Source organism: Pelobates fuscus, chromosome 1, assembly GCF_036172605.1.
Source record: "Pelobates fuscus isolate aPelFus1 chromosome 1, aPelFus1.pri, whole genome shotgun sequence".
In the NCBI taxonomy this organism is placed as follows: domain Eukaryota; kingdom Metazoa; phylum Chordata; class Amphibia; order Anura; family Pelobatidae; genus Pelobates; species Pelobates fuscus.
In genome coordinates, this window is record NC_086317.1 from 389,278,534 (window position 1) to 389,422,712 (window position 144,179).

A 144,179-nucleotide genomic window follows, 5' to 3' on the forward strand; every position below is an offset into this window, starting at 1 on the left:
GGCAGTGTTTCCTACTCTCCCAAAGTCCCCTAGTCTCCCAGTGTCTAAGTGTCCCAATGTCTCCCAGTGTCCCCTAGTATAAAATAAAAATTCCCAGGCACTCACTGTGATAGATAGATAGATAGATAACTGCAATGTTTCAACCTGTAACGAGGTCTTTATCAAGTCTCGAGTGTCCCCTATGTATCAGTGTCTCAGTGCCCCATGTATCTCAGTGTTCCCTAGTCTCCCAGATTCCCCTAGTCTCCCAGTGTCCCCATGTCTCCCAGTGTCCTCAAGTGTCTCAGTGTCCCCGGGTCTCCAAGTGTTCTCTAGTATTTCAGTGTCCCAATGTCCCAATGTCTCTCAATGTCCCCTATTGTCCTAGTGACATGGGGACATAGACACTAAGGGACTGGGAGACTGGGAGGCATGCCCCCTTTTTGGTTATGTTCGCCCCTTTCGGCAGTTCTGTTTATGTTATTTGCGAAAGTGGCCCACCCTTTTACCCCATCCATAGACTTCTTGCTTTACTGGACACTGCTGTTAGGGGGTATGAATTTACTTGAAAGATGAAAGCGTGAGATTAGCATAGGGTATGTGTTTTCTCATAGCTGCATCCTATTAGTATCCCTAGAGCACCATCTCCATCAGATACATGATGCTTGGGAGGTAGGACTGTTTTAGTGTTTTTGGTCGATAAGATTTTGTAATTAGGCCCATCATAATTGTCAGTACCAGGCCCACTGGGCTCCTAATCTGGCCCTGGTTACAACTACATGTCTGTTCGTCCACCCATTGTAAAGCGCTGCAGAATTTGATGGCACTATATAAATAACATAATAATAATAATAATAATAATAAAACCTCAAAGCCCCTTAGGGTGAGAGCCTATCCCTGTTTGGGATACCTCTGCTGATGTATGCCCCCGGCTCCCTGTTACCACAGAGGGGGCCCAGCACACAGCTTCTCGTCTTCTCTTCTAATAACTCTCGCGAGACCTGGTTGCCAAGGCAACACTCCGCGGGTCTCGCGAGAATTATTGGAGGCAATGAGCTGAATGTGAAGAAGCTGTGTGCTGGGCCCCTGTGGCAAACCTAGCCACTTCTGGACTATAATGTATGGAAGATGGTCTATAGGCTGTATGGTATGCTATGTATATTTGTGCTGTGTATTACGCTAAGGTAGTTCGCATGCTGGCAGCCCTAAGCTACCAGCCTGCAGGTACTTCGTTTGACAAACAGCGACTATCCGGGCTGTTCGTCAAACGAATAAGGGCCCCCCTGGTCGACCACACACTCAGAGTCGTGTGGCGCTTGTTAACTGATTGCAACATTGTTGCAATCGGTAATTAGAGGCTCTCCTAGGTGGCCGTCGTTCGACTACCGACCATGCGGCGGTCGGCCATCTTGGATCCTCTATTCTTCAGCGGTGTTTTGTCGGCGAGCGCCTGGAACCGAAATCGGCTCGAAATCGACACGAACACCGCTGGACTTCCAGACCGTTCGGGAGCCCGGTGTTCGGTAAGATCGTTCACCTAAGTACGATCGACAGATTGAGAAGAACTTTAATGTCATACCTTATTTGTTGCGGCGTTCGGTCAGTTCAGCTGGGAGCTGAGCGGTATTCTCACAAAAGATGCACTCAGACCCCAGCTATCTACCGAACATTCGGTCACGTTAATCTACCGAATAAAACTCAGAAACTGTATTTTAATGTAAATTGTCAGTTCTGCTGCACGAGGGGATAATCCACTTAATCGTCCATTTTAGTGGGAGTATCCTTCTCGTGCAGCAAAGCCTGTTGGGAGAATTACACTGCATGATGGGAGAAATCCCCTGAAACATCTGTACGGAAACCCCTTGCATGGGGAACTGTATAAATATGCAAGCTTGTGAATAAAGCCAGTTAGTTGACTCCCAAACTGTGTTTCGTCCGGTTATTGGGAGGATTGGGATATTGCCTTACTTTTCAGCGCTGACTGTGGATTTACCTGTTATACCAGCGGAGATCGTGGATTCTAATATTGCACTCCGCTACAGCCCCCCTCTGCGGTAACAGGAAGCCGGGGCCCCTTTATGCCACCGAACCACCAGGGATGGAATCTCCCCCTTCCCTGGACACAGGTAAGAAGCAGGGAGGGGGGGAGAAACATTTAATTAATTTAATACACAATTGTAAAATTAATTTGAAAATGCCCCTTTCCCCACCCCTCTCCCTCCGCAGATTGCACATTTACACACACACACACACACACACACACACACACACTGCATCCACTACACTGACACACACTCTGCATTCACTACACTGACACACACTCTGCATCCACTACACTGACACACACTCTGCATCCACTACACTGACACACACTCTGCATCCACTACACTGACACACTCTGCATTCACTACACTGACACACACTTTGCATCCACTACACTGACACACACTCTGCATACACTAGTACAACACATACACCAGGGGCGTTTTAGCCGCAAGGCAAACAAGGCATTTGCCTTGGGCGTCATTTTCCAGGGGGCGGCAAAAAACGCCGCCCCCAAATGCCCCGGGCAAATGCCTTGTTAGACTTGCGGCTAACTGGGCTGCCGGTCGGGCTGATGGACTGAGCGTGCGGCTGGCGAGGGAGCACTTCCTCTGAGCGCTCTGCTCAGCTCCCTCGCGTGCCGCAGTGTGAGGCTGGGAGCCGGAATATGACGTCATATTCCGGCTCCCAGCCTCACACCGCGGCGCGCGAGGGAGCTGAGCAGAGAGCTCAGAGGAAGAGCTCCCTCGCCAGCCGCCCGCCCAGCAACCAGCCCAGCAGCCCGACCGCCAGCCCCACTAGACCCCAGGGAGATGGAGATGGAGCCGCAATCCCAAAGGTAAGGTTAAGTTAATTATATATTATTATATATTATTATATTATATATATTATTATATTATTATATTATATATATTATTATATTATTATATTATATAAAGTATTATATTATATATATATTATATTATATTATATATATTATATATATTATATATATTATATTATATATTATTATATTATATATATTATATATTATATTATATATTATTATATAATATATATTATATATTATTATATATATTATATATTATTATATTATATATATATATTATTATATATTATTATATATTATTATATTATATATATTATATATATATATTATATTATTATATTATTATATTATATATATTATATTATATATTATATTATATATCAGAGAGTGTGTGTGTCTGACAGAGAGTGTGTGTGTCTGACTGTGTGTGTGTGTGTGTCTGACTGTGTGTGTGTGTGTGTGTCTGACTGTGTGTGTGTGTCTGTTAGCTAGTGTATGCGTATCTGTCAGTGAATTTGTGTGTGTGTGTGTATTTAGAAGGCGGGACGGGGGGGAAGGGTTGGGTGGGGGTGTCGCGGGGGGGAGAGGGGCGCCTGAGTTTTGTCCTGCCTGGGGCAGCACAAAACCAGGACACACCACTGACATACACACTGCATACACTACACTGACACACACACTGCATACACTACACTGACACACACACTGCATACACTAGTACAACACACACTGCATACACTACACTGACACACATTCTGCATACACTAGTACAACACACTGCATACACTACACTGACACACACACACTGCATACACTAGTACAGGGGTAGGCAACCTACGGCACTAGTGCCATGCACGGCACTCGAGGTGTCTTTGCACGGCACTCAAGGCTGCTACAGCCAAACATGCTCTGGCCTATCAGGAGTCCCAGTAAAACTTCAGATATCTGCTAATCCGAAAAGATGGTGAAGGACAATCCTCAATCTATGTATTGCAGCACATAGAGTAAGTGATCTCAGATCACTTCCTCCCTGCACTTGTGAATAGGAATCCACACTGTAGTAGAGCAGCTCGCAGTTGCTGTTGCACCTTGACATGTACCTGGCCAGTCTGGTCCCCACTGGAAGCCACCCACACTGCTAGATATACAAATAAATGCAGAATAACCCTCCCCTGATAGAAATAATACAGACAGCCCACAAGCAAACATACACAATCCACACAAATGAACCACTAACAATCCACATACATGCACACAACCCCCAAACAGCTCCACACACGACCAAACACACAATGTGACATATCCATCCACACACACAATTCCACAAGCAGCCCCCATACACAGCCCACATTCATATGTATCATACACAATACCATAAACTACTCATGAACATATACAATATAATAGCTCATATACGCAGGGCCGTCTTTAACGCGGGGCAAACTGGCCAGCTGCACCGTGAGCCCAACTGGCCTCAACTATTTCTAACCCTCTGGCCGGTAATCCGGACACTAAGGAGGCCCACCGGGTGGCCCATGCACAAAGGACCACCCTGTGGGCTTCTGTCAGCAGGGTCACGGTCGCACGCTGAGGCGCTTTAACAGCGCGAGCGGGCCCCTTGCTTTTCGGCAGCAGTCTGGGAGGAAGTGACAGCCGCGCATCATTTCGTTCCACAAGAGGAGCACGCGGGAAAGAGGAGTAGGCAGATTGGAGGGGGGGCTGGCCGAGAGCGCTAGACCCCAACTCCCAACACCTTTCAGCCACCAACTGGAGGGTGGGTTTTAAAGTGTATGTCTGTGTCAGAATGTCTGTCAGTGTGTGTGTGTGTGTCATCTGTGTGTGTCAGTATGTTTGTGTGTCAGTATGTCTTTGTGTGTCAGTATATCTGTGTGTGTGTGTGTGTCAGTATATCTGTGTCAGTATATTTGTATGTCAGCATATCTGTGTGTGTGTGTGTGTGTGTGTCAGTATGTCTGTGTGTGTGCGCGCATTTCGTTGTGTGTGTGTATATGTGCATACATCTCAGCATTCACACTCTAACACTACACACAAATACACCCCTGCATTCAAATTTCAACACTACGTACAAACACATATCTGTGTTACACACCAAAATTATATGTAAATACACCCCTGCATTCAAAAAACAACACTACACAAGCACATGCTTGCAATCACACCAACACCACATACAAACATATTCCATACAAAAACCTGTTTACATTCAAACACACAAAAACTGCTTAGTGCTAAATACAGACCTGCAAACATGGGTAAATGGTAGAGCCCCAACTGTCAATGCATTCTGGAGTTGCACGACAGATGGGGATCTACCTTTTAATCACCCGTGCAACAGGGAGACCCCCAAAAATTCTTGCACCTTTCTACTTTAGGTCCGCCACTGCGTTGAGGTGGAGGACGTGATTGCATGCCTGGGGAGGGGGGATGGGGTCCAGGGGCCCCCAGGAAAATGCTTTGCCCAGGGTCCAGTCACTATTAAAGACGGCCCTGCATATACGCATAAATACCACGATACAAAGCAATTACAGTAAAAATAACAAGCAGAATACGGCAGCATACACACCTCAATTTAAAAAAATAGGACTGGCACGCTACGGGACATCACAATCCTATATCGGCACAGTGCTGCTAAAAGGTTGCCTACCCCTGCACTAGTACAACACACACACTGCATACACTAGTACAACACACACTGCATACACTACACTGACACACACACACTGCATACACTAGTACAACACACACACTGCATACACTTGTACAACACACACACTGCATACACTACACTGACACACACACTGCATACACTAGTACAACACACACTGCATACACTACACTGACACACACACACTGCATACACTAGTACAACACACACTGCATACACTACACTGACACACACACACTGCATACACTACACTGACACACACACACACTGCATACACTACACTGACGTGTATGGATCAGTCTGTGTGTGTATGGATCAGTCTGTGTGTGTATGGATCAGTCTGTGTGTGTATGGATCAGTCTGTGTGTGTATGGATCAGTCTGTGTGTGTATGGATCAGTCTGTGTGTGTATGGATCAGTCTGTGTGTGTATGGATCAGTCTGTGTGTGTATAGATCAGTCTGTGTGTGTATAGATCAGTCTGTGTGTGTATAGATCAGTCTGTGTGTGTATAGATCAGTCTGTGTGCATGGATGATCAGTCTGTGTGCATGGATGATCAGTCTGTGTGCATGGATGATCAGTCTGTGTGCATGGATGGTCAGTCTGTGTGCATGGATGGTCAGTCTGTGTGCATGGATGGTCAGTCTGTGTGTATGGATGGTCAGTCTGTGTGTATGGATGGTCAGTCTGTGTGTATGGATGGTCAGTCTGTGTGTATGGATGGTCAGTCTGTGTGTGTGTATGGATGGTCAGTCTGTGTGTGTGTATGGATGGTCAGTCTGTGTGTGTGTATGGATGGTCAGTCTGTGTGTGTGTATGGATGATCAGTCTGTGTGTGTATGGATGATCAGTCTGTGTGTGTATGGATGATCAGTCTGTGTGTGTATGGATGATCAATCTGTGTGTGTATGGATGATCAATCTGTGTGTGTGTATGGATGATCAGTCTGTGTGTGTGTATGGATGATCAGTCTGTGTGTGTGTATGGATGATCAGTCTGTGTGTGTATGGATGGATCAGTCTGTGTGTGTATGGATGATCAGTCTGTGTGTGTATGGATGATCAGTCTGTGTGTGTATGGATGATCAGTCTGTGTGTGTATGGATGATCAGTCTGTGTGTGTATGGATGGATCAGTCTGTGTGTGTATGGATGGATCAGTCTGTGTGTGTATGGATGATCAATCTGTGTGTGTATGGATGATCAATCTGTGTGTGTGTATGGATGATCAGTCTGTGTGTGTGTATGGATGATCAGTCTGTGTGTGTGTATGGATGATCAGTCTGTGTGTGTATGGATGGATCAGTCTGTGTGTGTATGGATGATCAGTCTGTGTGTGTATGGATGATCAGTCTGTGTGTTTATGGATGATCAGTCTGTGTGTGTATGGATGATCAGTCTGTGTGTGTATGGATGGATCAGTCTGTGTGTGTATGGATGAATCAGTCTGTGTGTGTATGGATGAATCAGTCTGTGTGTGTATGGATGATCAGTCTGTGTGTGTATGGATGATCAGTCTGTGTGTGTATGGGTCAGTTTGTGTGTGTATGGATCAGTCTGTGTGTAGGGGGGGTCAGTCTGTGTGTAGGGGGGGTCAGTCTGTGTGTAGGGGGGTCAGTCTGTGTGTAGGGGGATCAGTCAGTGTGTATGGATCAGTCAGTGTGTATGGATCAGTCTGTGAGTAGGGGGGGGTCAGTCTGTGTGTGTATGGATCAGTCTGTGTGTGTATGGATCAGTCTGTGTATGTATGGATCAGTCTGTGTATGTATGGATCAGTCTGTGTATGTATGGGTCAGTCTGTGTGTAGGGGGGTCAGTCTGTGTGTAGGTGGGTCATCCTGTGAGTGTATGGGTCAGTCAGTTAGTGTATGTGTGGGGGGGTAAGTCTGTGTATGTATGGGTCAGTCTGTGTGTAGGGGGGGTCAGTCTATGTGTGGGGGTGCCAGTCTGTGAGTGTATGGGTCAGCCAATGAGTGTATGGGTGTGGGTGTGGGGTCAGTCTGGGTATGTATGGGTCAGTCTGTGAGTGTATGGGTCCGTCTGTGTATGAGTGTGGGGCATCAGTCTGTATATGTATGGCTTTGTCTGTGTAAGGGAACAGTCTGTGTGTGGGGGGCAGAGTGTGTGTGTGTATGGGTCTGTCTGTGTATGGGTCTGTCTGTGTATGGGTCTGTCTGTGCATGGGTCTGTCTGTGTATGTGTATGGGTCAGTTTCTGTAAGTGCTTGAGCTCCAAGAGACAGAACTCTCATCTCGTGACCCCCCCTGTACCAGTCTGTGTGTGTATGGATCAGTCTGTGTGTGTATGGATCAGTCTGTGTGTGTATGGATCAGTCTGTGTGTGTATGGATCAGTCTGTGTGTGTATGGATCAGTCTGTGTGTGTGTATGGATCAGTCTGTGTGTGTGTATGGATCAGTCTGTGTGTGTATGGATCAGTCTGTGTGTGTATGGATCAGTCTGTGTGTGTATGGATCAGTCTGTGTGTGTATGGATCAGTCTGTGTGTGTATGGATCAGTCTGTGTGTGTGTAGATCAGTCTGTGTATGGATGGATCAGTCTGTGTATGGATGGATCAGTCTGTGTATGGATGGATCAGTCTGTGTGTGTATGGATCAGTCTGTGTGTGTATGGATCAGTCTGTGTGTGTATGGATCAGTCTGTGTGTGTGTATGGATCAGTCTGTGTGTGTATGGATCAGTCTGTGTGTGTATGGATCAGTCTGTGTGTGTATGGATCAGTCTGTGTGTGTATGGATCAGTCTGTGTGTGTATGGATCAGTCTCTGTGTGTATGGATCAGTCTGTGTGTGTATGGATCAGTCTGTGTGTGTATGGATCAGTCTGTGTGTGTATGGATCAGTCTGTGTGTGTATGGATCAGTCTGTGTGTGTGTAGATCAGTCTGTGTATGGATGGATCAGTCTGTGTATGGATGGATCAGTCTGTGTATGGATGGATCAGTATGTGTGTGTATGGATCAGTCTGTGTGTGTATGGATCAGTCTGTGTGTGTATGGATCAGTCTGTGTGTGTATGGATCAGTCTGTGTGTGTATGGATCAGTCTGTGTGTGTATGGATCAGTCTGTGTGTGTATAGATCAGTCTGTGTGTATGGATCAGTCTGTGTGTATGGATGATCAGTCTGTGTGTATGGATGATCAGTCTGTGTGTATGGATGATCAGTCTGTGTGTATGGATGATCAGTCTGTGTGTATGGATGATCAGTCTGTGTGTGTATGGATGATCAGTCTGTGTGTGTATGGATGATCAGTCTGTGTGTGTATGGATGATCAGTCTGTGTGTGTGTATGGATGATCAGTCTGTGTGTGTGTATGGATGATCAGTCTGTGTGTGTGTATGGATGATCAGTCTGTGTGTGTGTATGGATGATCAGTCTGTGTGTGTGTGTGTATGGATGATCAGTCTGTGTGTGTGTGTGTATGGATGATCAGTGTGTGTGTGTGTGTGTATGGATGATCAGTGTGTGTGTGTGTATGGATGATCAGTCTGTGTGTGTGTATGGATGATCAGTCTGTGTGTGTGTATGGATGATCAGTCTGTGTGTGTATGGATGATCAGTCTGTGTGTGTATGGATGATCAGTCTGTGTGTATGGATCAGTGGAGCATTCTAGCAGAGGCTATCTCAGTGTCCTTTAGAGAGTGTGTTAGAAATAATTTCCTCCAGGTCCAATTAGAGACTACAATGGAGTCTAATGGGGCCTGGAGGGGGTCTCTCCAACACTCTGGTTCCTATTCACAATATAGCAACACAACATAGCTCGCTGATACCTAGGCTCCTCTTACCTTAATTACTGTTGCTGGCTGGCAGTCTGTGGGCTTGCTGGAAGGCTGTGGGCTTACTGGCTGCGGCTGGCAGGCTGTGGGCTTGCTGGCAGGCTGTGGGCTTGCTGGCTACTGCCGGCAGGCTGTGGGCTTGCTGGCTGCGGCTGGCAGGCTGTTGGCTGGCAGGCTGTGGCTTGCTGGCAGGCTGTGGCTTGCTGGCCTCGGTTGGCTGTGGGCTTGCTGTCTGTAAGCCTAACTGGTGGCCTGTGGGCTGGCTGGCTGGCTACTGGCCAGCCTGTGGGCTGGCTGGCCGGTCTGTGGGCTGGCTGGCTGGCCGGCCTGTGGGCTGGCTAGCTTGCTGGCTACTGGGGCACTTGTAGATTATTTAAAGAAATAATCCATGCACAATAACCACTACTGCTCTGTGTAGTCGTTATGTTGCCAGGAGGGCCGGGCCCCCCTTTCAGAGTAAGTAGTCAAACCGTTTAAGAACAGTTTGACAACTTACCTGGGGTCTGCTGGGATATGAGGCTGTAGTAGGGTATAGGAGCAGTGGTGCAATGTGTAAGGGGTGCAGTGTGTGTGAAAGGTTCAGTGTGTGTGAGGGTGTGTAGGGTGTGTGGGGCAATGTGTGTATGGGGGGCTGTGTGTGTATGGGTGGGCAGTGTATGTGTGTATGTGTGTGTGTGTGTGTGTGAGGCAATGTGTGTAAATGTGTGTGTGGGTGTATGGGGGGCAGTGTGTGAATGTGTATGGTGTGTGGGGGCAGTGTGTTTATGGGGCTAGAGTTCACTCTCACCACTGCGACCACCAGGAATCCCTGGTGGTCACAGTGTTGAGAGTGAACTCTAGCCCGTAGCTCCAGGGCTAGAGTTTACTCTCGCAGGAGCCGTAACGTTGCCGTGGTAACCGCGGCAACGATCTGTGCTCGCGCAAGAAGGACCCAGAGGAGCTGAAGGCTGAGCTCTCGGGTCCTCTCTTCCTCCCTCCCCTGCCGGCTGCCTGCACGGTGCCTGCGGACAGGGGAGGGGGCAATTGCCCTCCTCTTACTCCCCCCTCCCCACCCCCTTCTTACTACCCCCCTCTTCTTACTCCCCCCTCACTCTCTTCTTACCCCCTTCTTACTCTCCCCCTCTTCTTACTCCCCACTCCCCCTCTTCTTACTCCCCCTTCTTACTCTCCCCCTCTTCTTACTCCCCCTTCCCCTCTTCTTACTCCACCTTCTTACTCTCCCCCTCTTCTTACTCCCCCCTCCCCCTCTTCTTACTCCTACCTCTTCTTACTCCCCACTCTTCGTACTCCCCTCCCCCCTCTTCTTACTCCCCTCCCCCCTCTTCTTACTCCCCCTTCCTCTTCTTACTCTCTTCTTACCCCCTTCTTACTCCCCCCTCCCCCTTTTCTTACTCTCCCCTCCCCTCTTCTTACCCCCCTCCCCCCTCTTCTTACACCCCCTTCCTCTTTTTACTCCCCCTCCCCCTCTTCTTACTCCCCTCCCCCTCTTCTTACCCCCCTCCCCCTCTTCTTACTCCCCCTCCCCCTCTTCTTACTCCCCTCCCCCTCTTCTTACCCCCCTCCCCCTCTTCTTACTCCCCCCTCCCCCTCTTCTTACTCCTACCTCTTCTTACTCCCCACTCTTCGTACTCCCCTCCCCCCTCTTCTTACTCCCCTCCCCCCTCTTCTTACTCCCCCTTCCTCTTCTTACTCTCTTCTTACCCCCTTCTTACTCCCCCCTCCCCCTTTTCTTACTCTCCCCTCCCCTCTTCTTACCCCCCTCCCCCCTCTTCTTACACCCCCTTCCTCTTTTTACTCCCCCTCCCCCTCTTCTTACTCCCCCCTCTCCCTCTTCTTACTCCCCCCTCCCCCTCTTCTTACCCCTTCTTACTCCCCCTCTCTTCTTACTCCTTCTCCCCCTCTTCTTACCACCTTCTTACTCCCCCCTCTTCTTACTCCCCCCTCCTCTCTCTTCTTACTCCCCCCTCCTCTCTCTTCTTACTCCCCTCCCCCTCTTCTTACCCCCTCCCTCTTCTTACACCCTCCTTCCTTTTTTTACTCCCCCCTCCCCCTCTTCTTCCTCCCCTCCCCCTCTTCTTACCCCCCTCTTCTTACTCCCCCTTCCTCTTTTTACTCCCCCCTCCCCCTCTTCATACTCCCTCTTCTTACTCCCTCCCCCTCTTCTTACTCTTCCCTCCTCTCTCTTCTTACTCCCCTCCCCCTATTCTTACACCCCCTTCCTTTTTTTACTCCCCCTCCCCCTCTTCTTACTCCCCTCCCCCTCTTCTTACTCCCCCTTCCTCTTTTTACTCCCCCCTCCCCCTCTTCATACTCCCCCTTCTTACCCCCTCCCCCTCTTCTTACTCCCTCCCCCTCTTCTTACTCTTCCCTCCTCTCTCTTCTTACTCCCCTCCTCTCTCTTCTTACTCCCCTCCCCCTATTCTTACACCCCCCTTCCTTTTTTTACTCCCCCTCCCCCTCTTCTTACTCCCCTCCCCATCTTCTTACTCCCCCTTCCTCTTTTTACTCCCCCTCCCCCTCTTCTTACTCCCCCTCCCCCTCCCCCTCTTCTTACCCCCTTCTTACCCCCCTCCCCCCTCTTCTTACTCCCCCCTCCTCTCTCTTCTTACTCCCCTCCCCCCTCTTCTTACACCCCCTTCCTTTTTTTACTCCCCCCTCCCCCTCTTCTTACTCCCCTTCCCCTCTTCTTACCCCTCCCCCCTCTTCTTAATCCCCCTTCCTCTTTTTACTCCCTCTCCCCCTCTTCTTACTCCCCCCTCCCCCTCTTCTTACCCCCTTCTTACCCTCCTCCCCCCTCTTCTTACCCTCCTCCCCCCTCTTCTTACCCTCCTCCCCCCTCTTCTTACCCCCCTCCCCCTCTTCTTACTCTTCCCTTCCCCCTCTTCTTACCCCCCTCCCCCTCTTCTTACTCTTCCCTCCCCCCTCTTCTTACTCCCCCTCCCCCCTCTTCTTACTCCCCCCTTCCCCTCTTCTTACTCCCCCTTCCCCTCTTCTTACCCCCTCCCCCCTCTTCTTAATCCCCTTCCTCTTTTTACTCCCTCTCCCCCTCTTCTTACTCCCCCCTCCCCCTCTTCTTACCCCCTTCTTACCCTCCTCCCCCTCTTCTTACCCTCCTCCCCTTCTCTTCTTACCCCCTCCCCCCTCTTCTTACCCCCCTCCCCCTCTTCTTACTCTTCCCTCCCCCCTCTTCTTACCCCCCTCCCCCTCTTCTTACTCTTCCCTCCCCCTCTTCTTACTCCCCCTCCCCCTCTTCTTACTCCCCCCTCCCCCTCTTCTTACACCCCCTTCCTTTTTTTACTCCCCCTTCCTCTTCTTACTCCCCCCTCCCCATCTTCTTACCCCCTTCTTACCCCCCTCTTCTTACTCCCCCCTCCCCCTCTTCTTACCCCCCTCCCCCTCTTCTTACACCCCCTTCCTTTTTTTACTCCCCCCTCCCCCTCTTCTTACTCCCCTTCCCCTCTTCTTACCCCCTCCCCCCTCTTCTTACTCCCCCTTCCTCTTTTTACTCCCTCTCCCCCTCTTCTTACCCCCTTCTTACCCCCCTCTTCTTACTATTCCCTCCCCCTCTTCTTACTATTCCCTCCCCCTCTTCTTACTCCCACCTCCCCCTCTTCTTATTCCCACCTCCCCCTCTTCTTACTCCCCCCTCCCCCTCTTCTTACCCCCTTCTTACTCCCCCCTCCCCTCTTCTTACTCCCCCTCCCCCTCTTCTTACTCCCCCCTCCCCCTCTTCTTACCCCCTCCCCCCTCTTCTTACCCCCTCCCCCCTCTTCTTACTCCCACCTTCCTCTTCTTACCCCCTCCCCCTTCCTCTTTTTACTCCCCCCTCCCCCTCTTCTTACTCCCCCTCCCCCTCTTCTTACCCCCATACTCCCCCTCTCTTCTTACTCCCCCTCCTCTCTTCTTACTCCCCCTCCTCTCTTCTTACTCCCCCTCCTCTCTTCTTACCCCCTCTCTCTTTTCTTACTCCCCCTCCCTCTCTTCTTACTCCCCCTCCCTCTCTTCTTACCCCCTCCCTCTCTTCTTACCCCCCCTTCCTCTCTTCTTCTTACCCCCCTCCCTCTCTCTTCTTACCCCCCCTCCCTCTCTCTTCTTACCCCCCTCCCTTTCTCTTCTTACCCCCCCTCCCTTTCTTTTCTTACCCCCCTCCCTTTCTCTTCTTACCGCCTTCCCTCCTCCCCCTCCCTTTCTCTTCTTACCCCCCTCCCTCCTCCCCCTCCCTCTTTCTTCTTACCCCCCTCTTTCTTCTTACCCCCCTCTTTCTTCTTACCCCCCTCTTTCTTCTTACCCCCTCTTTCTTCTTACCCCCTCTTTCTTCTTACCCCCCTCCCTCTTTCTTCTTACCCCCTTCCCTCTTTCTTCTTACCCCCTTCCCTCTTTCTTCTTACCCCCCCCTTCCTCTCTCTTCTTCTTACCCCCCTCCCTCTCTTCTTACCCCCTCCCTCTCTTCTTACCCCCCTCTCTTCTTACCACCCCTCCCTCTCTCTTCTTACCACCCCTCCCTCTCTCTTCTTACCACCCCTCCCTCTTTCTTCTTACCCCCCTCCCTCTCTCTTCTTACCCCCTCCCTCTCTCTTCTTACCCCCTCCCTCTCTCTTCTTACCCCCCTTTCTCTTCTTACCCCCCTCCCTCTCTCTTTTTACCCCCTCCCTCTCTCTTTTTACCCCCTCCCTCTCTCTTCTTACCCCCTCCCTCTCTCTTCTTACCCCCCTCCCTTTCTCTTCTTACCCCCTTCTTCTTACCCCCCCTCTTTCTTCTTACCCCCTCTTTCTTCTTACCCCCTCCCTCTCTCTTCTTACCCCCTCCCTCTCTCTTCTTACCCCCCTTTCTCTTCTTACCCCCCTCCCTCTCTCTTTTTACCCCCTCCCTCTCTCTTCTTACCCCCTCCCTCTCTCTTCTTACCCCCTCCCTTTCTCTTCTTACCCCCTTCTTCTTACCCCCCCTCTTTCTTCTTACCCCCTCTTTCTTCTTACCCCCCTCCCTTTCTCTTCTTACCCCCCATCCCTTTCTCTTCTTACCCCCCTCCCTTTCTCTTCTTACCCCCCTCCCTCCTCCCCCTCCCTCTTTCTTCTTACCCCCCCTCTTTCTTCTTACCCCCCCTCTTTCTTCTTACCCCCCTCCCTCTTTCTTCTTACCCCCTCCCTCTTTCTTCTTACCCCCCTCCCTCTTTCTTCTTACCCCCCTCCCTCTTTCTTCTTACCCCCCTCCCTCTTTCTTCTTACCCCTTCCCTCTTTCTTCTTACCCCCCTCCCTCTTTCTTCTTACCCCCTGCCTCTTTCTTCTTACCCCCTGCCTCTTTCTTCTTACCCCCTGCCTCTTTCTTCTTACCCCCTCCCTCTTTTTTCTTACCCCCCTCCCTCTCTGTTCTTACCCTCCCTCCCTCTCTGTTCTTACCCCCCTCCCTCTCTGTTCTTACCCCCTCCCCTGTAGCGTGGCCGAGCTGCTCTCCAGTCCGCGGTGCCCGGCCGGAGTGATAGGAAGAACGCGTGGAACAGGAGTTTCTGTTTCCTGTACCCGGCCGGACTGACAGGAAGGTCCACACCTTCCTATCACTCCAGCCGGGCACCGCGGACCGGAGAGCAGCTCGGCCACGCTACAGGGAGGTGAGAAGCTGCAGCCGCCTGAGGCTCTTAAGAGAGCGCTCAGGCGGCTGCAGCATTTAAAGGGGCGGCCGGCTCCCTCAAAGTGTGCCGCCGGGCCCCCCTCCCGGCCGGGCCCTCGGACCATGTCCGAAGTGCCCGACCGGTCAGTCCGCCCCTGGTCATGGCGACCTGGCGCCTGGAATTTGACGAGCCCTCTGTGTGTGTATGTATGTGCCCCCCTTATTTTGTCTCTGGCCCCTTATGTGCCCCCCCTAAGTATGAATCCTGGAGACGCAACTGCACATTAAGCCTACCTGTCACTGGAGGCTGTTGCTGGGGGTCAGGCAGCCATCTTCCATGCTTTCCAGCAGCATGGGCTGCTGCTTAACGGCGGGGGCGGGGCTTATTTTCGGGAGGCGGGGCTTCATTTGGGGGCGGGGCCTGTGCCAGGGAGCCTGTCAGTGCTCTCTCCGGCCACAGACAGCCCCCAGCACCGCTCCAGCTCCTCTCTCCTGCATTCCCTCGGGCTGTCACACACTGTTACAGCCCGAGGGAATAGAATTTAAACAGATGGGCAGCAGGTTGCTGGCATTTGGGGGGGCACAAGGGGGGGCACAGCATGATGTAGGGGGGGCCATGGCCCCCTCTGGCCCCCCCTAGCGACGCCACTGCCTACTCCACGCTTTCTGAAGGACTGTCTCCTAGCACTCACATGTCCACTTGTCTCCTAACCTTCTTACTAGCAGGCAGAAGCTACTGGTATATTGTCTGGGACAGAGAAAAGGAATGATGCTTTCCTATGGGAAAATCCTAATGCGAGCGCAGGGGAGGAGCGTAAGCGGAGCTGAGTCAGCGCCGAGGGACATCGGTGCTAGACTCAGGTAAGTACCAGAAGGGGTTATTAACCCCTTTTGCACCACGGGGGTGGACCTTTACAATGGGGGAATATATAGTGCCAGGAAAACAAGTTTGTTTTCCTGGCACTATAGTTTCCCTTTAAGCAAGAATATGTGAAGAATAGTTAGAGTTGCCACCTTTCTTGGAAAAAATACTGCGTATTTGCATAATTAATTATGTATGCGTGACATCACATGATGCAAATCACAAGGAGTGACGTAAGAGAAGATTCTGTAAAATTACCAAAAAGCTACTTACAGTTTGATTCTGCTGTATAGATGGATTGCTCCCAGTGTCTCCCTGTTTCCCAGTCTCTCAGTCTCTCAAGTCACCCAGTGTCTCGGTGTCCCTATGTATCACAGTGTCCCCTATTTTCCCAGTGTCCTCATTTCTCCTGTTGTCCCCTAGTGTCTGTGTCCCCAGGTCTCCCAGTGTCCCCTATTTATCCCAGAATCTTACTTCCCCATGTCTCCCAGTGTCCCCTTGTGTCTCCATGTCGCCCAGTGTCCTCATGTCTCTCAGTTTCCCCAAGTGTCTCCATGTCTCCCAGTGTCCCCAGTGTCCCCTATTTATCCCAGAATCTTACTGCCCCATGTCTCCCAGTGTCCCCTTGTTTCTCCATGTCGCCCAGTGTCCCCATGTCTCTCAGTGTCCCCAAGTTTCTCAGTGTTCCTATGTCTCCCAGTGTCCCCAAGTTTCTCAGTGTCCCATGTCTCCCAGTGTCCTAATGTTACTAGGATACTAGGGGACACTGAGAGACATGGGGATACAGGGGATGCTGGGAGAAATGGGGGCACTTGTGGACATGGGGACACAGACATGGGGACACTGGGAGACTTGGAGACACTGAAACATTTGGGGACACTGGGAGAGAGGGAACAGTGGGACACATGGGGACACAGAGAGACATGGGGACACAGAAACACTTGGGGACACTGTGAGACCTGGGGACACTGAGACACTGAGACACTAGGGGACACTGGGAAACATGGGGACTCCAGTGTCCCCAGGTCTCTCAGTGTCCCTAGTGTCTCAGTATCTCCCTGCAGCTTTTCCCCCTATCACTCACTTACCTGAACTGTGGGCTGTCTCTGTAGGCTGGGAGCTGCTGTCTGGACTATCTGTGCTGTGTAGCTGCTCCCCTGCAGATCAGTGAGTAGAGAGAGACAGGGATATGCTATAACTTCCTATCCCTGTCTCTCTCCACACACAGCGATCCTTACTGGCCGGCGCTAGTATTGCAGAGTAATCTTTGTTTATACTGAGAGAAATACCAGCATTTGTATTGCCGGTATTACTGCAATATCGGCATGGCCAGGCAGCCTCAAATACTGGCTTTGCCAGTGAAATACCGGCCAGGCTACAACCCTAGGCCCTAGTGTGTAAAATATTTTTAATATAATCTTAATTAAATAAATTAAAATAAATAAATAAAAATCTTAATAAAATCAGCTCCATCTGGCATTATGCATGTGGTTGTAGACTGCTTTTGGTATTTGTCTTTCTATATACAGGCTGCCAGATGTGTGAAGTGTGTGTGTGGTCTGTTTGTGGTATGTATGTGTATGGGCTCTCTGTGGTTTTGTGTGTTTGAATGTGTTTCTATGATAAGTGTGTGTATGTGTGTAAGTAACTTGTTGTATTTGTGTGTAGTGGGGACTGTCTGTAGCATTGCGTGCGTATGTGGGCTGTTTGTGGTAATGAGTCTGTATGTTGAGCTGCCTGTTCTGTTATGAATTTGTGTGTGCTGTTGGTGATGTTGTGTGTATGTTGTGTGTATGTGGGTTGCTTGTAATATTTTTGCGTGTGGTGCAAGTGGTCTGTGAAATTCTGTGTATAGATAAGGCCTGCCTGTTGTTTTATGTATGTATGTAGGTAGTGTGTGTATGTGGATTGCTTATAATATTTGTATGTTGGGGGCTATCTGTGGTGTTATGTTTGCTGGCTTTTTGTGGTATTATGTGTGTATGTAGGTGTAGCGGAGCTGCAATATTAAAATCCACGATCTCCGCTGGTACAGTAGGTAATCCACAGTCAAGCGCTGAAAAGTAAGGCAATATCCCAAATCCCCCAGTAACCGGACGAAACACAGTTCTGGGAGTCAACTCAGGTCTTTATTCACAGCTTCCAGTATTTATGCAAGTCCCCATTCAAGGGGTTTCCATACTGACATAACAGGGGTAATACAGTAGTGGACTACATGGGGGACTTAACATTCTGGGCATTTCTCCCATCAGGCACTGCTGCACGAGAGGGATACTCCCACTGGGATACACCGTTAAGTGGATTATCCCTCCGTGCAGCAGAACCGGCATTTTACTTTTAAATACATAACGTTCTCATAATTCACCTTATTTGCACGAATGGATGTTCGGTAGATAGCTGGGGTATGGGGGTACCTTTTGTAAGAATACCGCTCAGATCCCAGCTAAAACAACCGAACGCCGCCCGAAATAGACTTTGCCATCGAGTTCGTTTAAAACTACCGAACACCGATGGGGGACCTTAATAGGAAACGATTGGAACTCCCGAACGGCCTGGAAGTACAGCGGTGTTCATGCCGTTGAGTAGCCGTTTTCAGTTCCAGGCGCTCGACGACCAAACACCGCTGAGGAGACAAAGGATCCAAGATGGCCGACCGCTGCGTGGTCGGTAGTCGAACGACAGCCACCTAGGAGAGCCTTTAAGTACCGATTGCAACAATGTTGCAATCGGTTAACGAGCGCCACACGTCCCTCTATGGGTGGTCTATCAGGGGGGCCCGCATTCGTTTCCCGAACAGCCCGTACCGTCGCTGTTCATGAAACGAACTACATGAATGCTAGTGGCTTATGGCTGCTAGCAAACGAATTCTATGGGCAACACAATACACATTCAAGTTATACATACATCACAGCAATACATACAGACAACCTTTGGCTACATAAAGTCCAGTATCCTAGAAGTGGCTAGGTTTGCCACAGTAGGCTGTCTGTTATGTTAAGCTCGTGAATGTGGGTTGCATGTATTATTTGGGTGTGTTCTGGGGTCTGTGGTGTTTTATATGTATATGTGGGTTGTGGTATTCTGGAGGGCGTTTGTGCAGTTGTTTGTGTGCTGTCTGTATTGTTGTGTGTGTGTATACTGTGTGTATAGATGTTTTGCAGGGGTGCTTTGGGGGAGCCCTTTACTACAATAAAATTATAAATATTTGCCCCCCCCCCCTCCCTCTTGCCTACCTTTTGCCAGAGAGAGGGGCATAGATTATCATTAATCCCTAATGGGCCGGTGGTGAATTGTTTTAGCTGCACATTCCATGGTTTCAGACCCCTTATGCCTCTTACTTTGGTCTTACGCTTTAGCTATGGTAACCAGCAGCAATGCTCTGAATCAATGAAAATGATGTCTGAACCCTGGGTGCCAGAGTGATCCTCTGATCTTCCCATCTGGTCCATTTCAGCCTGGCAGCCTTGCGTGCAATGCAAAGGTTCTCTGCATGCCGTAAAAGGGATCCTATAATGCCAGGAAAACATTAGTCCTCTCAATAGGAAAACATTATTAACTGCAGTGAACTTGTGATGTCAGTAGCAAATTAAACTCACAAGTGTCCAGTGTGCAGGAAACTGGAATTTATTGTTTGAAATCTCAAATGAGATTTTGTGCCCTACATACAGATTAGTTTAATTTTTTTTCTTTTAATTATAACATCAAAAAGTATAAACAATTAAAATAATGTTAAAAGGGGAAAATAAGGGGGGGAAAGTGACAAGGAAAGGGAGGGGGAAATATATTGTGACCCTTTTAAAATTATTACAATTTATTAATAAATCTTATTATTGCCATCGCTTCTGATTACACACTTTTTAACATTGTTGCAGTTGAAGACTGACCTCTAGTGGTTGTATTCATTTATGTCCCCTGAAAATATATAATAATATAAGACTACTCTAATGTTTGCAAATATGGTAATAAACTAATTAAACTTAAGCCAAATTAGCCTTTACCTCATGAATGCAGCAATAAACTGTCTAAAAATCCATCAAAAAGTTTGTTGCTTTCCCTACACTAAGCATTTTGGGTTCTCAAAATAAAAATAATTAAAACATTAATTTGAATCAGGAGGTATAATCATATTAAACAAAGATAGAGCTCTTTAGATACTCAGTTGTTGGTCTGGTCTCTCAAGAAGAACACACACTTACAAAAGTTTTTAGAAAATGTGTTTGTTTTTATCACTTGTTTTATTTTATTTATTGTTCAAATATATACAACAAGAGATTGTACAAAGAGAAGTGGGTGGAACAATAGTTCTCATTATCCCTGGAAACTTTTTCCCCAAACCAGGCACTTTTAAAGGAAGAGTGATATTGTGGTAATCTTTGGATACAATAGACACACACTCCCTGACATAAATATATTTTTGGGGAATTTATTTGAGCAATTGGGAAGATGAAAAAGAGTGCTAGAATCCTCTGCATCTGCCAAAACCAACAATAGTCAATAAACATAAGAAAAGAATATAAATGGAAAAAAGATCAGGTGATAGATAAAATATTGCTAGTTAACCACTAGTAGAAAATGCATGCCTTGTCACTTTAAGGATTGCAAGTTTACCAACTGCAACTAGAAGAGGGGAAAAATAAAAATGTAAGTACTACCTACCCTAAGAAGAAATAGGAAGATACAGGAAAATGTTATCAATACTTTCCCTGCTTACCGTAATCTTCAATTCCTGGCTAAGTAACATGGCAGCATTACCTCTGGGTAAAGCTCCTCCCCAGCTGTCAGAATAGGAATTGTTTAATTAATTAACCTAGTCAATGAAAGCCCCCGTTTCCAGGTTATCCCCGTAACGACGCTTGCCGGAAAATTTCCGTAATTTACTAATGTTAACCCCAGATTGCGTCGATCGCGGGGTTAACGCTCCTCCGATCTGCCTCGGTATTAGAGGCAGACCGGGAGCACCCGATCGCGTTGTCCCTGCAGCTGTGATCGCTCTGACATCCTGAGCGAACACATGTGCTGCAGGGACTTCTGATCCGCCTCCCTGTGCTTCCGCGTTCAGTGTGAAGTGCAGGGAGACGGATCAGCAGTGATCTTCTCACTGTGTGAAAAAAATAAAGTTAGTTTAAAATCCCACCCCCTTTTACCCATTTTAAATAAAAACTAACCCCTCCCCTGCCAATTGATCACTAACTTCAGTGATCAATTGGCAGGGACTACATTTTACTGTGATCTGATTTATTTTTAGCCCCTGAGGGTTAACTTTTTTTTTATAACCCTCAGGGGTTAAATTTATTTTATTAATTAATTTAAATATTTTAAATATATATATTTAGCTAGCTGAGGTGGGTGGAAGTTAGTGGGGAATTTGGAAATTTGGTGTTAGGCTAGCTAAGTGTTACTGTTAAAAAAAAAGTTGCTTTAAAAAGTTTTTTTTTTTAAATGTTTTAATAACATTTTAAAAAAGGGGGCGGGCCTGACTATCATGGTGGAGAGATGCTTTTTGAATGAGCTCCTCAACTATCTCGTAATAATTGGCTCTCTGCAACTTAATCTGGCTCAGCTAGCACACACGGAGTTAAGGGTTTTGCTCACTAACCTAACCGACATATGGTGCAGCAGTCAGCGACTTCTCGGGCACTTACTCAACTCAGTGTGGCACATGCGGCCTAGCAAGCTTGGGACGGGAGAGGCGGCCGATCTCCCGATCCAGAAGCGCACCAAAGCATCTGTTCCCACGCAAGAGCCCCGTCACCCCCCACTTGGACCGGTGGGGGTTATCCCGGTCCAAGCCTCGGAGGCAACTGGGAGAGCACAAGCCACTAGAGCTACTAGAACCTCCTGTGACTCACCTGAAATGGCGGCAAACGCGTGGCCCCCGGAACAAGAGACACCCATCATGAGCTGGAGGACAAACTGGATGCAATCTTCTCGGCTTTCTGGAGACGGCTGGAGCGCAAGATTCGTAAGCGCCAGCAAGCTGATGCCCTTCAGGAGCCACAAACCCAACCACCGCATCCACACTCCTGGCGCAAACACGTGGTTCTCAAGGTTAAGTTAGCTCGACAAAGACGGCGGCGGAGACGACCGCACTTACCAGGTCGCAAAGCTACATGCCAGTACTCCGATGCAGTTGGGAATCACCACAGCCGAATAGCCACGACCTGCTCTGAAGCTTCAGCAGTGCCTGCATCCCAAACCACTGACGCCACCTGAGAGCACCATACAGACAATACTAAGCCTGCCATATGATTCTCCCAAGCCGGTATGCCTTCACTTACCTGAGACACCTGGCCCAATCTTGAGACACTTGTGGCTGGACACTGGGATACCACAGCGGGGCGTTGGCTGATCTTGGGACAGAACCTTGAACTTGCAGTCTCCTGCAGGGTGTCACAGTACTGCACCCATTGTTATTGTATGATGTGGGGAGCATACTTCTATATTCTAAATGGGGGTTTCACAGTCTGCCTATCACGGGGTCTCCTAGGGTTTCTATTCCCACTCTTCTATCACCCTACTGTTATAATCTTGAATTCTTTACTTACAAAACAAAAAATGTGTGCAGTTATGCTGGCTAGCAAGCACCATATTATTGTTCTCCTATAATGCTCTCCTGTAATGCCATGCCTGATGCTCTTTGTTTTAACAATGCACAACAAAAATAAAGAATTAAAAAAAAAGTTACAAAAAATCCCACCCCCCTTTAGCCAGTCCAAATAAAAATTAACCCCTTCCCTGCCAGTTGATCACTGCCTACAGTGATCAAAATACAGATCACAGTATTATATTGTAATCTGATTTTTTTAACCCCTGGTTGTAACTTTTATTTATTTTTTAACCCCTTAGGGTTTCAATTTATTTCATTGATTAATTTAAATATGTTTATATTATCCATTTTGCTAGCTGAGGTGGGTGGGGGTTATGGGAAATTGGGGAATTTACTGTAAGTGCTGCTTACTGCTATTTAAGGGTTAACGGTTAAAAAAAAAGTGTATACACATTTTAAAAGTGTCAAAGTTTTAAGAACGTTTAAAAAAAGTTTTAAAAAGTAAAAATAGTTTAAAAGAGTAAAAAAATACATTAAAAATACCTACACCTACAAATGCCTACCACTACACCTGGAACAAATTAGTGAAAAAATGATCCCACGCTAAGGTTCAAAATATGCCTTTTGAAATACCCCAGGGTGAATTCTTTAAAAAATGGTATGCGTTTGTGGGGAAGTTTGAATAACCAACCAGCTAAACTACTCCGAAATGGGACATGGACACAGCGTAAAACTTCAAAGTTAGAAAAAAAAATGAATGGCTGTGTCTCAAATGTGCCCCTTCAACATCCACATACACCTGGCAAAGGTACATATGGGGGCATTGCTGTACTCAGACGACATCGCTGAGAAACATACAACCGTAGCATACATAAAGTTTGCAAAATATACTGTGCAAACTCCCTTTGTCTGTCAAAAAGGCAGAAATATGCTTATAACCACTACAATTGGTACTAGCCAGCGGAAAAATGATCCCACGGTACGGTTCAAAATATGCCTTTTCAAATACCCTTGGAGGTCTTCTTTAGAAATGGTATGCCTTTAGGCTGCTCACTGTTTACTAGACATGCCCCTACTCGCGGTATAGCGAGTAGGGGCAGCATTTACTAATACTATGTAATCTTTACTTAGTATTAGTAAATGTGGCTGAAAGACCAATTCAGGTCTTTCAGCCTTTTAGTAGATAACTCCCTGATACCGTGGGAATTAGGGAGTTATCTACTTAGCGGCTGCAAGATGCAGCCGCGGCACAAATTGAATTTGAATGAAATTCCGACACGAACAAAGTGCCGAATTGCGTTCTAAAACAAACGAACATACTGTTCTCATTCAGTTAGAACGCAATTCAGCAGTTTCGTCTAAAATGACAGGAAGCATCGCGGGAACACTGAGGAAAGGTAAGAATTATGGGAAAATTGCTCTGACCAGCGGAAATGAAGCACACTTTGCTCCTCCGCTGGTCAAAGCTGGTCAAGCGGAGGAAACCTCCATAAGGCAAAGGGTCCCTACTTTGTCTTATGATTTTAAAAGAAAACTAAAGAAGACAGGAAGAAAAGAAGAACAGATCCTGAGAGTGATACCGGAGAAACTGACGGAAGCCAAGCACAGAGAGATGGACACAGGTTTCTTCAGGAAGGACGAGATTCTTTATTCGATTCACCGACCGGGACTCAGAGGGACTAATGTCACCAAAAAACAGCAAAGTCTGAGTCCTGATCATACAGTGTAGGTCCCTTATATAGGCATGTAGCTCCTCCCATAATCAGTTCAACCTACACATACTCTTATCTAATCAACCGAATAGAGAATAAAATCCTGTTTGACCACATGGCTTGCCCAGCACAAGGGAGGAGGGGAAATACTCGTATTCCTACTTCCTACTTATCCTGTATTCCTACTTATGCTCCTTACACTACTGATTGTATCTTAGCTACGTGTAACTGACTTAACTGGTACATCAACATATGCAAATGCACATACCATGTGGCAATCTTGTCCTAGTAAATTTATTTTTACTGAGATTCCACCACATTCCCCCCTTTGATGCTTCTGATATTTCACAATTCCAGATGCATCACTTAACCATAGTTTGCTTACACCTCAGGTTGCTATGAACCAGACCAGACTTTGCTACTAATGATGTGAATCCCTCAACATTCCTCTTCCAGCACTAGTTCTCCCTGATTTAGAGCCTCATATCTATATATGGCCATTATCTGTGCAGCAGCCTTTCACTCTGCTATATTTTCTATAATGCTCTGCACAGACCTAACTACCAAAGGAATCAGACATGGTAGGAGAAGGCACAGCATCAAAATTAGCATGACTCCACCTACCAATGCCTTAAGTCCTCCAAACTGCTCATACCAATTACCAAACCAACTACTTGGATTATACCCTTTCCATACCTGGGTAGGCACATGCGCTAGTTTAACCATATGGCTAGTAAGCTCAGCTATTGCTTGCCCTTCATCATCTATTTGAAGACAACAATTGCTTAGGTTAAACTTCCCACATACACCTCCCTCTACTGCCAATAGGTAATCCAAGGCTAATCTATTTTGGTAAACGGCTGTCCTCATCCTAGTATTATGTTTCGCTAGGAGATTGAGGGCTTGTAATGTCTCATTGGTAATTATCTCAACCACTGCCTGTAATCTTATAATGCGGTTGAGCATATATATTGGGGTTCTATATCCGAAAGTACCATCTTCTGCCCAAGTGGCTGGCCCATAATAATCTATGATACGCTGGGGAGGCCATTCATTATCTTCCTAGGTACCTATCTCTAGGGGTCCCCTTTTCTTCCTATGATTCACATCATATACTTTAACTCCCAAAGTCTCTCCTGTTTCAATAACAAGAAGAAGGATGGTTTGAGCATACCTAACACACATGCCCCTTCCCAGTCCTGTGGTAACTCCGAATAGGCCTTCTTACCACAGATCCAGTACAAATTTGCTGGGGCTTTCCAACTAGATGTGATAGATAGATCAAACTACACGTCCTTTAAATTGGCATAACTTGCAAACGGGTTAGGTGGCATAACTTGCAAACGGGTTAGGCATTTGAAGCCGACCACCAGGTTGTATTCTTTGTAGTATCATCATAAGCTTTTTGCCCTAGACAAGTTAGTTCTCCTACAGATGTGTTAAACATTATTCCTTTTCTTGCTATGCAAACATAACCTATGATGCAGGTCTTTAATCGCCACTCAGATTTACCTCTAACACTCATTTGATAATCGGCTTGAGAAGATGTTATCTGTTCAATTGTCTCAGAACCAGAATACATTATCTCCTTTGCTTCCCAGGGCCATTGGTCTCCCATATTAGTACCTCCACACACATAGCAGTTGGTCACATTAAGACTACCAGCAATACTCTCGGCTAGATCAATAAACAGGTTCTTAGCATTATGGGGAATCTTATTTTCTACACTCATCTCTTCATAAAAAGAATGGAAAACCTGATGAGTTTGGGATGCTACGGTATCGGTCTCTATCCCTATAAATAATATTGTCCCAGGATCCAAACCCGTCCCATATATCTGGAACCCAAATAAGTTACCAAACCTATCTAAAAATTGTTCAGGGTTATTTATAAGTATATGGACTGGGTTACATTCCATAGACTTACAATACGGTTTGGTAGGCAACTTAGTAACAATCATATCCTTATCTACTGTCTGTCCCCAAGTTGCCCACCCCACACAAGACCAATATGGGCAATAATTATAATCCCTATCTGGGCATTTTGGACTTACGTACTTATTTTTACTACTGGGACAAATATACTTATCGTTAGACCCATACGTTCTCTCCCACTTAAGATCCCTAGCAAGCTTGGGACGGGAGAGGCGGCCGATCTCCCGATCCAGAAGCGCACCAAAGCATCTGTTCCCACGCAAGAGCCCCGTCACCCCCCACTTGGACCGGTGGGGGTTATCCCGGTCCAAGCCTCGGAGGCAACTGGGAGAGCACAAGCCACTAGAGCTACTAGAACCTCCTGTGACTCACCTGAAATGGCGGCAAACGCGTGGCCCCCGGAACAAGAGACACCCATCATGAGCTGGAGGACAAACTGGATGCAATCTTCTCGGCTTTCTGGAGACGGCTGGAGCGCAAGATTCGTAAGCGCCAGCAAGCTGATGCCCTTCAGGAGCCACAAACCCAACCACCGCATCCACACTCCCGGCGCAAACACGTGGTTCTCAAGGTTAAGGGAGCTCGACAAAGACGGCGGCGGAGACGACCGCACTTACCAGGTCGCAAAGCTACATGCCAGTACTCCGATGCAGTTGGGAATCACCACAGCCGAATAGCCACGACCTGCTCTGAAGCTTCAGCAGTGCCTGCATCCCAAACCACTGACGCCACCTGAGAGCACCATACAGACAATACTAAGCCTGCCATATGATTCTCCCAAGCCGGTATGCCTTCACTTACCTGAGACACCTGGCCCAATCTTGAGACACTTGTGGCTGGACACTGGGATACCACAGCGGGGCGTTGGCTGATCTTGGGACAGAACCTTGAACTTGCAGTCTCCTGCAGGGTGTCACAGTACTGCACCCATTGTTATTGTATGATGTGGGGAGCATACTTCTATATTCTAAATGGGGGTTTCACAGTCTGCCTATCACGGGGTCTCCTAGGGTTTCTATTCCCACTCTTCTATCACCCTACTGTTATAATCTTGAATTCTTTACTTACAAAACAAAAAATGTGTGCAGTTATGCTGGCTAGCAAGCACCATATTATTGTTCTCCTATAATGCTCTCCTGTAATGCCATGCCTGATGCTCTTTGTTTTAACAATGCACAACAAAAATAAAGAATTAAAAAAAAAGTTACAAAAAATCCCACCCCCCTTTAGCCAGTCCAAATAAAAATTAACCCCTTCCCTGCCAGTTGATCACTGCCTACAGTGATCAAAATACAGATCACAGTATTATATTGTAATCTGATTTTTTTAACCCCTGGTTGTAACTTTTATTTATTTTTTAACCCCTTAGGGTTTCAATTTATTTCATTGATTAATTTAAATATGTTTATATTATCCATTTTGCTAGCTGAGGTGGGTGGGAGTTATGGGAAATTGGGGAATTTACTGTAAGTGCTGCTTACTGCTATTTAAGGGTTAACGGTTAAAAAAAAAGTGTATACACATTTTAAAAGTGTCAAAGTTTTAAGAACGTTTAAAAAAAGTTTTAAAAAGTAAAAATAGTTTAAAAGAGTAAAAAAATACATTAAAAATACCTACACCTACAAATGCCTACCACTACACCTGGAACAAATTAGTGAAAAAATGATCCCACGCTAAGGTTCAAAATATGCCTTTTGAAATACCCCAGGGTGAATTCTTTAAAAAATGGTATGCGTTTGTGGGGAAGTTTGAATAACCAACCAGCTAAACTACTCCGAAATGGGACATGGACACAGCGTAAAACTTCAAAGTTAGAAAAAAAAATGAATGGCTGTGTCTCAAATGTGCCCCTTCAACATCCACATACACCTGGCAAAGGTACATATGGGGGCATTGCTGTACTCAGACGACATCGCTGAGAAACATACAACCGTAGCATACATAAAGTTTGCAAAATATACTGTGCAAACTCCCTTTGTCTGTCAAAAAGGCAGAAATATGCTTATAACCACTACAATTGGTACTAGCCAGCGGAAAAATGATCCCACGGTACGGTTCAAAATATGCCTTTTCAAATACCCTTGGAGGTCTTCTTTAGAAATGGTATGCCTTTAGGCTGCTCACTGTTTACTAGACATGCCCCTACTCGCGGTATAGTGAGTAGGGGCAGCATTTACTAATACTATGTAATCTTTACTTAGTATTAGTAAATGTGGCTGAAAGACCAATTCAGGTCTTTCAGCCTTTTAGTAGATAACTCCCTGATACCGTGGGAATTAGGGAGTTATCTACTTAGCGGCTGCAAGATGCAGCCGCGGCACAAATTGAATTTGAATGAAATTCCGACACGAACAAAGTGCCGAATTGCGTTCTAAAACAAACGAACATACTGTTCTCATTCAGTTAGAACGCAATTCAGCAGTTTCGTCTAAAATGACAGGAAGCATCGCGGGAACACTGAGGAAAGGTAAGAATTATGGGAAAATTGCTCTGACCAGCGGAAATGAAGCACACTTTGCTCCTCCGCTGGTCAAAGCTGGTCAAGCGGAGGAAACCTCCATAAGGCAAAGGGTCCCTACTTTGTCTTATGATTTTAAAAGAAAACTAAAGAAGACAGGAAGAAAAGAAGAACAGATCCTGAGAGTGATACCGGAGAAACTGACGGAAGCCAAGCACAGAGAGATGGACACAGGTTTCTTCAGGAAGGACGAGATTCTTTATTCGATTCACCGACCGGGACTCAGAGGGACTAATGTCACCAAAAAACAGCAAAGTCTGAGTCCTGATCATACAGTGTAGGTCCCTTATATAGGCATGTAGCTCCTCCCATAATCAGTTCAACCTACACATACTCTTATCTAATCAACCGAATAGAGAATAAAATCCTGTTTGACCACATGGCTTGCCCAGCACAAGGGAGGAGGGGAAATACTTGTATTCCTACTTCCTACTTATCCTGTATTCCTACTTATGCTCCTTACACTACTGATTGTATCTTAGCTACGTGTAACTGACTTAACTGGTACATCAACATATGCAAATGCACATACCATGTGGCAATCTTGTCCTAGTAAATTTATTTTTACTGAGATTCCACCACATTCCCCCCTTTGATGCTTCTGATATTTCACAATTCCAGATGCATCACTTAACCATAGTTTGCTTACACCTCAGGTTGCTATGAACCAGACCAGACTTTGCTACTAATGATGTGAATCCCTCAACATTCCTCTTCCAGCACTAGTTCTCCCTGATTTAGAGCCTCATATCTATATATGGCCATTATCTGTGCAGCAGCCTTTCACTCTGCTATATTTTCTATAATGCTCTGCACAGACCTAACTACCAAAGGAATCAGACATGGTAGGAGAAGGCACAGCATCAAAATTAGCATGACTCCACCTACCAATGCCTTAAGTCCTCCAAACTGCTCATACCAATTACCAAACCAACTACTTGGATTATACCCTTTCCATACCTGGGTAGGCACATGCGCTAGTTTAACCATATGGCTAGTAAGCTCAGCTATTGCTTGCCCTTCATCATCTATTTGAAGACAACAATTGCTTAGGTTAAACTTCCCACATACACCTCCCTCTACTGCCAATAGGTAATCCAAGGCTAATCTATTTTGGTAAACGGCTGTCCTCATCCTAGTATTATGTTTCGCTAGGAGATTGAGCGCTTGTAATGTCTCATTGGTAATTATCTCAACCACTGCCTGTAATCTTATAATGCGGTTGAGCATATATATTGGGGTTCTATATCCGAAAGTACCATCTTCTGCCCAAGTGGCTGGCCCATAATAATCTATGATACGCTGGGGAGGCCATTCATTATCTTCCTAGGTACCTATCTCTAGGGGTCCCCTTTTCTTCCTATGATTCACATCATATACTTTAACTCCCAAAGTCTCTCCTGTTTCAATAACAAGAAGAAGGATGGTTTGAGCATACCTAACACACATGCCCCTTCCCAGTCCTGTGGTAACTCCGAATAGGCCTTCTTACCACAGATCCAGTACAAATTTGCTGGGGCTTTCCAACTAGATGTGATAGATAGATCAAACTACACGTCCTTTAAATTGGCATAACTTGCAAACGGGTTAGGTGGCATAACTTGCAAACGGGTTAGGCATTTGAAGCCGACCACCAGGTTGTATTCTTTGTAGTATCATCATAAGCTTTTTGCCCTAGACAAGTTAGTTCTCCTACAGATGTGTTAAACATTATTCCTTTTCTTGCTATGCAAACATAACCTATGATGCAGGTCTTTAATCGCCACTCAGATTTACCTCTAACACTCATTTGATAATCGGCTTGAGAAGATGTTATCTGTTCAATTGTCTCAGAACCAGAATACATTATCTCCTTTGCTTCCCAGGGCCATTGGTCTCCCATATTAGTACCTCCACACACATAGCAGTTGGTCACATTAAGACTACCAGCAATACTCTCGGCTAGATCAATAAACAGGTTCTTAGCATTATGGGGAATCTTATTTTCTACACTCATCTCTTCATAAAAAGAATGGAAAACCTGATGAGTTTGGGATGCTACGGTATCGGTCTCTATCCCTATAAATAATATTGTCCCAGGATCCAAACCCGTCCCATATATCTGGAACCCAAATAAGTTACCAAACCTATCTAAAAATTGTTCAGGGTTATTTATAAGTATATGGACTGGGTTACATTCCATAGACTTACAATACGGTTTGGTAGGCAACTTAGTAACAATCATATCCTTATCTACTGTCTGTCCCCAAGTTGCCCACCCCACACAAGACCAATATGGGCAATAATTATAATCCCTATCTGGGCATTTTGGACTTACGTACTTATTTTTACTACTGGGACAAATATACTTATCGTTAGACCCATACGTTCTCTCCCACTTAAGATCCCCGCATACATTCCACGGTTTTCTACCACTTGATATCGCCTTATATGCATCAAATAGCAGAACACCCGAAGAATGTACGGTTTCTAATACTGTTTTATTTATTAGGGTCCCCTGTGAGTCTCCATTCCGGAGGGTCAACCAAATTGTACGGGGTTGATACTCTGGATTGAAGCACTTAGGTTCGTCTACTCCTAAATGGCATACACTATACTCTATACCTAAGTATCTACACCTTGATACATATCCTTTACATTCATATTGTGAATGCCAAATTAGGGTCTGGGAAATATGATTACCTGTTATAGTAGTCTTAATGTAAACCTCACAGCTAGGTGTGTCGGTACCTCTACCTTCCTGAATAATAAAAAAACATAAAAATACACATTATCAAGAGCACTTCTTTCGACGTCTTCATCCTCAGTCTTCGTCCGTGCGATGGCACCTCAGCTTCCAGGATGTAAGGGCTGCAAGGAATGGAGTTCTGCAGGTCCTCTCTTCCCTTCACAGAGGTCCCTTCGAGACACCCTGGCTATGTCACGTGGGTGAGTGGTCTGGCTTTATTATGGCCGACAAAACACTCACTTACTGATCTTTTTAAACACACTTGTAATCCCAATATCTCCTCGTTACTCCGACTGAGTCATGCGCTTTAACCGGATCTTGCAGGGATTCTCTGGATCTGGTGTAGCTTGCCAAGAATCTACTGCTGCTGGTTTAACCCTGGAGTGATGAATCCACGGAGTCACTTCAGCCACCTTTATTGCTGTAGGGGTAGACAAAAGAACAACATAAGGACCCCTCCACTTATGCCCTAACGGTATACTGTTCCACTCTTTAATCCACACTTGATCTCCTGGATGATAGCTATGAACAGGGGGATAAATATTCACAGGTAATCTATCTTGTACCCATTTCTGTACCTCCTCCATAGTTTTACCCAACTCTACAACCTGCTGCCGGGTAATTCCTTCTCCCAACTGACTCAAATCCCCCCTTAAGTTACCAAGTACGGGAGGTGGACGCCCATACATGATTTCAAAAGGTGAGAGACCCATCCTTCTGGTAGGTGTACTACGAATACGTAACAGAGCTATAGGCAAAAGAACATTCCACTTAAGTTGAGTTTCTTGACACATCTTTGCCAATTGGTTCTTAATAGTTCTGTTCGTCCTTTCCACTTTCCCAGAACTCTGAGGTCTATATGCCATATGAAGCTTCCACTTAATACCAAGCATATGAGTCAGTTGTTGTAGGCACTGGTGAACAAAGGCTGGACCATTATCCGATCCTATAGAACATGGTAGTCCATATCGGGGTATTATTTCTCGCAACAGGAATCGCACAACTTCTCCTGCTTTCTCTGTACGAGTGGGACATGCTTCTACCCAACCTGAGTAGGTACACACAACTACTAGTAAGTAGCAATGTCCGCCGGATTTAGGCATTACCGTATAGTCTATTTGAAGATCAGACATAGGGAGTCCCCCCATATACTGGACTCCCGGTGGTTTCACTGGTCCTTGCTTTGCGTTATTCTTAGCACATATTACACGTCTTCGTACAATGGCTTGAGTCAAGTTGGACAATCTTGGTATGTAGAAAGTTTTTCTGAGAGATTCTTCCATACTATCTCTTCCAGAATGTGTCCCGTTGTGATAGTTCTGGACAATTTCTACAGCTAGTGATGCTGGAATGACTATTCTTCCATCTTCTAACTGATACCATTTGTTCTCCAGGTATTTCCCAGCTTCTGTCTTTAACCACTCTTCTTCTTGAGCTGTATAAACTGGAGTCCATTGAGACAGTGGAGTCGTTATAAGTGCAGCTATATGTTCCTCATATTCCTGTCTTCCTGATTCAGCGGCACGCTTAGCTGCATTATCTGCCATCCAATTTCCTTTGGTTACGTCACCATCTCCTTTCAGATGCGCCCGACAATGTATAATACCAACTTCTTTCGGTTCCCACACGGCTTCCAGTAGTTGCAATATTTCAGCTGCGTACTTAATTTCTTTACCCTCTGAATTCAATAGTCCTCTTTCTTTATACAAAGCTCCATGGGCATGAGTGGTTAAAAACGCATACTTGGAGTCCGTGTAGATGTTCACTCTTAAACCTTCTGCCAATTGTAACGCTCGTGTTAGTGCAATTAGTTCTGCCTTCTGTGCCGATGTTCCTTTTGACAATGGCCGAGCTTCTATCACCTTGTCTATGGTAGTCACTGCATATCCTGCATAGCGAATCCCTTCTTTCACATAACTACTGCCGTCCGTATAATACTGGACATCAGGGTTCTGGATAGGAAAATCACGAAGGTCCGGTCTACTTGAGAACACTTCATCCATCACCTCCAGGCAATCATGTTGACTCTCAGTAGGTTGTGGCAAAAGGGTAGCTGTATTCAAGGTATTAACAGTCTCTAAATGCACTCTTGGGTTTTCACACAACATAGCTTGATACTTAGTCATGCGGCTATTACTAAACCAATGATTGCCTTTATAGTCTAGCAACGTTTGTACTGCGTGCGGGACCCAGAGTGAGCTTATCAGCTTCGGCTACCAGCAGGGCGGCTGCAGCTACGGCTCTTAGACAAGGTGGAAGACCACTGGCCACTGCATCCAGTTGTTTGGACATATATGCAACAGGTCTTTGCCATGATCCCAAGTACTGTGTCAATACTCCCACAGCCATTCTTCTTTGCTCGTGTACATATAAGTAGAATGGACGTGTATGATCAGGTAGACCTAATGCTGGGGCACTCATCAAAGCCTTCTTCACATCTTCAAATGCCTTTTGCTGTTCAGGGGTCCACAGGAAGGGATCGTGTTCTGTACCTTTTATAGCTGCATAAAGAGGTTTCGCCAATATCGCATAACTGGGAATCCATATCCTACAGAAGCCTGCTGCCCCCAAGAATTCCCGCACTTGTCTTCTATTCTTGGGTATTGGTATTTGGCATACAGCTTCTTTTCTCTGTGGCCCCATTATCCTTTGACCTTCAGAGATATGGAATCCCAGATACTTGACAGTTGGCTGACACAACTGAGCTTTCTTCCTGGACACCTGCCTTCCAGAGAATGTGTAGTAGATCATGTGTTGCTTGCTGACATATTTCTCTTGTAACTGCCGCTATCAACAAATCATCTACATATTGCAATAGTACACACTCTCCTGGGATGGAATGCGAAGATACACTGGCTTTCCGCAGCAATTCGAAGGCAAAAGAAGGCATCTTTGAGATCTAAGACAGTGAAATAGGTAGCCCCGCCCGGAATTAAAGCAAGCAGGTTATATGGATTGGGCACAACTGGGTGTATACTTACGACCGCATCATTGACTGCTCTCAAGTCCTGCACAGGGCGATACTCATCTGTACCGGGCTTTTGAACAGGCAACAATGGGGTGTTCCAGGGGGAAGTACAGAATTTTAGGATACCATACTGTATGAACTTGTCCAAATACGATTGTATATTCTTCTTGGCCTTTTGTGGGATATGATATTGCCTTAAGCTCACTGGATAGACCCCAAGTTTCAGTTTGATTCGAATTGGTGGGATATTGCGAGCAAGTCCTGGTGGGTTGTTCTCTGCCCACACTCCTGGTATATTAAACAAGGATTCATCACTCTTAGGGTTTTGGCTAGTCAACGCTGTATAAAGTCGCCACTCTTCTTCCTTTGGTACAGATATTGTCATTATACCTGAAGGTCCATTGAACTTTAAAGAGGTTGTTCCATTTGGTAGAAACGTTATCTGCGCTTGTAGTTTTGACAACAAATCACGTCCTAACAGTTGGACTGGACATTCAGGCATATAAAGGAATTGATGTTTTACTATGTGGCCTCCCAATGTACAGAGTCGACTTTTAAGAACCAGTTTAGCAGCACTCCTTCCAGTTGCTCCTATTACGGTGATAGTTCTTCCGGATGGAGGAGCAACTAGGTCAGTCACCACCGAATGTTCAGCACCAGTATCGATCATGAACGCACTCCTTTTTCCCTCTATTGATACATCGACCATAGGCTCCGCTCGGCCAAGGGGGATGGAGCCCGGTCGGTATCAATAGTCCTCCATGACCGTGTCAGCCAATCCTACAAAGTCCCTATCTTCTCTATCGCGGGATCTCTGCGCTGCTGGATAATACCTGTCTTCTCTAACACTTCCTCTATTGCTACCATTATTCCCTCCAGGACCTCCTCTACCTCTCGCTCTGCCTCTATAATTACCATATCCTGCCCTAGGTCTGTCTCTCTCATACTGTTCCCTTTGTGGACACTCACTTCTCCAATGCCCTTCTTCCTTACAGTATGCGCACTGATTCCTACTCAGGGGTTCCCCATTCCACTTACTATCGCCTCTATCTGTTCCCCTATATACTTCCTTTTCCCTTCTATCTACGCCTGCGATCGCTACCGCTAGCATATCTGCCTTTTTACGCATCTTGCGCTCTTCCTCTTTCTTCGTCTCCGTTTCCCTGTTCATATACACTTTATTCGCTACCTCCATTAGTTGGGTTATGGACATCCCTACAAACCCTTCTAACTTTTGTAGCTTGCGCTTTATATCTCCGTAGGCTTGGCTGAGAAAGGCAGAGTTAACCATCCGGGAATTCTCAGGGGCCTCCGGATTAAAGGGGGTATACAAGCAGTATGCCTCCAATAATCGGTCATAAAAGACACTGGGCGATTCATCACATTTCTGCAATACCTCAGCCGTCTTAGACATGTTAATCGCCTTCTTTCCTCCAGCTTTCATGCCAGCAATAATAGCGTCCCTGTATGCTTTGAAATGGGCCATATCTGCGCCATTGATATTCCATTCCGGATCAGTGTTTGGATAATGTGCTGCGGCCCATGCTGCCGGATTGGCCTGATTTTGTGTACGGGCCACTTCTTCCAGCGCTTTAATTGCCGTTTGGTTTATCCTTGTCCTTTCCTCGTTATTAAACAATGTCATAAGCAGTTGCTGGCAATCAGCCCAAGTGGGATTATGTGTCTGGACTATGGGGTAAACAAATCCGTCATGGCTTGAGGCTTTTCGGTGTATGAGGAGTTATGGGTCTTCCAATTAAATAGATCAGTAGTTGTGAAGGGAACATAAACGAATACTGGATCAGCATATTGTATCTGGCCGTCACCGTTAATGTGTGTCGGGCCAGGTGTCAGTCGAAGTGGCATTTGATAATGTCGGGGTTGTAGGGTACCGGTCAATTGTCGGGTTAGTATGGGGCTTCGTTTAGGAACGTCAGTTAGGGGTTCCGGTCGAGAGGTAGTAAGACAAGGGGATGGGGACGCTTTACTGAGGGGGAGGTCGGTGAGTAAAATATTCCGGGCCGGGCTAGGAGGAGCCTGACCAGGAACTAGAAATGGCGCCAAATCTGGGTAGGTGCAGTTGACAGAGGTAGGTACTGAGAGGGGAGGGTTTAAAACAAGAGGGCTGGGCTCTGAGCTAGAGGAGGAAGTAGGAAAATGCCGGGCTCTGGGGGTTAAACTTACCTCTTTCTCCAGCGCCGGGTGGGGAGCTTTCCTCCTCCTAATCTCTTCTTCCTCGCGACATCATCGGCTGAATGCGCATGCGCGGCAGGAGCCGCGCTCGCATTCAGCCAGTCGCATAGGAAAGCATTCATAATGCTTTCCTATGGACGCTTGCGTGCTCTCACTGTGATTTTCACAGTGAGAAGCATGCAAGCGCCTCTAGCGGCTGTCAATGAGACAGCCACTAGAGGCTCTGGAGGCTGGCTTAACCCTCAGTATAAACATAGCAGTTTCTCTGAAACTGCTATGTTTATAAAAAAAAGGGTAAAAGCTAGCTGGACCTGGCACCCAGACCACTTCATTAAGCTGAAGTGGTCTGGGTGCCTAGAGTGGTCCTTTAACCCCTTAAGGACACATGACATGTGTGACATGTCATGATTCCCTTTTACTCCAGAAGTTTGGTCCTTAAGGGGTTAAAAAAAACTCCCAGAGATTTGCCTACCTCCAAACAGAACTTGTACAGCAATATATTTGGAGCTGAAACTTTTAATTGCATAGCTTTGGAACAGATAGTTTACTGTGACTCCTTTAAATTGATACATTTGACTCCAACAATATACTGTATATGACTACATGTCTAATTCCATGTGATCTTACAAGCAAAAGTGGTCTGCCTAGCAAAGATCAAAGAACATAAATACTGTGTGCATGCCTCCAAGCATTGCTTTGTAATACTTGCTCCATGGGGTAGCCTTCTTCAATAAAAGACGAGACCTCAAGAGCACAGTGAGCATCATGGGTTAATAGAAAGCTCCCTCTTCCTTATTTATAAAACTACTGTGTGGTACCTTACCAGCCAGACGGGTGCTCTACAGTACTCAAAGTAGATGTGAGAGCTGATCTGAGAAGCATTCTATTGGTAAGCACAGCAATTGGTCAAGGTATTTTTTTTTGTTTTTTTTAATGGCATTTTTTCACCTGGAATAATGCTGGTAAAGGAATTACTTTGCTGTTTTTTTTTTAAATCCTGAAAATATTAAAAAAGCATGTGGTGGTCAGTCGGGCAGCGGAGAGAGCACAGAGCGCACCCAGCATCCAGGTCACAATCTCCAAGTCTCCAGGGAAGCGCCTTCATCCAGACACAGCAACTTCATGCAGCCATGGCAGACACCTTCCTGGAGCACATGTGTCGTCTGGACATAGACTCAGAGCCTATTGTGGCACGCAACACTGACATCATTTGCACTATAGGTCCAGCATCTTGCCCTGTGGAAATACTAAAGGAGATGATAAAATCTGGAATGAACGTTGCCCGTCTCAACTTTTCACACGGAACACATGATACCACGCTGGCACCATCAAAAATGTGCGTGAAGCCACAGAGAGCTTTGCTTCCAACCCCATACTCTACAGGCCTGTTGCAGTTGCCCTTGACACCAAGGGACCAGAAATCCGAACCGGTCTTATTAAGGGTAGTGGCACAGCAGAGGTGGAGCTGAAGAAAGGGGGAACCCTCAAGGTTACACTGGATGATGCCTTCCAAGACAAATGCGATGATAATGTGCTGTGGGTGGACTACAAGAACCTCCCCAAGGTGGTGCAAGCTGGCAGCAAAATCTATATAGATGATGTACTCATTTCCCTGCTGGTTCCCTGCTGCCTCCTTGTCAGTCTCAGCCAATCCTGTGGGGAAGCACTGATTGGATCAGGCTACCACTTCTGATGATGTCAGGAGACTGATTGTTTTTCTGAGGCAGACAGTGGCAGAGCCAGCAGCTTCAGGCTTGAATAGAGTAATATTTTGCTATTTTTATGGAGGAATGAGGGGCCCAAAGAGGGCTTGATAGTTGTTTTAAAACTATAGGGTCAAGAATATAGGTTTGTGTTCCTGACCCATTGTGATCCTTTAACATGCAAGGAGCAAGCACCATTTAAATCAATGTGGCAACCAGAATTTTTGTTTAACCTGTTACATGGTCAGTGGTGGTGGGAGAGACACTAGTGTTCAGAATACAGCTTTGTCTTCCCAATACTATAATGTTCCTCTAAGAGCAAATTCGGGAGAGGGAGAATATATGATCCAAGTATATTATTTACACTGATTAACTTTTATTTTATATCCAGCCAGCAGGGGTACTACCTGTCATTACAGGCAGCCCCCCTCTGCTGGCAATGCCTCAGCCAGCTAACCCGACCATGTGATTGTGAGGTCCTCGCAAGGACCTCACTCTCACAGGGCTGGGAGGCTCCAGGAGGACGAATCTGCCGCGGGGGGCTCCCTGGGAGTCCCCCCAACCGCGATCGTCGACGTTGGATCGCTGGCGACAGAGTAAGTTATAAAATAAAAATTGGAGGGCTTACTATTATGCCCGGCGGCGTTTAGAGTCGCTTAAAATAGGGCGTAATAGTACGCCCTCCGGTCTTAAGGGGTTAAACATTGTGTCTCAGCATATCAAATTCATTTTAATCTACACCCAAACAAATCAATCTGTCCAGGACTTAACTGTGGAGCCTTATTCATTTAACAAGACTACCAACAAATCCTCGATGGATCGATTTGTTCTGAAGTTCATTCCTTTTCAAGAAACATTATGGATCTGCCCTCTATCCCATCACTCTGAGCCAGGGTGCAACCAAACCGGGACTCAGCACCAGATCCCAATAACAGTACAGTATGTAGAAAGTACAAAAATGTTTAGGAACTCCAAGGTTTAGAAATGGCAGTTTATTGAAGCCCAATGTCACAATGTTTCGACCTACACAGTCTCTCAAGCTTGATGAAGACCGTGTAAGGTTGAAACGTTTAACATTGGGCTTCAATAAATTGCAATTTCTGAACCTTGGAGTGCCTTAACATTCTTGTACTTTCTACTGGTGATCGCTAAATTTCTGCAGGCCAGTCTTCCTGTGATACTCCAAAACGTGCTTCACCTCTACAGCCATTGTTTAGCCATCAGCACATTACCAGAAACACTCTACAAACAATGTATTTCACAACATTTAGTAGCCAGAACAAAAGACGAAACCTGTATTGTTTTTAACAGTTTATTTGAGAAGATTCATGTTAGGCAGTCTTCTTACATTGGCTTTGGAGGAGCTCTTGGAGGGGCACCCTAAAGGAAAAAAAAAAAAAGTTAGATTTGTTCTAATATAAAGCATTTGTTATAGTTTCAAATGGTAACCACAGACTATTACCAAACAAAACAGAGCAACTAAACTTAAATAACCTATTATGACTTATTACTATGTGCGTATCTTAAAGGGACACTAGTCACCTGGACAACTTTAGCTTAATGAAGCAGTTTTGGTGTATAGAACATGCCCCTGAAGCCTCAATGCTCAACCCTCTGCCATTTAGGAGTTAAATCCATTTGTTTATGAACCCTAGTCACACCTCCCTGCATGTGACTTGCACAGCTTTCCATAAACACTAGCTGCACTTTCATTTTGTGCCTATCAGGACTAGTCAGCTACATTACAGCAGAATAATTCACCCTTAATCAGAGGAGACTGAAATCAGATTTGTTTTGTAAACCACAATAAAAGAAACACTAAGTACCAAAATCACTAAATCTTAATAAAAGTTGGTTTTGATGTAAAAAAAAAAAAAAAAAAAAAAAAAAAACCTGCCCTGCAGTCTGACAAAGACTGCGGTTTGTGTTTACATTCGTCAGTCAGAATACCCTAAGTAGCGGTAGACCGCTACAAGAGGCTCTTCCTTGGGAAGACTTAATGGACAGTCTTCAAGTCCAGGTACACAGAAAATTGAGGGGGGACCTTTCTTTAGTTGATGAAAAGGTTATTTTGGCATCTGTTAACAGATCTGCTCCAAGCACTGTATATAAATGCAATTTAGGCCGGATAAACAAGAAGTGAATTCACTCCTAAATGGCAGAGAATTGAGCAGTCTGAACATGTTTATCAGTAAAACGTTAAAAGGTCATGTCCACTGCACCCAGACTACTTCAATGAGATGAAATTGTCAAGGTGACAATAAAGTCCCTTTAGTATTCCTACCTGACAAATACATATTTGTTAGATACAGAGGACAAGTAAACATAACATCCTGGAAAGCAATTGCTCCCCTTTAAGAAAGCATGCAGATTAAAGGACATTCTTGTTTGAGAATTTATATGCAAATCTTTCATAAGGAAAAGTCCTAAAAAACAAAACAAACAAACAAAAAAACCCCACTTTATTCTTTGCTACAGTAAAGGTGTTAATATCAGAGACACCTTCAAATGCACACAAATATGAGAATCTGTAAGTTTGCACATCCAGCAAGTGTGACATGTGAGTCCCCAACTTACAACTGCATTAATGAAAATATTACTGCAATTATGTCTACAAAAGGGGTGGAGGATAACTAAACACCATCTTAACAATACACTATTCTACTCCCTCATGTCTCAAACTTGTTTAAAAAATAAATAGTGCAGCATCTCTTGACTATCCGTACTAACTGTTTATGCTGATCCCATGTGTTATATAAGTCAGTCTTTATGCCTGTAATTTGCTCTGCACTCAAAAATAAAGAATTAAAAAACAAAAAACAATACACTATTCTAAACTACCATTAGACAATATAGACAAACCCGGTTGGTATTAAAGGGAAACTCCAGTGCCAGGAAAACGATCAGTTTTCCTGGCACTGGAGGGTCCCTCTCCCTCCCACCCCCCAATCCCCAGTTGCTGAAGAGGTGAAAACCCCTTCAGTGACTTACCAGGGGAAGCGACAGGTCCCACGTCGCTGCTTCCTCCTCCCCCACCGCTCCTCCTTCTACTTACGTCAGCCGGTGGGCGAGACTGATCTCGCCCGCCGGCCGAGGAGACCTAATGCGCATGCGCGCAATGCCGCACATGCGCATTAGCGCACCCCATAGGAAAGCATTGAAAATGAATTTCAATGCTTCCCTATGGGGAATAGAGCGACGCTGGAGGTCCTCACACAGCGTGAGGACGTCCAGCGACGCTCTAGCACAGAAAACCTGTGCTATGAAGCAGGAAGTCCCTCTAGTGGCTGTCTAATAGACAGCCACTAGGGGAGGACTTAACCCTGCAAGGTAATTATTGCAGTTTAAAAAAACCTGCAATAATTACACTTGCAGGGTTAAGGGTAGTGGGAGTTGGCACCCAGACCACTCCAATGAGCCGAAGTGGTCTGGGTGCCTGGAGTGTCCCTTTAAGCTTAATTGTATCCTGGCTGTTTTCACACACAAAAAAAAAAAAATCTTTCTAAATCTGCCTACCCTATAAACATGCAGTATAAACAAAAAGGAAAAGCATACTTCACAAGTACAGCAGAAACTATTTAATATATATTCAGTTTTCTAGCAGGAGCTAACTAATGTTGCACGGTCATTGCATTTCACGAAGAAAGAATGTTTGTAGAAATGCTCCTAAATCCAAGTCTATTTATAAAATTTACATTAAGTAATACTTACCGCTGGCCGAAATCTAGGTGGTGGTGTACGATCCTTACGTGCTTCACGAGATCGGTTCCTGACAACTTTGCTGTGGATCGCGCAGCTGACACAATAATGCAGTTTTACATACAATTTGGGCAATGCATAGGCTGTAAAATAAAGAACTTATGTAAGCACTTTGCTAAGAAAAAAATATATATAAATACTACAGGAAGTAATTTAAGATGTTTCTTCCATATTCCAAATCAACGTTTAAGCCAAAACTTTGTACTACCGTATATACTCGAGTATAAGCCGACCCAAATATAAGCGGAGGCCCCTAATTTTACCCCCAAAAAACTGGGAAAACTTATTGACTCGAGTATAAGACTAGGGTGGGAAATGCAGCAGCTACTGGTAAATTTCTAAATAAAATTAGATCCTATAAAAATTATATTAATTGAATATTTATATGCAGTGCAGCGTGCGTATGAGTGCAGCGTGCGTGTTGCAGAACCTTGGTGGGGGGGGTGGGAAATATTTTTAATTATATTTAATTATTATTATTTTTTTATTTATTTAATTATTATTTTTATTTAATTTTTTTTCGTCCCCCCTCCCTGCTTGATACATGTCAGGGAGGGGGCTCTCACTCCCTGGTGGTCCAGTGGATGGGCACTGTGTAGGAGGGGGGCTGGCAGGAAGCACTTACCTCTCCTGCAGCTCCCTTCTCCTCCGCGCCGGTCCGTTCAGCACCTCTGTCAGCTCACAGTGTAAGACTCGCGCTATGACCCCGCGGCTCTCGCGAGACTTCAACTGGGAACTGACAGAGGTGCTGACCGGACCGGCACGGAGGAGAAGGGAGCTGACAGGAGAGGTAAGTAAACGCTCTGCAGCCCCCAGTCTGTCTGTATAATAGACAGTGACTCGAGTATAAGCAAAGTTGGGGTTTAACAGCACAAAAAAATGCTGAAAAACACAGCTTATACCCGAGTATATACGGTACTCCAATTTTTGTGTTGCCAAATAAATAATACCTTCTGCAGCAGAAAGTGTCTTCCACATGAGCAGAAAAAAAGGCTACCAGAAAATGCTAAAAACTATTTGACAACAATTACTTGCCAGAGCCAAAAACCCTAAAGTTACCGTATATTCCAATATTGGTGGAATATCTGCTTTCAAAGCTACCACTGAACCATTAAAACCTTCTGTAGAGATGTCTCCAAGGACATTTCACCAATTCCCATGGCTAAAAGGGGACACTGCAGGAACTACTTATTGTATCATTTTTGTTGCATACACCCGTTTTTTGTTTTTAAACGTAAAACATTAGTTTCCAAGAGACAACAATGTTTACAATTAGCCAGGAACACGACTCCAGTCTGACTGACAGACACTAAGGGCTCTTCCTCATGAAGATATTTGAAAAATCAAAAGGTCTTCATGTTCAGCATCATGCTATGCATGGTTCCAAACACTAGTAACTTTTTTCACAGAGCACTGCATTTACTTCTAAGAGAAGCATCACACAGTGTGGCAATTTTAAGATTTGGTTTCGGTTTTTCAAGCTGAAGAAAGCCAGAACCCTCACTTGCAGGCTTAGCCGGCATAGCTGTTCCAGCAATTTCATGAATAACAGACCTGTTTAGTGCTCATGCACAAGAATACATCTGTGACTGGAACCTGACAGATGAAGCACATAGGGAGGGGTTACCCATAAGAAAGATGGCATCTATGAGGGGGTCTTTCAGGTAAGTATCTCTCTTGTTAGAATCTCCCAAGGATTGCTGCACATCATGCCTTCATGTTACCCTTGCAAAGTCATTGCAAAATATGCCAAGACACTGAAAGTGCCAGAGCTTCAAAACTCTAAATCAAATATACGAGCCATGTGAACTCACAGTCAAAGACACTAGCTTCAGAGATATCCCTGACTGCGGCAGCCTCCACTATGTTCCTTATGACAAATTTCTTGATGGCTTTGTCCTTTGGGACACAGCGGGCGCAGTTGGTGCAGCGGATGGGCTGAACATGCCCGCGGCCCTTCTTGGCGCGTCCGTTATTCCTTCGCTTCTTGGTCTGTTTTGGGAGAAGTCAAAACGAGTTACTTTAAAATAAACACAGGGCACAGTCACCAACAGCAATAAAATCAAACACATAGTATTCTGATCAATATTAGGCAGTTCTGCTAAACAAGACAGGAACAAACATGAAAAGTAACATTCTATCAAAAGCAATACAGATTTTGGAGACCAATTGATACGTTACACAAAACGGTGCCAATAATTTTAATATTCTAACATTATCAGGGCTGCCTATGAGCTCCTGGGATGGGATTAACACATTGCACAAGGAGGGAGAGCGGGGAGGCCCGGCCCATAGGCCTCCCATCTCATAAGGCACAGAGAGCCCATAGGGATTAGTGATAATAAACATGGAGCCGTGCAATAAGCTCTGTCCTATAATGAGATGATCCCTGGCGCCATGGAGCCTCCTCTAACCCAGGGGGCGGCCCGGCCTGTAACACGCGGCTCCCCCCGGAGCGAGGCTCTCCGGACCACAGCCCCCGCTCACTGACAGCCATTCCCCGCTCTGAGAGCCCACCCGGCGGCCGGAGAGAGCTGCCGTGCTGCCATCACACGATAACAGCATTAATTGACCGCTTCCCGGCCGCCATCACACGCTCGCTCGCTCTCACCATCTTGGACTCGAGGGCTGAAAAGAGAACCGTAAAGCGCCGCGCTGCCCTATAAAGGCGATCCTTCCGCCACGGAAGTGACGCAACCCCAGGGCAGTCGTGATGCAGGCGGCTGTTAGACCGTCTTCCTGTCGAAGCCTAGCAACACCCCCAGTGTGTGCAGAGAGAAGCGCTGGTACGCGTGCACCTGGGACTATTTTCTGTCATTGGTGGAAGGATCACGGTGTACTGATGGTGATTGAGTTAGTGGCGCAGGCGCACTGAGCTCACTGTGCCGTACAGACACTAATGACGTAAAGTGAGATTTGCTGGGGATACAGTTATTATTTGTGCAGTAGTCTCCTAGAATAAGTCAATTCTTTTCTATACATAATTTTTTTTTTTTTATTATTTATGACACAATCCCCAGTGAGACATGGTGGGTGGGTTGGGATGGCTAGGCAGTCATGTTAAAGGCATTGGGGGGATGGGGTTGTTTATATGGCAAACCTAAATTAAACTCTAGTATTAAATGGAAACTATAGTGCTTTGTTTTCCTGGCCCTGTAGCTTCCTATGTCAAGCTCCCTGTGGTGCAGAATGGGTTAAATAAAACCTTCTGTCACCAGATTCCAGCGCGATGTCCATTGGCGCTGGTTCAGGCTCCACCTCCACGCCGACATCAGCTGGCAGAGGAGACCTAATGCACATGCGCGACTATGGCCATGCGCGCATATCTACTTCCCCATAGGATAGCATTATACAGTGCTTTTCTATGGGGTTTCGGGTGACACTCGATGTCCTTATTCATAGCGTGAAGACGCCCAGCATCAGTTAGGTGACCATAAGTCACCTAACAACCCAGAAGTCCCTCTAATGGCTGTCTAGTAGACAGCCACTAGTACCCACAAAGGTAATTATTGCAGTTTATTAAAAACTGCAAAAAATAACTTTGCAGTGTTAAGGAACCTGGGAATATGCACCCACACCACTTCAATGAGCTTAAGTGGTCTGGTTACCAATAGTGCCCCTTTAATGAAATGGTATATGATGGGTGAAAATGAACATAGGAATACTTATGACAATGACCAAAATATTGATATTGACTGGGAAGATCTTCAATAACAGTTGCTGTTTAAACATCTGTATAGACTCTGATAAAACCACCTCTTTATGTAGATAATTCCACATCCTTATTTCCCCTTCTGCAAATAATCCTTTCATTTGCCTTAAACTGAATCTAATTTATTCCTGTCTAAATGGGTGTCCTCTTGTACTACATATACAGTCAGGTCCATAAATATGGGGACATCGACACAATTCTAATCTTTTTGGCTCTATACACCACCACAATGGATTATAAATGAAACAAGATGTGCTTTAACTGCAGAATTTCAGCTATAATTTGAGGTTATTTACATCCAAATCAGGTGAACGGTGTAGGAATTACAACAGTTTGTATATGTGCCTCCCACTTTTCAAGGGACTAAAAGTAATGGGACAAACCCATTGTGTTGGTGTATAGAGCCAAAAAGATTAGAATTGTGTCGATGTCCCAATATTTATGGATCTGACTGTAGTCCTGTGTATGAACAGATTTCCAGACAAAGGTTTTTAGTTGCCTTGAATATATTTGTATAATTTTATCATAACCCCTCTGAGACGTCTTTTTTCAAAACTAAACAGAGTAAATCTGTTAACCTTTCTTTACAACTAAGATTTTCCATTCCTTTTATTAATTTTGTAGTTGCCTCTGCCCCATTTCTAGTACCACAATACCGTTCTTCAGAACAGGTGCCCCAAATTGCATAGCATATTCAAGGTGTGGTCTTACTAAATAGCTTAAATGGAAACAAGTCAGCTATGCTTTCAATTTGGCTACTACAGCCTTAAATGTTAAATTCCCTGTTGAATTCTCACTTTAGTAAAATAACCCTGCTTGTTATGCACGTCCCTTACCCAAGGATGTCTAAAGTAGGCCTTTTCTGCCCAAGAGACACATATGTCCAATTTTACTCATACCGTGTGGTCTTAAAGAAACAATATAGTGTAAAAAATGCAAACATGTATTCCTGACACTATAGCTCTGTTTAGGTCCCTGGCCCTTTCTTGCTTCCAATAAAAAGTTAATTTTCGCACCTATATTCCAGCGCTGCAAGGGTCAGGTCACGCTCCCTTGGCGGAGATCATTAAACCTTTAATCTCAGCCAGTCACCCATGCGCTGCAAAACACCACGCTGCGCCAATCAGCATCTCTTTATAGAAATGCATTGCCCCTACAGATTTCTGCTGGAGAGGGTGTGGGATGAAAGGGACATATATCCACATGTGGTGGGAATGCCCCCTGATGGTACGCTTTTGGCAACAGGTTAGAGATATGATGGCCCAGGTCTTTTCCAGACCCCCTCCCCTGGACCCGTGGCTTTACCTGCTCAGTAGAACGGTGGACTAGACGTGAACAAAAACTCATTCATAAATTTACACTGGCAGCCAGGAGAGCAGTGGCAGCTGATTGGCTTAAACAGACCACGCCGGCCATAGCGGGGGTAATTAATAGAATAAGAGAGGTATACGTGATGGACGACCTGACGCACGGGTTAGAGGAATCCAGACACAATTCCAAAAAATTTGGGCGCCCTGGGAAAATAGCCCCTTGTGCTAGGACTAGCAGCGGTACCGAGAACTGATACTTATTCAGACGGACGAATGAGGGTCCCTGATGACTCCCCCCCGGCCCCACCCTACCCTTTTCTCTTTGACCTCTCTTTCTTGTTTTTTAATATGGTTCGCATATATTTGCCAGAGGCTGTTGGTGTGATGTAATTCCAGTAAAATACAAGTTTAGCAGGCTAAGATTGCCACAAGGCATATGTATGTATATGTGTTTGTAGTATCAGTTAGTTAATTATACGTAGCTAAGATACTGTTATCACTGTACTGACCAGGTGCAGGAATGTAAGAACTGGAATTACGCGTCCCTCTCCTTTGTATCAGATGAGCCACGTGGTTAGACCGGATGGATGAGTTTAGACTCTATTTATTAAATAGGTTAAGGGTATGTGTGGGTGTAGTTAATTGTGGGAGGAGCTACAGTGCTATATAAGGAATGTACTCTATGTATTCAGTACTCAGACTTTGCTGTATTTTGGTGACGCTAGTCCCTCTGAGTCCCGATCGGTGATCCAATAAAGAATCTCTTCCTTCCTGAAGAAACCTGTGTCCATCTCTCTGTGCTTGGCTTCCGTCAGTTTCTCCGGTATCATTTGGTGCATTGGCCGGGAAGCTCATCGTTCAACGGTAGCTGAGAGGCAGAGGCGTGAGACGGTCTATCTTTGCCCACGTTCTCTACGGCTGCACCCCTGAACTTCTGCGTGGACCTCCCTTCGTCTCGGCGCCACTGGTCTGTTGTCCAGGAGATCATCGGCCTCTACGTGAGAAGTGCTGGGGTGTCCCCGTCGATGAGTGTGAACTCAGGTTCAGGAACGAGGAGGTAAGACAACTGCTGTTTTAGACGGCAGGACCCACTAGGGGTATACCGATTGTGCGGTAGGCCCAAAGGGGTTTTGAATCTGTGTATCTGCCCCCTCTGTCGGAGGGAAGGAGCGAAGGCGCACCGCTCGATCGAACGCTCTTTAGTCAGACCGTTTGATTTGGTTAGTCAGGCGGGGTCCTGGTGTAAATAGCCCTAGCCGGACACCGGTGTCTTGTCTAGACTAGCGTTCTAGGGTGTATATTACGTTCGCTAGGTCGGAGGGACCGGGAGACTAAGCGGCGCCTGTGTAAATTCGGTTCGCTAGTTCTCATCCTATCTGGGCTAAGTGGGAAGGCGTGTAAATTTGGAACCCACTAGACTTTTGATAGTGCGACTAAGAGGCGCCTGTGTAAATTCGGTTCTCTAGCTCGCTATATATGTGGTGATTGGGCAGTGTGGCTAACCAAAACGGGTGTATATAGTTTTAGGTAGTCCATTCAAGGTACTGGCCAATAGTTTAGTTGGGAATTGTAAATGTGTTAACGATTGTTTTAGTAAAGTGTATATCTTGTTAGATAGCGCGAGCTCAGCCGTCTAGCGAGAGTGTTAATAGTGTGTTGCTGTATTATAGTGCACGGTACCATAACCCTGTATATTTACTGACATTATATAATAAGTACTAATCATTGTCGTCCATTGCATGTTTAACACCATAACCACTAATAATTGTATTGTGACCTTAACTTGTGCTTTGACCTATGCTAACCGTACTGTAACCGCTATTTGTAAAAGACGATGTTACTGGGGTGTGTTATAGACGGGTAATTCGTATATAGAGAATTATAGCGTGGGTGACTGTATAGTTACGCCAAAGGGCATAATATTGATTATATAGTGACTGGTGTAACAGCTGTGTGTGTACGGGAATTCCCTGAGTGTTTATTGTTATTGTGTACGTTTCACTTGGTAACCGTACCACGTGGTGCTGTTGCCAGAGGAAACGGGTGTGACTGTTGAATAGTACGCGTGTATAGTATTCGTTGTCGACGACGTTCCATTGTTAAGTATGGGTGCGTCGCAGTCAACGATTCCGGATCCCTTAGGATGTATGGTTAAGAATTTTAAAAAGGGATTCAAAGTTTGTGATTTTGGGGTAAAGATGTCTCCTGTACGTTTGGTCACTTTGTGTACTAGGGAGTGGCCTACTTTGGTTGCGGCATGGCCGCCACGTGGCAGTTTGGATCCAACTCTGGTACAGCACTTACACGTGGCTGTATCGGGTAGGCCTGAACTTTACGGCCAGTTTCCTTATATTGACTGTTGGAGACAGGCCGTAAATGACTCGCCAAAATGGCTCCAGACATGCCACGAGGAGCAGTGTCGCCTCATGGTAGCTAGGACTTGCTCGTCCATTAGGACTGGTGTTAGGCCCATTTTGGACACGCCCCCTGAGTCCGAGATCCCTTTGCCGCCCCCTTACTTTCCGTTAAGAAGAAGTGACGCAAACGCAGGAAGTCCTGCACCCCTCCCCTCATTACCCTCATCCACTTCCGCTTCCTCCTCCAGTACAGGATCCACCCCCCCTCGTACTAAATCTCCCCTTCCGGAACCAGAATCCACCCCCATTAGAAACGAATATCCTGATTTGGCGCCACTTCAGACTTCCGGTCAAGCTTCATCTAGCTCGGCTCGAAGTGTTTTATTTACGACCTTTTCCCAAAACCGACCTCCCACATCCCCATACCCTATCTCTCCCCGACCGGAACCCATGACTGACGCCTCTCTACGTAGCCCCATCCAAACCCGACAGTTGACTGGTGCCCAACAATTAAAGCACTATCAGATGCCTCTTCGTCTGAATCCCGGGTCAGCTTATATCGATGCCGCAGGTCAAATGGCACACGCTGACCCAGTCTTCGTATATGTCCCATTTACCACAACCGATCTTTTAAACTGGAAGACCCATAATTCCTCGTATACTGAGAAACCACAAGCTATGACTGATCTGTTCACCTCAATAGTACAGACGCATAATCCGACATGGGCTGATTGCCAGCAGTTACTAATGACTTTATTTAACAATGAGGAAAAGGACAAGAATAAATCAAGCAGCCATTAAAGCATTAGAGGATAGAGCCCGTGCTTTGAACCAAGCCAATCCAGCAGCATGGGCCGCGACACACTATCCCAACACCGATCCCGATTGGAACGTAAATGGTGCTGATATGGTTCAACTCAGAGCCTATAGAGACGCTATAATTGCTGGCATGAAAGCCGGAGGAAAGAAAGCCATTAACATGTCGAAGACAGTTGAGGTGATCCAGAAAAGCGATGAAGCGCCCAGTGTCTGTTATGACCGATTATTGGAGGCATACCGCTTGTATACCCCCTTTAATCCGGAAGACGCAGACAATTCCCGAATGGTTAACTCCGCCTTTGTCAGCCAAGCATACGGAGATATTAAGCGCAAGCTACAAAAGTTAGAAGGGTTTGCAGGTATGTCCATCACCCAACTAATGGAGGTAGCAAATAAGGTCTATATGAACAGGGATACAGAAAGTAAGAAAGAGGAAGAGCGCAAGATGCGTAAAAAGGCTGATATGCTAGCGGTAGCGATCGCAGGCGTAGATAAACGGGGCCCAGATAGAGGCAATAATAGATGGAGTAGGGAGCCTTTGAGTAGGGATCAATGCGCGTATTGCAAGGAAGAAGGGCATTGGAGGAACGAATGTCCGCAAAGAGAGCAGTACGAGAGAGACCAACCCAGGGCAGGCTACGGAAACTTTAGAGGTAGAGCGAGAGGTAGAGGAGGCCCCGGAGGGAGTAATGGTTATAGAGGGAGTAATGGGAACAGAGGAAGTGTTAGGGAAGACAGGTATATTCCAGCAGCGCAAAGGTCCCGCGATAGAGAAGGTAGGGACTTTGTAGGATTGGCTGACACTGTCATGGAGGACTATTGATACCGACCGGGCTCCATCCCCCTTGGTCGAGCGGAGCCTATGGTCGATGTATCAATAGGGGGGAAAAGGAGTGCGTTCATGATCGACACTGGTGCTGAACATTCAGTGGTGACTAATCTAGTTGCTCCTCCATCTGGAAGGACTATTACTGTGATAGGAGCAACTGGAAGAAGTGCTGAAAAACCGGTTCTTAAAAGTCGACTCTGTACATTGGGAGGCCACGTAGTAAAACACCAATTCCTTTATATGCCTGAATGTCCAGTCCAATTGCTGGGACGTGATATGCTATCAAAATTACAAGCGCAGATTACGTTCCTACCAAATGGAACAACATCCTTAAAGTTTAATGGACCTTCAGGTATTATGACTTTATCCGTACCAAAGGAAGAAGAGTGGCGACTTTATACAGTGTTGACTAGCCAAAACCCTAGGAGTGATGAGACATTGTTTAACATACCAGGAGTTTGGGCAGAGAACAACCCACCAGGACTGGCCCGCAATATTCCACCAATAAAAATTGAACTGAAACATGGGGTTTATCCAGTGAGCCTAAGACAATATCACATTCCGCAGAAGGCTAAGAAGAACATCCAATCCTATCTGGATAAGTTCATACGGTATGGTATCCTAAAATTTTGTACTTCCCCCTGGAACACCCCATTGCTGCCTGTTCAAAAGCCCGGTACAGATGAGTATCGACCTGTACAGGACTTAAGAGCAGTCAATGATGCGGTTGTTAGCATACATCCAGTTGTACCCAATCCATATAACCTGCTTGCTTTAATTCCGGGCGGGGCTACTTACTTCACAGTCTTAGATCTCAAAGATGCCTTCTTTTGCCTCCGAATTGCCGCAGAAAGCCAATGTATTTTCGCTTTCCAATGGGAGAACGCTGTAACGGGCTCAAAACGCCAAATGACTTGGACAAGACTGCCCCAAGGGTTTAAAAATTCACCTACCCTATTTGGTTCAGCTCTAAGTCAAGATCTACTGGATTTCGAGTCTATCCCAGGAGAATGTGTATTGTTACAATATGTAGATGACTTGTTGATAGCAGCAGTTACAAAAGAAAAATGTCAGCAAGCAACGCACGATCTACTACATATTCTCTGGAAGGCAGGATACAAGGTGTCCAGGAAGAAGGCTCAGTTGTGTTTGCCAACTGTCAAGTATCTGGGATTCCATATCTCTGAAGGTCAAAGGATTATGGGGCCAGAGAGAAAAGAAGCTGTCTGCCAAATACCAATACCCAAGAATAGAAGACAAGTGCGAGAATTCTTGGGGGCAGCAGGCTTCTGTAGGATATGGATTCCCAGCTATGCGATACTGGCAAAACCTCTGTACGCAGCCATCAAAGGTACAGAGCACGACCCCTTCTTATGGACCCAAGAACAGCAAACGGCATTTGAAGATGTGAAGAAGGCTTTGATGAGTGCCCCAGCATTAGGTCTACCTGATCACACACGACCATTCTACTTATATGTACACGAGCAAAGAAGAATGGCTGTGGGAGTATTGACACAATACTTGGGATCATGGCAAAGACCTGTTGCCTACATGTCTAAGCAACTGGATGCAGTGGCCAGCGGACTTCCACCTTGTCTAAGAGCCGTAGCTGCAGCCGCCCTGCTAGTAGCTGAAGCCGATAAACTCACTCTGGGTCAAGAACTTTATGTACGAGTCCCACATGCAGTACAGACGTTGTTGGATTACAAAGGAAATCATTGGTTTAGTAACAGCCGTATGACCAAGTATCAAGCAATGTTGTGTGAAAACCCAAGAGTGCATTTAGAGACTGTAAACACCTTAAATCCAGCTACCCTTTTGCCGCAACCTACTGAAAGTCAACATGATTGTTTGGAAGTAATGGATGAAGTATTTTCAAGTAGACCAGATCTTCGTGATTTTCCCATCCAGAACCCCGATGTTCAATATTACACCGACGGCAGTAGTTATGTGAAAGAAGGGATCCGCTATGCAGGATATGCAGTGACAACAATAGACAAGGTGATAGAAGCTCGGCCACTGGCGAAAGGAACATCAGCACAAAAGGCAGAATTAATAGCACTAACACGAGCGTTACAATTGGCTGAAGGTTTAAGAGTAAATATCTATACGGACTCTAAGTATGCGTTTTTAACCACTCATGCCCACGGAGCTTTGTATAAAGAAAGAGGACTACTGAATTCAGAAGGCAAAGAAATCAAGTACGCAGCTGAAATCCTACAACTATTGGAAGCAGTGTGGGAGCCGAAAGAAGTCGGTATCATACATTGTCGAGCGCATCTGAGAGGAGATGGTGATGTAACCAAGGGAAATCGGATGGCAGATAGTGCAGCTAAGCGTGCTGCTGAATCAGGAAGACAGGAGTATGTGGGGCATATAGCTGCTCTTATACCAACTCCACTGTCCCAATGGACTCCAGTTTATACAGCTCAAGAAGAGGAGTGGTTAAAGACTGAACCGGGAAAGTATTTGGAGAACAAGTGGTATCAGCTAGAAGATGGAAGAATAGTCATACCAGCATCACTAGCGGTAGAAATTGTCCAAAATTATCACAACGGGACACATTCTGGGAGAGACAGTACTGAAGAATCTCTCAGGAAACATTTCTACATACCAAGATTGTCCAACTTGACTCAGGCCATTGTACGCAGATGTGTAACGTGTGCTAAGAATAATGCAAGACAAGGACCAGTAAAGCCACCAGGAGTCCAGTTTATGGGGGGACTCCCCATGTCCGATCTACAAATAGACTTTACAGTAATGCCTAAATCGGGTGGACATCGTTACCTGTTGGTAATTGTGTGCACCTATTCAGGCTGGGTAGAAGCATGTCCTACTCGTACAGAGAAAGCAGGAGAAGTTGTAAGATTCCTGCTACGAGAAATAATACCCCGATATGGACTACCCTGTTCTCTAGGATCGGACAATGGTCCAGCTTTTGTTCATCAGTGCCTACAACAACTGACTCATATGCTTGGTATAAAGTGGAGGCTTCATACTGCATATAGACCCCAGAGTTCTGGTAAGGTAGAGAGAATGAATAGAACTATAAAGAACCAGTTGGCTAAAATGTGTCAGGAAACCCAACTTAAGTGGAACGTTCTCTTACCCATAGCTTTATTGCGAATCCGCAGTACCCCTACCAGAAGGATGGGCCTCTCTCCTTTTGAAATCATGTATGGGCGACCACCTCCCGTACTTGGTAACTTAAGGGGGGACTTGAGTCAGTTGGGAGAAGGAATTACCCGGCAGCAGGTTGTAGAGTTGGGTAAGACTATGGAGGAGGTACAGAAATGGGTACAAGATAGATTACCTGTGAATATTTATCCCCCTGTTCATAGTTATCATCCAGGAGACCAAGTGTGGATTAAAGAGTGGAATAATGTACCGTTAGGGCCCAAGTGGAGAGGTCCTTATGTTGTTCTTTTGTCTACCCCTACAGCGATAAAAGTAGCCGAAGTAACTCCGTGGATACATCACTCCAGGGTTAAACCAGCAGCAGTCGATTCTTGGCAAATTACAGCAGATCCAGAGAATCCCTGCAAGATCCGGTTGAAACGCACTACTCAGTCGGAGTAGCGAGGAATTATTGTGGATTACAAATTTTATTGTTACAGGTGTGAGTGAGAAGGCCATAATAAAGCCTGTCCGCTTACCAACACATAGTGTATAAGCCAGGAAAGTCTCGAAGGGACACCTGTGAAGACGAGCAGAACTCCATTCCCTGCAGCCCTCACATCCTGGAAGCTGAGGTTCCATCGCACGGACGAAGACTGAGGATGACGGCGAAAGATGTGCTTTTGATTGTGTTTATTTATATGTGTTTTTATATTCAGGAAGGTAGAGGTACCGACACTCCTAGCTGTGAGGTATGCATTAAGACTACGAGAACAGGTAACCATATTTCCCAAACCCTAATTTGGCATTCACAATACGAATGTAAAGGAGAGGTATCAAGATGTAGATACCTAAATATAGACTATAGTGTGTGCCATTTAGGAGTAGGAGAACCTAAGTGCTTCAGTCCAGAGTATCAACCTCGTACAATTTGGTTGACTCTCAGGAATGGAGATCCTCAGGGGACCCTAATTAATAAGACGGTGTTAGAATCCGTACATTCTTCGGGTGTTCTGCTATTTGATGCATGTAAGGCGATATCAAGTGGTAGAAAACCGTGGAATGTATGTGGGGATCTTAGATGGGAGAGGACGTATGGGTCTAATGATAAATATATTTGTCCCAGTAGTAAAAATAAATATGTGAGTCCTAGATGCCCAAATAAAGACTATAACTTTTGTCCATATTGGTCTTGTGTGGGGTGGGCGACTTGGGGACAGACAGTAGATAAAGACATGATAGTGACTAAGTTGCCGACTAGCCCTTATTGTAAGTCTATGGAATGCAACCCAGTCCATATACTTATTAATAACCCCGACAAGTTCCTAGATAAGTATGGAAATTTATTTGGGTTTCAGATATACGGGACGGGTTTAGATCCTGGGACATTATTGTTTATAGGAATAGAGACTGATACGGTATCCTCCCAGACTCATCAAGTATACCATTCCTTTTATGAAGAGATGAGTATAGATAATAAGATCCCCCATAACGCTAAAAACCTGTTCATTGACCTAGCTGAAAGTATTGCCGGTAGTCTTAATGTTACCAACTGCTATGTGTGTGGAGGTACTAACATGGGAGACCAATGGCCTTGGGAAGCAAAGGAGGTAATGTCCGGTTCTGAGGCAGTTGACCAACTAATATCTACACAAGCCGATTATCATTTGAGTGTTAGAGGTAAATCTGAGTGGAGATTAAAGACCTCCATCATAGGTTATGTTTGCATAGCAAGGAAAGGAATAATGTATAATACTTCTGTAGGAGAATTAACTTGTCTAGGGCAAAAAGCTTATGATGATGATACTAAAAATACAACTTGGTGGTCGGCTTCAAATGTCTCAGAACCATCTAACCCGTTTGCTAGATATGCCAGTTTAAAGGATGTGTGGTTTGATTTATCCATCACATCTACCTGGAGAGCCCCAGCAAATTTGTACTGGATCTGTGGTAAGAAAGCCTATTCGGAGTTGCCACAGGACTGGGAAGGGGCATGTGTGTTGGGTATGCTCAAACCATCCTTCTTCTTGTTACCGATTGAAACAGGTGAGACTTTAGGTGTTAAAGTGTATGATGTGAATCATAGGAAGAAAAGGGGACCCTTAGAGATAGGCACCTGGGAAGATAATGAATGGCCTCCCCAGCGTATCATAGATTATTATGGGCCAGCCACGTGGGCAGAAGATGGTACCTTTGGTTATAGAACCCCAATTTATATGCTCAACCGTATTATAAGATTACAGGCGGTGGTTGAGATTATTACTAATGAGACCTCACAAGCACTCAATCTTCTAGCGAAGCATAATACCAGGATGAGGACAGCAGTGTACCAAAATAGATTAGCCTTGGATTACCTTTTGGCAGTAGAGGGAGGTGTATGTGGGAAGTTTAACCTGAGCAATTGCTGTCTTCAAATAGATGACGAAGGGCAAGCAATAGCTGAGCTTACTAGCCATATGGTTAAACTAGTGCATGTGCCTACTCAGGTATGGAAAGGGTACAATCCAAGTAGTTGGTTTGGTAGCTGGTATGAGTGGTTTGGAGGGCTTAAGGCAGTGGTAGGTGGAGTCCTACTGATTTTACTGTTGTGTCTACTCCTACCGTGTCTTATACCCTTAGTAGTTAGGTCTGTGCAAAGCCTGATAGGAAGTATAGCAGAGAGGAAGGCTGCTGCACAGATAATGGCGATATATAAGTATAAGGCTCTAGATCAAGGAGAACCAATGCAGGAAGATGAGTGTTAAAAGATTCACATCATAAGATAAGTCTGGTCTGGTTCATGGTAACCTGAGGTATATGCAAACCAAGGTTAAGTGATGCCTCAAGTAATTGTGAAATATCAGAGGCATCAAAGGGGGGAATGTGATGTAATTCCAGTAAAATACAAGTTTAGCAGGCTAAGATTGCCACAAGGCATATGTATGTATATGTGTTTGTAGTATCAGTTAGTTAATTATACGTAGCTAAGATACTGTTATCACTGTACTGACCAGGTGCAGGAATGTAAGAACTGGAATTACGCGTCCCTCTCCTTTGTATCAGATGAGCCACGTGGTTAGACCGGATGGATGAGTTTAGACTCTATTTATTAAATAGGTTAAGGGTATGTGTGGGTGTAGTTAATTGTGGGAGGAGCTACAGTGCTATATAAGGAATGTACTCTATGTATTCAGTACTCAGACTTTGCTGTATTTTGGTGACGCTAGTCCCTCTGAGTCCCGATCGGTGATCCAATAAAGAATCTCTTCCTTCCTGAAGAAACCTGTGTCCATCTCTCTGTGCTTGGCTTCCGTCAGTTTCTCCGGTATCATTGGGAGGGATCTACCCGAGAGGTGTAGTCACTACAGTTGTGCCCGCGGGCTAGGCCCTATGGAGGGCCCCACTTACCACAGGGGCCTCCTTGCTAGGGGAGGGCATGCGCTACTGATGCTCTTATGCCCATATGCACTAAAGATGCATGATATATCTCACTTCATGTAGCGTTCTGATTATTTCTGCAAAACCTCGGAACCCGAGTTGACAAACGGCTGCTGGCATTACCAACCAGTTCTCGGGAGATCACTACAACAGCCTCAGATACGAGAGTGGGTTGTCTTTGACCACCTTTATAGCTCATGTTTTAGATGTAGTTATGTTAATGCTACCTGTGTATGCTATGGGAGTCGCCCTTGGCCTGCCGATAAGGAACACTAACTGCATAAATAAATAAAGGGGCAGGTTGGCCAGGAAGACTCAATTACAGAAGTTCATACTTGCCCACTGTCTATGTTTTTTCTCTCACCAAAATGTAAAATTGTGCAGTATGTTTGAACGCCATGTATATATTGTTTTGACTGTTGCCGCCTACGTCAGCTGTCGTGGCTACGTAAGCTCGTTGTTATGTCATGCACAACTAAAAATAAAGAACTTAAAAAAAAAAAAAAAAAAAAAAGAAAGAAATGCATTGCATCATTGACCCAGGAAGCACATCTAGTGGCCGTCTGAGTGACTACCACTGGAGGTGTTTTTAGGAAGTAATGTAAATAATGCCTTTTCTCTGAAAAAAAATATGCCTCTTTAAGAACAAAAGTGGCATTTCATTCCAAGGTAGCAACATCATTTAGATCAAAAATAGTATAGTTACAAACATATACCAGTGTGGGTGCCACTATCACAAATGTGCAAATTACCATTCAGATCGTTGTAATAGAAACAAAAGAGAAAATATACATAGTGAAGTATTTAATGACAAAAATAAAAAATAAATAAAAACAATGGATACACTCACAAAATAAGAGGCACAAAGAGAAATATATCCATTTGTGCTAGTCAGCCACCAAAGGGCTAAGTCCCCATACAGTTGGTATCAGCCTTGGTACCTCAGGATGTCAGTCACTCAATGTATTAACCAATCTTCAAACAAAATGTGAAAGGAGCTTAATGTTGTCCTGTAGGTCTGACAAGTATTGGCTTTTTGGCTTTAATCCTTGGGGATACTCCAAGCTTCTCTCTGCTCGACGCGTTTCGTCTGTAGACTATCAATCAGCATCTCCTCATAGAAATGCATTAAATCAATGCATTGAGACGCTGAATGTCAGTGCTGCACATTGTGCATCATTGACCCTGGAAGCACCTTTAGTGGCCGTCTGAGTGACCAGAGCCGTCTATAATAAAAATAATAATCGGAACCTGGGCACAGGGCCGTCTTTAACGCGGGGCAAACGGGGCAGCTGCCCTGGGGGGTCCAAAGCAGCTGCCCCGTGGCCCCGTCGCCCATTGCCTGCATAAGAAAAATCCCCTCCCCACCCATGGGCCGCGGTGCTTGTATTGCAGCTGCACCGGGGCCCATACTCTAAGGGGGCTTACCGGGTGGCCAATACACTTAGGGCCACCCGGTGAGCACTTTTCAGCAGGGGCCCGGTCGGATGCTGTGGCCCTTTAACAGCACGATCGGGCCTCCTGCTTTACGGCAGCCTGGGAGGAAGTGACGTCCACGAGTCACTTCCTCCCTCAGAGATGATGAGGCGCGCGGGAGGGAGGCTGAGCCAGGAGGCAGCGAGGAGGGGGACTGAGCAAAGAGAGCCAGTCCCCAACTTCCAACCACCCGAGGCAGCACACTGAACCCCAGGGAAGGTAGGAAACTGGAAGGGGCTTTACAGTTTGCCCATGTGTATGTCAGTATGTGTGTGTTTATGTCTGTCAGTAGGTCTGTGCGTGTCTGTGTTTGTGTGTGTCAGTCTGTGTGTGTGTGTCAGTCTGTCTGCCACTAGGTCTGAGTTTGTGTCTGTCAATAGGTCTGTGTGTGTGTGTGTGTGTGTGTGTGTCTGTCACTAGGTCTGTGTTTGTGTGTGTGTGTCTGTCACTAGGTCTGTGTTTGTGTGTGTGTGTCTGTCACTAGGTCTGTGTTTGTGTCTGTCAATAGGTCTGTGTGTGTGTGTGTGTGCCAGTATGTATGCCAGTATAATGGCCATTCAGAGAAACTGCTATGTTTATCAATTAGTTAAGCCTTCCCCCTAATCCTCTAGTGGCTGTCTCACTGACAGCCGCTAGAGGCGCTTGCGTGATTCTCACTGTGAAAATCACAGTGAGAGCACGCAAGCGTCCATAGGAAAGCATTATGAATGCTTTCCTATGTGACCGGCTGAATGCGCGCGCAGCTCTTGCCGCGCGTGCGCATTCAGCCGACGGGGAGGAACGGAGGCGGAGAGGAGGAGAGCTCCCCGCCCAGCGCTGGAAAAAGGTAAGTTTTTACCCCTTTCCCCTTTCCAGAGGCGGGCGGGAGTGGGTCCCTGAGGGTGGGGGCACCCTCAGGGTACTCTAGTGCCAGGAAAACGAGTATGCTTTCCTGGCACTAGAGTGGTCCTTTAAGCTGTAATTATTCTGGTGACTATAGTGTCCCTTTAAAGAAACTCTATAGTGTTAAAAACACTAGCTGGCTGCCCACTTGCGATTTTTTTTTTTTTTTTTTTAAAAACTCACCTTTATTCCAGCGCCACACAGGTCCACCGGCACTGGGCCCAGCCCCAATCTGCCTCTCAGTTGACATCTTTAGAATTGATGATCTTTCCCAATGTTTTCCCATAGGGAAAACACCACCCTGGCCAATCAGCATGAGCAGTCCTGAGTGACTGCTGACGAGAAATGGCAAGATGTGGTGGTAACAGCTTTATGTGCTGCCATATTTTGCCAAAATATCAAGCTCTACAAAGGAAAGTGCTCTGTAATCTTTTGTGATGGAATTTCAATTAAATCTATTTTTACAAAAGGGACAGTGCCACATCAAAAGAACATGGTCATCCACAAAACATATGCAGTTCTGTTATGTTAGTTATGTAGATACATTTTCTTTATAAATGAAAAAGCATGGTTCTTTAGACTGTTTGCCACAAATGCATGTATGCAGCTGAGTGTACTATCCCTAAATGACTAGCAAAGCATCCCTCCGTTTGGCATGTAAATCATTTCTGCCTGGGTGAGCAGTTGCTTTCAGTAATGGCTTGTATCCATAGTTGTAGTTTTTATTACTCCAAAAAACTTTTCACCCGAAGTGTGCAGAAAGTTATACAAAGAACACACCCCACACAACATTTAATGCACAACAATATTAATGACTTCCCTTTTAAACAAGTTGCCATTCATAATCGAATTCCACAATTGCATAATGGTCTTGAATCCTGATGAACATTTTTTTTCATTAGGATCAGAAATAAAATGCCGCTTTGAAAACACTTCTGCATCCTGAATAAAGTTATGTCCATCAGTTCATAAACAATATTTCACTTACTGCCATCTTGTGGTATTCATTGGAAGTAGATTAGGGGCAGTATATCTATTTAGAATTTAAAAGAAAAAAATAAACAAACATGATAAATGACTCAGATTTTATTTATAACAGATCTTCAGCCAGAACAATACAAAACATACATTATCTCCATTACACAAATGTTTACTTACACTATGTTACAGATACAAAAAAAAGCTTTGCAGCAAGATTTAAAAGCAAGTTTAGCCTCACAAACAGAGGGTGGTAACGCTAACAAAATCTAACAGAACCCAGGAAAATACTTATAATAACATGGGAAATTAGAAATATTGCACTTTTCTGTTGAAATGTTAGAAACAAGGAACGAACACCATGGATATTTTCTTGGGCTTTTTAAAAGAGAAAATATTAATAGATTTAGATACAAAATGCTGACTTTTAAAAAGCCCTTTTAAAGTGTCCACATTGCTTGATTACTCTATTCCTCTTAAAGTGTACAAAATCATGGCCTGTCTTTGTTTGACGTGTACAACAGTATCACAGTTTACTGGGTAAGTCTTGGTGGGTTTTCAGGGATTTAAAACTGCATGTGAAATGTTTGCTAAAGCAAAAGATGTTTTTTAAATGCACTCTATCTACATAATTTATTGGAACAGTGCAGGCTTTTATGATATTGATAAATGACAGCATGTGTTGACCTGCTAAAAACTACAGTTACTGAAATGTGAGGGGGGGGGGGGGGCTGTAGCTCTTCAGTCTTAACAGTGTATAAACATTCACATTAAAGCATCTCTGTCATGTTTTGTTTTAAACATATACAACTCTTTACTATAATCTGGTTTTGTTTATCGTGGCTTTCCCCACGTGAATCTCCTTTTATAGGTGTTGCGTATAATGTAGACAATACTTTGTGCCTAGTTTTGTGATGGCCACTGCTGTGTAACTTGCTTAACAGCAAAAGGGCAGCTAAAATGGAATTTGCACAGAGAGTTGCAAGAGGTAGAGAGGGGTAGATGGAAGGTACAATTTCACGGAATTCAGAAAGAAGGACTGTGAGGTAAAGGAGATTTCTTAACTATTGAGCCAATAACAGAACAAAGCATGACAGAAATGCATTAAGACTAAAGTTTTAAACTGATGAAAAAAAAAACCTCAATACTTTGCATTGATAAAAATCGAAGTAGAATACTTTTTGTTAGACCTGTTCGGATTGTGGATTTTGTGGTGAATAATCATTTTTTTTATTTTACACATACAGATCCCTCCACGATAGCTACTGTTCTTCTCATAAGTCTTACATCTCAACTCCTGTTGTTAAATGGCACAGTGTTTTATTCTAATATTCAAAAATACATGCTGCCACAGCACACTCATTAGATAGACATTTACATGAATTATAACCCAGTTAAATCCATTTTCAGTTTTAATTGCCTTTTGAACATTAATTGATCAGTATGGGAAGACACATTTCTGTAATAGAACCCAATCAAATCATCTTGATAATATATCCTATATTAATAATATAATTTATTATCATAACATATTATTGACAAAAATATTTGCAGTTTGATCGTGTATTAGAGGTCAATTCTCTAAACTGGGATTGTGTGAGCCTAGCTTAGAATTATTTAGCAGAACTTTAAGAGCCAGGTAGAATAAAGTCAAGAAAAGAACAATATAAACAAAGCTGTCAATAAAAATGCCAGGCTACTAAGGGCTTCAGTGGTAACTCTCTATAGGCACAACGCTAAATTGGCAGAATACATCCACCCCAGGTAGTGTACAGTCTTTAACTGGTCTGCAATGTCTCTAAAAAGATGTTGAAGGTATATTCAATAATCAATTGGGCAGGTGTGTTCTGTTCTTTAAAAAAAAAAAAAAAAAAAAAAAAGACCATCAAGAGACATCTTATCTTTAACCCCTTAAGGACACATGACATTTGTGACACGTCATGATTCCCTTTTATTCCAGAAGTTTGGTCCTTAAGGGGTTAAGCTATTGTAAAGGCTTCTGACATGGAAGTATGTACGTAAATGAAGAAGTTGTAGTATATTTCCTCATGGATAAAACCTTTTTTTTTGTATTAGGTAATATGTTTAGAGTTGTGGGAAAAGTCTTTAATGTATTAAGTACAAATAAAAAAAATATATAGAAAGCCCTGATAGATGTTGAAAACTACTGTGTTAGAAGAATAAGTTAATGGTGTCCGAATAGCTGGTTTTGTAACGTTCGTAACCACTCACAGGCTAATTCAGTTGTATGGTTAAAGCCTATAAGAATAAAGGCCACTTCAGAGGCATCTAGAGCAGCAATGAAAATGGGAAAGATTGTTCACTGGGTTACTAAATGTACAAAAATGTGCAATTTTCCATGACCAACAAATCCACTAGAAAAAGTGTAGGGATATTCTACAAGAGAATGATTACATTAATACTCAATGGTTAAGGTGTAGTGGTGGAGGGATACATTTTGTTATTTTCCCCACCACCTCTCCTGTGGCATATACTGTAAACCTGCTCGTGTAATGTGTGATACTGATAGCATGGGTAAAGAAAGCTTAACACCACTGAGGATTCTATAAAACAAAACAAATGCTTAGTGAAGTTAAAATAAGCAAAATGTTACTTTCTAGAAAATTCAAGGGATGTAGCCTTTACTGCAATTATTTCATTTTGTCCTAATATATAGTCACATATTGAGTAACAGAAGAATATTTGTAATCTTGAGGTGTTTTGTGTTGTATAAAAGAAATGAATGAAACAGCCTTTGGTTTAAAATTCATGGTAGCAGCAATTACGGAGAATGGTACGTGCTATCATTAAGTGTTGTTTGAACCCTGGTTTTGCTGCTGGGGAGTCAAGCAAAACAATAGGAAAAGGTTCTTTTACACAAGCTACTAAGGAGAAAGCACCACAAAGCTAAATCTTTGAGAAAAGTAAAATGGAAATCAAATAGTGTTAAATGTGTGTTATTAAAGCATTGCATGTTTTTGGTTATTTGCAAATATATCAGTCATTTCCTATTGTAGTGCTTTTTAAAAGCTCTCTAGTCATACAATTAAGGGGGAGGAGGGGGTTTAGCCTTGTAAGACTTTTCTAAAGGTGGCGGTTTTGTGCTGGAGACGGGAAAAGTCTCCTTCTAGAACTTGCCTTATTACCACTTCCTCTGACAGAGAGCATAATGGCTCCAAGCACAGTATGTTCTGGAAGATGAACTACCTTACAGGAATTATATCTGTGTGTATTTGCAAAATTAATGCAGTGTAGTGCAAGAGTAAAATAATTCTTACACGGGCACTGTGTCCTTGAGCATACCGGTATGACTGATTAGTAGGCTAACCAGTAGTACTCTGAACTATAAAAGCATTATTAGAAATGTAGCCCTGTGGGTTTTCTTACATTAGCACTAGGTTAATAAGTAGAGGATATGTGCCACATATCCCATTGTATATTAGAATATATTTAAAGGGACACGGTAAGCATCATAACGACGGTTAATGGTGCATAAAATGCCCCTTTAAAAGCATTGGGGGAAATAATGACGTTTTAAATGGCCTTTATCAGTTGATACATTTGGTATACATATGTGTTTCCACACGAAACTCTGGTTGGCATTGGTATTTTATTTAGTACACAGTGGTTGGAAGTAAGCATATCACATGCTTTTTAAAAATGAATTCTAGAAAATAGGAACATAACTGTTTAGAGGACCAGTGCAAGAGTCATTGCTAAATTCTACTTCTGGGGAAATTTGACGCACCATCATAAGAAAATGTGGCAAATATTGATTTTCACTGATATGTAATCTGAGATTCATACCAAACTAATGTAAACATGTGAAGTTAATGGGAGTCTTTATAGCCACTTGCTACAGTACTTTTTCCTGTAATGGACAAGCGAGCAATGGCATGGAACATTTATTGCCCAGATTCCCTTCCATCATTATGAAGAGTTGAGGACTGTCACAGTGTCATTATTGGTTCAGTAAATACAAGGGTAGCAACATTTTGTTTCTGTGTTGGTTAAGTGATGTAATTGTAATTAGTACAAAGTAGCTACATGCAATAACAATGCTGCACTTGAGGTGCAAAGGAACCCCTCACCTTTATGATGTGGAGAGGGGGGTAATTTATCAAGGCAAACACAGGTCCCTCTTCTGAGGTAAAGTACTAAATAATGAGTAATCCACATGGAAACTAGCAGTATTCTCTCAATATATTCTCTCAATATTTGAATATTTGCACACAAAATAGCACGTTTTGCCTTGATAAACCTCCCTGTCACGGACATTGTACCATTCATGGAAAAAAGAAAAAAAAAAAACTGCTGATCGATGCTGCCGAAAGTATATGGGAATTTCTGAGTTACCACAAGATTTAAATAATTAATACAAATACTTTGTCTCATTTTGTAATTACTGTAGCGAATGCATAATTAAAGCAACAGTATAATTAAAATGAAGTACCCCACATAAGAAAAGTTGAATTTTCAAATAAAGCCATTTCCAATTTTCATTATTATGAAGTTAATATAGAGCCTACTAATTTCTCGTGCTGGCTGTCGTCAGTCTTGTTATTTGAGATCATTAAACTCTTGGCTTCAAGTTATATTATCAGGATATCCTAATTTATAATATAACTGACATGTGGCTCTAGTTGTCAGGAAAATCTTCCAAAGAAAATAATGCTCTCCACAGATTTGGTTTCTAGAAAGGTGGTAGATAGATATACTTTTTTTGGCTTTTGTTTTGCAAAGGTACATCATCTGTTGTATGCAATCCGTCACGGATTTTACTGGGTAATAATAATGAACATACAAATACTGTAGCTTAATTCAGTCTTTATATTAAAGGGACATTCCAAGCATTATAATCATTACAGCTTACCATAGTGCTGTTGGTGTTATGGCACTAGTAATGTACGTACTCCCCTCTTCCCCCCCCCCCCCAGTTACTAACAAACCATTTGCAAGCACTAGATTTCCAGCTCCCTAAGATTACACACCCCACACCTTCATAAACGTCTTGGAAATGGAATGAACAAAAACTGAAGGGATTATACACATAGCCTCCTTAGACCATAATCGCTGCAACTAGTGGTTAGAGTGCTTGGGGTGTCTCTTTAAGTTAAACTTTCAGAAGACAACAATATGTGCTTCCATTTTCAGCACCAAGAAATGAACATCATGGTTCTCCTCCTTTGGACATGGAGAGACATTGTGTAATTTAAATAAAGTTACCCAATGAATGCAAAGTCGCATTGCATTCAAGGCACACAAACATGAGCAGTAATGCTCAAAACATAACTGCTTATTGTGTCACTAACAAAAAGGTGTAAAACCCGTCTGAGATTGTTTTTACATTAATTGATCATAACTTGGACACAAGTGTTACCCCTATTAATCTCACAGCAAGCATTTAGCATTAAAGTAAAAAAGGCTTACTTCTTATGACCAGGCTATGTGTGCATGTGTCTCTGTGTAACAAGATCGAAGAACTGACGCTTAAGACAGGGTGATGTAAGCGGATAAATTAAGGGATATACAAAATATTCAGAAAATATAGACAAAAATAATTACAAGAGCGGTAATATTTTAACCCCTTAACTGCTACACAATCTGCAGCATTAAAACTCACTGCACTGCAACAAATGGTAGGCCCATCCAGCAGCAAGGGGGAAAAAAAAAATATCTAAGGGGGGGAAAAATATTCAGCTGCACAGTTAACAATATTTAAATAGATTTATTTTTATTTTATTTTTTTAGTTTGTTTGCTAGTTTTGTTTTTTTAACCCTCTAAGGACTTCTTCTTGGTAGCAGTTTATCTTTCAATATGCAAATAATTCACTTTCATTAGTCTGTTGTCAATCTGTCAGTGCAAAGAAGAACACATTGTTGGGCAAGGAAGTAAGAGATAGAGTGCTTTAGAGATTTGAGTGGCAAGTACAGTTTTGTATCCTCACTTCCAAAAGTGCTGAGAAAACCGGCGATATCACTTAACCACTTTCAAGGGATAGACCAGCCCTGCTACTCCCCAAGTCCTTTGCTGGAGATAGTTGTGGAGCTATGTGCGTATTTAGAAGTCAGGAGGTTAATAGATTTTGAGACTGGGAGACCATCCCTTGAAAAATAAAGACCTAGACAAGGGAACTAATAACTTTGATAAACTAGCTAACTACTTCCCATCTGGCAGCAAAGCTAAAGACTTTTACTTTTAACACTGTACTATCTTGGGGAGAGTGTACCCCAACAGGCAACAAGGCACTTTAAGTGCATGAACCAAAGTGAGGCTAGATAACCAGCAATTTGTATCTTCGTCTAACAAGCTCACATGACCATTAATCCAGTAGTGCCTTGACCCCTTTAAAAAAAAAAATTAAAAAATTAAAATTGCTTCATTCCCTATTTCTGTTAATATGCCATATGAAGTAGAAATGTCACTGTAGATAGGTTAATGGTTCTGTCATATGTAACTCTTAGGTAGTTGGGACAAAATACATCATTATTTGCAATTGCAAACACATAACATGTGGATTACAGTAGTGAAATGTAGTGAAATAAGAAAACAAAACATGTAAAGGTGCTTTAATTTTAATTACCCACCCATTATGTGTAAAAAAAAAAAAAATCAAAAAATCAAAAATAAAACCAACAAAAGACTAAAACCTTTTAAAGGGGCCACGCTTAGAAAGGCCTAGCCATAAATTGGTGTCTGCCACTAGGCAAGACTGTGCATCTGTGCCCTATGGGGTGAGTGCAGTTTCCCTTGCTCCACCCCTGTTCCCTCTGTTAAACCTTGTGCTCCCCTCTCACAATATGTGATGAAAACTCGTACCGGTCCTGGCTATGATAGCCGCAGATATTGCACTCGAAAGGGTCTCTGAAGCCATGGCAACCCATGTGGATTGTAAACATTACATGGTCCAGGAAGAGTACCCGACAGTGCTCACACTTAAATGCTTTTACTTGCTCCCCATCCTCTCCCAGCACTCGCAGGGTTTCTTTGGCAGTGCCAGGCAATGAGCGGGAGGGGTGTACTACCCCTGCCTCAGGTGGTTTCTGGTCCTCTTTGGCGTAGGCTGGGCTCTGCCGGCTGCTGGTAGCCTGGGATCCCCTCTCCTCATGGTTGCTTTCAGTGTCTGTTGCGGAGTCCTGGCAGCCATTTGTAGGGGAAGCCCCATGCTCACTTCGTCCTCTGTAATGAATTTGTGTTCCATCAGGTAGGTCCTCATGACCCTCTGCTGCTTCCCGATTTCCTGGCATGTCTGGCCTTCCTTGCATGGGCTGTAGTTGGGTGTACACTGAGCTAATAACCGGAGTGATCTCTGAGATACAGTTTGATGGTGGTAAGCGCATAGGTCCTCCCACAAAAGCCAATGCGTTGCCATAGGCAGGATCCAGAGGGTGATGGGGCACCATTTCTACATCTTTATCGAAACTCGAGTTCATGTCATACGGGAGGTCATTCAGACTCAACCGCATCTGTTTCTCTCCTAAATAAAATGGAATGTGTTACTTAAACTGGAAATCAATCAGATAAAAAACACATTTTACAGTACTCATATTAACTTATATGTCTCAAATGTTACTTGTGGGGGCACAAACTGTTAATTTATGTTAGAAGTGAACCTTAAACTAAAGGTTTCTATGACATGTCTGTCTTGATCTGCAGTACCAAGAAAAAAAAAACCAAACAAACATAAGACAAAAGTGTCTCTGGTATACATTCAGGGTTGTTTATAAGAAAGGTTTCTAAAATATTATCTATATTCAAAAACAAATAACCAGTATAGATCAGGCTTCAACAGATGATGAATTGAAGATCTTTATTTAAGCATGAAACATTGACTGAAACTTTATGATTTCATGGAAAATCTGCTTCAAGATCTGTTGAAGTCCGACCTATAGTGGTTGTTTGTATAAGACAAGGGGTTTGTGGTCACTTTGGCACTGTGCGCTGGGAGGTTCATTGAGAAGCTGTGTGCACTGGTTTTTATTTTGTTTGCTGTATATCAGTATTCAGAATCAAAAATTATCATAAAGCCCACTACCAGACTCCATGCTACCCACAAGAGTAAAGGAAACCAGGGGAGACCTTATGAAGTACCTAGACAGGTATTGTGTAAAAAAATTATTAAAAAAAAAATGCTATAATTTTCTACATGTAATTTATTACATTATAAAGCATGACCATATAATGATATTCTATATCAAGGTGTTTTCAGCTGAATTTACCAATTTAACTGAAGGTACAATGTCTCTTATAAATGTCTAAAAAAATAAATTGCTGTAGCTGCACAGCACAAGATATAAACGTATAGAAAAACTGTAGGTGCTCTAAGCACAATGACAGACATAATACTAATTTTAATATTGTGACATACAAGCTTTACATTATCACTACTGCTCCCCTCCAATACACATGTACATGTGCTCTTACCCATAAATTTCTGAGGTGTGGAGCGCTTGCGTTTAGTAAGGCTGCATGCCAGCCGGTCCATATAAGACGGCGGGTCAGAGGAGAGATGCAGTAGTGAATCTGGTCTCAGCACCAGGTCTCGAATCTCCTCACCTGGAAGGAAAGGAGAGAAGAGAATGGGCGAGTTGTTTGTGCTATGCTAGTAAAATGTGCCAGCTATAGCACAGAAACTTTGCAGGGTGAAAGTGAAGAAATCACAATCTAATAAAATTCAAAATGGAAGTAACACCACTTACATGATGCATCTCAGAGAGACTCAAAGGCACTAAAAGGATGTGTGTGTCTGCACCTGCATCACTTGGGTGTCTATGTACACCATATTTGACAAAGTAAAAATAACATTAATATAATATCTAAACTAGATAATTACTAACAATGTTTCCAATGCAATGGTCATTACCTATAAAATGTCACTATGTCATTTCTAAAAGGACATTAACGGGATAGTAAATCATGTGTTGCCTTCAGATTAAGACAGGTAAACGGTCACCGTGAAATCATCCAAGCTTCCTTTACATCTCACAAGTGGTCTGGACAATTGCCAGCCTCTTGAGTTTAGATCCACATAGCTAAGACAGAGGTAAGTAATAGGACCGGTTGTCTGACTGACAGCCAGGTAGGTGTAACAAGATTCATTTGTAAAAGTGCCAATTTCTATTGAAGCAGCGGACAGGAGAAGGTCACCAGCAGAGCAGAGAGAACAAGAAGGGGCATACCCACGACTTGGTGAAGAAATGTAACAGAGCTAGAATTGTTTAGAGCTTTGTAGGTAAGGGTTAGCATTTTGAAATTATTCCTATAGGGTACAAGAAGCCAATATAAGGATTGACAGAGGGACAAGGTGTGAGAGGAGCAACAGAAGAGAAAAATCAGCCTGGCGGTAGCATTCATACAGACAGTAGCAAGGCCATACAGTCTCTGGGGAGACCAATTATGAGGGCATAGTATAGGATAATGCGGGGATCATTAACTTGCAGGGAGAGCGAAAGAGGAGGACCATGGAGGATTATGAGGAAGAAAAATATTAAGCTTAGTTTTAGAGAGACTGAGTTTCAGAAACCAGGGGGACACCCAATCAGAGTTGGAAGAAAGGCATATAGTAGTGATGCATGCTAGGAAAGTGGGGGAGAGATCAGGGGAGGAGAAATATATCTGGGGGTCATCGGCATATAGATGGTAGTGGAATCCAAAGGAATTAACACGCTTGCCAAGAGAAGCAGTGAAAAGAGAAAACAAAAGGGGACCAAGAACAGATCTCCAACCAAGACAAGACAGGACAAGGGGAGGTGGTGTCATTAGAAAAGGAGACACTGAATGACCATTGGGAGTTATTGGATGAGAAGTTGAGAACCACAAGAGGACAGTGTCACAGAGAGGAAGGGATTGAAAAGTTTGGAGAAGAAGGGCATGATCAAGAGTGTCAAATGCAGCATTAAGTTCAAGAATACTTAAAATTGAGTAGGAACCTGTGGAGAGACATCACCGACTGCCGGGAGTAGAAGGAGAAGTTGGGATACAGACTTACTAGCATAGAAACATACAGGAACACAGTTAAACAGACACCAATATACAGGTACACAGTAATACACACAGATTCATACTTAAGCCCTATATACAATTAGTTCCCCTTCCTCAGATTTACAACTTTCTCCTCTCTCACGTCAACCACTGACAACTTTTTCTCCCACAATGCAGATAAGTTGAGGCTCAGCCCAGTCTGAACCCTACAGCAAGTTCCATCCTAAGCCACGTGGTACACAGGGAGAAGGGATATGATATGGCCGCCAGCAACAAGTGGTGCCTTTGCATGCTACATAGGAAGAGGGATGGGGAATGGGTAAAGCGGCATGCAAGATACGGAACCAGATTATAAAAACAATGATTGTGCCTCCAAGAGTCTCAACCTCCTGGTCCATGGCCCCTATTACCAATGGACCCACTTCATACCCTATCCCCCACGTATATCTCCCCTGCATCCACTACTCTCAATGCACTTTCATTGAAAGTTATCCAATTGTCTGCATTTGCCAAAATTAGCATTAAAATGGTTTCTAAGAAAATAAAGTGGCCCCACATTTTTTCTTGCAACTAGCCCTGATCATATAATTAATATATGACTTAATAGCAACATACTTATGTTGGAGGTTATGTAGCCATTTTGTCTCAAAGCCAGTGTTTACATTAAAAAGCCTGCAGGGATAGGCAGTAGACACCAGACCACTACATTAAGTTGTAGCTATTCTTGTGACTACAGGGTCCCTTTAGGTCCAGAAGATAGCAATTTTGGAACATGACCATCATAGAATAGCATGGGGACATCCAGCATCATGTAAAACCCGTTAGGAAAGCATTATACATGCTTTCCTATGGGGGAAGAGCCTGATCCACAGTCAACAACGCTGGAATCCGGTGACAGAAGGAGGGCAGGACAACAATGGAGGGGAGCACTACAGGGAGCAATAGTACCAGCAAAACAACTTTGTTTTCCTGGCACTATAGTTTCCATTTAAGTAGCTAATTTGGCTTCCCAGGTGCTACATAAACCAATAAATCCTGACTCTTTGGTTCTTCTTTTTTTCACTACACAATGAGTCAATAATTAAATTAAGCTTCTTTCCAAGGTCATGTGTTTTGCTTAAATCTGTAGCCTTGTTTTGACTGAAAGACTGCCAGTCAACAAAGCCAGTGTCTAAGGCCAACTTTGATCACTTAATGTTTACGGATGGATAATATTGCTTTTCTTGCTTTGTGTTTTATATCCCTGGCATCTCTCATGAATAGTAATAATATTGCAGTTTTCCAGATAAGCACTGCAAAAAAGTGTTAATAATTCAGATTTACCAAGCCATGTATGGTATCCTTGGAACTGGTTATTCTGGTACTTTCTGTTCTCCAAGACATTATACAAACACATCTAATAATAGATGGAAACAGGGAGATAAATAGTGTATTTGCAAGTAAAAGCTTCCGTACTCAAGACTTTCAAACACCTGTTTAATAAGGTTATGCACACCAAGACCATACCTGGCAACAAATAAATAAAGGTGCATGCTGCTGAACCCTATATACATACATTTCCTGTTTGTACCCTTCCAGAAGGTCATTCACCTTGATGTGCAGGGAGATGCTGGGCTTCATTACTGAGGCTCTGCAAGTAGTTGTGGCATCGCTCCTTATGTTCTTCCAGCGTGTTCTGCTGTTTGTAGCTGCGGCCGCAGTAGTTGCACTTGTAGGGCTTGCCGACTGTGGGGGAGGAGACTGGAAAAAATGAAATAGAGCCTTCCCATAAAACAGGGATATGTCTCCAATAAATCAAATAGAAAGGAGGAACATAGCACATATGTGTCAAAGGGAATTTATCATGGCTGCCTTAAAAGAGTCATGTAAAAGTATATTACATCCTGTAGTACTTGCATCATATTGGCCAACTGTAGAAGTTCTAGTAAAATGCATGGTGAATTGGATACAAATAGGTATCAACATACTGAAAATATATAATAAGGCCATTTAATGATATATTCCTTTTAGCATGCATCCCCGCAAAGTGAAAAGGACAGTTTAAAGACCTCTAGCATTCTTGGGTTCTCTGTCATTATACTGTCACAGTGATAGTGGGGCAGAGTTCTGCAGGTTTCTTTCTCAGTCACCAGATGAAACAAGTGTTCAAAAAAAAAGTATCCTTCTTAAAAAAATTTTTTTAATAATTGGTCATTTCCAACAAATTCTAATTTTTATAGATCTGATACAAAAATACGTATTTTAGAATCATGTGAAAAATAAGGTAACATTTAATTGGTCATAGCATGCACTTACAGCACATTAGGCTTAGCCAGATAGCACCAATTTGGGACTTCAGAGAACCAAAGAATACCAGAATGGCTGAATGCCCACATTGAAAGATTGGTTGTTTAACAAAATAGGTCAACCTTAGCACACTCACCAGCGTGGGTGCGCAGGTGACCTGTTAGTGCATCTCGACGACGGCAAGCGTAGTTACAGAATGGGCACTTGAAAGGCTTCTCACCCGAGTGCAGTTTGATGTGCCTTAATAGGTTCCCCTTCTGAGTAAATGAGGCACCACACTGGTTACAGTGAAAAGGTCGCTCACCTGAAACAGCATCAAACATAAAGTCCCCGCTGAGTGCTGCAACACAACAGCAAGCTGGTTAGTAACGTACAGACATAGGGGATCAATGGCCCTCCCACTTACTTCCCACAGCATTTTGTGCAAATTAGAAGTCAGCCTAAAGTCCAAGGCTCTGGAGAGAAGGTATTACCCCATTTTCAGCTTTAGGAGCTACTATTAGAAAGGAAGAGAATTTCACTGAAAGGAACAATTAACAAATGTTGATTCATCCCTTTTCATTTACTATGCTCTCTAACCTTCCTTGTTTTGCTACTATAAGTCTATAAACTGTCCAGATCTACTGGTTTCAGTACAGTTATACATCTCCTCTCTAACAACACAAGGCAGGCTTCTGCACTAACACTGTACAATAATCCAAGACCTTGCAGTCTGTTCACAAAGTGGACCATAAACAGCTAATCGCATCTAACTGACAACTTTACTTTTCACAATAACTACTATACTTGGAGAAAGCTTGGGCAATTAAGTGTGAGCCAATTGATGCTGCAGGATGGATGAGGAATGATAAAGAAATTACACTTATCTAAAAATTAAAAGACAGGGTTTCCATACATAACATATTTGTTCATTCGATTGTAGAACTGAAGTCTAGTTTCAACTAAGCAGAGTTCAGCCTCTACGGCAGTCGATTATTAGCTAGTGATCCACAGAAAAAGAAATGGTCATATATAGTCATGTGAAAACCACTTTTTCACACGATGTCAATTCACCTTTTTTGACCTCATATATATACTCTAGAACTGAACATCAACTGATTACCAACCAAACCATCCTGGCGCTCAAAATCACATCACTTTAGGTTGGCTGCACTAGCTATAGCACTCTCTCAATAAATGAACAAAGCAAAAATTACCAGTACGCCATCCCAAACCCTGATTGACACTTAAGTAAAAGGATTTAATATCACTATAACGGCCATCGACGTGCCCTCTGTCCCATCACACTATAGTTTTCACTCCGCTCTGGCTTACCCGTGTGGCTTCTTTTATGCACCATCAGAACGTTCGGTCCAATGCAGACCATTCCACAAATATCACACTTCAGTTTGCCATTGGGGAGGCGAATGCCTCCAGGAGAATGTGGGTCTTGACCAGAACCATCACAGTAGCCTAGTGGCTCGACCAGCGAGTCATCAGGCAAGCCCCCATCGTCTTTCTCACTTAGTCGGTCGTCGTGGACAAGAAGGCGTCCAGATTCATCATCACTATACATTTCTACTTTGATGGAATTAGCTGTAAAGAGTAAACAGATGGGAGCAACATTAAAATGCAATGAAATAACATAATAATAAGTTAGACTTGGAACATTACATGCTGTGTACTTGCTCGTACCCCATGAAACAAATGTTATGACCACAATTATCTAAGTATCGGGGACCTGAAAGAGGTTCAAGAATCATATTTTATCTACCAAATTATGTATCTGTTATGCCACTATTTCTTATCATCCATCTTTTCCATTATTAGTAAGGCTACGCCCTACCTCTATCGCCACTTAAAATACAGGTTTATATTGACATTAAAAAAATTAAAGATTTCCTCATATTTATACCCATCATTGGCTTTTCTTAACCCCTTAAGGACCAAACTTCTGGAATAAAATGGAATCATGACATGTCACACATGTCATGTGTCCTTAAGGGGTTAAAGGGACACTGTAGGCACCCAGACCACTTCAGCTCATTGAAATGGTCTGGGTGCTGTGTCCCCACTGGGGGCGCTTCCGGAATTGGAACAGACTTTTGGTCCGTTATCTGACGCAGGACGTCCTCACGCTCTGCATGAAGGCCTTCAGCGTCAGATTTTCCCCATAGGAAAACATGATTCAATGCTTTCCTATGGGGAGGTCTAATGCGCGCTTTAGGCCCAGCTCGCCACAGGGCAAAGGAGGGGGCAGAGCTACGACCCACCGCCGAGGGACATCGGCTCTAGGATAAGGTAAGTAAATCAAGGGTTTTTAACCCTTTATTTACCCGAGTTGGAGGGCGCAAGGGAGTGGGGGAGGCGGAGGGATCAGTAGTGCCAGAAATAAAGCTTTGTATTCCGGGCACTAGAGTATCCCTTTAATCTCTATTTACAGTTGGAATGTAATATGTAGATTATGACAGCTAAAAGCCAATTGGCCTATTTTGCATAACAATTTCATAACTAATAATCTACAATTGTTTTGCTTTTGTCTCTTAAGTGGTCAAGTCACAATGGAGCAATAGCACTATACTGGGGCACATTTCCCTCTGGTATGGTTTTGTCACACTGCCTGTCTATACATGTTACTCTGTTTCTGTCCCATGCTTTAAAACTACTGTCAAAGGAAGACTGTCAGTGTATGGACAAAACATTGATATTCCACATTAAAGACTATCAAGGCGACTTGGTTGGCAAATTCCAGTACCGGAGCAAGCAGAGTACAATTGCTTCACGTTGCATTTGTGCTACATGTCTATGAGTGGAAATTCTACCATTCCCGCGTTTGTCTTTTTTTTCCTCTTAAAACTGAATAACTTCCTTTTAAATACTCCTGAAAGCCTCAATGCAAACTTGGAAATAACAACTCACTGGATCAAGGCTAGTAGTGATATATGAAGTAAAGAGATTCAGGGGGCGTGGTTTGGCCGCAAGCGAGAATGGCTGCTTAGGGGAAGAGCTCCGTCCCACACAGCCTTAACAGCAAAGCTAACACCGCAGCACGGCACGATAATGGGGCGCACAAAACGCCCAGACGGCTCACAAACCCCCAGGACTCACCCGAGCAATTCCCAAGCTGGTCCTATGGACGGGTACCTGGCACCGTCGACGACCGGTCGCCACGTGGCAGCGGGCGCAAACATGGCCGACTCCCCGGTCAGCACACATGCCTCTGAGCCGGCTGAACTCTCGCTGGCTGACATCAGCGCCGATATAAGAGCCCTGACAGCAACCATGGCAACCATGGTTACCAAGGAGGACATGAAAGCTCTATCTGACACCCTGCATGCGGCGATCCGCACAGAGGTAACCACGCTCAGGGCTGAACTTACAGCACAGGCCACCAGGGTGCAGGCTACTGAACACTCTGTGCAAGCTATAGGGGAGAGAGTGGAAGCTTCAAACCTTGCAATCCACAGGCAAGGTAATATGCTTTTACATTTAAGACGCCAAACGGAAGATCTTGACAACAGGGGTCGCCGATCAAACATAAGGGTCCGCGGCCTACCTGAACCAGAAGGGACAGAGGACGTCGAGGCCAAATTACAGACGCTATTCCGAAACATATTGGGACCGGAAGCGCCGGAATCCATGGTGTTCGACAGGGCACACAGGGCTAATAGAGCCCGCGCAACCGATAATTCGCCAAGAGACATTATATGCTGTATGCATTCCTACAAACTAAAGGAGAAGATAATGCACAGAGCCCGTTCGAGACCCACCTGGCAATTCAGTGGCGCTGAGGTGGCCCTCTACCAGGACCTGTCCCCCCTTACGCTAGAGGCACGTAGGGCCCTGAGACCTATCACTACGCTGCTCAGGGATAGAGGGATCCCATATAAATGGGGTTTCCCCTTTATGCTCTTAGCCAGACACCACGAAGAATGGTTCCCGTTAAGATGGCCAGAGGAAGTTCCACGATTCCTGCAGCGCCTTAACCTTCCACCCACAGAGGTCACCGACTGGATCCTGGGGCCAACAGAACAGAGGCAAGGGATCCGAATCCCAGGCCAGCAGCGCAGAAGAAGAGACAACACACCACAGCGCCCGCAAGCCCGCAGACAACTAATCCCCACGGACCCTGAGGAGTGAGGCTAGGCACCCCTCCCACTCCCACCAGGCACGAATGGCCGACCACGACACGTGCACCCTACCAGAGCAGGCAGATACCTTCAGACGCCAGCGTCGTCCCGAGCACCACAGAAGACAGATAAGTACTGTTTGCACGCATACACAAGCAAGGGGTATTCACATGGTCCCCTAGACCAGGCATGGCAGCACAATAATAGCACACCCCTTGGACCGGGAGGCTACCCTGAGTTAACTGGGGTGGGGGGGCCTGTTGGGGGAGGGACACATGGCACACCAAACTCACAGGCTGCGGCCCATGGTGGGACAGATCCGAATGTGCACATGTCCTGCAAGCTGCGGCACTCCACGGGACTGTTGACAGATTCCGGGACACTTGGGCTCAAGCTACAGGGTAACACTTCTGGTACTACGAAAGCGTTCCTGTCGTACCAAGTTGGCACTCTAGAGACTACCTGAAGATTTGCCAGTGGGATGGTCGGGGGGGTGGGAGGTGCCTAGAGAAACCTAACCATGGGTCATTGTATTGTATTGAATTGTATTATATTATATTATTTTGTTGAAAATGTTTTATCGGGCTTTATTAGATGAGGTGGTCCTGCGGGTGGGAACAAGGTAGTGATTAGTGTATCTATGACTTAGAAGGAAGTGGGACAAGGGGGGGGGGGACAAATCGGGACTGAAACTATGTCACTCTGGGCTATACACTGTTTTAGTAGTGGAATATTGAAGACAAGCCTGGCAGAGAGAGGGCATAAATGGGTTCCCGGACAATACAGATGAGTAACACAGTATACTTGATGTAATGTATCTCGTGAGAGCATGTGATCCCACAACACAGCGCGATCACCGCGCGCGTAGACGCACACATATGCCGCAACCAGATATACGCACACACGCAGGAACTTTTACACCGCGGACAGGTAACTAGACCCCATACTCTTGACGCAGGGGACACTACCCAAGGACCTTTATGGAGGGACACGGGACCACATAATGCACCCCCCCCCACCCTCAACCCTACACACCACGACCCAAAGCGCGCGATAGCTCAACGATACACTGCGCTGACCACACAAGCATAAGATAAGGCCAATAGCCACTCATACCGCACCAGCCTACTGGACACTAACCCATGCCCCACTATGACGTGACCGTACAGATCGCTTCCCTAAGAGACTTAGCTACAGACATATGACTGGAAACATGTGGGAAACGGACATCTCACTGAGCGAGCCACACACACTTTTAAGTTCCTAACCTTTGAGCTCCTGCAATATTGCAGGCAGAGACGTTGGACTCAGCAGGTCTCGCCACTACCCCAGACTAGACCTGCGTAGACCGACCTACTGGGGGACCCAATTCCGCGGCTGCCCTAGCCTGCTAGGAGACGGTGCGGTCTTGTAATCCACCCAGCTACACAGGACCCCCCCATATTGGGGGAACGTTTAACTTCTGAGGGAAAACTACTGTGACCCCTCACCAGGGACCTCTCGGGCCGGGCCGAACCGGGCGTGGATCGGGCCGCAACTTATTTTTTAGGAGTCCTAACACCTGGGGGCTACGACCCTCCTCTTCCTTACCTGTAACTGCACACTCTATAATCTCACCTTCCCCTCCTCCCTCCCCCCCCCCCCCACCTCAACTACCTTTCTCCTACCCCTCCATCTCCCATCCCTTGGCAGTTGGGGTGCGCACAGGCATCTAGACCTAGGACCCCAGAACTTGACCACGGTGAGGGCTGCGCTCGTACCCACACTATCACAATGGCGTACACGGCTGCACCCCTTTGCGTCCTAACGCAGAACTGCCGAGGCCTCAACACGCCCGAGAAGCGATCACACCTCCTGCGAGAACTTCACCGCAAACGGGTTTCAGTAGCGATGCTGCAGGAAACACACCTTAAAGCATCAGACACCCACAGGCTGAAAAACAGCAGATACCCAACCAACTACCATAGCACCCACACAGATACCCGAAAAGTAGGCGTAGCTATAATGGTAGCGGCTGATATCAAATTCACCCTGACGGACCAACTAGCTGACCCTAACGGCAGATTCCTTTTTATCAAAGGCACGATTTCGGGAAGAGGATACACTTTCGCCTCCGTCTATGCGCCAAACGCAAAACAAGCAACGTTTCTGAGCAAAACGATTCGCCAACTGGCAATTTTTACAGAAGGAACGCTTGTCATAGGGGGGGACTTCAACGCACCGCTTGACCCACTAGTTGACTCATCGACAGGACACAGTAGCATACCACAAACCGCGATAAGGGCAATAAGGAAGACTCTGCGAGACCTGAGATTGGTGGATGCGTGGCGAACCCTACACCCGACGGTCCGAGATTATACACACTACTCGGCCATCCACAGGAGATATTCGCGTATTGACTGTGTTCTCATACAACAGGAAGGACTGCAACGTTTGCAGTCGGCTGAAATCACACCGACGCCATGGTCGGACCACAGTGCAGTATCCATAAATATGGATTCCCCGCTATTCAGACCAACTAAGACGGCATGGAGACTGAATGAATCGCTCCTGTCAGACCCGGAAGTGAAAGCGCTTCTGACAGACCATTTAAACAACTACTTCGCAGAGAACGATACGGCGGATGTGTCGAAGGTAACGCAATGGGAAGCGCACAAGAGCGTGCTCCGGGGACATCTCATACGAATTGCCTCGCGAAAAAAGAAAGAATCGCAGCAACATACGCTGGAACTCACCGAACGGATATCCAAACTGGAAGCACAACACAAGCGATCGCAGCTTGAGGAGCAGTATCGCTCACTACTGGATGCCCGCCGACAGTTAGCGGAACTCGTGGCCCGCAAGCACCACAGAGCGACACAGCGGTCCAAGGCGTTCTTCTACATTCACGCCAACAAGAGTGGGAGACTCCTAGCCCGCACGATCCGACCCCAACAAGCCAGGGCGCAAGTACACGAGATACGGAAGACTGATGGCACCCTCACACAATTCCCGGAAGCAATAGCCACTGAATTCCGTAACTATTACCAACAACTGTATAATATATCACCGACGTCCTCTGATGCCCATCGAGTAGAGCTGCAGAACGCAACAACGCGATACCTACAAAGATTCAGTCCAGACGCCCTAACACCTGAGGAAGCAGACCACCTGGAAGCCCCAATTACCACGGAAGAAGTACTAGCAGCAATTAAGGTAGCGAAAAAAGGGAAAGCACCGGGACCAGATGGACTCTCAACAGGATACTACAAGTTGTTTAAAGACATCCTGTCTCCCCACCTCATGGCAGCCCTCAACCGACTCCAACAGGGCGACAAATTTCACCAAGAAACTTTAGCAGCCACAATCACAGTGCTGCCTAAGCCGGGCAAGAACCCCGAAAACTGCAGCAGTTACAGGCCTATTTCGCTCCTTAACACTGATGTGAAACTCTTCACTAAAATCATCGCCACTAGACTCCAAACATTTGTGCCACGCTTCATTCACCCAGACCAAACGGGCTTTATACCAGGTAGGGAAGCCAGAGACTGCACACTTCGAGCATTTTCCATACAAGCCTTGGCGCTAAAAGAAAAAACGGGATTGCTTCTGCTCTCGACGGATGCCGAAAAGGCATTTGATAGGGTTACTTGGAGCTTCATGCTGGCAACACTGCGTAAAGTTGGCATGGGGAGGGGTATGATGACCTGGATAGAGGCACTCTATACCGACCCCAGCGCTCGAGTGAGGGTGAACGGCGCACTCACGGACACCTTCACTATCCATAACGGCACTCGGCAGGGCTGTCCACTGTCGCCACTCCTGTTCGCCCTTACCCTAGAACCATTTCTGGACAGGGTTAGGCGGAACCCGGAGATTCGGGGGTATAACCACGGAAACCAGGAACATAAGGTGGCCGCATATGCGGACGATATGCTCTTCTTTGTGAGCAACCCCGCTGACTCTATGCCAACCCTGATGAGGGAATTCGACGCATATGGCCAGTTATCAGGGCTGAAGCTTAATTTGACTAAATGCGAATTGTTGAACGTTTCGACCCCCACAGATGTACGAGAGCGGATCAAACGCGAGTATCCCTTCCATTGGTGCCAGAATCAGATGCGATACCTGGGAATTTGGATACCCAGCAACCCAAAAGAACTGTACACTAGGAACTATGCTCCCCTATTACGCACAATACTACTCGACCTTAAAAACTGGAACTACGACCACATCTCCTGGCAGGGACGCATAGCAGTGATTAAGATGAACATCCTCCCAAGACTGCTTTACCACTTTCACACCATCCCCTGGCACATCCCACCAGAATTCTTTGCAACCCTTAAGTCAGCAGTAATAAAATATGTCTGGAAGGGAGAAAGAGCACGACTTAGCTATGACAAGCTGTGCCTGCCTAGGAATTGGGGTGGCCTAGCATTACCGGATATACGCAAATACTTCCAAGCCGCGGTGTTACAGCGGATCAGGGACTGGCATGCGGCATCCAACAACAAATTGTGGGTCGCACTAGATAGGGTAAGCACAAACAATGCCCTTCACAGATTCACATGGCAAGGCTCGGCAGACGCGACATCGAAATTGGGCAATGAATCACCCATTACTCAAACACTAAAGACATGGTCTCACTTAAGGCGGAACCAACTCATCTCTCCTCAACCAAGCCCCTTGATCCCGATAACACACAATACTGGAATAGGTGGGGGACTACGCAGATCGGCCTGGCCAATCGAGGGAGATGGGGACTGTTATGTCCCGATATCCGAGGTCCTTAGCAATACTGGAATGAAAACCATAAGGGAATGGAGTGAGGTACCACAACTGACGCTGATGCACAGATTTCATTATGCGCAACTACGTCATTTCTATTACAACCTCCCAAACCGAGTAGCAATCCACAGAGAACAGACGTGGTTCGAACACCTCTGCATAGCCGACTCTGGGGTAGAGGGTAGAGTTTCAACTATCTACCAACAACTGATCACAGGTGATCACACACGGAACACTGCGTTTAAGAGGCAATGGGAGGAGTTGACGGCTAGAACGTACACCGAAGCACAATGGGAACAGATACTGATCTTACAACACAAAAGTTCCATAAGCACCAAGTATCAGGAGGTCAACTTTAAGCTACTCTCCCATTGGTACAGGACCCCGTCGCTACTGCACAGAATATTTAGGGATACCACAGATGTCTGCTGGAGGTGTGAGTCACATACTGGTACCCTTAGGCACATCTGGTGGGACTGTGCAAGGATCAGGCCATACTGGGAGGACGTACGAAGGGAAATAACGGCTATCCTGGGAGACCTACCGGACTTTAGCATAGAATTGGCCCTCCTTCACTGCACGGAAAGCTCGATAGCCCAATACAAACGATCAATATTGAGGCACCTGCTGAACGCGGCGAAAGCGTCTATACCGGTTAGATGGAAACAAACCCAACCACCGACAACTGCAGAATGGCTACAGAGAGTGGAAGAAATACACACAGCCGAGGCGCGGTACGCGGACCTACTAGGGAGGAGCACCAAACACGTCGAAATTTGGACCCCTTGGTATGTCTACCTATCACGACCAAGACATGGAGGGTCTTAGCGCACGCCACAACCCCTGGGGATTGGGGGGTGCCTGGGCGCACTCTGACACATGTCGCTCTCCACACTCTTCCCCCCCCCCTCTACCCTCCCCACCCTCCCCCCCTTCCTCTTCCCCACTTACTCCATCTCTTCTACCTACCTACATCCATTATGTTTACTCGAGCCCATATGACTTCTCTGAAGGGCATCGCTGGGGCGGCCTGACCTGCGCCTGAGGAGGTCGGGGCGGGGAGGACCCGATCATGCTGAAAGTACGATATACCGCCATGACACGAAGTGATGCGTACTGGCTTGAATCATTGACCTAATAAACTGTCGACCGACGGAGGTAATAAGGAACTGAACATATGGAGAAAATAGTCTCCAAAATATGACTCCTTCGACCGACGGGAGGAAGGGGATGTAGCACCAGATAAGTGACATCATGGGGCGACACAACCCACACCTGACCAGCGGGTTACACTATTAGGCAGACACAACCAAGCTTCTATCTGTCACACACGTGACCCGTGGAACAACTCCGTACCCGAATTCTTGACCATATAACGATCCAACCTACCAAGCGACCAATTTCCCTTCATACACTCAACCTCATAACCCGTAGGACAGGGGTCTCTAATGATGGTCGAGAACACTCTCCTGCTCCACCTGTCACATAATTTCGATACTGAAGCTACATCCTTCATTTAAACTGTCCGATTTATAAGCACAACTCTCCAGAAGACCCTTAGAATAGGGTTCGGAAACGGCTCTTTTTTTTAATTTTTTTTTGCATTTAACCAGTTATTGTTACTGTTATTGAAACTGCTCTAGCTATGAGACAAGCACCCGTCTAAACTTGTTACACTTGTTTATAGCCTATTGATTGACAGCTTTTACGATGCTTGACACATGTGAGATTGCTCAAAAACGATAATGCATACTGTTTACACTATTGATGTCATTGTTCAACTTGTTTTACAACGCATATATGATGTAGTGGGATAAGCATGTGTTACAGCACTCACTTGAACATCACAATAAAGAATTTACAAAAAAAAAAAAAAAAAAAACAATTCAATTCAGAATATATAGACCGGTACAATCAATAAAAATGCATTTCTACAAATTATGTGCAATCTACAGAGCCCATACAACCACTCTGGATCAGTGATCAGTTTGCCAATATTGCTCTAAAATTCTAAATTGTACTGCTCAGTGTTTGCACAAGATATCAAGGAATGTTTCATAATTTCAACCCATAAAAATCATTTAAAGTAAAGAGATTCAGAGAAAGAACACGCACAAGGATCAGTGAGAATATATGAAAAGTTCCCTTAAAATGGGGCTCATTTTAGATGGATGGAGAGACTGATCATAGTCCATGGTGTGAATAATTTGATTTATATTTACGAACCCGGAGGTGTTGATATTGCGCTTATATAAGGTAAAGTTACATGTGTCGAATAAAATTTGGTAACATGGAGCCTAGACAAGTAGTGGAGAACTAAGCACACTACCAGGTGATTAGGACGTGTAACAATTTAAGTCATACATAGTCATTAGCTGGCGATGGTAATATTACAGCATGACTAAATTGATAGTTATAAATTGTCAACTCGAGGTAACAGTAACTTCTTGTGGCAGGGCTTCTGCAATTGACTCCCTTTTCCCATACACAATGGACAATGTGTTGTGAATGGCGCACTCTTAATTACATAACACTAGGTTCAGTCCTAAATATAATTTTTTTTCCCCCCCATATAATTTTTTTGCCCATATGCCAATTTTGTTTTTATACATAAACAGTATTTATTTGAAATGACACGGTTGATTGGGGCTATATGTGAGGGCATACAAGTAAGCTCCTTACTTTATTTGTAATATTCTATCCAGCATTGGACAGCTCTACATTAGGTCTGCCCTCCCGAGGTAGTCCTTATGTTGCCAGCAGAATTCCAAACAAGGGACCCCAACTTCTATCAGGCATAACAACCCTTATGTTCACAGTATGTGCCAGTGTAACTGGGGAGCCCCAGGCAGTCCTGTATTAAAGTGAGGCAACTGGTTGGCCAATTACAGAGGTGATTGAAGAAAAGATCACAGAGTCTTTCAATTTTTAATAAAGGGATTTGCGGTTTCAAATAGCTCCCCAGTTGTTGTGGTAACACTGCAGCAAGGCTTGGGTAGTAGGTGGCCAGCGAGGTTTGGAACACATGGTGATCGTGGCCTCGGACCTAGAGTGAGCCTAAAAGGTGCGTTCAAACATTCGTGGAGGGTTAGTACATAACCTATTTGTGTGTGTGTGTGTGTGTGTGTGTGTTTTTTATTGGTAATTGTCTTGATGGAAGTTCAGCTTATAATTTGAAACTGAACCATTGATACTGAAATAAAAACGATGGGTCATCTTTGGATTTTTGTGTTCTGAAGTTCTGCAGGTTACAGTGATCCGAGTGACTTCGCAAGGGCCAAATTGTGATGGTGAGGCGACTGGGACAGAGTATCTCTAATATGGCAAGTCTTGTGGGCTGTTCCCGGTATACAGTTGTTAGTACCTACCAAAAGTGATGCAAGGAAGGAATACTGGTGTCAGGGTCCAGGCCGCCCAAGGCTCATTGAGGCACATGGGGAGCTAAGGCTAACCCATCTGGTCCAATCACACAGAAGAATTACTGTTGCTTAAATTCCAAAATCTAAATGCTGGCCATGATAGAAAGGTGTCAGAACACACGGTGCATTCGAAGTTTGCTGTATATCCGCAAACACATGATCACCCATGTCCACCTCCAAAAGCACTTTCATGTGTGAGCATCAGAACTGAACCATGGAACAATGGAAGAAGGTTGTCTGAATCTATTTCTTTTAGATCAGGTGGATGGTGGGTGCATGTGCATAATTTACCTGGAGAAGAGATGAAGGAAGGATGAGCTATGGGAAGAAGGCAGCCCAGTGGACGCAGTGTCATGCTCTGGGCAATGTTCTGCTGGGAAACCCTTGTGCCCTGGCACTAACATGGATGTTACTTTGACATGTAGAGATTGTTACAGACCACGCACAACCCTTCATGGCAATGGTGTTCCCTGATGACAGTGGCCTCTTTCAGCAGATAATGCACCCTTTCGCAATGCAAAAATTCTTCACAGATGGTTTGAGGAACATGACAAAGTGTTGCCTTGGCCTCCAAATTCCCCAGATCTCAATCGGATTGAGTATCTGTGGGATGTGCTGGAACAACAAAGAAATCTGACCCCATGGAGGCCCAAACTCGCAACTTGCAGGACTTAAAGGATCTGCTGATAATGTCTTGCTAGTGCCAGATACCACAGGACACATCCAGAGGTATTGTGGGGTCCATGCCTTTGGCAGCATGAGTGGGACCTACACAATATTAGGCAGGTGGTTTCAATATTATGGCTAAACAGCATGTATATGTATTGTCTTTTTTTAAATGGATCCAATTAGCTTCATTAGAATTCTACATTAAACAGTTTGTTAGTAAACAACAACATAGTTACTGCATTTTGTACAAGTAAATACTTGGTTTTATTTTTTTGTGGTCATAATAAAATCTATATTCAATAAATTCATGAATTTAAGTCAGCAGTGCAGCATCCAAAAACAAGCTTAACGGGTTCCACGTTTTAATAAGGGATTAATCATAAGTAGACAATAAAATCCAAGTAATAGTTCTTTAAAAATGCAACATGCTGCAATTTTTATATAGCATATACAGACTTATAGCGTATACAGACTTGTATGTATCCAGACAAAGGGACCACCAATACCATGCTCAATTTCTTTAGGGCATAAAACACCAATGACAAATTCCAAATCACAGCCTTGATAATCAGATAAGTCCAATGTATGTTCAGTAGTTTTTTTAAAGAATATTTTACATCTGAAAAAGCATCTGTCCGGTAAATAAAAGTTTTTAGAAGGACAATATACTTACCACTCAGCGATCGGGTCGGGGATGAATGGCGACTATTTGGAGTACTCACAGTGGGTCTGATCAAAGCTTCTGAGAAATCCTTTTCCAAGGAAGAGTCACCAGCTACAGTGCCAAGGAAAACATTTAGTTTAGGCAGGCAGGGAGTGGTGTATCAAGTGGCAGGATACCAGAAATATGAAATAAACTCCAATGCACTGGAGTTACAGTATTACAGAGCAGAAGGTTAGAGGGGCATGTAAAAACACAATATAGAGATTCCACAGGTAGTTTTAATAATCGTTTATGAAAAGCAGAAGAAGAAGAAAAAATTAAAAAAAAAAGCTATAAATACACACATAACACACGTACAATGAAACAGATGCACAGTCACACCACATTAAAGCAGATTGGCCAGACTGGTTCTATACTGAACAGAGACTTTATGTGGACCTTTTTCTATGGCATAGAGATTGTCCACATGTCTAATGAAGTGCAAAACAATGGATTCTCTCACTGATTCAATATTCAAGCTTTATTCATTTGTCCTTGATTCCTTCAAATTCAAATATATTTTGCACCCTGCACCGATTCTCCCATTTTCATGCAGGGCTGAATATCACTAGTGCTGACCAAGACTAAACTGTGACTATTCTGTTCTTTGGCATCGGTCCCTAGCATGTACCGCAACAGCAGGACCTAATTGCTGACATGCAAAGCAAAGGGTTCATTTCCTGGGATACGATGGCTACCCTAGATTGCATACTATGTCGGCAAAGGCTGGCATCCTGGACATTTAAAGGGACACTCCAGACAACTAAAGCACTTCAAGCTTAAGTGCTTAATGTGTGAAGAGTGTATCCTTTTTTATTTTATTTTATTTAACAGAAAGTGTCACTTTTATAAATTAAACTTGTTACCACCTCTGGCTGTCAGGCAACCGGTACTGTTGCTTTCTGATTGTTTAGCTCAGTGAAGTTAACCTCAAGAAGCAGGCAATTGCTGAGATATATAAAAAAAAAAAAATGATGAGAACTCTGAGAACGGACAAAAGCTTAGAGAGACTCTTTAGCTTGCCCTTCGGTACATCCCCGCACAGGGCTCAAAACTGTTTTTGCTCATCTTGTGCCATTACAGAGAGAACATATCTGAAGCATATCAGACTGGTCCCACCCATACGGGCAGTCCAGATCCGAAATGCCAGCAAGTTCCCTCTGCACAAGAGATACAGCAACCCCAGACTGACCCTCGTCAGTGAGGTGTAGCGAATATCCCTCTAGGCACAGTGAGCACAGGATCCACGTCTGGATTACCCTTTTAACTTGGAGTGAGCCAACTTAATGCATTAAAGCGAAAAAAGAAAAAAGGATCACCTGCCTTGCAAAAACTTCTAATTGAACTGCATGGGGAAGTCTGTAATTGGACAGCTACAGAAAATCTGGACTGGGTTACAAGGGAAGGGCTTACAAAGACCCATAAAAAGGTTTGCAGCTTTTGCAAGTGGTTTTAAGATATACAAAGGTTTAGAGCCATATGTGCATTAAGGGAAGCATGGAGCCGCAGTGCTGAATGCAACGATGAAAAAAAAAAAAAAAAAAGGATCATGTATAGGAAAGCAGAGCCAGCATTTCTGTTAAGGCGAATGGTAGCGGTGTGTGTATTTTACTGCACGGAGAACAATGTTTTATATTTTTAACCTGCCTGACTTTCTGTCCTATAACCAATATGTAGGTCTTCAATAATAATGGAAATTATTTTTTTCCGAATGAAAGTACATTTCCCATATAAGACTGTTGCAATTCCATTTCAGACCCCAAAAAAAAGCTATCCAGTGCTTAGAGCCATGAACGGCTCAGTTTAAGTGTAAACAAAATTAAAACGAGGATACACATACCAGAGATATAAGAGCGGCCATTGTAGTCCTCAATTTCCATCTTCAACTTGCTTCTCTGTAACACAAGATAAACACAGTGCTAGTTTTAATTTTACTAGCTTACACACAATTACAGTCACCAATCCTATCGTAAGAGAGACTTGGTTTAGTACAACAAGGTCAGTCTTTAGTAAATGTTACCACATTTACAAATTATTGTTGCTAAAGAGGTATTAAAGCTCCCTAACCCCACCTATTAATCTGGAAATCTGTATAAAAAATAAAAAATATATATATTTCACTTCACAGAAAATGTATAGATTATGCCACTGCAGTCTTACTGTGCAATTATCTGCCATTTAGGAGTAAATCACTTTGTTTATGCAGTCCTAGTCACACCTACCTGCATGTGACTTGTACAGCCTTCCTAAAGACTTCCTGTAGACAGTCATCTAATTAAGATTCTTAATTTATTGCAAATTCTGTTTAATTTAGAATTCATCTCCTGCTCTGTTAATAGCATGCAGGGGCCTCCTGTATGTAATTAAAGTTCAATATAGAGAGCAGGGGATTAAACGTTTTTAAGTTAGTTACATCTGATTGAAAATGAAACCATTTTGTTTTCATGCAGGCTGTCAGTCAAAGCCAGGGGAGGTGTGGCTAGGGCTGTGTAAACAGAAACAATAGTGATTTAACTCCTAAATGGCAGTGAATTGAGCAGTGAGACTTCAGAGGCATGATTTATACACAAAAACTGCTCCATTAAGCCAACGTTATTTTGGTGACGATAGTGTCCCTTTAATCTTACTTTTCTATTTTAGCACTAAATCATATTTCTGCTTTCATTTACCCAATTTAATATGCAGATTCTACTTTGCTTCCCTCATTCAAGGAACTTATGCAATTTATTTTTTCTTTCTCTGCCTTCCTTAAACATTAGTCAATATCTTGTCGTATAAGTTCCATTCCCCCTACTTCTCGTTAACTCTTCTGCTATTTTGTGGCTGGAGATATTATTAATAGTTAATATTACTTAATGGTCTTTAACAAATTCATTATCTTCAACTCATACACTTACACTGAAGCCTCAGCCTAAACAAAAAATCATCTAATCATTGTCCTTTAATTTCTAGTTTCCCAAGTCATTAATGTAAACCTCTGACCATGCTTCTACTACCTTGATATGCTATGACGGCCTTCTGCTTAGCCACAGTTTCATATCTGCATATAGAAAAGATGAATGGCATTGGAATTCTGTTTTCACTACATTCTTCAAGCTACCCCTCCTCAGATTTCTCTTTTGAAGAAGTCTGTCTACTCAATCTCATTCCACTAGTCCCCCTTCATTAATGTCAATGATAATACATTTGCTAAAGGTACCCTTAATGAACTGGGGCAGAATGGCAGTTGTGGCGTGGGGGAAAATAAGGCAAGTACCGGTAATCTAAATAATTCAGAGATTGCTATAAAAATGTACAAGCTTGGTTAAGAAATTTTAAATTTTTTACTTCTATGTTACACCTATCTACCGTACAAAACGCCACAATGAGCTGGCACTTTTTAAATGAAAAGAATAACCTTTGTCATAATTAACAAGCCATGTACAATCTACAAGTTAGATGTGACAGCATAAGGTTGGTAATTTGGAACAGGTATAAATGTATGCATTCAATAAAAAAAAAAAAAAAAGGCGTCCATTAGTGGTACAGATTAAATTATATCTAAAAGAGTTTTCAGAATTAAAATATTCTACTTGCTAATGCTACTTTGATTGAGCAAGTTGGAACTCTGATATATGTAAATGGCCAGGTTAAAACATTTAATAACTAATATGGGGAATATACATACGTGGATGCATAAAATAAAATGTTCTTTTTAATATAATTTTGGAAGACATCTTCCATGAAAATGATAATCCCTTGCTCTTAGAAATTATTACCTAGCTAGAACAATCTGAACAGTTCCCTGTTGAAACACTGCCTCAAGCATTACATGTGATCATTATTCAAACAGGTCTTAACTCTCTCCTGCCCAGCAGCCACAAGTCAAACACAAAAGTTGATACATTCCTTCCACCATAATTATATGCCATACTCCTTATGTCATTTATCATCACTTCATGAAGGCACTGCCATGGTTCCTGGAGAACACCAATTTTAAAATATCAAAATAAGAGTAAATCATTTCTAGAAACGCATCACTTTTTGTTAGGAAAGGTAGTCTATCATGAACATAAATAATTTCTGTCTGCACAGATAATCCTAAAGACAACTGCAGAGAAAATGCCTTTCTTATGATGTGTTGCTGTGCTTTATGAGAGATTGTTCTCATGTTTCCAATATATGCAACAATTAAACACATTTCCCATTAATACAGTGTTTAATTCTCTTTAGGAAGTTAAATTATTCTGAAAGCAGATATTTAAATTACCACTCCACACCCCAAAAGCCCTTCAATGTGCTATTTTAACCACAGTTTGTAAAAGTGCCAATTTCAGCAAGAAATTGGCCCTTTTATAAATAAGCTTTAGAAAAACCCCTGGCTGTCAAACAGAGGGCTTGCTAAGAACTGCAGCTTTTGTAAGTTTTGAAAATATATGCATGTACTCATTGGGGGTATATATTCACTAAACAGTGATTTCATATTTTTTCCCATTCTTTCAGTGAAGTGTCCCTTTAAATCTCACTACGCTTCATGCAAACAATGCAATGAGTTCCATGCAAGTCAATACGTTTCTAAAATGGAGCAACATTTGTGCCATTACGTTTATAACTCTGGTGCCTCATATTGCATTGCAGTTCAGAGAATTGAATAAAAAAAACTGATTCAATGGGCAGCTGTATAATTGTATTATATAATTATAATATTACTGTATTATTAATGTATTATCTCCTGCTCTGCCAATTGCCTGCTAGAAACTACAAGCAGCCTCCTTCTTGATAAGCAAAGTGATTCTACTTTTAAATGGCAGAGTAGTGAGTATGCAAGGGCATAAGCTATACACTAAACTGCATTATTAATCAAAAGGTGTTCTGATGCTTAGTGTATCCCTTTAAAGACATCCGTAGAAATTATATTTTATATAAAAAGTTCTGCTTGATCTAGAAGACATATCTGCAAAATGAAATATTTGCCAAGTGTTTTAAAGTGAATTTATCATGTTAATCTTTAAGAAAATGCATCCAAAAGCAAAACAATATAGTTCATTATAAACTATACACTTCACTGCTTTAGGTGTTTCTAATACAATACTTACCCCTTCTCCAGTGCCATGATATTGACAGTGGATTTAACACCAGCTGTCTTATTCACATTCCCTCCTGCCTCATACTTGATTGACTGTTTAGGAAGCACAATCTCATTTCACAAGAATGGTGCATGCACCCTGTTTCTTATTACTCAGGCAAATTAATGTAGTTGCTGTGAACAGTGGCGTACATACCAGGGTCGCGGCTGCGACCGGGCCCGGCCCACCAGGGGGCCCGGCCGCCCCTGCGACCCGGTATGTACACTCTGGGACAGCCTCTTCTCCTGGGGGGCCCAGGAGCCGGCCACCTCTGGGCCCCCCGAGGCTGGCCCTGCTTACACACAGTGTGTGTTAGGGTTACTGTGTGTGTTAGGGTTACTGTGTGTGTTAGGGTTACTGTGTGTGTTAGGGTTACTGTGTGTGTTAGGGTTATTGTGTGTGTTATTGTGTGTGTTATTGTGTGTGTGTGTTACTGTGAGTGTTCTTGTGTGTGTTAGTGTGCGTGATAGTGTTACTGTGTGTGTTAGTGTGCGTGTTAGTGTTACTGTGTGTGTTACTGTGTGTGTTAGTGTTACTGTGTGTGTTATTGTGTGTGTTAGTGTTACTGTGTGTGTTATTGTGTGTGTTAGTGTTACTGTGAGTGTTATTGTGTGTGTTAGTGTTACTGTGAGTGTTAGTGTGTGTGTTAGTGTTACTGTGAGTGTTAGTGTGTGTGTTAGGGTTACTGTTACTGTGAGTGTTAGTGTGTGTCTTACTGTGTGTGTGTTAGTGTTACTGTGAGTGTTAGTGTGTGTGTGTGTTACTGTGAGTGTTCTTGTGTGTTAGTGTGCGTGTTAGTGTTACTGTGTGTGTTACTGTGTGTGTTAGTGTTACTGTGTGTGTTATTGTGTGTGTTAGTGTTACTGTGTGTGTTATTGTGTGTGTTAGTGTTACTGTGAGTGTTATTGTGTGTGTTAGTGTTACTGTGAGTGTTATTGTGTGTGTTAGTGTTACTGTGAGTGTTAGTGTGTGTGTGTTAGGGTTACTGTTACTGTGAGTGTTAGTGTGTGTCTTACTGTGTGTGTGTTAGTGTTACTGTGAGTGTCTGAGTGTGTCTGCTAGTGTCAGTGAGTGTGTTACTGTGTGTGTCTGTTACTGAGTGTGTTTGTGTTACTGTGTTTGAGCCTGTTTGATGTCTGTTAGTGAGTGTGTGTTTGTCAATGAGAGTGTATGTTTTGTGAGTGTGTATGTATGTCTGTCGCTGAGTGTGTCTCTGTCAGTAAATGTGTGTGTCTGTTAGCTAGTGTGTATGCATCTGTTCGTGAGAGTGTGTGTGTGTCTTCAGCACTTACCTTTCTCCAGCGCCGGACTCCCTTGGCGCTGGGGATCCCTCCGCCGCTCAGCTCCGAATGCGCATGCACGGCAAGAGCCGTGCTCGCATTCAAACCGCCCATAGGAAAGCATTACTCAATGCTTTCCTATGGACGTTCAGTGTCTTAGAATCGCGGAAGCTCCTCTAGCAGCTGTCAGTGAGACAGCCACTAGAGGCTGGATTAACCCTCAGTGAAACATAGCAGTTTCTCTGAAACTGCTATGCTTTCAGCTGCAGGGTTAAAACTAGAGGGACCTGACACCCAGACCACTTCATTGAGCTGATGTGATCTGGGTGTCTGTAGTGGTCCTTTAAGTGTGTGTGCATCTGCATGCACTGGTGTACAAAATTAACAATGGTGGATATTTTGTTGTTTTAAAGGTACGGTAAATGAAATGACAAAACACAAAGAACCATAAATGTGGCTATAAGGCCCACAATAACTTATGGAAAGAGATAACAATACATAAATGTCTAAAGATGCACAAAAACAAGTAATAGAGGGCTGACAGAAAAAAAAAAATCAAACTAAGACCAAACTAAGAACCCTCCACCCCAAATAGAGAGAAGATGGGGTTGGTTGAAGTAAAGATTTTCTAACCACCCCTGCCTTTTCTAAGAAAAGGCAGTATTTACATGAAAATGCCCGCAGGAACTTGCTATAGACACCATTACTACTACTACATTAAAGAGAAACTATAGTGTTTTCCTGGCACTATAGCTACCCCCTCCCATCAATGCTTTCCTATATGGATTTGGGTGACATTGGAGTCCTCATGTGTAGTCTGGTAGACAGCCACTAGAAGTGGAGTTAACCCTGAACGGTATTATGGCAGAGTCTTAAAAACTGCAATAATTATTTTTGCAGGGTTACAGGACCTGGGACAGTGCAGCCAGACCACGTCAATGAGTTCTCTAGTGTCCCTTTAAGTTGCAGTAGTTCTGATGACTATAATGTTCTTAAAGAACACTGTATAATAAAGAAGAGAGGAAATAAAGAGGTAGGAGATAATTGGAAAATCGATGATTAGCAAATAATTCCCTATAATAGAATCATATGTAGATCGTAAGTCTAAAAGACCTCTCTATAAATAAAGTAAAAAAATTCCAGGTAAATAAAGCAAATATTGCAATTGGAGATGAAATGTAGCCTTGATTACTACGATCTCAGTAAATTGCTAAAAAAAAAAAAAAAGAAATAAGGGGAGGGAGATAGACAATACTCTATATAGTTATAAATTAGCTAATCAACTACAGGAGACATTGACTAAACCAAGTGTTCGAATTGTAAGTTGGCTTATTAAACTAAATCTAGAGAACAATAGACCTGCCTGTGCCACTCTTTCCTAGATGTTCACTCCATCTCCCCCTTTCAGCAGCCCAATCTATACATTGATATTCACAGCTACCTAAATAAACTACAAACTAATTAGTGCACATTGTGTAAATAAACCAAAGTGTAATAAAGTGAAATAATTTTTATTTATTTTTTTAAATTAAAAAAAAAGACGCATGTTTCAGTGCAGACTTCCACCTAAATGACGTATGTAGCCCAACCATGGGGAATAGACCTCCAATATGTTGAAGCTCAGCCAAAATATGAATGTAAGACATAGAAAGAAAAGAAGGGGAAAAAATAAAAGAAAACTCCAATGGAAGTATCCCACTTACAGATTCCATAGCATGGAATGTAGCAGTTTGACCACCACTACGGATAACAGTGAAGCAGGATAAAACAGATCAAAAGAGGCAGTGTACTGCTCTATGGACTCTGAGTGTGGTTACATGTATACTCCAATTACTCTTCCGACAGACGGAAGCCATAAACGAAAGCTTGACCTATTTACCCGCTCATTCGGGAATATATAAGTTGCAGACCACTGTAAGAATCACATGGAGAGAATCACGGAATCCTTATTTGCCTTTTTTTAAGCTAAAATCGGAACTCTGGTTGTTGCTTATAAACTATATGCAAGATTATACCATGCAAAATGTGCCAACTTGCATGGTTACTGTTTACCTAAGTTTATGTTATACGTTTCTTTTTATATTCTTGGCAAAGTGATTGGAACAACTGTCATACAGTTCCTAATGCTTCCAATTTTCTTTTTTAACAAACGTGTGATAGGTCATTGCTTTGTAAGCAAAAAGAAAAAAAAACAACTGTATAAATAATTTAAAATAAAATTTCAAAGAAATTCAAAGAGGATAATAAAAGAAAGCTAGCTTTATTATAAAAATCAGAAACTTAAAAGTAAACTTACAAAACTGTAGATAAAATCCAATGGTCTACACTTAACGCGTTTCACCCTAGGGATTTCTCCAAAGTGACTATATCCTAAGATTGGGGTTATAGAGTCTATTCTGTTTTTGGTAGAGGTTTCATTGGCTCTAAAAAGGGTGTGTTTTGGGCATTAATTACTTGTTTCTGCCCTGATATACTAATCTATGCTTTTTCTATTTGTTTTAGTCTTTAAGTGAAATAGCATTCTGTATATGAAGACTTCTATTTCCCATATGAATCTCTGTGAGACTTACTGCTGCCCTCTTCAGCTTTTCATTAGAGTTAGCACCTTAACCTTAGACAGCCAGTACTGGTCTGCCTAACGACGACTCAATAATGATGCTGGTGAGGCAGAGGGGATAAACCTGCAGACTCCGAGTACCATGGCCAATGCAAAACACTGACGTTGTCATGGTGCTTGAAGTAACCCTTTAATATGTTTGGATCTTCATGAGAAGAGGGACACTTGCTTATGAGTAAGCACTCTTGAAGTATAAAACTGTGGAGTGCAACCTGCTGGCTTTTTGTCAATTAATGTGACGTTATGACAAGAGTGATTCTGTAATTGCAACCAAATTAATAAAACTACTTGATTAATAAAAAATAAACTCTTGCCTAGAACACAGAAGACTATCCATATCAAAGTGCAAAAAGGTTACATTGTAAACCGTACTGAAATTTTTTTGCAGATTTTCAACAAAACTGTATCCAATTTTGATTACATGACAGGAAGGACTGCATAAAACAGTTTCTCTCTCTCTATATATAAATATAATTATATATATATATATATATATATCTTGTGATACTTAAATAATGGTTACCATAGTGATAAGGATTTTACTTTGAGAGGTGCTTAATACTGACTAATATAAGATGTTAATACATTATTATTACTCCATACACTAAGAAAGTATATGTATAAATATATTTCACAACTAATTAATATCTCCAATGAAATTTAAATTAACTCTGAAAGGGCACTCCAAGAGCCATAACAAAACAGCCCACTGTAGTGGCTATGGTGACAGGTGTTCCCTGACACCATACCATAGTAATGAGTCAAACAATTTTAAAATGGTAAGAGGATTACTTGTAAATCCTGGTATTCAAGCAGTGTGGGCTGTCTTCTCTGATATATCTAAAGAGGAAATTTCCCTTTCATGATACATACTTTATGGGCCAAGAGAGAAGGGCGGCCAGACTGCAAGAAAATCTCCAGTACTTCCGCAGACAGGAGACCTAGACCTACCCGTGGTGAAGTTTGTGATGAGTTGGAGGCTGAAGGCAAGAAGTTGTGAATAACTTGCATCAGTTTGGCTGCATGAGTCAACCTTTGGTGTCTAACCACACAGACGTTATTGCCTTCATAAGACAGGCAGTGGCGGAGGGAGTCAGTGAAGCTATACAATTCTCCAAGCATACAAGGTCAGAACACAGACAGGATTCATATCTAGAGAGTTCAGAAGAAGAATGTGATCTGCTCAAAAAAGAGTGTGACTCTTCTTTGGAGGAACAAGCCCATCATTCTGCTGGATTATTAATATTCAGTTTCTTTCACAACATGAAACTTTAGCTATTTAAAATGTGATTTTAAATTCACAGCTCATAGGATGCAAGGTTCACCCATTATTTATTCACTAAACTGGAATGTGTGAAAAATAAACAATATGCAAACTTCAGCTAGCAAAACATTCTGCCAACAGGGCTATGGGTGACTAAGGGTTAGGATAATGGTTACAGGATTTACAGATAAGATATAGATATATCTTTGAATCTATGAGCTAGCTAAAAAAGTTAGGAGTTCTTTTTGGTTGTTTTTTTTGTTTTGTTTTTTAAACTTACAAAGCTTTATTTTCAACAACAAAAATTGACTTCTCAAAAGGACGCTGTAATCAATAGAACCGCTACAGCTTCTGGTGTCTATAGCCTCTCTCTGCAAGCTTTTCAATGTAAACACTCATTTTCATTACTTCCTCGTAACACTTCTTGTGACAGTCACTCAGACAGCCAATAGAGGTGCTTCCTAGTCTAGTGCTGCATAGTGTGCAGCACCTACATTCAGTGTTTACACACTCCGCACAGAGGCACAGAATAGTCCCCGAAGAGATGCATTGGGAGAGCTTAATTGGATGCTTTCCGTGGGGTCCAGTGGGGCTGCTGTAATCTTCTTGTTCTGCTCCCTCTCGCGGTTTAGGGATGCCGTGGCAGGAGTGACGCCATATTTCGGCTCCCGGCGTCACAGCAGCGTGTGCAGGGGAAGAATATCAAGATGCTTACAGCTCCCTTGCCACCCCCGTCTACATTCAACAGCTGCTGAACAGGCTGACAAACACCCAGGCGACCTTGGATACCTGATAAAGAGATTATTTTTTTATATATATAAATAATCTGTCAGCACCAAAATTGCGGTTTAGTAGATAAGGGAGTGCGCTGGATTTTCATTTTTGTAGATATATATATATATATATATACACACAGACACAGACACAGACAACAAGGACCAACAGAATTTAAAATTTAGTGAAATTAATTTGAACGTATCTTTAATCTTTTATGTACTGTCTCTTTAATACTTACAGGACAGAAGCGAAGTGGAATTAAACCATACTTGAAGCCTTCAAAACTGCACCAGGTCTACTGGATAATCACAAGTAAGGGCAAAGTAAAATGCTTAGGACTTTAAATTGCATATTTTCAGCTTAAAAATGTTGTAGATAGCAGCACAGGTCACAGTAAAGCTGCTACCGCCCATCCTCGAATCTGTATAATCTCACATTCACGGCATCCTCATTTGGTGCACAAAATAGCACGGACTGAACATCAACTTTGCTGCAAACGTTCAGAGGTTATAAAAAACCTGCACGTCAAATGAAAGGGTCCCCAGAACAAGTTCATGAAATTACAACTGGAGAATGCATAGGAAATTCAGAGCAATTCTTGGAAAGAAATATTAGTAGAAGAAATCTAAACATACCTATCTCTAGATTCTTTACAGGTAAGGTAGAGAGATGAATTTACGAAGAATTGAAAAGACATTTACATTCCCAGAAAGCAATATTTTTCCAAGGAAGATGAATCCCAAGACCTTGTTTCCTTCAACCTCAGGTAAATTATTTTTTCGGTTGGAGGGGGTAGTCCCATGGTATTTTAACTTGCTAACCTCAGAGTTACAGCAAATTGCCCTGGGTCACTAAGGGGTTCCTTCAGAGGATAATTTTTGCACAGGGTCATATCCTGAAGCTTCCTAAGAGAGAGGAGGAACTCCCAAAGAGCAGGGGGTAATAAAATGACTCCCAATGTAAGCCAAAAAGAAAACTTAAGCGGACCAAATTAGGTCCCAACATTTTTTGGCATGTGGGATAGTATAGGAAGAAAAAGACAGAGGGGCCAGGAGGTAGGAGGAGGTATTTATACATTATAAATATTTCAACACCAGAAATGAAGGATTAAATGTAGACTCTGGCTTTCTAATACACTACCAAAACTTTATGTCTTATATAGTTGTTGTTTTTTTTCCCCAATACTCCCGCTTCACATACATATATATATATATATATATATATATATATATATATATATTCCAGCTGAAATGAAACAACATTTTAGGATCAGATAACAAGTCCATTGCATTGTTTCAGTTTTATTGTATGCTCAGGAGCATGAGAAAATTAAATGAAAACAGATTCCCAAAATAATTAACACCAAGTCTCAATAATTTGATAAGGAATTGGGAAACACCATCCAACTTAAAAAATATATATCTATACAAATGTTCTAAGAATATATATTTGTCCTACTTGAAGTTAAAGGAGCACTCCAAGTATTTAATTATTTTTTACAATTAAAGGGACACTATAGTCACCTGAGCAACTTTAGCTTAATGAAGCAGTTTTGGTGTATAGATCATGCCCCTGCAGCCTCACTGCTCAATCCTCTGTCATTTAGGAGTTAAATCCCTTTGTTTATAAACCCTAGTCACACCTCCCTGCATGTGACTTGCACAGCCTTCCATAAACACTTCCTGTAAAGAGAGCCCTATTTAGGCTTTCTTTATTGCAAGTTCTGTTTAATTAAGATTTTCTTATCCCCTGCTATGTTAATAGCTTGCTAGACCCTGCAAGAGCCTCCTGTATGTGATTAAAGTTCAATTTAGAGATTGAGATACAGTTATTTAAGGTAAATTACATCTGTTTGAAAGTGAAACCAGTTTTTTTTTTCATGCAGGCTCTGTCAATCATAGCCAGGGGAGGTGTGGCTAGGGCTGCATAAACAGAAACAAAGTGATTTAATTCCTAAATGACAGTGAATTGAGCAGTGAAATTGCAGGGGAATGATCTATACACTAAAACTGCTTTATTTAGCTAAAATAATTTAGGTGACTATAGTGTTCCTTTAATTAAGCATTTTGTCATTGGGGTATATCTAAAACCAGCTTCCAGGTCTCTTGTATGGAGCCATTCTGTGGCTGTGCAATCACAGACTTCCCAATGCAACCAATGAGTAGTCTTTGCAAGGCAGGTGCTCTGCCTAATAGTCTGCCTCCAAGGAGTGAAACTACCAAGAAGTAACTGGACTGATTGACGATTGACAGCCAGGGGATATAACAAGTTTAATTTATAAAAGTGTAGTCTCTATTGATTTGCAGTTGGTATCATACATTTTGAATTTTAAAAACTCTTCACACAAAACGCACTTCAGCGAGCTAAAGTACTTTAGGTGTGTGAAATGTCCCTTTAATGATGTTGTAGGATCGACATTCCTTTACGTGAAGAAATAAAATCAATGAAAGCACACAGTTCTTCAAATTAAAATTCAGTCGACTACCTATCTTGGCCATCACCTGGAACTTCCGGGTCCCTCCAGCCACAGGCAAACAATTCATATTTTTCACTAGGCCTCCCATAACCCATTCGCCTCGGAATAGCCTTTTTTTTAGCACACTGGCTGAACTGAATATCCACCAACCCCCTCAACTACTGGTTTGTTTCAGCATGACTGCCGGCGTCCATTTGCCCTTCAACTTACTTTGAATCACTATGCTTTCGAACAAATACACACCTTCACGCGGATCTGAACTCCCCTTCACAAGACACATCTCTTTCATACTGCACTAAATATTGGGAATGTGATCTGAAACATTAATTTACACTGGAAGAATGGTCTTACATATTTACACCAGGAATTTCAGGAATCAGGTTTTAAACTCCTCATTCAGTGGTACAAAACCCCTGATAACGTAACCAGGTACACAGGTGACCAGGATCCGGGCCTGGTTCTGGCAAATGCCCCCCTTCCCCTTTTCTTCCATCTTCTCTCCAACTCTCTTCCTACCCACATCCTTCTCTCCCTCCCTTTTTAATTCTACTTAATATTACATTGGCAATCCTTGCACAGGCACCAAAACTGAAAAATTATCTAAGACAGCTATGCTTTCAGCTCGCCTACTCTGTCTTTAAATTTGAAATTCACTTTGAATTCCCACTTTTGTGAATAACTCTGTAAATCAGGGGTGTCCAATTTTTATGAATAACGCTTACCGTATATACTTGAGTATAAGCAGAGTTTTTCAGCACATTTTTTGTGCTGAAAAACCCCAACTCGGCTTATACTCGAGTCACTGTCTGTATTATGGCAATTTGCATTGCCATAATACAGACTATGGCTGTGGGGGCTGCAGAGTGTTTACTTACCTCTCCTGCAGCTCCTGTCAGCTCCCTTCTCCTCCGCGGCGGTCCGGTCAGCACCTCGGTCAGCTCCCAGTGTAAGTCTCGCGAGAGCCGCGAGGAGGGAACTGACAGGAGCTGCAGGAGAGGTAAGTAAACTCTCTGCCAGCCCCCTCCTACACAGCCCATCCACTGGACCACCAGGGACTGAGAGCCCCCCTCCCTGCCATGTATCAAGCAGGAAGGGGGGACGAACAAAAATAAATAAAATAAAAAATAATCATAATAAAAAATTAAAATAATAAAAAAAAAAAAAATAATAATAAAATTGTCCACCCCCCAGCAAGGCTCAGCTACACACACACACACACACTGCACTCATACACACACACACACACACACCCGCTGCATTCATACACACACACCCACTGCATTCATACACACACACACACCCACTGCATTCATACACACACACACACCGCAAATAAATATTCAATGAATCTAAATTTTTTAGGATCTAATTTTATTTAGAAATTTACCAGTAGCTACTGCATTTCCCACCCTAGTCTTATACTCGAGTCAATACGTTTTCCCAGTTTTTTGGGGTAAAATTAGGGGCCTCGGCTTATATTCGGGTCGGCTTATACGGTACTTTGAAATTCCAATCCAATCAAAAGAAATATAGGAAATAAAATATCTAGGTCACGTAGAAAACACTTTTTAGCAAAATGTGGCAATCGAAGGCCAGAGCTCATTCCGCGACATCAAGCCATTTCCCTTCAGCCACAACGAGAGAGGCCTGAATGGAGCATGCACAATCACATGCAAAGTGCTCCAGGTGCCTTACTGCACATGTGAAGAAGACCTTCCATGAGTACATCACTGGCGTGGCTCCTAACAGGTAAAACCACAAGGAGCTAAAGAAACATTGCAGCAGCGAAAATTAGAAAAACCTAAAGACAGTGGCATTGCTGCTTTAAAGATCTATAGGCTACTTGGCTGGAACTTCTAAACAAAACATGATGAAGAATGTCTAGGTTGACAATCTATTTGAGTTAAAATTAGAAAAACACAAATACTTGCCTTTTCCCCCCCTTTTTGATACCACACATCCATTTACACCTCTTAATCGACCCTTCAAGAATGAAGCTGGTACAGCACAGGAATACAGGAAACAGACTGTCATTGGTATATCTTAATAGTAAAAATGATTGATCTATGTATTAATACATTCCTACAAGTGAAGCCCCACATGTTTGTCTAATGCTGTACAAGAAGATCCCAAAGGAAGTGCTAACAGGCAGACAATGTCCTTATTCTAATTTCTGTGTGTTGCCGAGAATGGTAGAAAATAGTATAGAAACAGTGTTAGAATTTTTTTCACTTTTTTTTTTATGTGGCACATATTTTGCTACTGCAATGCTGGTATCTCATAAAGCGCTCTCCAGATTATAAAAAGTACAGATGCACAGACTGGGTTCAATAGAAAACAACCTGACGTGAATTTTTGATGTTGTTTAGTACTATTTAAATAATATTAAAGATATAAATATATATTTTTAAAGTCAGTTCTCAGCAATGAGGCACAAGATTCCCCCCCAAGTATTCACACACAAGGTAAGATATTTGTTTCACTCCACTCATGTGTTGAGATTCTCAACCACTGCATTTTGCTGAGACTTTGTTTGTAAGTGTATTCAACTCACATCTGTACAGCTGCTGAATTTGCCATCCAAATAATTACATGGCAGGAACTATCAATAAATGTAGCTCCGCTATTTTAACTCAACAGTGTCTATATGAAAATGTTTCATTAAACTCATTACCAATGCAAGACTCACTTCTGATATTTTCACTATCCACATATAGTGTGTGTGGTTACTATATTCCTGGTTATCACGTCTCTTTGTATGGCAAATTTAACATTTTCTACAGACATACCCAAATAAAGAGTGCATCTATTAATATCACTAAGTAATGATTGCAGACAGATTGTGATGTTAGTTAAAAGAATCATGCCTGGAAAATAGCAAAACTAAATAATTTACAAAGTAATTTCATTTTTGGTGAGTTTTAAGCTTAAAACGTTGGTGCTTTACCACCATATATGACAGCTGCTAATAATTAATCCAAAAAAGATGGCTGTAATGTAAAGCGCTGATGCACCAGGGCAGCTGTAAAGCGCTGATGCACCAGGGCAGCTGTAAAGCGCTGATGCACCAGGGCAGCTGTAAAGCGCTGATGCACCAGGGCAGCTGTAAAGCGCTGATGCACCAGGGCAGCTGTAAAGCGCTGATGCACCAGGGCAGCTGTAAAGCGCTGATGCACCAGGGCAGCTGTAAAGCGCTGATGCACCAGGGCAGCTGTAAAGCGCTGATGCACCAGGGCAGCTGTAAAGCGCTGATGCACCAGGGCAGCTGTAAAGCGCTGATGCACCAGGGCAGCTGTAAAGCGCTGATGCACCAGGGCAGCTGTAAAGCGCTGATGCACCAGGGCAGCTGTAAAGCGCTGATGCACCAGGGCAGCTGTAAAGCGCTGATGCACCAGGGCAGCTGTAAAGCGCTGATGCACCAGGGCAGCTGTAATGCGCTGATGCACCAGGGCAGCTGTAATGCGCTGATGCACCAGGGCAGCTGTAATGCGCTGATGCACCAGGGCAGCTGTAATGCGCTGATGCACCAGGGCAGCTGTAATGCGCTGATGCACCAGGGCAGCTGTAATGCGCTGATGCACCAGGGCAGCTGTAATGCGCTGATGCACCAGGGCAGCTGTAATGCGCTGATGCACCAGGGCAGCTGTAATGCGCTGATGCACCAGGGCAGCTGTAATGCGCTGATGCACCAGGGCAGCTGTAAAGCGCTGATGCACCAGGGCAGCTGTAAAGCGCTGATGCACCAGGGCAGCTGTAAAGCGCTGATGCACCAGGGCAGCTGTAAAGCGCTGATGCACCAGGGCAGCTGTAAAGCGCTGATGCACCAGGGCAGCTGTAAAGCGCTGATGCACCAGGGCAGCTGTAAAGCGCTGATGCACCAGGGCAGCTGTAAAGCGCTGATGCACCAGGGCAGCTGTAAAGCGCTGATGCACCAGGGCAGCTGTAAAGCGCTGATGCACCAGGGCAGCTGTAAAGCGCTGATGCACCAGGGCAGCTGTAAAGCGCTGATGCACCAGGGCAGCTGTAAAGCGCTGATGCACCAGGGCAGCTGTAAAGCGCTGATGCACCAGGGCAGCTGTAAAGCGCTGATGCACCAGGGCAGCTGTAAAGCGCTGATGCACCAGGGCAGCTGTAAAGCGCTGATGCACCAGGGCAGCTGTAAAGCGCTGATGCACCAGGGCAGCTGTAAAGCGCTGATGCACCAGGGCAGCTGTAAAGCGCTGATGCACCAGGGCAGCTGTAAAGCGCTGATGCACCAGGGCAGCTGTAAAGCGCTGATGCACCAGGGCAGCTGTAAAGCGCTGATGCACCAGGGCAGCTGTAATGCGCTGATGCACCAGGGCAGCTGTAATGCGCTGATGCAATATTATCAATTATATTTAAAAAATTAGTTAAAGCAACTTAAATATTTATGTTGAAACCCAGCAAATATACTTAGCCATGCACCATATAATGACAATTATTACAGTTTGTAAGTCAATAGCCCACAGTGACCCTTACAGAATGAGTGGAAACTTATCTGCTGTACAATAGATCTGTAATATAATGGCAGTACGTGGACAGACATGTTTGGTAATGGGATGGCTGTGTGTAACTGGCAGTCAGTCAGGCTGGCTGGCCATATGGGAGGATGATGTATTATGGTCCAGGGGAGGGGGGTTACCTGGCCCGGTAACCAGAGGCCCTGCTGCTGCTGCCCGGGGAGGGGGGGCACCACCCTCTCCCTCACCGTGTCCGCTCTCACCTGCTGCTGCGGCTCCCCCGCTAGGAGCCTCATCCACACCCGGCCGTCCTGCTGCCCTCCCCAGGTGCCGGGTCTGTCCTGCACCGCCAAAGGGCCCCACGGTGTGCGGCGTTGACTTCACCGGAGCTGAACCGGCCCCGGCGACAACTTCCGGGGCAGCTGCCAGGCGACAGGGCGGAGAGACGAGCGCCGAAAGGTAGGCCAGGAATTGCTTGTCGAGCACAGAGCAGGTCGAACGGCAGAGAGCAGAGCTGGAGAGGCCAGGCTGGAACACAATGTGTGAATTATGTCAGAACATAGGGACAACCGGGAATTAACTATTGTCACTGTGGGTGTGTTTACTGAACTGGGAATCATGGAAAATAAACAAGAGGATTGGCACATTTTAGGCCAATAGATGATTTGGAAATATAACTGAGGTGGCAAAACAAAAACAGAATAGTAATAACAGAACAGCCTGGCTTAGATACATTTTGTACAAGTATTTCGCAATTTCTTTTTTTTTATTCACTATGATTCTCATGGATTTGACTAACAGGGTTTATCTCTAAAGCGAGAATTCAAAGTGAATTTCAAATTTAAAGGGACACTATAGTCACACAGACACTTAAGCTCAATGAAGTGGTCTGGGTGCCAGGTCCCTCAGGTTTTAACCCTTCACATGTAAACATAACAGTTCCAGAGAAACTGCTATCTTTACATTTGGGGTTAATCCAGCCTCTAGTTGTTGTCTTACGGACAGCCACTAGAGGTGCATCAGCGACGCTGGAGGCGAATTTCGCTTCCATCGCGCAGAGCGTACATAGGAAAGCATTGAGAAATTGCCGCGCATGCACATTCGGCTCCAGTGACATCGGACGGGGGAGCTGACGTCGGCGGGGGAGGAGAGATCACGAGGGCCGAGGGAGCCCGGTGCTGGATTAAGGTAAGTGGCTGAAGGGGTTTTTAGTCTGGATCGCGTCACTGAAAGTCACTGAATCGCTTGTTTCACCACAATTCCATTTACTGCATGTGAACACACCAGTTGGCAGCACAATCACCACCAAAAAGGTTGCACCTAGACATTCACTGAAACAATTGAACAGAGATCAGGAACAATGTATCCGGAGCCTATGTTAGAGTAAGTCTGAACTTGCTGGTTTAGGAACTGCTGTTTCCATATAACTTGTGTGAATGCTCACTGAGAGACCATGTTTATGCATCAGTTGCTTTCTCTAGCATTTAAACACAACATATCAAATCCTGAGAAATGGCAAGGAATAGCTAACTGTTCGTTAATCCAACAAAATATTAGAATCCTTGTTCTAAATTTAAAAAAAAGATAGTATGGTCATAGTTTATACTTTAGTAAAGTCCTCACTGAAAATTTGGAAACCCTGGTCATCTACTGCCTCTATTACAGTATAAATCTCCAAATCCACTTATACAGCTGCATTAATGGATTTTACTACATAATATATATATAGAGCATCGAATAAAATTCATATTATTCTGCCCTGACTAGAGTTAGGTTAAACTGAGGCCATCTTTCCTGAATAAAACATGGTCAACAGCTATTCTTTGCCATGTCTCGGGATTTGATCTTGATGATCTCAGCCAATCCAATGCTTTCCCATAGGAAAACATCGGGAGGCTATTGCGCATGCACAGCAAAACGCTGAGCCAATCAGCATCTCCTCATAGTGATGCATTAAAACAGTGCAGATCTATGGGGAACGCTCAGCACTTCCATGCAGGGTGTAAAGACTGTAGTCGTTATGGTGCCAGAAGTGCCCTGGCACTCATCCACTGTAAGGACTCAAACCATTTTAGAACTGTTTGTCTTTTTACCTAGGGTACCATGAGCTCACTTCCTGCCTCTGCTGCTGAAAATAGAGAGCCCGAAGCTCTCTGTAAGGCTTAGCTCTTTGGCTGAGACAACCCAGTCAATGAACTAGCCCTTTGCTGCCGGGCTTAGCTCTGGAGAACTAACAGAAGCTTCTGCTTAGGAGCCACCATCTCTCGGTCTTTACAAGTGGAGATTGAGAGACACTCCAGCAGACCCCAAGTAAGACTCATGCACCTGGGGAGGATGCCAGGACACTCCTTGCATCATAAACACTACATACAGCAAGCTGGACTAATCCAGGACAGTGGTATAGGAGCCTGAAATTAAGATATCCTGAAGATCCAGGTTGAATTCGCCATCTTTCAAACAAGGCTTATTGTGGCAAAAGTAGCTCTCTAGTTAATTCATGGATTGTTATGTGGTGGAATCTCGGTAAAAATAAATTTAGTAGGCCGAGATTACCACGTGGCATGTGTACGTGCATATGCTGACGTATCGATCAGTTGGTTGCACAAGGCAAGATACGATCAGTAGTGTACGGAGCATGTGCAAGAATACAGGATATAGTATTCCCCTCCTCCATTGTGCTGGACAAGCCATGCGGTCAAGCAGGAAGTTAATTCTTATTTGTGTTGATTGGTTAAGAGAATGTGCGGGTGGAGCTTAATATGGGAGGAGTTATGTGCCTATATAAGGAGCCTGCACTATTGTCCGGGGCTCAGAACTTGCTGTATTTTGGTGACATTAGTCCCTCTGAGTCCCGATCGGTGATCCAATAAAGAATCTCTTCCTTCCTGAAGAAACCTGTGTCCATCTCTCTGTGCTTCGCTTCCGTCAGTTTCTCCGGTATCAGTTATACTCGTTTTATTACATTTCTACCAATTTATAATGTACATTGTAATGAAATAATGTGATCAGTGTCATCACTTGCAAGTAAGGTGTTCAGGGGTGCTCTAGCTAAATATGTTAGGTCTACCATGTAATTTTTTTTCTATTACAAAGCAGATTTATTTTTTGAGTACTACTCATGTATTCTCATATTCTTACTTTTTAAAAATGAGGTACACTTGTTTTTGCTTTTTTTTTGTTCGTTTTTTTTTGGAAATTTATTATGTATTAATATACAAATATTTCAATATATTTAAATTTGTGAAAAGTAAGTCTGCCATTTGAATGGCATGATGTCACTAGCGAAAACATGGGGGAAAATATGATCCGGTTGTTATGGTCAGATATTGGATACCAAGCCAGCCTCTGAATCGGCAGGGATATTTACTTAAAGGACCACTATAGTGCCAGGAAAACATACTCGTTTTCTTGGCACTATAGTGCACTGAGGGTGCCCCCACCCTCAGGGTCCCACTCCCGCCGGGCTCTAGGGGGTGGAAGGGATTAAATGAGACAGCCACTAGAGGCTGGATTAACCCTATTATAAACATAGCAGTTTCTCTGAAACTGCTATGTTTATAGAAGAAAGGGTTAATCCTAGCTGGACCTGGCACCCAGACCACTTCATTAAGCTGAAGTGGTCTGGGTGCCTATAGTGGTCCTTTAAGTGAGAATTCAAAGTGAATTTCAACTTTAAAGGACCACTCTAGTGCGAGGAAAGCATACTCGTTTTCCTGGCACTAGAGTGCCCTGAGGGTGCCCCCACCCTCAGGGACCCCCTCCCGCCCGGCTCTGGAAAGGGGTTAAATCTTACCTTTTTCCAGCGCTGGGCGGAGAGATCTCCTCCTGCTCTCCTCCTCCGATCCTCCTCTTCTCATCCCCGTCGGCTGAATGCGCACGCGCAGCAAGAGCTGCGCGCGCATTCAGCCGGTCACATAGGAAAGCATTCATAATGCTTTCCTATGGACGCTGGCGTGCTCTCACTGTGAAAATCACAGTGAGAAGCACGCAAGCGCCTCTAGCGGCTGTCAATGAGACAGCCACTAGAGGACATAGGGGGAAGGCTTAACCCATTCATAAACATAGCAGTTTCTCTGAAACTGCTATGTTTATGAAAAAATGGGTTAACCCTAGAAGGACCTGGCACCCAGACCACCTCATTAAGCTGAAGTGGTCTGGGTGCCTAGAGTGGTCCTTTAACCCCTTAAGGACACATGACATGTGTGACATGTCATGATTCCCTTTTATTCCAGAAGTTTGGTCCTTAAGGGGTTAAGGCCAGAGTAACTAAATGAAAGCATTGCCATCTAGTGGTAAACAAACAGTATAGCATATGCTGAATATTGGCTGCATCTATTTATTTAACATTTCTTGTCGTCCTTATTAAGAGTGATGTACAGAAAATGTAAATGATTTCAAAACGGTGATTACAGAGAAAATAATACATATACAGACACAAAAAAATTAGAAAGCACTACCATTAAAGTTTAGAAGTTTTTGATTACTGACAACAGGGTTATTCACTAAAGCAGGGGTAGACAAACCTTTGGTAGCAGTGTGCCAAAGTAATACTTTAAAGTCCCCTAAGGCTTCCACTGAAGGCTCTTTTCTTTTTAAAGTAACGTTTATGTATGTTTGGTAATACGACTCGTGTTATGTATGGATGCGGCAGAGGTTATCTGAGGTTTTTTATATCCCTTTCTATGGAATAGCCTGCCTACCTCCATCAGACTCTCCCCTAGTCTTGCATCTTTTAAGAAGTGCCTTAAAACCCATCTCTTTAGGAAAGCTTATGGCCTCCCAGAGTAACCTCTACCTCACATACCTGTCTCTTGCTCTCTCCTAAAGGGCAACCCACCTTATTTGACTGCAAATTCCTGTCCTAATGTGTTTATACCCCCACCTCCTATAGAATGTAAGCTCAATTGAGCAGGGTCCTCTTCAACCTATTGTTCCCGTAAGTTCTTTGTAATTGTCCTATTTATAGTTAAATCCCCCACTCATAATATTGTAAAGCGCTACGGAATCTGTTGGCGCTATATAAATGGCAATAATAATAATAATAATATGTGTTATTTATGTTTATGGATGGATGTGTGTGGTTTTGTGTTATGTATGTGTTATTGTTTCTGGTATTGGGTGTGTAGATGGGTTGGCTAGTTGGGTACAATTGACCACTTAGCTCACTCTCTCTCTTTCCACTGCTCACTTGTCCCACACCACTTTTACCAGCTTATTTTGACCCAGGCATCTTACCCATCAATCCCATCTCCCTTCTGACAAGCTGCTATTCCTCATGGATTGTAAGCTTGTTTGAGCTTCTTCACCTCTTGTCTCTGTTATAGGACAACTGTCACAGCAACACTATATGTTTAATATAATAAACCATGATCAAGTTTTGAAAGGAAATGTAAAAAAAAATAATAAAAATGTTATTCTTTAGTTTTGCTGTGCTTATAAGATACAGACAGTCTTGCAGTGCCACAACAACAGATGCAAGCATATCAAAATACATATTAGAACAATTGCATGGCAAACTATCATCCGGCACATTTTTATAACAATAGTAATAAGTGAGAATAGTTAAACTGGACTTTTTTTAAGTGAATAGTAAAAAAGGTTATCTCAAACAGGCCTGGTATTAACTCTCCAACGAGATCAAATAAACTAAAATAAGGTTACACACCAGCAGGAGTTTATAACTGGAATAAAAGGTAACTGTCAGAAGGCCTAAACCTGTGGTGATAGAGCCAAGCTAAATTCTAGATTATAACAACCTAAGTAGGTTAGCATATGCATAGTTATAGAGCAAGATATGTGCAAAACCACAGCATCTGTGACGATGGGCTTCTACTCAACACATAGCCCTTAGTGGGAAGAATAAATGCCCAGTGTAGACACTGGATATCAGTGGTAATTTATAGCACTGAAAGGCACATGCCTTTTGAAAACTGTAACATAAAATAAAATAGAGTAAAGCACATTGCCTGTTTTTTGGGCTAAACCTGCTGGGTTACGCTGTAGGGTAAGATTAGTTCCGGAAGCAATTAATGCTTTTCACCCCACATTATTTCACATAGTCAAGGATGTGATGCTATAAAGAAAATTCTTAAAAAATACAATAACATCCCCCAAATTTGTATTGATTTTATTCTAGAGATTGATAAACAGAATATATGTATACACACAACACACGTGCTCCCCAGTAGGTAAAAAATATATAAAATAAATTTACCAAATGTTAGATTGTAAGAAGAACCTTCAATCTTCTTAATACAAATATACAAAATACAATCTACAGGAAGGAATGAACATAGAAAAATATAGTGTAGTAAAATTAAAACACCATAAATGCGCTAAATAAGATTGCACTCACAGGATTAAAATGAAATGTAGGCATATAAACAATCTCTCAGACTTGACGGATAACTGCAAACTTCTTTTGGACCAAGACAACATGCGGAGGGACAGGACATGGAGAGCGCTGCCCTGTGAGCAGGTTGCCAGATCACCTACAGACTTATTTACTAAAGTGAGATTTGTTGTGAATTCAAAATGAATTCAAAATTTAAGGCCCACGTATCAATGCAATGCTTGGAATTGCTGCCCTGCTGTATGGTGTTTTAATTTTACTACACTATATTTTTCTATGTTCATTCCTTCCTGTAGATTGTATTTTGTATATTTATTCTAGAGAGCCTGGACATTATTTTAAATAATAATTATTTTTGGTTTTATGACTGCTTTTATCTACAGCAAAAGGCCACCGATATGGGCACGAGAGTTGCGCCCAGTTACGCCAACCTCTTTATGGCGGACTGGGAAGATTCATATATTTGGTCAAACTCTAAATGGTATTTACATCTTGTTCTATTACGACCTTACCGACCTGTTTTTTATTTGGGAGGGCACAAAAGAATGTTTAAGTATTTATTTGATCCTTTTTAAATGAAAAAAACAAAGGGATTAAACTAAATACAGAAGTCAGCACCACAAGTTAAATTCCTAGACCTGTAAGTCTATGTGGAAGATAACAAGTTACACACAAACTTTTTTTAGAAAGGTTCATACAAACACCTTTATTGATTCCACAAGCTGCCACCGTCCCTCATGGTTGAAAAGTATTCCTAAAAGCCAACTCATAAGGCTAAAACGTAACTGTTCTAAAAATGAAGTTTTCCAAGAATAAGCATATAGCCTTAAAGAAAAGTTTTTAGAAAAACAATACAAGGAGAATGACATTGACACCTTAATTACTGAATTAAAAAACTACGACAGAAATCAGCTATTGCAATATCACAATTCTAACCCAAATCACAATATAGATCTGCCTATTGTTTTAGATTTTAATAATAAGAATTTTAAAATGAAAAAAATCATTAAAATACATTGGGATATTTTAAAAGAAGACCCTCTTTTAAAAAACATCTTACCGGATAAACCTAAAATAGTTTTTAGAGGAGCCCCCAACCTAAAAAGGTGTCTGACACATAATTACAGAAAGAAAACTAGTCCTAAACCATTTTCTTTTAATCAACAGAAAGGTTTTTATAAATTTAAAACATGTTCAGCATATAGGAATACTGATGATAAAGACACAAAAAATTTTAATTTTAAAATCTACATACTCCCCCCAGAGATATAGGTAGCTTTATTACCGGTCATTCGAAATATGTTAAATATCTCTTAGAGTGCCCTTGCAAATTGCAGTATGTCGGGATGACCACCAGATGTTTAACCCCTTAAGGACCAAACTTCTGGAATAAAAGGGAATCATGACATGCCACACATGTCATGTGTCCTTAAGGGGTTAAAAACCCGTATAGCAGAGCACTGTAGGACAGTGGCGTACACGACCCATGGGGCCCCGGTGTGAAAATTGATCCGTGGGCCCCCACCCTGCGCGGGCCGGGGCCGCAACACAAGGCGGTGGGCACCTTGTCACAGGGCTGTGACCGCGGTATGTTCAGAAAAACTGCTATGTTTCACTGAGGGTTAATCCAGCCTCTAGTAGCTGTCTCACTGACAGCCGCTAGAGGCGCTTCCGCAATTCTCACTGTGAAAATCACAGTGAAAAGACGCTGGACGTCCATAGGAAAGCATTTAGTGGGCGGTTTAGATGCACGCCCGGCTCTTGCCGTGCATGCGCATTCGGAGCTGAGAGGCGGATCGGGGAGGAGAGTTCCCCAGCGCCAAGGGAGCCCGGCACTGGAGAAAGGTAAGTGCTGAAAGGATTTTAACCACACACACACACTCTCACGAACAGACGCATACACACTAGCTAACAGACACACACATTTACTGACAAACACACACTCAGAGACAGACATACATACACACTCACTGACAGACATATACACTCACTTACAAAGCATACAATCTCACTGACAAACACACACTCACTAACAGACAACCAAACAGACTCACTAACAGACACACACAAACTAACACGCTCAGTAACAGACACACACAGTAACACACTCACTGACACACACACTAACACACACACACACTGACCCTCACTAGCAGACACACACAAACTAACACACAGTAACACACACACACACACACAAAAACTAACATACTCACTGACACACTAGCAGACACACACTCAATAACACACACACAAAAACTAACACACTCACAAAAATGAACATACACACACACACTCATATTTTTATTTATTTATTATTTAATCCCCCAGCCTCCCTACCTTTGGGAGTGCTCAGGGGATTCCCGGGGGTCCAGTGGGGCTGCCCAGTGGCTGGTCCTGTAGGCGGCGAGGGAGCACTGAGCCTCCTGTTCAGCTCCCTTGTGCGCCGCTTACTGATGCTGGAGCTGGAATGAAGTCATTCCGGTCGCAGCTGCGACCCCTGCGACCGTAGTATGTACGACAGTGCTGTAGGAATATATCAAAAGTTTTTTTAAATCATTCAGTGTCGAAACATTTTTCTATAACATTTTTCAAGTTTTATGCTATAGAAAAAATATCTCCCCCATGGAGAGGGGGGAACATTTCTAAAATGTTAGGGATAACTGAAATGAGCTGGGTTTTTACACTTGATACCATGGCCCCTAAAGGGATTATTGTTGATTTTTATATGTCAAATTTTTTTATAAATAAAAAGGAAAAAAAAAGGACTAGGATTGCCAGGTTTTGGGCACTTATGTACACTTTCAAAAAAAAATTGTGTTTTTTTTGTTTTTGTTGAGTCCTCCTCCTTCCCTATTCTATCTAGACTCAGGTTTAAGTACATTATTTGTAATTCTTTTTTATCCCAGCCGGCGGGGGCCATCTTGGTACACCCGGTGGCCATCTTGGAACCCCTTTGAAAGTGAACTCCTCTGTATTTACTATTCTTCTTGTGGATACTTATTATTCCTAATATATTTACACATACTATGTTGTTTTTAAACTCTCTTTTATCTTTAATTGATTATTTGGTTTTATTTTATGTTTTAAAGTTAATGTTCAGGTCACATGATCAGTGACATCATCTGACCGTTTTTTTTTTTATTTCTTAGCTATTTAAGAGTGAAGGTCCCCTACTCTGTAACACTTTGAAAAAGCCTTCTGAATAGGTGAAACGTGTTAGTGTGTTACTTTTTATTTGTTTAATAAAATTAATCTGCATTGTACCCCTGGACCTTCATTGGACGTCTTTTATTGGAGAAGCTGTATCGGGTGCGGGACAAACCACCTATGCTGATAAGGACTGAGCAATCCCTATTTGCTCATCCATTGTGAGTATATTTCTCTCTTTATTATATTTGTTTTATTAAAGGACCACAATAGTGCCAGGAAAACATACTAGTTTTCCTGGCACTATAGTGCCCTCAGGGTGCCCCCATCCTCAGGGTCCCACTCCCGTGGCGCTGAAGGGGGAGGAAGGGGTTAATCCCTTGCCTTTTTTCCAGCGCCGGGACTCTCCTCCCTCTTCTTCCGTCATCGGCTGAATGCGCTTATTTTTTCAGACAGCATTACAGGCACTCCCCCTGCTGGCATTGACATGGACGGCTATGCCGTCCATGTGATCGCGGGGTCCTCGCAAGGACCTCGCGATCACATGGCCCTGGGGGCCGAAGAGGACAAGGGGGACTCCCTGGGCTCCCAGGTAAGTCCCCCATACCGCGATCGCCGGCGTGGGATCGCCGGCGACCGGGTAAGTACAAAAGATCGCAGGACGTTCTATGCCGTCCTGCGGCGTTTAGAGCCACCAAAATAAGGACGGCATAGAACGTCCTGCGGTCTCAAGGGGTTAATGTACACTACTGTTACACCAGATATGAGTTGCACTGGTGTGACACTGTGCCCTGGCAGGCCCTGAAACGCACACGTGTGAAGGAAACTGACTGCTATTATATTACAGTCAAAAAAGTTTTGTTTGTTTTTTAAATGCAAGCTATTGTGACACCAGATATGAGTGGTGGCACTGGGCAAGTGGGCACAGTATACGCTGTGAGCCTGACACACACGCTGGCAGGCAGGCAACTGCAATTAGATTACACACAAAAAAAAAAAGCAGACTGATGTTCTAGCCCTAAAAAGTCCTTACAGCAGAGATCAGATGAGTCCATCAGGACTGTAGTGGACACTGAATACACTAGCCTAGCTATCGATTTCCCTATTAAATCAGCAGCAGCTACACTGTCCCTCCTCTCACTAAGAATGCAGCTTCCGGGGGGCGGGGCCTAGCTGTCATGGAGGAAAGACGCACTTCGTGTGAGCTCTCTCAATATCTCACTTTAAGCAGCTATCAACAAGCGAATTTGACCCCAGAAGGGGATGACCCAGCAATGTTGCTCCTACCTGACCGACCCGACATGCTTAATAGCGGTCAGCAACTCGACAGAGTCTTACTTACCTCCGCGTGGCAAGTGTGGCCTGGTGCTCACCGGGGGGGAGAGGCGGCAGGAGCTCAGTTACCCCCCCCCCCTGGACCGGTGGGGGTTATCCCGGTCCACCCCTGAGAGGCTGTATGGAGCTAATGGACGCACAAAGCACAGCCGCCCAGGCTGACATACTCATCTGCGACTCTCCCAATATGGCGGCAGCCGCGTGTCCTCCTGGTACCAGCAAAGCATGGCAGGATATTGAGTCTAAGCTGGACAGACTCTATAATCAATTTTGGAAGCAAATAACAAGCAGGAAGCCCCAACAAGCTCCACCACAGCCCCAACAAGCTCCACCACAGCTAAGTGAAGCAGCCCCCATTAAAATCCACCAACGCAAAAGGCGTTGAAGACGGGACCGGAGGCACAAACAGAAATGCAGAGCCTGCCCCACGTCAAGCACTCGCCTCCACCTTAAGCCACCACAATCCCGCACCGGACGTGAAGCACCACCAGGACAGATCCGACCACCCGACAAAACAAGCTTCCACCACCACAAGCCGCGAACCCGGCACTGAGCCAGAGACTTGCCTTTGTTGTTCCAGGTATCAGGGACTCCCAGGGTCTGCATCTGGCACCCAGAAGGGATCGGATGAGCACAAGCAGTAAACAGCAGCCTGCCAAGCATGTCCCACTATAGCCGACCCTCCACACCATGCCTTTGATCACATGAACTGCTCTCTGCACATTAACTAATCGTAAAGTAGCAAGCGTTTAAACATGTCATTATTTCACCTCCTAAAGAGTTTACTGTCGTAGTTCCTTACATGCCTTTACCTTAACCGTTCATGTATTATGTTATTCACTAGTCTCAAGCTATGTTCGCCAGGAACTATTCGCCAGCGAACTGTTCGGGACATCTCAATTCCTGACACCATAGTTGTGAAAATGCTATTCACCCTGGCTTTATGTGATAATGATTATGCCCCTTCCCTTTCATGGCTCTGTCAAAAAGGGACCAAGCATGGATGTCATTATGCTCCTCCTCCCCTGGAAACATTCCTGCGGACGCCCATGCATCCTGATTGAAATCGTCACACTCATACTGGGAAATTAGGTCCCGCACTGCAGCACTGGAAATATCATAGAGTTTGTTTCAGCCATGCCAGGCCACCAGGACTGATGGTACCCAGCATGGTCCCGGAATGCAATGGTCTCTGATTGGGAGGAGAGGTGGTAAACACGGCGGATGAAATGGTGCTGCCCTAAGGTGCCGGGACTTTGCAGGTAGTTTCAAAGAGGCTCAGGATTTTGGAATCTGGGTCATTAGACCGGAAAGTGGCGACGAGCTATAGAGATGGGGGGGGCCAGAGAAGTGGGGGGACGTACTGGGACAAAATTGCTAAATAGCTGATTTGGAAAAATTCTCCATTATAGTCTCAGGTGTTTTTTGGATTCTTTATTTATATGACAGATAAAGTCAGCACACATTTAGCACAGCAGTACATGTGACAAATGATCAGTACAATTAGCTTAATCACAATGAGAGTGATAAGATAAGAAAACAATCTTTGATACAGACCTTCCAGTAAGGCCAGTTAGTTCACAATCCCAAGATCCCACACACTTTGTGACTATTCAGTGCTGACATGCTAAATATCAGGGAAATGAAGATTAATGTGTCTTAAAAATATCATCAATGATGTATTATTTGTTCATTTAAGAAATGCAGCCTAAAATACAAAAATTGACAGCAGTAGACTTTTATTATTATTATTTTTGCAGCTATTTTGACCAAACATCTGAAATTACTCTGTTAGTTCCCCACAACTGCAACTTTAGAGAAGAACCAAAGAGCCATCTTAACACATGGGCACACTGGGCAGCTGCCTAGGGGCCCCACGAGCATACGGACCCCGTAGGCTTTCCAACTTTTCAGTATATTATTCCAGAAGAGATATTCACAACCTTATACCCTCTTTATTAAAACATTTAGGACTAATCATCGCAGTTTCAGCTGTTATCTGTACATGTGATCTTGCTTTTGTGAATACATATCTTGCTGACGAAAACGTTATTTTTGCCAATTATGAAGCAATTCTCTGCAAACATATTTCGCAAATGTTTTTGTTGAACACTTGATTAATAATAAATGATTCATAGTAATTTCGTACTGTGCCATCTCCGTCTGTATGATTTATCAACTGAGGACCATTTTTAGGTGGAATTTCTTGATTTTTAACTTCAAGGCTCATGTTACATGGTCCAAACTTTTTTGTGGGCTAGTCTCTGTTGTACAGCATGTTTTATAATGTTTAAATACTGATTTTGTCAGAGGTACCCATAAATATAAACCTTATTTTATCAATAATTTAAATTATTCCTGTTTGGGGCTGTGTAGGCCGGGCCCAGTGCACTGCTTTGCCTGGGGGCTGATCATGCTGGTAAAACAGGCCTGAAGAACACAGAACATGTTTTAGGTTCTATTAAGTAAACAAACTGTGTCAGGAAAAGCTTTGTTTCTTAGTGTGTTGACAGTAAATAGGTTAGCTGTAGAAATAGCTTGGCATTTTGAGTTGTTCCATTTATACATAGAAGCTGCAATAGGGTTATTCGTGATTTTAATGACCTTGAGAAAACACTATACTTGGTATATAACCAGTTGGTATTTAACGTACAATAGGCAGATGAGATGGTGTGTGCGATTTCTGCATTGTGAACTAGTGCACAGATCCTCTCACTCTAGCCTTTAGGCTGTAATAGTTTTGCTTTGCATGAGGGTTTTTTTTAAGATATTTTTTTAGATATAAAAATTATTTTTTTTAACTCGGGTGTTGCACCACCCAGACATGATGATGTGTTTTTTTTATTAGACGAGTATGATGACAAGCTGTATCATTTTGCCAATTCAAAAATAAAGAATAAAGAGAAAAAAAAAGAATTTAACAAATTTAAAATAAAATATTCAATTAAAAACATACACAAAAATAAATCAAATCACACATCCAAAAGTTAAGTTTTCAATAAAATTGCATTTAAGGAGACTGTCAAGAATTCACAATGTGAAATGCACTACTTATATGATTATAGCAAATGACAAAAAAAATATTTGTATTTAAGTCTGATAAGACACATAGATCAAATCAAAACATCATTACAAATATAATGGATACAATCATAATTGTTCAAGATGTTTATGATTATGTTGTGCCATGCCAAGACCACAATTATTTGGATAATTATATTTTCATCAAAGGTGACATTTTATTCTTTTGTCTAACATATGTTAATGTTCCTTATTGGTCCTTATTTTCAGTCGGCATTAGCATGCATAGTGTGTTTAATGATGATTGCAATCTTTAGGACTTGCAAGCACACTCCTAGCAAGGCACATGCATGTCCTCACAAACCAAGCTTCTGTTTGTATTCTGCTACTGATCTTGAAAACAGTACCCCACATGTGTACTATTTCTTTTAATCCAACCCTTAATGGTACCTATAATCCAACTCCTAATCCATCTCTTAAACCCATCTCAGAGCAATTCCCTCTGCTGACGTTACTACATACTTGGTTATATTTAGTATTCCACTGTTTTTTATAATTAGATAAATAAGCAATAACTGGCTACACAGTACAGCTTTAGATGTTTCTTGCCAGAATAGTACGGCATCATCTCTAAATGGTCGCAATTGTCATCAATAAATCTAGCTCCTGCTCCTACAAGTATATTCCTAAAGGAGTCTTGTGTCGTTAGATAAATCGTAAACCTCCATTGTGGGTAAAAGGGGTGCACCTAAATTCAAAACCAAATCAATAGACATGTAAACTGAGACTAAAATATTGTATATTTTAGTTCACAATTTAGTTAATAACCAAGTCAGTGCTTTGAAAGTCTCACCTTTACACTCTATAAAGCAGGGCTTGAGGATACTTGATATAAATTTTCTTGTAATTATGATACGATGCCAAGAGAATACTCTGTAATGTATATTTAAATCCTGTGAACAGGCATCTCATCGTGATAAGGGCTTCTCTGCAGAGAATGCAGGCCATTGCAAATTCTCCCATGGATGCAACTAAAGATGTTTTTTGTTTTGTTTTGTTTATATATTTTCTCAGAGGTTTTCTATCCATTATTTCTCATTACACTGGCATTTAGAGTGTTAAAGGGAAATGTTTCCAGTGTCAATTTGTCTGTTAACTTATGCCCAAGGTGAGTCACACAATTTCCAGAACTGCCATCCACATCTGAAACCATAATAGTTGACTTATTAACATTTTTATTCCACTTTAATACAAAACAAATTAAGGTATAAATCATAAGTAATTGCTATACTCAGCGCAACTTTAACCTGAAACAGTTGCACTGATGATAAATGGGAAAAGTAGTAAAGAACCAATTCGATTAGATCAATTGATAACAAGTTTGTCAGCAAGAAAAAATATTAATTGGATAACTTGCTGAGCCTTGAAAGCGTAGTTTATTTATTTATTCATTACTGGTATTTATAAAGCGCCAACAGATTCCGCAGCGCTGTACAATTAAAGTTCTTTTATACAAAGTGCTTAGCTAGATAGCCTGTGAGCTTACAATCTAAAGGAAACAGTGGGAATTTGAGACAAGATGTTGCAGGGGAAATTTGGAAGTGATGGCTTAATAATGCAACGTTCAATTGAAGAGGCTTGTTTGCAGATGGTATGGGGATCTGGGCCTTAATGTTGCAGCGTTCAACTGAAGAGGCTTGTTTGCAGATGGTATGGGGATCTGGGCCTTAATGTTACAGCGTTCAATTGATGAGGATTGTTTGCTATATAATGTTTCTCCTATCTCATGTATGGTAGACACACACTGCACAATGTTCAGAAAGAACGCTGGTCTGAGAAGAGAATGACTCCCAATGTGGGACAGTTTAGATTTTAGGGTGCCATCACACATTTGGGGACACCAGGAAATTGTCCCCGGGCAGCGCTGTGCGAGCGCATAAGTAAACGCGCTTGCACTTCTCATCAGGCATTTCGACCATGTAGGGCGTGTTTCAGCAGTGGCCGATAGTGCATGGTCAATAGCTGGGGACTGGTCAAACGGTTTGTAGCGTGTCCATCCCTTTTTCAGACTGGCCAGCCCCTTTTTTTTTTTTTTACAGCCCTGCCTATTGTGGGTGTTGCTTGTGATGTGGCTTACATCACTGTCAATGCCCCCTCAAAACTCTGCCACTTGTCCAGACTTACAAAAGCCGCATGCTGGGTGGTATACTTGGGGAGGCAGGGGAGCTAATGAAAGCAGGATGCCAATCTCCCAGGCTGTTTGATAGACAGCCAGTGGTTTTCATTAATTAATAATAAAAGGTGTGAACATATGACCCCAGGTCCTTTATAAAAGAGCATAATACTTGTATGACTTTATGTCGTGTTAATAGTAAAATCCACAAATTATACCCCAATTGCCTTTATTTATTATCTTTTCTCCCTTGCAATGGAACTCAAATCCTGTGCACTTCCATTGTGGATTTGTCCTTTGTCCATGATGTTTGCAGTTTGCCTTTCTGATGAATTAATCTGACTGATGGATTGTGGATAAATCAGCTCAGCAAATGAATTGGAACTTTGTTGTAGCTCTGCCCTTTGATCATGTCCCTAATTTTTCTTATGTATTACAAAAAAACTAAGGTAAATTAAGAAAAGAAGGAATAGATTTGAAGGGCAAAAAAAAAAACTTAACTCAAAAACAAAGCATGTAAAGTGACTGAGCCACTTTAGGAATATATAGGTGAACCGTGAACAAGTATCAAGTCATGAATTTACATAGGCGTAGGCAAGGCAAAAATTCACTGAATTTCCTACTGTGACCTTTATGGGCAAAGCAACACAGTCCTCTAGGGTAACAGGCATAGAACAACAGTCTCTGGTGCAAAAATGGTGTGGTTTATTTAGAGCTTGCACAAAATCCTTACAGCAATCATTTTGTTCAAAAACTGCAGCACAACAGAAAGGAAAATCTACAAAATAAATCCTAGCTCAAATTTGAGCACTAACTAAACATAAAGGAATGTCCCTTACTCACCAGGGTAATAAACTACACAAATCAAAAATAAGCATTGGTTTCACCAACCTTTAGCACATTGTTTAGATGCTGCTCTGCACAGACCTGCTCTCTCTCTGCAGGTCAGATTGTATCTGACTCTTTCTGCTCTGAGACCTGCTAATTAAAGCCTCAGCAGTTGCTAATTGGGCAGGTGAATGAGTATAGACTATGGAGGATTCTGGGTCCTAGATACCTTCCTTCTATTACCCTCCCATAGACTCTGTCACATATCCCCCCCGCCAGCTTAGACCCATCGGTCGTAGCGACCTTTGACAACGAACAATGGACTCTGGATAAACCATCTGCATTCCCCTGGTCTTTACCAGCTCTATGCTCCATAGAGAAGTTATATGGCTGAAGACTAAGGAACCACCTAGTTACTCTGGCATTTGTTTCCTTGTTATGTCTCATCCATGTCAATGGCGCATGATCTGTGACAAGTTTGAACCTTCTCTCCAACAGATAAAACTTAAGTGTTTCCAGTGCCCATTTTATGGCTAAGCATTCTTTCTCAACCACTGAGTATCTCTGTTCATGGGGATTCAGCTTCTTGCTCAGGTACATAATGGGATGTTCTTCTCCCCTGTGTACCTGAGAAAGAACCGCTCCTAGGCCCACATCAGACGCATCTGTCTGTACCACAAATTCTTTTGTAAAGTGAGGGGCAACCAAAATTGGGTCAGCACACAAAACCTCCTTCAGGGTACTAAATGCCTTCTCTACCTCAGGAGTCCACTTGATCATAACTGGGCCTTTTGCCTTAGTTAGTTCTGTCAACGGGTTTGCGATCGTAGCAAAGTTAGGTATGAATCTACGGTAGTAGCCCACTAAGCCCAGAAATGCCCGAACTTGTTTCTTTGTCACAGGACGTGGCCAATCCACAATAGCATCTAGAAAAGAGAAAGGCTGACAGAGAGGGATTACAAAACAGGTCCTCCCAATCGTCAGTCTCAATACCCCTGAATAGAATAGTCCATAGTATTGGCTAGGAGTTGCCAGTATGGGACATACATGCAAAATATGAAAAATAATAAATATTTATTAGTCCCTTGTAGGGAAGAAAAACACAATAAAGTATAAAGTGAAGGAAAATAAATTAAATTAAATTAAAAGTGTATATACAGTGTAAAAAGTGTATATACAGTTAGCAGAATAGGGATCCTCTATCGAGAGGAGGAGGATTCTGGGTCCTAGATACCTTCCTTCTATTACCCTCCCATAGATTCTGTCACACTACCCATCCTCTCCACCTTGCAATTTGACATGAAACGCTGGTGAAACCTCCATATCTCCTGGTTCGGTCACGTCAATGCCGTAAAAATGAATGTCCTGTTATGTCTCTTGTATTTGTTTCAAACCATCCCAGTGACAATCCCAAGTGCATTTTTCCAGTCCTTATCCTGCTCTATCTGTAGCATTGTCTGGAACCAATATGCGGTACGGATTTGTGATTCTCCCTAAATAATCCAGGGGCTTGGGACTCTCATCTATTGCCACTTACTACCAGGCTATGCACCTTCTCTGGGTGGCAGACTGAATGCGCATCCAACCGCAAAAGAATGGAGCTGACACAGGGGGAAATCACCTCTCTACTTTGGCATGGAGGAATGACACTCGGTATGTTAGATACCAGCAATCACATGATCAATGCCACCCTGATGGTTTGGTGCTCACTTTGCTACACACAACAGCTGACCACAGCCCATTGACCCCAAATTACATATAACCTGGAGTTGGTGGATGACCTCCAACTGGCAGACTTGTGAGGCTTCCGAGTGCCTGATTGGGTATATATGTACCAATGATGTGACACTGACCAGTTCAAATCCCTAGACGAATTCTTGCTTGACGGTTCTCCGACCAGTTTAGACAGATTTTTCGATCATCAAATCAAGACATACTACACTCTGGCAAAGGTTAGGTTGCTATTTTATAGGACTCTCACTCAGTTTAAGATGATTTGCTCCTCTCGGAAACACATGTCTACAGTGTCACAAACACACCCTACTCTAGTGTGGGTGTGACTTGGTTCTGGTGGTGAAAGGGTTAAAGTTCACTATTTGTCTATTATTTTTTTTTTTTGTAAATCTTTCTTTTATTAAGGCACATATGAGGGATACAGAATAGAGAAAGGGAAATGCATATGTAATTCACAGATTGGGGATAATACATCGAAAACATTGTTAGTTACATTTCCAGGATAATAATGCCTTGTTTTTATATTTTGTAAGTCGCTTAATGGAAACATGTTTTAAACAAGCTGAATTAAGATGTCATATAGCGAGTGTAAACTTTCCAGTAGAAATTAGTATGTGAAGAACCGTCAGATTGAGCTATATGAGCTAAGGCTGATCTGTGAAGCCTAAAATAGCATCGATTTAAACTAGCCCGTCAGTAGGAAGCATCATGCTGGTAGTGGTTGCCAGGCATGCAAAATAAGTCTTGTCGCTGATGTATGTCAGGTATTGCCACAGGTTATTTTTGACTCGGTTTGTTGGGTCACTGAGTGCTCGCGTGTCAATTAAGGGGAGCAGAGTAATAGAGGCCATTAGAGCTTCTGGGCTTGTCTGTGTGAGCAGAGCTGGTGTGGTATGTCATATGTTTGCTTTAGCAGTCGCTGATGTGTCATGTACTTGTATGCCCTGGTCCCGTCACTTGGCGCGGTACATTACTGGCTGAAGACACTACAGTATGTGTCTCCTTTAGGCTAGCACCAACAATGCCTGCTTAACGGTTCTAGTATTCCGATGGCAGGCAGGCTACAAGGGATAAAACAGAGCATTCCTTTCTATGTTAATCTGGGTGCATGCCACGTAAAGCTATGCAAGCTAGGTTCCGTGTCGGGCACAATATGCATAACAATAAAAGTACTGTGATATCAGGCCGCAGCAGTTCATCACAGAGGCTGTGCCAGGCACCAGTCCGTGGTGTGGCTGGATACGGGCAGGTGTCATTTAGCCATATGGTCCAACTTGTGGATGTGCAGTATCAGTCCGGTTTCGTGTGTCGGTGCGTGCCCCTTCTCTGCCGACTAGTTTACATGGTTCCCAGGACAGCCGAGTCCCCCATCAGGCACTGTTAACGCGGGTATCCGTGATGTTTCTACTGTCGTGGTGTCGCTGCGACCGAGGACCGCTTTTCTTCAGCCTGAGGCCTTAGTAGGCGCTCGTGCCCTTCCGCCATTGATCCCATCAACAGGATCGTGGTCCCAGGGTTCCGCCCAGGGGCGGGCTGGGCCGGGGGGCAGGGAGGCAATTGCCCCCCAGGCCGCCCGAAATTATTTTAGGACCGGCCGCGGCGGGCCGGCCCTTTAAATGCTGCAGCCGCCGAGCGCTCTGTAAAGAGCGCTCAGACGGCTGCAGCAGCTTTTCCCTCCCTCCTCTCCCCTGTAGGTGGCCGAGCTGCACTCCAGTCCGCGGTCCCGGCCGGAGTGATGGGAAGGTGCACACTGAGTGTGCACTTCCTGTCAGTCCGGCCGGGTACAGGAAACAGAAACTCCTGTTCCGCGCGGAACAGGAGTTTCTGTTTCCTGTACCCGGCCGGACTGACAGGAAGGTGCACACTGAGCACCTTCCTATCACTCCGGCCGGGACCGCGGACCGGAGTGCAGCTCGGCCACCTACAGGGGAGGGGGTAAGAATAGGGGGGGGAGAGTAAGAAGAGGGGGGAGTAAAAAGAGGGGGGGAGTAAAAAGAGGAGGGGGAGTTAAAAGAGGGGAGGGGGGAGTAAAAAGAGGGGAGGGGAGGGGAGGGGGGAAGTAAAAAGAGGGGGGGAGTAAAAAGAGGGGAGGGGGGAGTAAAAAGAGGGGAGGGGGGGAGTAAAGGGAGGGGGGGGGAGTAAAGGGAGGGGGGGGGAGTAAGAAGAGGGGAGGGGGGGAAAGTGGGGGGAGAGTAAGAAGAGGGGGGTAGAGTAAGAAGAGGGGAGGGGGGAGAGTAAGAAGAGGGGGGGAGAGTAAGAAGAGGGGGGAGAGTAAGAAGAGGGGGGGAGTAAGAAGAGGGGGGAGTAAAAAGAGGGGAGGGGGGAGAGTAAAAAGAGGGGAGGGGGGGAGAGTAAGAAGAGGGGAGGGGGGAGAGTAAGAAGAGGGGAGGGGGAGAGTAAGAAGAGGGGAGGGGGGAGAGTAAGAAGAGGGGAGGGGGGAGAGTAAGAAGAGGGGAGGGGGAGAGTAAGAAGAGGTTAGGGGGGAGAGTAAGAAGAGGGGAGGGGGGAGAGTAATAAGAGGGGAGGGGGGAGAGTAAGAAGAGGGGAGGGGGGGAGAGTAAGAAGAAGGGGGGAGTAAGAAGAGGGGAGGGGGGAGTAAGAAGAGGGAATAGAGGGAGTAAGAAGATGGAACAGAGGGAGTAAGAAGAGGGGAGGGGGATAATAAGAGGGGGGAGTAAGAAGAAGGGGGGAGTAAGAAGAAGGGGGAAGTAAGAAGGAGGGGAGATAAGAAAAAGAGGGGGGTAAGAAGAAGAAGGGGGGAGTAAGAACAAGAGTGGGGAGTAATTAGAAGAAGGGGGTAAGAAGAAGAGGGGGGTAAGAAGAAGAAGGAGTAAGAAGAAGAGGGGGGAGTAAGAAGAAGAAGGGGGTAAGAAGAAGAATAGGGTAAAAAGAAGAAGAATGGGGTAAGAATAAGAAGGAGGGGTAAGAAGAAGAAGAGGGGGTAAGAAGAAGAAGAGGGGGTAAGAAGAAGTAGAAGGGTTAAGAAGAAGAAGGGGAGTAAGAAGAATAATGGGGTAAGAAGAAGAAGGAGGGGGTAAGAAGAAGAAGAGGGGGTAAGAAGAAGTAGGAGGGTTAAGAAGAAGAAGGGGGTAAGAAGAACAAGGGGGAGTAAGAAGAACACAGGGAGGAGGGGGGGTAAGAAGAACACAGGGGGGGTGAGAACACACAGAGGGAGGAGTGAGAAGAACACAGGCAGGGTGGAGGGGGGATGAGAAGAGCACAGGGAGGGTGGGTGAGTGTGTGAAGAGACCGCTAGGAGAGGGTGGGGGAGAGGAAAGACCACTAAGGGGCAGGGGAGAGCTCTAAGGGACAGAAGGGACAGCTCTATAGGACAGGGGGCAAGACAGGGAGCTCTTTAACACTACGCGCACACACACACACACAATGCACCCCTATACATACACAGAAACACACAATGCATCCCTATACATACACATAAACACACAATGCATCCCTATACATACACAGAAACACACAATGCATCCCTATACATACACAGAAACACACAATGCATCCCTATACATACACAGAAACACACTGCATCCCTATACATACACAGAAACACACAATGCATCCCTATACATACACAGAAATAGAACATGCTTCCCTTACACACAGAGAAACACACAATGCATCCATTACACACACACACAATGCAACCCTTACACACAAAGACAATGCATCATTTGCACACATACACAGAAACATACAATGCAAACCCTTACACACACATGCAAACACACACACTGTTTTCTTACATACACACAGAAACACAATGCATCTCTTACACTCAATGCACACACATACAGACACATACCTTGCATCCCTTATGCATACAAACACAGATTCACACAATGCATCCCTCACACACAACCAGAAACACATAATACATCCCTTATACACAAATACACACTGCTTCCACTACACACAAACCCACTGCATCACCTGCACAAACTGGTATCCCTATACACTACATACCATAAGCACACATATTAGATAACACATAACACATCCCCTACACACTCCACTCCCTGTGAGCGAGCTCATGGGTGGGTGGAACATATAAGTGGACTTATGAGTGGGCCTTATGGGCATACTCACCGTCAGGCACTGGGGCCCAGACCTTGAGCTGTGTAAGAGGCCCCCAAAAAATGGAGCTGCTTCCAATTCTCCCAGAACGTTGAATTTTGTGACCACAGTTGCAAACAGCCTCCAGAGGTCCTGTTCTACACCAGACCAGTGGAGCCAAACTGCAGCCCATCATCATCCTCATCTAATTGTAAGTAGGCAATCTAGTATATTATTAGTGACACTAATCTATAATTTACCTCACATTAAAGGGACACTATAGCTTAATGAAGTGGTTCTGGTGTCTATAGCTGGTCCCTGCAGGCTTTTTAATGTAAACACACACTGTGTGCAGCACTGGCATTAGTTCATATGGCAGATCATATGGGTGGGGCATTGTGATGTCACAATGGGGGGGGCGGCAAATTTATATTTTGTCTAGGGCGGCAAAAATCCTTGCACCGGCTCTGATCCTGGGCAGGTGCACCAGTCTACTGGTGACCCACAGGAGGGGAGTGCACTGATTGCACTGCACTCTCCTCCTGCCCAGACCCGTCTTGACCGCAGTGCAAGTGCCCTCTGCCCCTAATTTACAGTGGCTCACACTCACAACAAGCAGTGCCTGGAGCCCTTTGCAGAGACGGAAACAAAGAGGTTCTGCGGCAGCTGGCCGTCCTGCAAGCATTACATTAAACAGCTGTTCCCCATGCAGCCACAGGTGGCGTTGTGCTGGGAGACTGTGATTACTCTTCACTTCCTCCCAGCCTACAGAGCAGCGCATGGGGGAGAGAGGAGGAGGCATGATTTAATCTTGAATAAATCCTCTAAGCAAACCTTTATAAATTTGGGGGGATCAGCTCTGTTTCCACAGTTTATTGGTGTTTACTCTCATCTCTGTATTAATATTGAGGGATGTCTAAGTAGTAACATCAGTGTGTGTCAGCAGGGCCAGCCGTTGGGGTGGGCAAGCTGTGCGGTCACGCAGGGTGCCATGACAACAGAGGCGCCCGGCGGCCAACACAGCTCACAAGTTGGGTACACCAGCATATTTAATTTAAACGTTTCGCTGGTGGTCCACTGGTGCGCACCAGCAGTAGGTGCAGTCAGATCATATCCTCTCCCTCGTGGTTCCGGCGCTCAGTTAGTGAGTCAGAGAGCAGGCTCAGAGATTCTCAGCCTGTGCTCTGACAACATTGAAAGTCAGAGCCGTGAAGGAGCGGGTATGGCAAAGAGCTCCTGATTAGCATAACATCAATATCCGTTATAAAACCAGAAAAAGGTGGGCATGGATGGTGAACTGATTTGGTGGCGCAATGGGCCACTTGACTGGTTTTGCCCCCCAGGCCTAAGGCTGCCAGCCCTCCCCTGGTTCCGCCGGAACACAAACTTCTCCCTGGGGGTATGGCAGGCTGTGGAGGGATTCCTCCTGATGAGCGCCCAGCTCAGAAGAAGGATGTGCAGCCTTCTCAGCAGCAGTGTCCATGTGAGTGGTGAGAAACAACGCCATGCGCTCAGTATGCGTCTGGGCTCGGGGATTGCTGCATGGCACTGGTTCTCTAATGCTTGGTGACCTGTGTGCTGGGCTTGGTGGTAGTTGCCCTCCGTTTCAGGCTCTGCAACTCAGTTCCCGTCACCATCTTTAACTTTAAACTCAGGCCTTCAGGTGGTTTGAGGTCTTGGCAGCGGCTCCGAGCATGGCTCTGTGGCTTGGACCGGGATCACCCGAATCAGGGCCAGGTCCGCCAATAGCCTGCGTGTTTATCAGGCTCCTTCAGGCAGGGAAGCGGTGTGGCGGCCGTCCACTCCACTTACCGCCAGGCGAGGTCCCGCCTAATGTAGCAGGGACCTCACCCCCGAGGGACTAGAACTCCGGGAGCAAGCCTCTCCTCAGCTCAGGCAGCCCGGTTACTTCAGGTAGTTTTTGGTGGGTTGTTTCCTCCGTTATTGCGATTTGCAAGCTTTACGGGTCTCTCTTTTGCAGGAGCCGAGCAGTCCTGCGACCGCTCAGCTCGGCGGCCCGGCCCCGCCCCCCGTCTATTATTATTTTTAATGCTTCCACTACCAAAATTTCTAAATGGAGTGCCTTGGTCCCCCAGGTAGAACTGGGTGATCATACCTCTTTGATAAGTTTCCACATTGCATATTCATTCAAAAAAAATGTCGGCTGAGTTTTAGCTGCTGTCTTAATAGCGGGTTGGCTAGCAAAGTCTTGGATTTGGAGATATCTGAAGAAATCTGACGGGGTCATTTTACTTCTATTTTGTTGTTCTGTAAAGGAGACTAGTATCTCCGCTATATAGCTGATAAATCCTATGGAGCCCAGCATGTTCTATGCCCCTAAAATATCTGGCTCTCATGCCCGGGGCAAAAGCTCTGTTGCGCTATATAGGGGTGAGAGGAAGAAATCAGCTTGTATTTATGAGCAGACTTATCCCAGATCTGGATCGAGTTGGCCACAGATGGGCAGGTCCTACGGAGAAGTGCCCTATGTTCCCTTGGAGCACAGATGTAGAATTATTGGAGATCTGCTCCCATCAGTAGGGATTCTAAATCCACCTAACGTCTATTGTCGGGGGGGAGTGCCAAAGTGCTATTTGTGCTAATTAAGCGGCCAAGTAATAAAATTGTAAATTAGGCAGTTTCAGTCCTCCTCTTGTTTTTGGTCAATATAATATGTTATGAGACACTCTATGTCGTTTGCCTTGCCATATAAATCAGTCAATGGCTTTCTGGAGGGGGGCCATATCTTGTCTCGACATGGGAAGAGGTAGGGCTTGGAATAGGAATACAATTTTTAGGGAGGATGTTAATTTTTACAGAGTGTATTCTTCCAATCCAGGAATAAAGAAAATTTCACCATACTTACCGTAATTTCCTTTTCCTGGATATATCCATGGCAGCATTACGATAGGGTTAGCTCCGCGCACTTGGCTGTTTAGGACAGGAAATAAAAGGTATAAATACTCCTCCTACCAGACCGGATCTCCAGTCTAGTTACAAGCTCCTAAAAAGAAATTTATACAGAAGGGAGGGATGCAATGCTGCTATGGATATATCCAGGAAAAGAAAATTACGGTAAGTATGGTGAAATTTTCTTTATTCCAGGCTAATCCATGGCAGCATTATGATAGGGTAATACCCAAGCTCAACATCTGATGGGAGGGAAATAAACAAGCACCCACCAATATTTGTAAAATCAGTTAATAACAAGCAAACTCTGGACTGCAGAGTTTCTGGGAAACTTCCCAAAATGTCAAATAAGGCCACTTTCTTAGAGTATCCAGTATCTTTGTTATAAATAATAGCAGATTTTGAATAGATATAAGATGAACTTCTTGTAAATTATATATGACTTACCAGAGACAGTAGAACTATCTTCAGGATCCATTGTAGTCCACCTTCGACTCCTCTGTAGGTATGTGAGCAGTAGCAGGAGGAACAAAACCAGTAACATTCCAGTAGAAAAGGTAATACGGAATATAACTCACAAGATTGAACTCAGAGGCCCAAAGCTAAAACATATCGGCCGTTATGATTTACTACAGATTATACATAGTGAAACAGGATTCCACCACTGTGAAGGTTTTACTAAAAAAGGCTACAATTAAAATAATTAACCTAGCCCATGTTTCCACTTGTCACTAGAAATAGAATATTTAGATCAAGCAAGTAGAAATTTACTTCTGGTAAACGTGCCACAGACCTTCCAGGCCTGCAGTGGCAATTAAACCTTAAAGTCTAGCCAGCAGCATAGGACAAGAAACTTCAAGCACATCAGAGTAATTTACATTATTTGTGATTAAAAATATGAATGGAATTTGGGGAATCAATGTACAGAACAAAACCGACCTTATTTCGGACAAGAAACAGAAGCATAACATGACAATTCTGGAACAGTTTCCATCATGAAGGAATCTAAGATGACAAGAATGTAATAATCAGTGTCAGGACAATTCACAAGGCCCAGTAACACCTGCAATGCATCTGAAGTAATTAATTAGAACTGCAAGACTTTATTCTGTTACCGGGTGTGTCCTGCAAACTGCAATCCACATGCAAAAGGCTTTCTGGTATGACAAATAGAATGCCGGGGCGTGGTTTGGGTGCCGACCAAGATGGACGCGTGAGAGAGGAGCTCCGTTCCACCATCCTTCCTAACAGCTCATAAAAAGCGCTTACCAAGGCTAAATGGGTCGCACGAAGCGGCCAGACAACTCCCAGACTCCGAGGAAACAGACTCAAAGACCCCTGGACAGTTTCCTGCACCCGCATCCTACTACGAGCGGGGAGCCGAGCAGCCCCAAGATGGCGTCGCCGCTCGCGGCGGAATCTGACTCTGGCACTGATCCCTTCGAGAGGATCGAGGAGAAGCTGCAGAACCTAACAGCTGCAATGGTGACCAAAACCGACCTGCAGACCCTTACTACATCCATACAAGAGGCGGTAAGGACAGAACTAGCGGGGCTCCGCGCAGAGGTGACCGCACACACAGGCCGCATTGCCGCCGTGGAGGAGTCTGCTGCGGCCTACACAGCGCGCCTCCAAACTACAGACACAGATGTGGCGCGCCAGGGGGGGATGCTCCTGGCCATGAGGAGGCACCTTGAGGATGTAGATAACAGGGGCAGAAGATGTAATATCAGAGTCCGTGGCGTGCCGGAATCTGAGGGCACCGAAAATGTGGAGGGGGTGCTGACGGAGTTATTCCACTCTATACTCCAGACACCCACACCACATGTGATTGAATTCGAAAGGGCCCACAGAACACTACGACCGCGAACTGTGGAGGACGGCCCGAGGGACATTCTCTGCTGCCTACACTCCTTCCCAACGAAAGATGCCATCATGCAAAAGGCTCGGGACAGACCGGCTTGGCCCTACAGGGGGGCACAGGTATCGTTGTTTAATGACTTGTCCCCGTTAACCCTGGAAGCGCGCCGCGCACTACGCCCGGTCACTAATACCCTCAGGGACCGCCACATTACATATAAATGGGGGTTCCCATTCGCCCTCATGGCACGACTAGGTAACCGCTGGGTATCTCTCAGGGGGCCTGAAGACGTACCGGGTTTCCTGGAAGAACTCGGCCTCCCCCCGCTGCCAGTACCGAATTGGATACTGGGCCCTTCAAACCTGCCTCCAAGACCGCAAAGAGGGAGCAGACGCAGGGAAGCAAGATCCCCGCCACGTGAGCTTGCCAGGCGACGCAGGAACCCAACTTCTCCTGAAGAATAAGAATCCTACCCGATGAAGGCTACCACAACCATTCTGGATGTCTCCGCTTGCCCTGGCCTGCTCTTCGCACGGTGTCACCTCAACGACATTACTGTTCCAACTTGCCGTAATGGTACCTCAATGTCCTGTTATGGAAAGGCTGATGCCGGTACTCCGCACACCCGACGATGGAGACGGAATATCTACAGCTGACACCCTCAGGTACTTTGGGGATATTTTTTCTACACGGGGATCCCTCCGGGACTGTGGACTCGTGGCACTACGTCTGATGCGACACCGCTGCCCCTGCGTTGCCTTCCCCGCCCTCCTGACTCAGTTGCTACCAGGGCTCTGGAAATGTCTGTGGGGTGGGGGATATCGGGATGGGGACCTTGGGGTTTGGGGGCCAGTCTCCGATCTGTCTGCCGATATGAGTCTTTGGACTTCGCCTCAGTTTAGTCTGCAACGCGGCAGAACACGTGAATATGCAATCCCAATGTTAACTTTATGAACTTTGTATTGTCTGATGCATATTTCCACACTGTTTTCCATTTGTATGCTACCTAAATCCCTCCTCGTTACATTGCTGTTTGGTAATAGGAAAGGGGTTTCCGAGGTAACACTCATGTCATGCTTGCCTTACGCTGCACTGAATGTTAGATGTTTGTAAATGAGCTCTGATAGTACATGGCAGGACATATACCCCATCAGTCCTATATGTGCCACTCTGGTGATTGATGTCTACATATAACTTTGGGAAGTTCCACGCACACACTGCCCTCGTCATGCCCTTAACGTGTATGACAACTCTCAGGCATTCTCGCCTTCGGGTGAGTGGGGGAAACGGTGCCCTGATCTCGAGGTCCACACGACACCACACTCATATGGGGGGGGGGGATGGCCTTATGCCTGGGGAGCGAGAGCCGTATACGCACCACGAAGTTGACATAGCTCGGAGGGGCTCAGGGACACGGGGAAAAGTGACACTGACACTCACTGGATAACGCATAGCCTAAGGGGACCCGATCCAGGACACATGGGTAGTCTTTCATCTAGAATATTCATTGATTGTTACTTAGCATTTCATGTTTTCTATCTTGCATTCAGTATTTTATGTCAAGAGTTGATATGTCTGGTTCTGAAACACAACTGTAATGTTGAAAGTTAATTCGATACTGCATATAATATCTGTACACGTCCGACACACGTGACCATTTACACACGACGCATAAGTAAGCCCAACACTCAATATTGATAGGAGGGAGGTGACGGGTGACCTAAAATTCCCTACATCTCTAACACTCCTTGTTATCTCCTCTACCACTACATCTGGTGCGGACCTTGCATCACGCTACCCACACTTTCACTAGTGCCCAGGCTTCACAGCCAGGCTGTAGGCTTTCCCGGCCTTTGGGCAGGTCCCAGGTCTGGTGCCTATCGGCGCTGGTTGCAGCACTAGCTCCTCCCCCTTTACCTCCCCCCCCCCCACCTCACTCTCCCCCCGAGGGAAGGGACCTAGTTACCATTAATTCGCCTAGACTCAGGTCGCACTTGCACACTGCAGACGGTTACTGTTAGTGGTTGGAACCCTTCCGACCCTACTTGTTACGCTCACTGACTGACTCTCTTCCCGGCCGCCTTGAACTCCTGAGGATTCCCCCACACCCCCGGTGCCTCACAGGCCAACCCTTCTCTTCCCTACCTCCCTTTCCCTTCTCCATCTTCTTGGCGCGGATCTGTGCCGTGGGCTCTGGACCTGACTGACGCTCAAACCGCATAGATCGCGATTGGGCCATGGCGTACCGCTGCACACCCCTGAGGGTCCTCACGCAAAACTGCAGAGGCTTGAATGCCCCGGAACGCAGGTCACATTTACTTAAAGCACTGAAGAAACAACAAATCTCGATTGCCATGCTCCAGGAAACCCACTTCAGGGAAGGCTCAGCGCCCAGATTGCACAATAGGCATTACCCTGACGCCTACTTCTGCAACCACCCAGCGGCCCACAGGGCTGGCGTAGCTATTGTCGTGGCGGCTGAGCTGTCGTTCAGGGAACTGGAGCGAGAAACTGACCCGCAAGGACGCTACCTCTTCTTAAAGGGCGTTATAACCGACAAAGTGTACACATTAGTGACGATATACGCCCCCAATAGGAAACAGGCACCCTTTTTACGCAATGTCTTGCACAAACTGGAAGATTTTACGGAAGGGATCCTTCTGGTAGGAGGCGATTTTAACGCTCCTTTGGATCCGACACTAGACTCCTCATCAGGGCATAGCTGCCTGTCACAACGCCACATTAAAAGCATCCGAGACTCTCTGGGCTCCATGAGGCTAGTCGACTGCTGGAGAGCCCTAAATCCCACGTCTAAGGACTACACGTATTACTCAGCCTTACATGACAGATACTCCCGCATCGATTTTCTATTTGTTACACAGGAAGGCTTGTCTAGGCTACGTAAAGCCGATATCGAGCCGGCTGCGTGGTCAGACCATAGCTCAGTCATAATGGAATTAGAGTCCCCTCTATTCCGTCCATCTAGATGGACATGGCGACTTAACGAAACTCTCCTGTCAGACCCAGGAACCAGAACACAAATCATTCAAGAGCTGGAACAATTTTTCAGAGACAATGATACTCCCGGGATGTCCCCCATCACTATCTGGGAAGCTCATAAAAGTGTCATCCGAGGAATACTCATACGCATTGCCACGATCAAGAGACGAGAAGCGATGCGGGAAATGACCGACCTTTACCAATCTATAGCGCACCTAGAACGCCAACACAAAAGAACCCATCTTAACGCAGTATATGGCGAACTGATGGAAAAAAGAAGGAACCTTAGAGATCTTATCCTGAAAAGGCACCTCAGGACGTTACGACGTTCAAAAAGCTTCTACTACGCTCACGCGAATAAAGGGGGCAAATACCTGGCAAGAATCCTCAAGGGCCCTTCGCCTCATGGACAGATACACAAAATACGGCTCGCGACGGGAGAAGTGTCGCCCCTTCCACAAAAAATCGCGGAGGAATTTAGGATATACTACCAAAACCTATACAACCTGCCATCACCGCTGGATAGAGAGTCCCCGACACGACAATCTACGCGGATCCAGGAATACCTACGCGGCACCATCGCGAACACGATTAACCGGGACGAGGCCTCGATACTGGACTCCCCGGTTAGTACTGAAGAACTCGTGGCAGCTCTTAAATCTTCTAAAACCGGCAAGGCCCCAGGACCGGATGGCTTTTCGGTCGGGTATTATAAAAAGTTCTCCAATACCCTACTTCCTTGGCTGACCAAGGCAATTAATGAAGCTGGGGAAGGGGGAAACTTTGGAATGGAATCACTGGCAGCCACCATCACGGTACTATTAAAACCAGGGAAAGACCCGCTGACCTGCGCCAGTTATCGCCCGATCTCACTGCTCAATGTGGACGCTAAACTATTTACCAAAGTCCTGGCTACTAGATTGAAACAACTCCTTCCAGATTTGATACACGTGGACCAAACCGGTTTTATCCCGGGCAGGAAAGCTAGAGATAGCACTCTCCGACTCTTCTCCATTCAACACCATGTAAGGCGAACGAAAACTCCCCTAATGCTGTTGTCGACGGACGCTGAAAAAGCGTTCGATCGCGTTAACTGGAATTATATGATAGCGACTCTTCGACAGATGGGATGCGGACAACGGCTACTCACCTGGATAGCAGCCTTGTATAGCAGGCCCCGGGCCACGATCAGGGTTAACGGAGCCACGACAACCGATTTCGCAATCAATAACGGCACCCGTCAGGGGTGCCCGTTATCACCCCTGTTGTTCGCAATAACGCTGGAACCGCTACTTCAGTCGATCCGCTTGAACCCCGACATCCAGGGATACGAATGGAAGGAGAAGTGTCATAAGGTGGCAGCGTATGCGGATGATCTGCTATTCTTTATCCGCAACCCCAGAACCACCCTACCTTGCCTCCTCTCTGAAATAGAAAACTACGGGAAACTATCAGGGTTCAAGCTTAATCTTGCGAAATCTTGAATCTCACGCTACCCTCCTCAGAATACGATTCACTGAAACCACACTTCACGTTCCGATGGTGTCATGACAAAATGAAGTACCTCGGTCTCTGGATACCCACTGACCCGTCGGACATATACAGGTTCAACTTTCAACCCATGTCACAAAAGATAGTCGCTGACCTGACCAAATGGTCATATCCGCACATCTCCTGGCATGGTCGTATTGCAGTTCTGAAAATGAACATACTCCCGAGACTCCTCTACCTAATGCAGACCATCCCAGTTGCTCTACCGACAACCTTCTTCTCTCCCCTGAAATCGGCAGTTATCCGATACGTGTGGCGGGGCGAAAGATCTAGGCTGAGGTATGACATACTCACTCGACCCAGACATAGAGGAGGCCTAGCACTACCGGACTTCAAGAAGTACTACCAAGCCACAGTACTACAGCGTATTCTGGACTGGCACGCGACTGCAACTTGGAAGCAATGGGTAGAGCTGGACAGAGGCCTTATAGGCCCTACAATCGAGGCTAAGATCTGGGGAGGCGATGGGAGTCCTGTTTCGCAACACCGAGAGGACGGGACGGTCCTGCAGACGATCCAGGGATGGAGAACCATGAGAGGCCAAACCCACATCTCTCCCACTCCTAGCCCGATGACCCCCCTGACACACAACATTTCGGTGGGAGGAGGGCTCCCACCCGGCGCTTGGCCTATCACAACCACTGGGACATATATCCCAATATACAGAGTGCTAGGGGCTGGGACACTTCGCACTCTGGACTCTGCTGGAAGGTGAACCTAGGACCCCCATCGCCGTCTTGCGATACATGCAACTGACACACTACTACAATACCATGCCCCACAAGGATCGCCTATACCGGAATTTATCCTGGTTCGAGAATCTTTGCTACGGAGGCGACCTCCTGGAACATGCGATATCGGTACTTTACCAGAACCTTATAACGGCGACATACCCGCCACAGGTACATTCCAACGACAATGGGAAGAACAACTGGGAACGACCTTCTCAGCCCCTCAATGGGATAAAGCACTCATCTGGCAACAGAAGAGCTCTATGAGCTCGCATTATCAAGAGGTAAATTATAAGTTGATCTCATCATGGTACAGGACACCGACAAGACTACACCAGATCTTCCCATCCACCTCCCCCACCTGTTGGCGTTGCAATACGGACAGGGGCACTATGGCCCACATCTGGTGGTCGTGCAGAGACATCACCACATATTGGATAATGATAAGAGATGAGATAACGTCTATCCTGGGGGACATCACAGACTGGAATGCAGGACTAGCGCTACTCCATATCTCGACGCAACCAATCTCGGTATATAAGAAATCGATACTCCGGCACCTTCTGAATGCAGCTAAAGCTTCTATACCGGTACACTGGAAAACAACCAAGATACCCACTAAGGAGGAGTGGATACAACGAGTCGAGGATATACAGGCGGCTGAGGCAGCACATGCCTCCCTGATGGACCGTGGACCTAAACACGCAGAGATGTGGTTCCCATGGTTCCAATATATATCGCGATACCGGCGAGATAATGGTAATGCCGGAGATGCGGAGGGAGCGTCTGCGGGGACGGGCCCCTCGTAATGGACTGCGATCAATTCTACCCCCCCCCCCTACCCTGCCTTCTCGCCTTGCCCATCTTCCCACAGCAACTTAATATGACATGCCGGTGGGGTGCCGGTTTGAGGGAATCCAGGAGCAGAGGGGACGGTTGTGGAACACCTGCACACCACCACACACTACCGATTCCTAACCCATAGCGCACGAAGCATTGCGCCATTACTACCTACCTCCAACGCATAATCCCTAAAATCTCAAGATACAAACTGACCACTACACCATATACAGTAACTTACAGAACCACCATAGCCGACCACGGTCCCTACACCTCTCTTCCCCCCCCCTTCCCCCCTTTCCACCCCCCCCTTTCCCACCTCCTCCCCCCCCCTAATACCCCAAGCACATGCAATAGAGCTTATAATCTTGAACTACCTGCACCATAGCAAAGATGACATAGCCTTCTTCACCATGACTTTATTATTTCGTATGACACAATTAAGCATTAGATGAGAAGGAGATGTTCACCTACTTAACACATGGCCTCAGGCTGGGGGGACTAGGATACAGTGGAAAGACACATCAACGGACCTAAATCTCACAAAGCGCCTGTTCATATCCACGACCCATGAACCACTACATTAGAGCACTGACAGACCCAAGACAGAAACGTCTCTGGAGAGAACATAACCATGAGAACCGAGTCTAGCTACTGACTTTAGACGTAAGGGAAACCCCTACTTCCTACTGACTGGCTAGGGGTAATGATAACCACTGCCCTAGATAGGGCGGTTTTGTTGAGATCAGCGAGACCTAGGTTAAGGCCACTCTTATGACCTCAAATGCTATAGCTCGTCTCTGATGGGCAGTGGCTGGCTTAATGCCGTGGATATCCGGCCTATCTTACTTATCAAATATGGAACACCTAGTGGACCCTCCTAAGCTTTATCTCACACTTGAATGATGGAATTATTCTTCCTTGCTCTTGCAGGTCTGGTCAAAATATTATTTGTTGCCGACCATGTGCCACACCCTTGCCTTTAAACTTCCGACTATGTCATTTATTGTGATATTGTCACCTATAGACTTTTCTCTCATGTATGGACAAAAAAAACAAAAAAAAAAACACATCCACGCATGTGGAAAGTTAAGCTGTAACTGTGTTTATTCACAAACTCAATGTTCAGATGTAATGTTTATTGACTCGTGTGAAACTTTCGCCTAATACTGTTGTTGTAACAGCATGATCTATGTTACGCTGTTATCTTTCCTGCAATAAAGATTTATAAAAAAAAAAAAAAAAGACAAATAGAATGCCTTATACTGCAAGTAAAGCCTCACACCGAATCTAGTTACTTACCCTCATCCAAATCCAAAAAAGGTAATGCAACGTACCTGAAACCATGTTCACAGCCAAGAGGACAGGAAAAAAGACTGGAGATCCGGTCTGGTAGGAGGAGTATTTGTACCTTTTATTTCCTGTCCTAAACAGCCAAGTGGGCGGAGCTAACCCTATCGTAATGCTGCCATGGATTAGCCAGGAAAGCGGTTTATCTGTCCAGTTTCCCATGTCGGATATGAGTGTGCTTATCATGGGTGTGTAGTTCAGTCGATGTAATTGGGAGGGGTTGACCATTAGATTAATACCTAGGTATTTGATAGAAGTGAGTGAGATGTGTATGTGATAGAAGTTCCCAATCTGAGTCATGTCTGCCGCTGAAAGGGTTATAGGGAGGGCACTGGACTTTTCCATGCTAACCTTGTATCCAGAGAGAGTGCTATATGTTGTGAGGAGAGGGATCAGGGCTTGCATGGAAGTTATGGGGTTTGTTAAGGTAAGAAGCACATCATCGGCATATCCAGAGACTAGGAATTCTTGGTCTCCCATCCTTGCACCATGTATGAAGGGGTGTTCGCGTATCACCTGCAGGAGAGGTTCGAGAGTCAGAAAAAAAAGTAATAGGGAGAGAGGGCAATCCTGCCAGGAGATGATATCCTTTTATATGTAACGAATCCCCAAGACTCCAACATAATGAAATTAATCTATGACTGGCAAAGTGTCATATTATTTGCTAATGCCTCTAAAACGCAAGCAATGAGTGTAGGACTCCCTGGCCCACTTCTTGTCTCTTTATTATCAGTTTGAATGGAGAAAAGGCAATATCAAGTACTTGGGATTCACAGTTACCAAAACCCCAGCAGACCTTTATTCGACTAATTATGTCAAGGTTTGGACTGAATGCCAACAGATATTACGTAAATAGGGACCCTTGTTTCTTTCATGGATGGAACGGATAGTGGCGTTCTAAATGATGTCCATTCTGCCGAAACTCCTCTATTTATTTTGTACCCTACCAATTACCATCCCTTCTCTTTATTTTAAAAGTGTTCAAAAAGACCTTAACACCTTTGCCTGGGCGAATGGGAGACCTAGAGTAGCTCAGAAATAATTGGATGCGCCATGAACATTAGGGGGATTATCGCTTCCGGATACAAGGACACACTACCAAGCAAACAGTGCTAGCTACTGCTATTCTGCACTTTCTGGCTGCGCCCTCCACACAAGTGGGTGCATTTGGAGAGGTCACTTCTAATACAACATGAATATTCTACCATTTTGTGGTTGCAGGAACAATTCCATCCCTCGCTCCCCTCTGCTCCCACATCCATTTGACTACTCTTAGACATTTGGGACAGATGTTATTGAAATTCGGCAATTCGGACTTTCATAAGCATCTCTTGTTTTGCCACTTTTGAGAAATCCAAAGCACTTTGCCACAACAACCACTTACACATCTGTAGGGCTCCCTAACCTTACCTCTACCCCCTAACCACCACAACTACTTACACATCTAGGGTTAGGTGCCTGGACTGCCACCACAAGCACTTACACATCTATAGGGCTCCCAGTGCCAGGAATTGGCTTATTGATCAAAATTCCTGTCATCATTCACTGAATTTTCCCTCCCTCTCTTCTTTTGCCACTTTTCAGAAATCCAAAGCACTACGGCACTTCCAAAATTTGACACTTCGGAAACATCCGAATTGCCCGAAATTCATCTGAATTTACATTCGGAACTAAACGAATTGCACATGTCTAATCCCTAGCGACTCCCATATGGTCGCTTTCCTACTGCATCCTGACCTTAAATGCTAAACCGTGGCATGCCCAGGGAGCCACGCATCTGTCCCACCTCAATACCCGCTTAGAATATAAAACCTTAGAATCCAAGTACGCTACCCAACGCACTTCGCATTGCACCTATTTTTCAATTGCGCTCCTTCCTAACTGCTAGCAAATCAAATCTAAAAGGTTTTTTTTTTGTTGGGGGGGGAGGGGTTTCTTTATTGGCAAGTAATAATATTACATATGCAGTCATTAGTTGAGATACATATTGCCTGTTTCAGTTAACAATCGAACATTTACAATCCACTTTTCCATATTGTATATAATGCACAATACATAGTGTTCTCCGTGCCCTTCCATTGCAAGTTTTATGTGCATTAAAATAGTCATTGAAGTACTTCTAAATCTCAAAGTTTTTTAAAGGGACACTATGACTGCTTTGTCTCACTGAAGTGGTTGTATTGTTTGGAGTCCCTTCCATTCAACATTAAAGGACAATTGTCACCTCAAAACCTTTCAATACATCAATCCTGTCCATTTTCAAACACTGTCTCACCCAAGGAAAATCACAGTGAGAGCACGCACGCGTCCATAGGAAAGCATTGTAAATGCTTTCCTATGAGACCGGCTGAATGCGCGCGCAGCTATTGCCGCGCGTGCGCATTCAGCCGACGGGGAGGATCAGAGGCGGAGAGGAGAGCTCCCCGCCCAGCGCTGGAAAAAGGTAAGTTTTAACCCTTTTCCCCTTTCCAGAGCCGGCGGGAGGGGGACCCTGAGGGTGGGGGCACCCTCAGGGCACTCTAGTGCCAGGAAAACGAGTGTTTTCCTGGCACTAGAGTGGTCCTTTAAATTGCATTACATATACTAGTGGATATCACCAAGTACACCTACCTTAAAGTGATCCTGAAAACAAACAGAAGGCTATGGTAGATACTTACAGCTAACGCTCTTATTCCAATATGGTACCTGGTCATACATGTTCTGCCATACTGGGTACCTGTGGGCATGTGCACCCTGTACTCGCTTTTCACTAAGGTTCCTTCACAGCTTTCGGTGACAGAGCTTGTGCTCCAGTCAGGTGCATGCATCCACACCTATAACTCCATTCGTGAAACTATGAATGGTGTTTATAATAAACACAGGAACATCAGCTTAGTCAGCTGTTCCAATCACACAGTGAGGAATGGAGCTCCTGTGGAGTGCTGAACTACATATCGAATAATGCCCTGCTAAGCAAGAGTTTGTAAAACATGCACTAGACGTCCATTGAAAATAATTGGAAAAACTAGAATTGGCAGAGAGGTGTCAGGTACTTCTTTGACTGGGGGAGACTCACTGCAGGAACATGTGTTCTTTCTATAAAGCATAAAAACCGGAGAGTAAATCCGAATTCGGGTTTAGATGGTGCCACGGCAAAATGAAATACCTGGGCATCTGGGTAACCACAGATCCTGGGAAACTCTACAAGAACAACTTCCAACCCCTTTTACACACATTAAAAACGGATCTGGCCAGGTGGGCCTTCCCTCACATAACGTGGCATGGGCGCATAGCTGTGCTTAAAATGAACGTGCTCCCCAGGGTGCTATATCTCCTGCAGACGATACCCATCACGCCGCCGGCGACCTTCTTCTCCTCCCTGAAAACTGCAGTAATCCGCTTTACATGGCGAGGCGAACGCACCAGACTGCGCCACGACATACTATGCCTGCCCAGATCGAGTGGGGGGATTAGCCCTGCCGGACTTTAGAAAATATCATCAGGCCACGGTCCTACAGCGTATTTTAGACTGGCATCAAAACCCTCCGCGTAAGCATGGGCAATGCTGGATAGAGAGGCCACGGAGGGCATGATGGAAACAATGATCTGGGGGGGAGGCCTGAGAACTCAGGAGCGGGGGGGGGTAGAGGAAGGGCTGGTCATACAGACACTTCGGGGATGGAAATCTCTAAAGGAAAAGCCAAACATATCACCTACACCTACCCCACTTCTCCTGGTGACGCTTAAAGGGAATCTCCAGTGCCAGGAAAACAATCCGTTTTCCTGGCACTGCAGGTTCCCTCTCCCTCCCACCCCCCAATCCCTGGTTACTGAAGGGGTGAAAACCCCTTCAGTCACTTACCTGAGGCAGCGGCGATGTCCCTCGTCGCTGTCTCCTCCTCCGCGCCGCTCCTCCTCTGCATTGCGTTGGCCGGTGGGCGAGATTGATCCCGCCCACCGGCCGAGGAGACCTAATGGGCATGCACATTAGCGCTCCCCATAGGAAAGCATTGAAAAATAATTTCAATGCTTTCCTATGGGGAAATGAGCGACGCTGGAGGTCCTCACACAGCATGAGGACGTCCAGCGACGCTCTAGCACGTTTCCTGTGCTATGAAGGAGGAAGTGACCTCTAGTGGCTGTCTAGTAGACAGCCCTAGAGGTGGAGTTAACCCTGCAAGGTAATTATTGCAGTTGATAAAAAAACTGCAATAATTATTCTTGCAGGGTGGGAGTTGGCACCCAGACCACTCCAATGGGCAGAAGTGGTCTGGGTGCCTGGAGTGTCCCTTTAACAGCAAAATTGGGGGAGGTCTGCCGGCCAGAGCATGGGGATTCCTAGGCGAAGGGGACTATATACCCAAAAACCGGGCCCTAAGCGCCGGACTACGAGACCTGGACACACTCCTGGAAGGGAGACCATGTAACCTCATGACCACCCTCAGATATATGCAGCTGAAACACTATTACAAAACGCTTACACACAGAGAACGTCTACATAGGGAACTGACGTGGTTCGAGGGCTTGTGCGAACGAGGCACCACAGTAGAGCATGCAGTTTCCGCACTGTACCAACAACTAATCATGAACAACCAGACAACCGTGGCCACCTT

At 44.4% G+C, this 144,179-nt stretch overlaps 2 protein-coding genes across 8 annotated transcripts; both read right to left on the reverse strand.

The window, feature by feature from the left end:
• Positions 1 to 39,390: 39,390 nt before the first annotated feature.
• RPS26 (ribosomal protein S26) lies at positions 39,391 to 44,481 on the reverse strand. Of its 2 annotated transcripts, none has more exons than XM_063444747.1 (4): positions 44,463 to 44,481; positions 43,666 to 43,843; positions 41,804 to 41,934; positions 39,391 to 39,472 (listed from the first exon to the last, which is right to left on the reverse strand). In XM_063444747.1, exons 1-4 carry the CDS (start codon positions 44,463 to 44,465, stop codon positions 39,437 to 39,439), a joined length of 348 nt encoding a protein of 115 aa, XP_063300817.1. In that variant the 5' UTR covers positions 44,466 to 44,481; the 3' UTR covers positions 39,391 to 39,436. The 2 variants fall into 2 exon arrangements, with proteins under 2 accessions (XP_063300817.1, XP_063300816.1); XM_063444746.1 differs by lacking the exon at positions 44,463 to 44,481 and adding an exon at positions 44,369 to 44,431.
• A 21,350-nt stretch (positions 44,482 to 65,831) lies between these two features.
• On the reverse strand, positions 65,832 to 105,106 carry IKZF4 (IKAROS family zinc finger 4). 6 transcript variants are annotated; one of them, XM_063426758.1, is made up of 8 exons: positions 104,947 to 105,106; positions 88,524 to 88,578; positions 86,654 to 86,755; positions 74,331 to 74,591; positions 73,153 to 73,320; positions 72,321 to 72,455; positions 69,174 to 69,305; positions 65,832 to 68,226 (listed from the first exon to the last, which is right to left on the reverse strand). In XM_063426758.1, the coding sequence occupies exons 1-8, from the start codon at positions 104,977 to 104,979 to the stop codon at positions 67,523 to 67,525; spliced, it is 1,590 nt and encodes a 529-aa protein (XP_063282828.1). In that variant the 5' UTR covers positions 104,980 to 105,106; the 3' UTR covers positions 65,832 to 67,522. The 6 variants fall into 6 exon arrangements, with proteins under 6 accessions (XP_063282828.1, XP_063282820.1, XP_063282811.1 ...); XM_063426750.1 differs by having other exon boundaries at positions 72,321 to 72,470; XM_063426741.1 differs by having other exon boundaries at positions 73,153 to 73,356.
• Positions 105,107 to 144,179: the final 39,073 nt, after the last annotated feature.

What these genes read in the sequence shown, in the direction of transcription:
- RPS26 (XM_063444746.1), bottom strand. Translation starts at nt 44,416, where the DNA reads ATGCTGTTATCGTGTGATGGCAGCACGGCAGCTCTCTCCGGCCGCCGG. An exon ending in CAGCTCTCTCCGGCCGCCGG is followed by an intron (nt 43,844 to 44,368) that starts GTGGGCTCTCAG and finishes CTCCCAAAACAG; the next exon opens with ACCAAGAAGCGAAGGAATAA. An exon ending in TGAAGCTAGTGTCTTTGACT is followed by an intron (nt 41,935 to 43,665) that starts GTGAGTTCACAT and finishes TTTATTTTACAG; the next exon opens with CCTATGCATTGCCCAAATTG.
- IKZF4 (XM_063426733.1), bottom strand. Translation starts at nt 104,979, where the DNA reads ATGAGGCTCCTAGCGGGGGAGCCGCAGCAGCAG. An exon ending in GCATCTCCCTGCACATCAAG is followed by an intron (nt 69,306 to 72,320) that starts GTGAATGACCTT and finishes CTTTCCTTCCAG; the next exon opens with GTGAGGAGATTCGAGACCTG. An exon ending in CACACCTCAGAAATTTATGG is followed by an intron (nt 68,227 to 69,173) that starts GTAAGAGCACAT and finishes CATTTTATTTAG; the next exon opens with GAGAGAAACAGATGCGGTTG.